Source organism: Marmota monax, unplaced genomic scaffold, assembly GCF_021218885.2.
Source record: "Marmota monax isolate L192 unplaced genomic scaffold, Marmota_monax_Labrador192_F-V1.1 WCK01_AAM20220418_F8-fsc00178, whole genome shotgun sequence".
Lineage (NCBI taxonomy): Eukaryota > Metazoa > Chordata > Mammalia > Rodentia > Sciuridae > Marmota > Marmota monax.
Window position 1 is genome coordinate 1263767 of NW_026694501.1, and position 144179 is coordinate 1407945.

Genomic DNA, 144179 nt, shown 5'->3' on the forward strand with positions numbered 1-144179 from the left:
CAATACTCTACTCTCTCTTTTTATGAATTTGACTCCTTTAGATACCTTAGATAAATGTAATAATGCAGTATTTGTCTTTCTGTGACTGATTTATTTCATTCAGCATTTTTGTAACATTTACCCATGGAAAGAACCCGGGAGTATGAATATCTCTTCCAGACTCTGTTCTCCAATACACTTTGGAATGATAAGTTAACCTTTGAAGAAATCAGAGGAGAAATTTAAAAATTCGTAGAATCAAATGAGAATAAAAATACAACTTATGAGAACCTGTGGGGTACATTGAAAGCAGTTCTAAGAGGAAAGTTTAGAGCTAGGAATGCCTACACTTTGGTGGAAATGTGAATTCGTACAGCCACTATGGAATCAATTTCCTCAGCAAATTAGGAATAGAATCACCATATGACCCACCTATATCATTCATCAGCATACTACAGTGATACATGCATACCCACGTTTATTATATTATAATTCACAATGGCACAATAGCCAAGTTATGGAGCCAGCCTAGGTGTCTGTCAATGAATAAATAAATGCCCACCCCCCCACTGCCACACACAAATGGGAGTTTTATTTGATCATAAAGAAGAATGAAATAATGTCATTTTCTCGAAAATAAGTGGAAAGGGAGAATATCATGTTAAACAAAGTAAGTCAGATTTAGTCATTCTACTCAGGGGAGAGCAGTCTCTTCAACAAATGGTTCGTATGTTTTCTCTCATATGTGGAAGCTAGAGAGAAAATTGGAGAAAGGGAGGAGGATCTCATGAAAATGGAGAGGTCAGTAGAGTAGGAGAAGGGGAGGGGGCAGAGGTAGGAATGGAGGTACTAGGAAATTAAATTGACCAAATGATGTTATGTACAAATATGCCACAATGAAACTATAATTATTATGCACCAATAAAAAAATTAGGGGGGGTAGAATACCCTGTTCTTAATTCTCTTGGATAAATAAATACCCAGAAGCTGGATTGTTGGACCTTATGGCAATCCTATTTTTGAGCAACCTCCACATTGTTTTCCAGGGCTACCATGCCATTTTGCATGCTTACTAACACAGGGTCCAGCACTTGTTATTTTCTGGGATGTGTGTGTGTGTGTGTGTGTGTGTGTTTTGATTTGCATTTCCTTGATCATTAGTGATATGAGCATCTTTTCATGCATCTGTTGGTCAGTTGTTTATCTTCTTTGGAGAAAAACCCATTGAGTTCTTTGCCCATTTTGAAATGACGGTTTGTTGTTGTTATTGAGTTGTAGCATGGAGTTTTCTTCTATTTTTTTCTATTTTGTGCTTTGTCTATTCTCTTCTAATCTTCATTATCCTTCCTTCTACCAGTTTTATACTTTGGATTTTCATCTTTTGCTAGTTCCTTGAGTTGTAAAGTTAGGTTTTTTGATCTTTCTAAATGTAGATGTTTGCTGCTATAAATTTCTCTTGATACTGCTTTTGCTGCATCCCATAAGTTTTAGTATATTTTATTTTATTTCATTTTTGTCTCTGCTACTGATGTCTAGTTTCATCCTTCTGTGGTATAATTTCAATATTTTGTTAAGTTGTTAAAACTTGTCATGCGACTTACCATGTGATCTAGTCTGAAGAACATTCTGTTTGCTTGGGAAGAAGGCGTGTTCTACTGCTGTCGGGTGGAATGTTCTACACATGTCTGTTATGCTTGATTGGTCTATAATGTTGTCCAAATACTCTGTTATCTTATCGATCCGTCTGGATGATCTATTATTTAAAGTGGTGCATTGAAGTCTCCTATTATTGTTGTGTCATTGTTTGTTTCTCTATTCAAGTTTTTCTGGTTTGGTTTTTGTTTTGTTTTTGACATTGCTGGGACTGACTCCAAGGCCTCCTAAATGGTAAGCACACACTTCACCACTGAGGTACATTCTCGGCCCCTCCTTCAGTTTTGTTAGTACTGACTCCTTATATTTGGGTACTCTGATGTTGAGTGCATATATATTTATAATTTTTCTATATTCCTGGTGAGTTGATTCTTTCAATATTATATAATGTCCTTCTTTGTTTCTTGTGACACGTTTTTTTAAAAAATATTTATTTCTTGGTTGTACACAATACCTTTATTTTGTATATTTATTTTTATGTGGTGCTGAAGATCGAACCCAGGGCCTCACATCTGCTAGGCGAGAGCTCTACTGCTGAGCCACACCCCAGCTCCCTCTTGGGACACGTTTTGACACCAAAATCTATTTTGTGTCATAAAAACAGTTTCTTTGTTCTCTTTTGGCTACCATTTGCATGAACGATCTTTTCTATCTTTTCACTTCTAGTCTATGTATGTCCTTAGGTCTAACTTTAGTCTTTAATAAACAGCATAGTTGGATTTTTTTTCTTAAGTCCATTTACTGTGGTTTTTTTTAAATTGGGGAGTTTGAATCATTTACATTTAAAATTGTTATGAAAATAAAGAACTTACTACTGCTACTTTGTTCCCTGTTTTCTGCCTTGTAGCTTTTGTGTTACATTAACACTTTTATAGTGACAGACTGTGATTCTTTTCTCATTTTCTTTTCTGCATCATCTACAGAAACCTACAGATAACCTTCTCTAGGGATATTGTGAAACTTGCACAAAACATCTTATAGTTACAATAATCTGTTTGAAACTGGTAACAACTTAGCTTCAATTACATAAAAAAAAGTCCTACTCTTTTTCTTCCTCCCCCCAGTTCTGTATTGTGCTTGGTTTGTTTTGCCACACTGGGGATCAAACCTGGGGTTCTAGCATGCTAGGCCAGTGCTCTTCTATTAAGCTCTACTCCCAGCCCAACTTCATGCTATTAATGTCACAAATTACATCTTTTTATTTTGTATATGACTAATATAATTTGTAGTTATTTGTTATGATTTTGTCTTTTAACTTCTATATCAGAATTAAAAGTGATTTACACACTATAACACCCTTGCAGTAATCTGTATTTATCAGTATATTTACCTTTGCAAGTAAGCTTCATACTTCCACATGATTTCTTGTTGTTATCTAATTGCTGCAGTCTGGCTGGGCACAAAATCACGAGCCACTCAAGCAGGAACAAAGTTTATTTTTTGAAACTGCCGCCAATGTCCGGTACGCACCCGGGCAGATTTTTTCCACCCACGCGGCCTCCTCCCGGACCCGCAGAGAGAGCTCCTCCCCCGGAACTCCCTCCTACTGTACTTCCCCAACCAATGGGAACTCTCCAGGAGTCGGCCTAGGTGAACAGCAGGAGTCCAATATCCATATGAATGCAAATCTTAACATAATCATATCATCTCAATGGCTAGCTGGCGTCACCTTTCGACCAAAAATGCCATGCATCATATACTTGGCTCTTAGCATGTCCCCCCTTCTGTTTAAGTAACAAGCAATCTGGCTAGGGACCGTGCCTGTTAGGTTTGTCCAATTCAACATATGGTTCTTACCCGTCATCGGAAAACTGACTTTTAGGAGTCAGCCTCCTGTCTTAGGTTGATACCACTGCAATTGGATCATACCCGTCACTGACTACCGGTCCAGCATATAGCCATACTTGTGGATAGGCCTATGTACCAGTGGGGGGGTGAGGTTCTTTGCCTCACCTCTGTTGGCCCCCAAATTTGGCCTTGGTGCCGGTGGGGGGGGGTGAGGTTCTTTACCTCACCTCTGTTGGCCCCCCAAATTAGACCATCACTAGTAGAAGGGAGGAGGACACAGAAATGTCATGACACCAAGTCAATTAACGGCTCCTAGGAAAAATTGCATCACTGGTGACACATCAGCAAAGATACGCTAGCACTACCATAATTCGCTGCATCAACAAATAGATCACAAAGCATACAAGTGATACATAGTCCAGGCAAGTTCTGTAAGCAGTTCAAAGCAGAGGAATCTATCAATATGTCCATATCCTCCCAAAATAAAGCATACAAGTGATACATAGTCCAGGCAAGTTTTGTAAGCAGTTCAAAGCAGAGGAATCTATCAATATGTCCATATCCTTCCAAAATAAATTGACTCATTGATTGAGCATTACTTGTTGAGTTATAAATCATTGATGTATCAGTTTACACGGTTTGTTGTGATAACTCTCGAAGAAGTTGTAGTTTGGTTTTATCTTTGTCTTCACCGGCACTGGGATGAAAATAGGAATTTTGACAATGATGCTAAAAAAAAAATATGTAACATTTCAACAGGTACTAAGAAAACAATATTTAGAACAATTTACATTATCCTGAACAGAATTATTAAATATAATGAAAAGGAAAGGTGAAAGTAAACAAACAGATCTGTTAACCTTCTATTTGTTCATATATTAAAACAATCCTCAACAGCTGTTTACCCAAATTAAATTAAACTATTAAAATCACGTGAATAATAAAAAAAAATTTTTTGGATCCATGTGCATGAGCGCTCCTCATATGTGATATATGGACATACGCACATACAGACATACAACACAAAACAGAAGTGTGCACACGTAACATACAATACATAAGACAATAGTAAAGGCCTTGTAGCTTTACCTAGGTGAAATCTCCATTGCAATGTTCAAAAACTCCACAGTCAAAAAATAAAACTGATCAGAAAAAACATTAACCTAGGTCTGTATGAGCTCAAAAATAAAATAGAACTTTATGATGTGGGAAAAAGCAATAATAAAATAGATATTGAAAAAAGCATCCTGGTTAATCACTGTCGCAGATGTAAGAATAGCCAAGCTGGAGATCTGGATATCAGCTGTTATGGATTTGAGTCAAATCATCTTCCTTTTGGTCTGTAGAAATTGTTTTGGTTAGTCTCTCTGGAATCCAAATCGGCTGCTGTTCTCCCTGTGGAAAAACACAAACAGAGCTCCGACTCCAGACTATCACTGGGTCAGGACCTTTCCATTGTCCTGTTAGAATATCTTTCCAAAGTACCTTAGGCTTATGTACATTTTTTGGATACAAATGTCTTTCCGCAGCACTAAGCCCTGATGAATACAAATTTAAAAAGTTTAGAGTAAAAAGCGTTATTTTAAGTTTATCTTTGGGGGATATATACCCCTTTCCAATTCCCTCCTTTTGTTTTAATAAGTACATTTTAATAGTTTGATGAGCTCTTTCAACTATGCCTTGTCCTTGTGGATTGTATGGAATTACTGTTATGTGAGTAATGCCAAATGATGAGCAAAATTGTTTAAAAGAGGTAGAGGTATAGCCAGGACCATTATCGGTTTTTAACTGTTTTGGAATGCCCACAGTGGCAAAATTTTGTAAGCAATGAGCTATAATATCTTTAGTTTTTTCTCCGGCATGAAGGGAGCCCATCAGAAATCCGGAAGAAGTATCAACTGTAACATGTAAATATTTTAATTTTCCAAATTCTGGCAAGTGTGTGACGTCCATCTGCCAAATATGGTTAGGTATCAGTCCTCTAGGATTGACTCCAAGATTAACTTGTGGTAAAAATGTCACACAATTTTGACATTGTTTTATTATATGTCGGGCTTGTTCTTTAGTTATTTTAAAATGCTTTTGTAAAGTATTAGCATTGACATGGAACCTTTTATGAAAATTTATAGCTTCTTCTATTGTGGAGAAAATATGTATGTCATGTGTAGATTTATCTGCTAACTCATTGCCCAAACTATAAGGGCTCCAGGCAATCCTGTATGTGCCCTGATATGTCCTATAAAGAATGGATCTTTTCTGTCCCAGATTAGACTTTGTATAGTGGAAAACAAAGAGAAAACAGTAGAAGAAGGGGAAATCCTACCAGCATCTTCAAGGGATACTATAGCATTAACTACATACTGACTATCAGAAAATAAATTAAATACAGAATCTTTAAACATCATAAAAGCTTGTAATACTGCATTAAGCTCTACCTTTTGAGCTGATTGTTTGGGTACTAAAAATGTAAAAGTTTGATCAGGGGTAACTATTGCTGCTGTACCATTATTTGACCCATCAGTGAATATATTTGGAGCATTCATGATAGGGGTTTTTTTTGTCATCTTTGGAAAAACTACAGGATGTTTAGACCAAAAAGACAACAAAGGATTAGACGGTAAGTGATTATCAAATGAAACATTAGATTTACACATGATTATTGCCCAAGTATTTAACTCATTAGCTAACTCATCAATTTGATCTATAGTATATGGAGTAATAATTTTATTGGGAGAAATCCCAAACACTCCCTTGGCTGCTTTTATTCCTTTGAGTATTAATTGTCCTACAGCCTCAGGATACCTAGTAAGAATAGTGTTAGGAGAATAAGATAAATGTATCCACAATAATGGACCTTCTTGCCAGAATACTCCTGTAGGAATATTTTTTGTTGGTAGTACAATAAATAATAAAGGCAAACTTATATCAATTCTATTCAAATGCATATTTTCCATATATGTTTCAATGATTTTTAATGCCTTTCTTGCTTCAGGCGTCAACATGCGAGGTGAATTTGGATCTGATGGACCTTTTAGAATATCAAATAAAGGTCCCAACTCTCCTGTTGGTATGCCTAGATAAGGCCTTATCCAATTTATGTCTCCTAATAACTTTTGAAAGTCGTTAAGTGATTTGAGTTGATCTACTCGTATTTGAATTTTGGGTGGACGGACCATGGTTGAGGATAATAAAACCCCTAAATAATTAATTGGAAGATTTAATTGTACTTTATCTATTGCTATCTCTAGATTATAATTTTTTAATAAATTTGTAAGTGTGGCATAACATTCTAGCAATGTGTTTTTATCTTTATGTGCCAATAACACATCATCCATATAGTGAAATATTTGTAGTTCAGGATTTTGATTTCTAAGTGGCTGGATTGCTTTGTTAACATAAATTTGACACATAGTTGGACTATTAGCCATCCCTTGAGGGAGTACTTTCCATTCATATCTCTGATCAGGACCTTCATGATTTAGTGCAGGGATAGTAAATGCAAAATGTGGACTATCCTCGGGATGAATTGGAATTGAAAAAAAAACAATCTTTAATATCTATAGCTAAAACATACCAGGTTTTTGGTAAAGCAGACAATTGGGGAATCCCTGATTGAGCAGGTCCCATAATAACCATCTCATTATTAATGGCTCTTAAATCTTGCAATAATCTCCATTTACCAGATTTCTTTTTAATGACAAAAATGGGAGTATTATGGGGAGATACGGAAGGTTGTATATGTCCCTCCGCTAATTGTTGTTTGACCAGGTCATGGGCTATTTGTATCTTTTCTTTAGTCAGGGGCCACTGAGGAACCCACACTGGTCTTTCTGATTTCCAAGTAATTTTGATTGTCTCAGTGGCCCTTTCTGAAAACCCAATCCATGTCTATTTGTTTCTTGATCTATTTGAATTGGTGCTGTCATACCTTGTTCTTGTTCTCTTAATCTTTCTTCTTTCCTAAAGCCTTGTCTAGCCCTAGTAGTGGGCGCATTAGGATTGATGTTATTTGTTAATGTCAAACCTAATTGATCTAGGACATCTCGTCCCCATAAATTTATAGGAAGATGATCCAATACATAGGGCTGTATAGTTCCTTCACATCCTTCAGGATCCTTCCAATCTAATACCATTGCACTTCTATGGGGATTAGTTGCCACTCCTAGGCCTCGAAGCGTTTGAGTGGCTTGTTGTAATGGCCAATGTTTCGGCCATTCTTGATGAGATATGATGCTAAGGTCTGCACCTGTATCAAGTAGCCCATTAAAGTCATGTCCTTGAATATTTAGTTTTAGCATTGGGCGAGAATCTAGATTTAAAGACAGCATAGCCCAATCTACACCTGTGGAGCCTAATCCCCTGGAACCTCTTTCTACAGTACGACTGGAAAATTTATCATGTAGGCTGGGTATTATTAATAACTGTGCTATTCTATCTCCTGGTGAAATTACTGATATACCTCTTGGAGAACTAGCTATAATTTTTATTTCACCTTCATAATCGGGATCAATTACCCCAGGACTTATCATAAGTCCTTTTAGTGTTGAAGAACTGCGTCCCAATAATAAGCCTACTGTTCCTTGGGGAAGAGGTCCTTTTACTCCTGTGGGAATGATTTGAACTCCCATCTCTGGAGTTAGTACTGCTCTGGCAGAGGCGCAGATGTCCAACCCTGCGCTCCCTCTAGTTTGTCTGATGAGGGATTTAATGGATAATGCGTCCTGGGCACTACCTTGATGGTGTTGCTGGGTTCCTCCACTGCCCCGTATATTTGTGGTTTTGGGCCCCGGAGCATTGGGCCCTCCAGTCCGTTTTTTGGCAATGGAGCCTGATGTCTTTCTCCACGATATCGTGGGTAAACACTTGGTCCTTGTCTGTTTTTTGATAACGGAATACCCTCTATGGTGGTTTGAGAACGGCATTCATTAGCCCAATGTTTCCCTCTACGGCATCGTGGGCAAATACCCGGTATTCTATTCCTTTGATACCTAGCCTTGTTAAACCCTCCTCCTATGGGGCAACTCCTTTTAAAATGTCCTGTTTGATCACAATTATAGCATGTTTTTGGCCTGGCATCTAAAGCCTGTTGTACTGCTGCTAAGACTTGCCCTTGTTCATTAATGTCTCTACATAATTTAATATATGTGTTTAAATCTTCATGTTTCCATGGTCTGATGACCTCTCTGCAGCAACGATTTGCTTGGTCATAAGCCAGTTGTTTTATAAATGGCATTGCCTGTTCTGTATCTCCAAATACTCTAGATGCTGTCTGAATAAGCCTATCTACAAATTCAGCGTAAGGTTCATTAACTCCTTGTATTACCTTAGATAATTGTCCTTGTAAATCTCCATGCCCCTGTAAAGTTTTCCATGCCTTAATTGCATCTACAGCAATTTGTGCATATACGCCAGGATCATATTCAATTTGTTGCCGTTGACCCTCATAAGGTCCTTTTCCTAATAACATATCTAGATTTCTTTGAGGGTAACCGGCTGCTGCATTTCGCCTAGCTGTCTCCATGCAAAATTCCTCATTGGCAACCTTCCATAACAAATATTGTCCTCCATTTAGCACAGATCGACACATGTTAGCCCAATCTGCTGGCGTCATGTCTAAGTTGGTAATGGATTTGACCATGCTCACAGTGAAGGGTGCTTGCGGCCCGTAGGTTGTTACAGCCTCCTTTAATTGCTTCACTGTTTTGAAATCTAAAGCACGGTGAATTCGTTGCCCTCCTGCCTGCTCAAGTACAGGGCATGCTAATCTTTGGGGTCCTGCCTCAGGATTCCGTCCATCAACTACGGGAGTTGAGGGCCGCTCAGCTGTAGATGGAGCTGTTGGTTGAATTACGCCCTCTGGTGATGGAACGGGGTTAGTAGCAGCCTCCTGTTGTAATTCCCCGCCTGATGGTTGTTTTACCTCTAAGCTTTCTTTCTTCAAATCTTCCTCTGTCTGACTAGCTTGAGAGACCTTCTCTTTCGCTTGACCTAACATGTTTTCTACCATAGTCTGGACCTCTAACAATTTACTTAACAGTCTTTCGGTTTGTTTTTTACTAGTTTCTAATCTACTATAAAGGTAACGCAACCCAATAAGATAGCATAAAACAAAACCGAAACAGAATGAAACAAAAACCAAACAAAGAATAGTTGTATCAATTTTCTCTTTCTCAGGGCCGAACAACTTCAAACCTTGAGCCAACCATTTTTCCCAGTTTGCCTGAGAAAATTCTAGGGATAGGCAGCTTGAAACAAAAACAAGATAAATCAAAACGAGAACACATTGTTTTTTGAAATGGTCACCCATTTTGTTGCCTTCCCTCAGGGGCGAGCAATTTTACTCACCTCCAAGCTTCAGGCGTTCCCCGTGCGGGCCGCCAGTTGCCGCAGTCTGGCTGGGCACAAAATCACGAGCCACTCAAGCAGGAACAAAGTTTATTTTTTGAAACTGCCGCCAATGTCCGGTACCGCCCGGGAAGATTTTTTCCACCCACGCGGCCTCCTCCGGGACCCGCAGAGAGCTCCTCCCCCGGAACTCCCTCCTACTGTACTTCTCCAACCAATGGGAACTCTCCAGGAGTCCCGTAGCCGGCCTAGGTGAACAGCAGGAGTCCAATATCCATATGAATGCAAATCTTAACATAATCATATCATCTCAATGGCTAGCTGGCGTCACCTTTCGACCAAAAATGCCATGCATCACATACTTGGCTCTTAGCATCTAATGTCCTCTTGTTTGAACCTAAAGGATGCCCTTTTGCATCTTCTGTAGGCGTAGTGATGAAGAATTCCTTTAGCTCTTGTTTACCTGGGACAGTCTTTTTTTCCCTCCTTCATTTTTGAAGGATAGTTTTGCCAAAGATGGTAGGCTTTCTGTAGGTTTTTCTTTCAGTATTTTGAATATATCATCCTACTCCCTTCTGGCCTGTAAAATTTCTTCTGAGAATCTGCTGATAGTCTTATGGAGAGCTTTCTTGCACAATATAAGCCACTTTTTATTTTACTTTTAAAAATTTTTAGCTGTTTTCAAAATTGTCTTTGATTTTTGGTGATTCAGTTATCATGAGTGTTAATGTGGTTCTTTGTGGTTGGGGTCCATGGAACTTCCTGAATCAGGATGTTCATTTCCTTCTCCAGATCTGGGCAGTTTTCAGCCACTGTTTCTTCAAATAAACTTTATCCCTCTTTCTCTCTCTTCTTTTTGGCATTTCTGTCATGCATTTATTAGCACCCTTGATGGTGCTCAGAAATTCCTTAGTCTTTTTCATTAATTTTTCTTTTTGCTTTTCTGATTAGACAATTTCCAATGATCTGTCTTCGAGTCTACTTATTTTTTCTTCTGCTTGATCAAGTTCACTGTTTGGCTCTTGTAGTGAATTTTTCAATGTAGTTACTTTTTTTAAGCTCCAAAATTTCTGTGTGGGTTTTTTTTTTTTTTTTGTATCTTCTATCTGTTTGCTGATATGGGTTATATATTAGATAATATTGTCTCTTTTATTATGTGTGACAAAAGACTTTTGTTACGGAGACATATTAAAGTATTCACTATTATAACATTTGCAAATCATGTATCTATAAGGGACTTAAATCCAGAATATACAAAGATTATTTACAACTCAATAACAAGAAAATAAAAAACACATTTTTTTAATTGGGCAAAGGATATGAATAAATATTTCTCCAAAGAAGATATGCAAATGACCAATAAGCATAGGAAAAGATGCTCGTCCATATTCATTAGAAAAATACAAATGAAAATCACAATGAGATACCCCTTCACATGTATTAGGATGGCTATAATAAAAAAGGTAATAAATGTTGGCAAAATGTGAAAAAAATATGATTCTTCAGTACTCTGGTGGTGGGAATATTGTGATAGTCAGTTTTTTGTCACTACGACTGAGATGCCTGACAAGTACAACTTAGAGGAGGAAAAGTTTATTGTGGTTCATGGTTTCAGAGGTTCAGTTCATGGTTGGCTGACTCCATTCCACCATGATGTTCTGCTAAGGTAAGTCAGAACATCATGGTGGAAGAGATTGGCAAAAGAAAGCTGTGGCTCAAAGCAGTCAGGAAGCAGACAGTGGGGGTGGACAGGGACAAAATATAAGCCCCCAAAACACATCCTCTACTTCACCCATGTTATCACCCAATATAGTCATCCCTTCAAATCACTAGCCCATAAAATGGATTAATCCACGGATGGGCTTACAGCTCTCATAATCTAATCATGGGACATCTCATATTCAAACCATAACAAATAAAAAACGGTGCAGCCACTTTAGAAAACTGTTTGGCAGTTCCTCTGAGGGTTCAACATTTTACCATATGAACCAGAAATTTTACCCCTGTGTACACACCCAAGAAATATGAAAACATGTGCCCACAAAAGATCCCACACAAATGTTTGTTGAAGCAGTATTCATAATAGACAAATGTGGAAGCCACTTAAATGTCCATCAAGGGATTAATGGATAACTAAAATGTGATATATTCTTATAATGGAATGTTTGCCAATAGAAGGAGCGGTTCCTGGAGGCTGGGAAAAGGGGGGAAGAGGAGCTGACTGACAATGCATTTGGGTTTCTTTCTGGGGCAATGAGAAGGTTCTAAAATTAGGTCACAACTCTAAACATCCTAAAAACTAGTGACTGCACATATTAAATGGGAGAATTTTAGGGAATGCATATCTTTTTGAAAATTCCAAGTTAAAGAATATGCTCTGGGGCAAGCTTTTGGCCACTATTTCTCAGGACAGCTGTTCCCCTTCTCCAATCTACTCAGCCACTTTGCTTTTCTTCTCCAGAGGAGGAGGAACAGTTTACCTCTGGCTCATCCTTACCCAGAACGGGCTGCCTTTTGGTTGTTCTGATTTAGGATGGAGAGGGTTTGCTTGTGGACTCCCCACTCTGGCTGAGCCCTCTTCACCCGAAGTCACCAAAATTGAAGTTCATATTTGCGTTGATTAGAGAAAGCAGCCTCCGCTATGCCCACTCTGTCTTAGATTATAATCTGGACTCTTTTGTGTCCTCCAAGTTGCTTGATCACTTTAAAACACACACACAGGCATACACACACACACATATACACACACACACATTTATTTCCTGGGAACCAATAATGATTATGAATCCCTCATCACTTTAAATTCATGGCCATCAATTTCCAGAGGGACATTGAGCTGCCTGTCAGGGCTACCCACTTCTCTGATTCTCTTGCCCTTCCAGAAGTCTTACAGATTCTCTTTCTCCTACTTTCCTCAAATCATACCTTGTGAGAAAGGTTCTGGTTGGTCCTTTAGAGAGCAACATCCACCAGGTGTGGTGCACACCTGTAATCCTGGCTACTTGGGAGACTGAGGCACGAGGATTGCAACTTGGAGGCTAGCCTCCACAATGTAGTGAGACTTTGTCTCATAGCTCAGTGGTAGAGTGTTTGCCTGATATATGTGAAGCCCTGAGTACAATCCCCAGTACTACACATGCAAACAAAAAGCAACACCCACACTCTCATGACCCTTTCCTCTCATTGTGTGTTATTTTCACACCTAAGATATTTGGCTCTTATTTGTTGATTAGTTCAGTGTTTGTCTTTCCCTACTGGGAACATAAGCTCCGTATGAGCAGGGATTTGCCTGTTTTATTCACGGATGATCGGTAGTATTTAAAGTGTACCTGGTGAAAGAATAAATACATGACAGATACTTAATTTTAGAACACAGTGCTATAAATTTTAGACCAAATGTGTTTCTGGAGAATCTGTCTGCTGCCAGAACAGTAGTGGGCTTCCAACTTATCATCATGAGTGAAAATTTATGTTCCAAGATCTACGTGGGCGTAGCTATTTTTTTTTTTTTCTGAAGAGAAGGGTGATGTGCCTCTTTCTGTAAGTACCATGTTGACAATCAGTGATATGCCCTGGGGAAATTTCTGTTCTCCTTATTATTCTTATTTCAAACTACTGTTTCAGAAAACACTATTGCGGGTACGCATATCTGTTTCATGTCAAGGTCAGTTGCATGCAGTGCAGTGCTGCAATAATGTCACAGCTGGGAATACCCTGGTGGTGGCTGTAGAACCCATACAGTTGGTCAAGGTCTGGCCTCCACCTGGTGACCTTGAGCAGGTCATTTCCGTGAGCCTGTTTGCCAAACACGACAATTCAGATAATGATTTAGCCGAACTTGATAAGATGTATCATGCCGTGAGCTGAACAGCTCCAGTTGTTGAACGCCACCCGGTGTCCATCCATTAGGTGTCCTCTCCTTGACTCAGCTTGGCAATGACTGGAGTCAAAGGCACAAGGACACATTTGATGCAAGCACAAGAGTGACAATGCATTTGTGTTTTTCCACTTCTGTTCTCTTGGAATGTCGCTCTGCCGTGAGGATGTGCTCAGACTTGCCTGCTGGAGGGAAGTGGGCCAGGTCACCCCAGCCAAGGCATCTGGGACTCGCCAGCTCCTAGTGAACGTGTTGGGGACCTCGATGGCTGAGCAAGTCCAGCTGAGATTCATTAAGTCAAGACGAGACCAGCAAATATCCAAAGCAAACTGTGGACTGGTGAGGAATAATAAGTAAATAGAGGTGGGTTTAGGCCACTGAGGATTAGTTTGTGTTGCTGCAATAGCAAACCCACCCTTGAAATCTACCCATGATAAGCAGAAAACAAGTTTTACAACCTGCTTTGTGAATTTTTTTTTCCTGGCTCTTGGATAAAAATTCAATTTCAAGGCATAGGATAGGAAGATTGTTCATATTTGTGTTCAAATAAGAGGAAATCATCTCTGTTCAGTAATTAAAATGTCCAGACCAGGGTAATAATCAAAATGCTAAACTGGATTAACAATAAAAGCTTCTTCTCCTGCCGGGCTGAGAACATCTGGAAGACTCGAGGCCAGTAGTGGGAGAGACAGATGTGGCTGGATTTTCTCTCTCCTTGTTTGGCCTCCTGCCTCTGCAAGGGAGTTAAAAACAAAGACACATCTATGTGACAGGTGTAGTTCTGTCCTCATACCAGTGCTTGGAGGCCCAAGTGGCTTTCCAAACCTGGCTTACTTTCTCTTGGAAGTTTTCTGGGTATCGTTTTAACCCTTCTCCCACCAGGAAATTCCAGCCTAATTCTCATTGCATAGACAGTTCCTTTTATTTTTTAAGACACATTTTCAAACATAATATATGTTAAAAAAAGGTAATTGAATCAATGAACACACTACACTGTATTGATGGCCATTCTCTTAGACCAACAGCTGGAGCATAAATTCAGTAGAGTTTATGACATAAGGACATGGCTGACTAACGTGTTAGTCAGCTTTTTGTCACTGGGACTAAAACACCTGACAAGAACAACTTAGAGGAGAAAAGATTAATTTTATCTCAAGGTTTCAGAGGATTCGTTCCATGGTTAATCAGCTCCAAGGCAGAAACATGGCGGAAGGGCATGATGGAGGAACGTTGCTCAATTAATGGCAGCTAGGAAGCCAAGTGAGACAGCAAAGAGCCAGGGACAGATATACTCCTCAAGGCCCTGTCCCCAGTGACTTACTTCCTCCATCCATGTCCCATGAGTCTATCATTTTCACCACCTCCCAGTAAGTCCATCCAAAGGATTAATTCATCAAGTGGATCAATTCACTAATGAGGTCAGAGCCCTCAAGATCCAATCTTTTCAACTCTGAAACTGCTGCATTGCCCCACATATGCGCTTTCAGGGGGACCCTGCAGACCCAAATCATAACAGCATCTGATTTTAGGCCTAGTACAAGTTGCTTGAAACCCAGACACAGGCCATCAAATTTGGCTTAGTTAAAACTCCCCTCCCGCTACAGGTGTTTGCCATATAAACAGCTTGTTCCTCATCTCACTGACCCCAAACCCAACACTTTCCACATCTTCTGACCACAATAAATCCTAATGGTCAGCATCAGAGTTGTAAATGATCCCCTTTCCCCTTTTCACCAGGGTTTCAACCAGCCAATTCATGGTCCCCTGGGAAACCTTAAGGGACTCCATAAAGGCACACCTCCAGACTTTCCACTGGCCTCCCGACTATGTCATTCCTAGCCTCTCTAGGAGACTGTGAGAAATACATTTCTTCTGCTTCGTGCAGTTTGGTCTTACCCCCTCTTCGTGTCTCACCTGAGTACAACCGAACCTAACTCTTACCTCTATATCCCCCATCTCCTAGAGAGTGGCTGTCTTGGTTCACGGCCATTCAAGATCAAGTCAGAAATCAGAACAATAAAAAAATCACAACTGTTTAAGCTACAGAGAGAGCTTGGTGGTGGAGCACCTGCCTAGCGTGTATGAGGCCCTGGGTTCAACCCCAGCACTGCAAAAAAAAAAAAAAAAAAAACAAACCAGTTCCAGAAGCCTCCCTCTCCTCTCTGTTATTACCAATCTTCATCTTTCATCCTAACCTGAAACCCTACAGATTGCTTTCTTTGATAAATCGGGGCATTCAAGAACAGAATGTCCAGAATGACATCAGCTAGCTCTTAGCTAATCAGTTTACCCCAAAATATGCAAACAAAACCAACTGTTCCCAGACTTATAAATCCTGTTGTTGCTTTTATTCCATGACTCAGACCATCAACTGTCCTGCTTACACCTGAGCAAACAAAGTACATGCAAATCTACGAGCAGCAAGAAAAGGATCAGTGTTTCCACATTATTCTTCCACCAAGAACGACTCCTTCCCAATTGCTCAAGAAATGAGATAATCTAGTAAATGCAATTGTAAAGGTCTCCAAAACATTATTTTTTAAACCATGAACAACGAACAGTTCTTAGTGAATCTGGGGACATACTGTTCCTTTGTTTCCTTAAAATTTCTAAGCACTTAGGGAAGTTGAATTTATTTTGTAGGAAATCTAATTCGTTTCATATGTGAATGTAAATGTCATTTAGTTCTTTTCATATGCAATATGAGATCAATAAAATATTCTATATGCTTTCCATTTTTTACCAGAAATCATGTTAAGTGTGAATTCTTAAATTCCTTTTAAATATCATAGTCAGTTACATAAAAATGGATCTGGTGTAATAATGAAAGGAGTCTACATTTCAGCATTTTTAGGATCTTGCTTCAAAAAGAGAACTGAAAAGTGATTCAAAGCAGGAAGGACATTGGCATTTGTTGCAGACGTTTTTGCATCCCCAATTTTGTCTCATTTTAAGAGAACTGGGATGGTGAACCAAAAGCATTTAATGAGTGAGCATAACAGGACTATTAAATTCTGTGCCTCAATGCCTGAGGGATCTTCTACAAAATCTGTTTCAATTGGGTCTGTATTAAGGGGAAGAAAAATATTACCACTGGTATTTTATTGTTTGTACCAGTTTGTACTCTTCAAACTTTTATCTTTCTCTGGAGACTTAACTGTTTCTTACTCCCAACAAGATTTCTCAGGTTTCTCTTCTGTTGAGTCACCAAACAGAAATACTTGGAGAGACCCCAAAAGAAAAGCAATGGAAGCAAAAAGTATTCTCCAAATCAGTTTATAGTTTGATCAAAATCAACTCCTTGAAATACATATAAATGCAAAATGCTACAACTATTATATACATAAAAATTTTCTTTCTTACCAATTAAAAAAAGCATTAGAATACATTTGTAGGAATGCAAATCTGTTTCCTCATGCCCTATTCAAATAAACCATCTTGCATATTAGCATTGCTTTCTCTGAAATAAATATTATCAGAGCTCTGGGGTACATCTGATATATGAATCACAAATTTTTGTCCGTCTTTGAGGGTTATGAGGGCCTCTTGTCCCACAGGAAGGCTGAGTTTGATAGTGCTTTCAGTAGCCTTGTCTTCCAACAATACCTCGATGAGCTGTAAGGAAGGAAAGTTCAAAAGGAAAAGATAAACATTCCTGCTGTAGGAGCCACTATTTGAATTCTTCTACCACATTCTTGTCCTTAACCAGGGACCTAAACAGGAAATTTGTGCATATACCCTTCTAAGGGAGATTCTAATTTCTCAGGGGGATGTTCAAGGTCTAGTGCCAGTTTCACAGGAAAACTCGCAATATGGAGATGAGGCAAGGGGGGCAGCATGGGAAGCATGTGGACTCCCTTTAGGAAAAGGGACTGGAAGGGGAGCTACAAGTTTTGAGAAATGTCCTTGAGATCCTTTGAGAGCAAAACCCAACACTGTTGTTTTCCAGACACGAGAGAGCGTGGATCAGTTATGAGCCTCAGAAGGCAGCCTGTGAGATTCACCGTGGGTCCCACGTGGCTAAAGTGCCCATCACTCTGGCTGCCCTCCAGATGGACACCGATCCCTGCCTTCTCATCAGTCCTTGGAGCTGACATGAAGAACTCAAGTTCCATAAAGACCCCCCCCCTTCGTGATCTGTCAAATACAACTGTAAGACGGAAAGGGGGAACCCTGTGAAGAATGGTCATCTGATATTGGTTGAACCGACCCTCAGATGGATCGGTCTCTCAAACAAATTAGAGGTTCTGACTTTGCTCACCTGCCAGCTCTCATTTCACCTGCCTGAGCAAGTCTTCCCATCAGAGAAACGGGGATAATACATCATCCTTCCCTTAAGCTCCACAGGAACTTTGAAGACTTGCAAATCCTTGGATAGAATACTTTAAAACCAGCAAAAGTGTATTTTCTTGGTCTAATTGCATCAATAAATCCCCCATAAGCTATAAGCTAATGCATTTTGACAAAGGTGTGCATAAGACAACGTCAGATGCAAGATTTATGAAACTATGTTGTTCTTTCTCCAAATTCAACAATAACCATCACCATATAATGAAAAAGGTGTTTTTCTTCCTAGGCAGGACTCTCTCTCTCTCTCTCTCAATATTTTTGCTCTGCTTTAATCTTTTTAGATATGCACAACAGTAGAGTGTATTTTGACACATTGTACATACATGGAGTATAACTTATTCTAATTGGGATCCCATTCTTGTGGTTGCACATGATCCATGATGTGGAGTTTCACTGGTTGTGTATGCATATATGAACATAGAAAAGTTATGGCCAATTCATTCTACTGTCTTTCCTATTTCTATCTCCCATCCCTTCCCTCCATTCCCCTTTGTTTAATCCAATGCACTTCTATTCTTCTTCCCCACCCCCAATATGCCTTAGCATCCTCCTATCAGAAAGAACATTTGGCCTTCGTTTGTGGGGGTGGGGGGGTGGTGGGAGGGATTGGTTTATTTCACTTAGCATGATATTGAATATGTGACCTAAAGTAAAGCCACGTAGTTTGTACTTTTAAAAGAATGTTTCTTATTTAATATTGTTAAAATGATTTTTTGCATATTCTCAAACACACCTTGGCATCATTTCAGATGCTGCTAGCGTGTGGAAGAGTGGCAGATGGATGTTGTAATTTAGGATGCTGACTCCAATTGTTATTGTAGGTGCAGGGCAGCGCTAAATTGTTCAGAGAATGAGGCTGTCACAGATGTGCAGCGAATGGGGCATTAGCTTATGGCAGATGAATACAGATGGGACACAGGGGGTATGCTTTTTTTGTTGTTGACGATGAGTGCAAATGCTGAATAATGAACACAATGAAAATTAGGTGAGCATAACTTTTTGGTGTTAGCTTGTTTAAGTCATTATTGCTAATTCAGCAGGCAGGAAAGGGAACAGAAGCGGGTTTAATTAATCTCTGATGCACATTACCTTGGATTATCTGTCATTCATTTGCTTGTATTGCTTTTTTATGCAATTCAATTAAGTATTTAATATCTTCACTATTGTTGCCACCGATTAAACATAGGTTAGACCTCACCCTAATGAACTTCAGAAGAGCTAGGGGATTGGGTGCAGAGCGATAGAGAAGGTGCTTAGATGGGGAGGTTTTGCTGCAGAGATAATGATGATGACTACTGATTATTCAGTATTTACTGTGTTCCAAGGAATTTTCTAAGCATTTCACACTTGCGAAATTATTTAAACCTCATGACAGCTCTATGGAATTAGATGTTATCATACTCATGAATTAAGCAAATTGCCCAAGATCCTCAGCTAATCAGTGGAAGAGGTAGAATTTCAAGCCAGGAATTTATGTACAAGAATTGTCTACTTATCAAACTTGAAGATATTTTTAATTTACTTTCAAGTCACTGATTTTGGAATCACAGCATACAGTAGAATACTCTCTGGGGGGAGAGAGGACGCCGGGAGGGTCAGACAGTCTTGGAAGGAGATTTGTGATGGTGTGAATCCCTACTCTCCCAATTATTAGTTAAGAGACCTTGAGAAAAATCACTCAACCCCTCCGTGAGTGTCAGTTATGCCATCTGTGAAATGGGGGTGGTGGCGCCTATCTCACTGAGACTAAACGATGCATTTAAGGAGGCTGCTCTGTGCCCACTTCTAACAGTGGCTGGTGACCTTTCTGACTGTAAAATCAACAGAGGTTCTCTACTTGGTAGGCCCCTGAACCTTCTCCTAGGCCTGTCTGTACACTTCCTTGTAAAGTCCAGGTTTAGCAAACAGTCCGCTAAGTCAGCTTAGTAAGAATCCCCACCCTTGATGTATGATCCGGATCCTCATCCTCCACATCCCCCAGGTGATTTCTGGACCCAATCACTGGTCTTCAGCAAGAACCCTTTCGGCTGGTTTAGCTAGAATCCCCCTTGCCTCTGAGGCTTTACCTCTTAGTAGATTTTCATCCACTCATTCCCACCCTGTTCCTTGGCTAAAAATTCCTACTTGCCCATGATGTATTCCAAGCGGGGACCAATTTCTCTCCCCCACTGCCAGACCTTGTTGCAGTGGCCCCTGAACCTATTGAGATGGCCCTGAAGAAAGTCTTCTTTACCATGCTTTAACAAGTGTCACTGAATTTTTTTTTCTTCAATAAACCTTCAGCTGAGTTAGAAATTTGGGGGAGACAGAGAAAGAAAAATACTGAATCTCAAAACAGGAGTGCCCATGAATCACCATTGGAATTGCAGAACAAGAAACTATGAGCAAGTTCATACCCTTGGCCCACATCCTTGCAAGTAAACCGTAACATGATAAAGACCATTGGCAAGTGCTAGAAAAACTGGCGCAAACACATGTAACTCCACCCTGGCTCCACCTCTACTCCAGCCCCTAGATACAATCCCTCTATAAATATTAGCACCCCAGATCAAGGGGCTGTCACCTGTCTCTAGTATTCCCTTGAACGTGAAGTCCTTCCCTCACCCCAACAGCTTCATACTCTCAAGATCCCCACATTTGCCCTTGAATGTGTACCTGCTTTCCTCAATAGATCTGTGTCTTTGGCATGTGCTGAATTGCATACACCGAGGACCCCACTTGTCCTGGATAGAGGTTCCCCTCTCTAGGAGTTAAGCCAGGTGACGATGCTACAGTCTGTCCTCCCACCCCATCAGTGAGTGGAGAGAACTACTTCCTGGGAGCCGAATGCTGTGGTCTGGCACTAATGCTGGTCCTGTTGGGGCTCTAAGGAAAGTTCCAATGTAGCCCTGGGTGAGCTGGCTGCTGGCCAGCCTTGAAGGGCTCTGCTGCCAGACCAGGGTGTGTTTTCCAGAAAGTCATGGAGCAAGGACAGTCATTCTCCCAAGGACAACACGGCCAAGCAAGCCTGTCAGAGAATGGAACCTCTTTCCACCAACAGCCCTGAAACATCAGCTCATTCCGTGGTGTTGAGGAGGCCCAGCTCCCACCCACACATCACCCCAAGAACTGAGTAAGAATAGTCCACGGTCAGCAATCAGAAGTGATGGGCCCCAATTAAGGTCCTATTCAAAGGCAGAGACCACACCAGGTCTCCAGCCCCTAGAAATAAATATTAATGGGCACCATCAAGGCCTCTATCAAATATAAAAGACCATGAGACTCACCACCTGTGGGAACACTCCAGCCAACTCCCTGGTCCCAAAGAGAAGGGATAATGGAAGGTGGGTGTGAACCCAGGGGGGAGTCACAAGAAGAAAGGACACAGCCAATAGCCTTCATACTTATTCAATGCCTGTTTAACATAGATTTTGATCCATGCTCATACCACGAAACCATACAAACCCCTGAACTAGCACACCAAAACGGGTTTTCCTGCTATCAGGCCCCCTCCTGGCGGGAGTTCTATCTCCTCTCACTTAAATAAATCCTATTCTGTTTACCCTTCCCTTTCATTATTGTCTGTGGATTTTATTCTTCAAATGTGCAAGACAAGAACCCAGAAGGAAATTGGTGAAATGGGGAATTTAGTTTCATCTGCAAACTGTGGTTTCAGAACTGGAGCCAGCCTCTCGTTATCTGACGTTTCACCATGATGATGACCTGTTTCATGTGCTCTCCCACAGAGGAGTTGGGCTGCTCCTCTGCAGATGCCCTTGGCAGAGTTATTTCCTTTGCCCTTCGCAAGAGGTTTCCTCTTACGGCCCCCCTTTTGCCTGGCATTCTGAATTTTAAAGAGCAGCCTCACCTAAATGGTGAAGATAATTAACTGCTCGATCTTTCTTTAAATGGGCAGACCCCAGAGCACCTGGGTGATCTTTATATCCCCCCCTCCTTAGTCTTCAGTTCTATGCATTAACTAACACAAAGCAAGTAAATTTATGTGAGGTTTAACTTGCAGAAGAGTAAAATGCCTAAGAAGAACTGCAGGAGTTATTCCCAGAAGGATGAGCTCCACTGCAATGTTCTAGAGAAGAAAAAAGAAGACACATCCCCTGGATGACAAAGCCCCTGACAAAGATCCTGCTCAGCATGTAGGCGTCCTGCCCTGCTACCCACTTTCCCTCCCTATAAAACCCTTTTCACCCCTGAGTCCCCCAAGACAGAAATTCAAGGTCAATAGCTCCTCTATTTCTCAAGATGCCAGCCTTTGTATAAACTTGATTCCTCCCTATGCACTTTCCTCCCCTGAATATCGGCCCTTCGAGCAGTGAGCACACCAGACTTATTCCACTAATAATGTCTGAATCTATGGCACGGAGGGCACCGAACACAGCTGGATGGATAGATGCATTTACTATCTCAAAGTCAAAATGGAAAGGCCAAGTACAGACAGAAGAGAATTTATAAACCCAAGGGAAGCATGTCTTGGGCTCCTGTCCATATCATTTCAATCTAGCCTGCTGTCTCATCGGAGCAGTGCTCTTGAACAGTTTGTATGAGATCTCTGAATTCTGGGGAACTCAGATGAGGGTTTAGAAAGGGAAGGTTCGTGGAAGGTTCTGATTATTTTGAGGACTATAGGGTGTGAACAGTTTTAGGCCATGATTCACCGCAGTGGCCAGGAACACCATTAACCTGCATCAAAGGGAATACACCCGATTCTAATGGTGTTCTTCTAAGCACATGTCATCAATTCAAGAGAACTGGAAACAAAACAAAGACTATGAACAGTGGCTGAACATCCAATGTGTATAGACATTTGAGAAAATATTACTAATCATTGCTGTCACCCTTTTTTTAAAAAAAATAGCCCACTCTTTCCTCCTCAAGGCAGGAGATTCAGTTGCTTCCTGCATTAGTGTAGCCCTTCTTCTGCATTTAAGGGCTTATCTCTGACCTCTCTGGCCTGTGTCCTACTCTTCTCAGGGCTTCTGATCTCCTCTCCTTTGATCTAGTGTGTACAATAATGAGGGACTTGAAATCAGGCAGACTTGGGGCTCCAACGTCTGTTCCACCATTTTCTTTAATTTATTTGCTGTGTAACTTTGCATAAATCACTTAGCTTCTCTGTGCCCATTTTCTCATCTATCATGTGATAATGATAAGAAAAGATGCTCTACAGGATTGTACAGGTTCAAAATAATGAATATAAAGGGTTTAGAGTAGGTGTTAGATAAAGAGCAATTAATTTTTAAATCTTTTAAGATGTATGACAATTCAATCTTTTCAAAATCATTTCTATCCAGTCCTTCCTTTCACTGAACGTTAGTGGCATTTTCAGTGCATAACTTCAGTTAAGTGGTTTTTGGCGTTCTATGGCTCAGTTGGTCTAGCCATGCCAAGTGAGCCCAAGAATGGAAGGCTCGCCATCCACATGGTCCACACTTCATCATGGGTGGAGAGCAGGCTGTGTGTTCTCTCTGAGTTACTCCATGATGTATAGAACTGCAGTTTTCAGGCTGTGTCTAAATCTCTGTTATTCTGTTTTGTAAAGCAGTAGTTTGCCATGAGCTACTCCATTTTGAGTTCAAGTACAGAGTAGAATGACTCTATACCTTGTTTGTACAAGTAAAAGACCCCCATCTGCCTGGCAAAATCATAGGCATTAGACTTATAAATAAATCAATTGTGCTAATAAGAATGACCACCCACAAACTTAGCAAATTAATCAGAAGCACATAAGTGCATGGATGTATATAGCTCATATCAGAAAAACCTAGACGTGTGGGCTTTTGGAACACACCGGCCCACCAAATGGCACTCTACTCATAGAGACCCATAAAGGATGGGCACCCCCAGACTGCACATGGCAGCACCTCAACCCTTTCACCTGGTCACTCATCGTGAACCTTGCCCAGGAAAATCACCACTGAGATGTACCTCAGGCTTTAGCAGAGTGTGGTTTCTCCTGCCTGTGACGATCACAGAGGTCCTACTCCAAGCTGACACTGTCTGGACCTTGACCTAGAATAAGTTTTTGTGCTTTGACAGCTCTGCTTCATGAAAAATGTCTCCCACTGGTCCTAATCTTTGCATTCATATCTTCTCTCTGCCTTTGCTCTCAGTTCAGCCTTCTTAACGTCTGTGGCTGCCTTAACCCTTCCTTAGCTTTTCTGGAAAATATATATAGTAGTAGCTAGCAATGAGCAGTGAAATGCATGGCAAGGTCACAAGTGTCCTTTAAATCACTTTAGGGTCTTCTTTAAACTACTTCCAAAGTGGACAAGAAAGCTACGGGTGGTAGTTAATTTATTAAAAAAAATACACAGAAGCAAAAGAGCTCATTGGAAAATACGTCAAAATAAAAGAATTAACGGGACTAACCCTTGACGGGGTCCACTGAGGTTGGTGTGAAGTGGAAATCATGGTTGTGGGTGTCTCTGTTTGTGTGGGAAGAAGATTCCTTTAGTAGCGCAGGCGCACTAAGAAACTTCTGACCGGTTACTGACCCCAGTGCCCACATTAACATGGAACTGAATTACAGATGAGGCCCCCAAGAATTGGATGGCCACCATGACAGTTCCAGAGGGGACCAACTAAGGTTAAAAACTCCACCGCCTGCCGAGAGGGAGGAGTGGAACATCTGATTGGCAAACAGTGCAGAAGGCGGTCCCCAGTTCTCCTGGTAAATATCAAACAGTCATAAATTTGGAGATGGCTTGTTTCCTGGGTGGTTCCTGATCAAAGACGACCCCTACTCTCGCCCGAAGGGAAGTGCTCTCTGCTTCAGCCTACTTTGCTTTCACTTTACCTTCATTCCACTTCCACTTATCACCAAGTTCTTTGGCTTTTGGTGTCTGACTTTAAATTTTCTTTCATCCGGACACAAGCACCGAGGTTTGGAGTTTCAGCCCCCTGCTTTCTGCTGACATATATATTTATACATATATTTGTGTAGTGCGAGTGTGATTTGAGTGTTAGAGATATTAGAAATTAAGATTGGGATAAAAGAACCTGTGACTGCCCCGCTTATGACTACCAGGTGACCCACAAGTATTCAGTAACTGCCACTAATAAAAGTGGTATAGACCGTGAATTTGTTGTCATTCAATAAATCTGACCTTATGGAAAGTCCTAAACTTGTTTGACCTATGTTAATGACATACCGTGCTTAGAACGTCATGCCAGGCACCTATCACGGAACTAAAATCATAGCAGCAATCAACATCCTGGGCAAAATGATCTCAAGCAAAGCTGATTCTAGACCTTTAGCCTTGTTTGGACCACGTGATCTTGATGGGGTTCCTAAATACCTTAGAGTTCTTTTTCCCATGAAAGAACCGGGGTGTGTGTCTGGGGTGGGGGTGGGGGTGGGGGTCTCAGTGTCTCTACCTTATTGCCTGTGGCAGTGTCCACCAGGAAGCCCAGGACCCGAAGAACTATGCTGCTCATGCTCTCCGGTATGGGGCTGTGGCTTGTGTGTTTCAGGGTCACCCAGGGTGGCTCTGCACTCGGGCTTGCACACTCCTGAGTTGGTGGAGAATCCAGAGGATGGAAAAGGGCCTCGACTGGCTGGATGAGAGACTGATCATCTGGCAGCATGTCCTTGAGATTCCCCATGTCCTCCTCTTCCTCTTCTTCTTCTATGTATGACTGAAGTATGTGAATTACATATTCCAAAAGCAGCAGATGAAACAGATGCCAGGAGCCTACATTTTAAAAACAACCAGCAATGAATACATTTGAGGGATGACAGACAGACAGAGAGGCATAAATAAATCACTGTGAAACTAACAACTTTTCTGGGGGCTTTTAACTCTTGTGCACGTGATCAGCATTGCTCAGCAGGAGTGGAGGGGGAGGAAGGGTGAGGGAATGGCCGGGTGAGGGAGTTCACTACTCTTACAGCAAGCAATCCATGCCCAGGGAATCCTTGCAGAACAGCCTAAGCCACAAAGAGAACTGAAAATACATCTGGTGGGAGCTGGGAGAAAAGTGAACCCTACAGGGAACCGGGATGCTGTTCCCAGAGCTGAATGTGTCCCTTTGTTCTTGGAGAAAGAAGATGTCCTTAATGTTTGCCTGAGAAACAGTGGGAGATATCCCACTTACTGCAATTGTTAAAAGATAATTTTTACATGAAGGTAAAACTATGACTCATAAACAATTTTATTTAACTTGCTAATAAATGAAGGAATGAGGCAGATGGTGCAATTGGTTCAAAGGAGAATTCAAAGTACTAAACATACAGAGGCAGTGGAGAATGGTGACATTAATTTACAAATAGATGCAAATCAGATAAATCTGACCTACAATGCCTAGCCTATTGATCCTTGTTGTGAGAAATAGAAAGTCTGGTGGTTCATTTTCAAAATACGGTATTTGGCTTTAAATGTAAATTTACTGGGGACATAAGAAAAGCAGCCAGAGAGAAAATGAAGCAGAATGGTTATCACAGTTAACTCATACAATACAAACAGGAGGTAGGGGAAGGCATCGGCCTAACTAACCGAGATAAAAATCTCTCTTTTAGGGGCTGGGGTTGTGGCTCAGCGGTAGAGTGCTCGCCTAGCATGTGCAAAGCCCTGGGTTCGATCCTCAGCACCACATAAAAATAAGTAAACAAAATAAAGGCATTGTGTCCAACTACAACTAAAAAATAAATAAATGTTTAAAAAAAAAATCTCTCTTTTAAGAAATAGTAACTGAAAAAGTCAGAACCGCTATGTGCAAAATGCACTCACCCCAAAAAGGCTTCCTGAACAAAGGGAGATGGAGACGACTAAATGTACACTTCTTTTCTTCTTTTTGAGATGGAGAACAAAGGGAAATGGAGACAACTAAAGGTACACTTCTTTTCTTCTTTTTGATACTGGGTTGAAACCCAGCAACACTTAACCGCTGAGCCACATTCCCAGCCCTTTTTTATTTTGAGACAGGGTCTTGCTAAGTTGCTTAGGGCCTCACTAAATTGCTGAGGCTGACTTTGAATCTGCAATCCTCATACCACAAAAGTACATTTTGTAAATGACCCAATAGTAAATAAGGACAAATAATGAATGGTCAGGTGATGGTAATGGACCCCAAATAAGGTCTTATTCAAACCACACCAGGAGGCTAGCCCCTAGAAATATTAATGGGCACCATCAAGGCCTCTATCAAATGTAAAAGACCTTGAGGCTCACCACCTGTGGGAACACTCCAGCCAACTCCCTTGTCCCAAAGAGAAGGGATACTGGAAGGTGGGTGTGAACCCAGGTGGGAGTCACCGGAAGGAAGGATTAAAACTGAAACTAAAGGACACATGGCCTTCATACTTATTCAATGCCTGTTTAACATAGATTTTGATCCATGCTCATACCACGAAACCATATAAACCCCTAAACTAGCACACCAGAATGGTTTTCCTGCTCTCAGGCCCCTTCCCACATGGAGGGAGTTTATCCTTCCCTTCCATTATTGTCTGTGGGTTTTATTCTTCCAATTTGTGAGACAGAAACCCAGAAGAGAATTTGAGAAGCAGGGAATCTGGTCTCATCTCAAAAACTCTGGTTTCAATAGGAGATAGAAAAACCTAGGCGGCCTTCAGGAATATTGTGCGTGCCATAGTACACAACCGATGAGGGACCCAGGGAGGGACCTAGTTCAGTAAGGGATGAAACACTAATTGCAACTGCTCTGGGTGTGCCTGCTCACCCAGACACCTGATCTTGCAAGACCTTCAGTAAAATTTGGCTTTCCCTGTACCTTATGTCCCTGAATCCGTTCTCTGGATTTGGGCAGGTAAGCGTGTTTCTCACATTGTGAAAGAGGAAGAGGGAAAATTACTGGTGCAAATATTTTGATGCATATGGAAGTTCAGGCAAGGTAGACTGGGAAAAGCAAAGACAACCACAGGCTGGATTTCATTTTGTGACTGCACATGAACTCTGCTCTCTCATGTTGCTCTGGAAGAGCGTCAGCATAAAGCAGAGTCAGTGTGGACCTCACTAGAGGGGAGGAACTGATTATAAATGGATGTCACCTATGTGGCTGCTTACACCAATAACCCTCAAAAGAGCTCCAGGGTGATTTCTCAGGGTGTTTGCAAAACTGACCTGAGAGAGGGCTTGCCTTCTCCTTGCTCCTACTGGCCCAGAGAGCATCTGGCTCTGGGAAACAGACGACCTGCCCTGATTATTGTGGAAACTTAACAAGGGCGGGGACTTTGTCTTTCCACTGCTGTATATTCAAGTGCCCAGGAAGGTACCTGGGACATTGTAGGGAAATCAAAATATCTGTTGAATGGAAGCAGCAAAAAAAAAAAAAAAAAATTCCCTTCCTATAACCCCCCTTTATGAGCATCTTTGTCAAAGACATGACTTTCTTCAATAGAGGAAGATCAATCATGAACTAGCAAATCTGCAAAATGACTTCACTCTTCCTACCATCTGTGTACAATGGCAATTTTACCAATTGCTATTCCCTGTTGCTATTCCCTGAAGTTAAATACGGATGCTCCAAAGAACCCATGTTTTCCCCCCTTTGTCTGTTGTGTCTCCATATTTTCTTAAAAAAAAAGTTCATAATGTAAAAAAAAAAACAGGGTAGCCTTCTACAGGTGGAACTATCATGGAATGAGAAAGTGAAGCCTAGTCCATTTGATGGACTATCTGTTTGCCATTAATAAAAAGATGACTGTGGTTTTGTATGGTTTTCTTTATCTGTGATACTTGTTAAATTTTAAAAAGTTAAAAGAAGATAAATAGATTCTACATAGCAACATTCACAATACTTACACTAAGTAAAATTTTTATTATGTGTGTGTGTATGTGTGTGAGTGTGTGTGTTGGCAGAGATCACACTCAGGGTCTTGCATATGTCAGGCCAGTGCCTAACACTGTGCTGTTCTCCTAGACCCAAAATAACATTTTAAAAAGGTAGAACCCAAAATATTTTTGCATTCTCTCGCTTACCAAAACTCTCTTTGTGGCAGAGGGTCATGGCTTTGCTCACAGCAGTGAGAAGGAAATTCCATCGTAACTGGAAGCTGGCGGCCAGTTTTATAAACTCTTCTTTGCTTCTGCTTGACTATTTTTGTGAGAGGGAAAAAAAAAGTCATGAAGAATGGCCTTTTTTTAAAATGCACAAATCTGTCATGCACAGACATTTTTAAAAGGCCAAAAAAAAAAAAAAAACCGAAGACAAAATGATAAGAGTAAGAACTGAGGCAGTGGCACACGGGGGTGGGGGGCTTTTTCTGGTCTCTCTTCGTCTCCACAGAGATGTTTCCAGGACAAAACCCTCTGAAGTAAGTAGACAGAATCAGGGATCTGGAAAATTGGCCTTTTTTTTTTTTTAACAATCTCCAAAAATTTTTTAAAATAGAGATCAGATAAATAAATTTATGGATTAAACACCTGCACTGGGCTCCAAGAGACCTAAACAGAATGGAATCACTCATGCATGCTAAAGTTCTGAGATAGAAGAAAAGGGGCCAGCACTCCACAAGAAGTACTTTTTATTATTCCATCTTTAGAAACTATGGGGGCCGCAACCCGCTGCATGGCTGGCTGAGGCTGCATCAGATGAGGCCACTTGGAGATATTTTGCTTTGGTTGTGGCAAGTCATCTGGGTTCCCTCCCAGATGACTCCATCCCATAGCCCGTCTGGATGCTCCAGACACTTTAGCTGTTCCCAATATGGTGTGTGAGGAGCTCTCCTGTTATGGTTTGGATAGGAGGTGTCCCATCAAAAAGTTCATGTTAGGCACTGTTCAAAGGCAGTAAGATTGGACTATGAGAGCTGAAAGCTAATAATTTAAATGGATTATGGGATAGTAACTGAAGGCAGGAGGGTTGTGGCTGGAGGATATAGGTCTCTGGGGGGGGGTGCCCTTGGGAATTATATTTTGCCCCTGGTCCCCTCCCCCCCTTTCTCTCTCTCTTTCCCCCTCCCCCTCTCCGCCTCTCCCCCTCCCTTTTCCCTCTCCTTCTCTCTTCTGGGCCTTGAGTTGAGCAGCTTTCCTCCACCACGCCCTTCTGCCCTGATGTTCTGCCCCACGTTTGGCCCAGCGCAATGGACCTGATCAACCATGGACTGAGTCTCTAAAACCATGTGCCCCAAATAAACGTTTCCTCCTCTAAGTTTTTCTTGTCAGATCTTTTGGTTACAGTGGTGAAAACCTGCTTAATAGACCTCACCTGCCCATGACTGAGCAGAAAGTCTGAAATCTGCTGGCAGGACACCCGCCTTTTCCCTTACCCTTACTGGAATAGTCTGTGTGCGGCTTCCCTTTATGCTACAGCATAAGTCCTAATAAAACCTCTCTGGATGTTATATTTTGGCTATTTGTGATTTCTTCTCAGTAAAGCAGGCTGAAATAGTTGCACAAACAGCTTGTAAAACTGCTGTCGGGGCTGGTAACACTGAAGGCGACTAACAGCCAGGAAACAGCAGGGAGGGACGGAGAGCTGCCGGGAGCTGATAACTCCAGCGGCTGGCTCTGGCTGCCAGGAGAGCAGTGGGGAAAGCCACTAATGCTAAGAGCTGAAAGCTGCTATCCTCGAAGGGAGCTGCACTTGGCCTAGTCCTGATTTCTATCTGCATAGAGGAAAAGAACCCTCAGCCCACTGGCAACAGTTCTATGTCACCGAGCTGAAACTAAGCTGTTTATCTGATCTTCTGAGAATAAAAGGCAGAGAGAAAACAGAAGAGTTTTCCCTCACCACAATAAGGAAATGCCCTCTGCTTTGACCTTGACAAAGAAAGTAAGTCACTTTGAAATTTTGATCAATTGCTTTTAATTGCTTATTTCTTCTTTTTTTCATTCTTTTCTCATTTGCAAACGCTGTCCTCCTTGCAGAGCAGGGCTCCCTGAAACCTCTTCTAGTTCTAAGGGTTACCCAGTCCGTGACTTTTCCTTTGTTCAAGTAAACTGTTAAATTCATTTTGTCTACAGGTTTTATTTTACCAAGTGCCACAGAGAAGCACCATGGGGTAGACTTATTGAAAGTCTACACAATCGTCACCGAGAAGACTGGTGGCTGTTTTGACAAGCCCTTTTGCAAATCATGTCTGATTGAAAAAAGGGGACACAGAATCACATAATAATGAAAAATAAGGGTGCTTACTCAGGAAGACAGAGCTAGTTCCTGCACTGTGTAAACATTCTCAGGACTGGAAAGACCCTACTCCTGCATTTCATAAAGTCAAGGTCATCTGATGGCCTGAGTAGCCCTAACTTGGGCATCGATGAGATGTTGCTATATAAAGACTAAGAAATTCTCTCTGCCTAGGTTGACAGCAGTCTCGGGCCATGCTTGAGGTGATCTGCACAGCCGAGAGTCCTGGGCATGTGTTCTATGAATGCCCTAAAGCCTCTTCAAAGTCTTAATCAAAGTCCATGTGGACCACCTACTGGCTGGCAACCAGTCTTTGAAGAAGAGAGGGAAGATGGCAAGAAATGACAAAATACCCTGTCTCATCACTATTTTTCTTCCCTTCTGCCCCCATCCAATGCCCTTGACACACCAAAGGGTTGCCCTGAACTTTGGGTAGATGTGAATTCCCTTCAATAGTAGAGTGTTTCTCACCATCTGAAATGGGGCACAAGAGGAACTCCTCCCACTGGTGATCCACAGGGGTGGGAGTGGAAATTTAGGGGTAGTTTGAGAGACAATGAAACTATAAAAACCACAAGGATCGTTTCTAAAAGCAACCAGGAAAGGAGCTCTGGGCAATTAGACTTCTCTCTGCACAAATGTTTGGGTATCAGCCATAAACCCCACTGAGCATTCTTCCCATCACCACCACCCTGTGGCACTTCTTGCTCCTTCTTTTAGAAACTGTTCTTGGGCCCCAACTGCAGGAGATGAGAACACTGGAAAACACACCAAAAACTTGGCCATTTCCCTCTGCTTGCGTGCTGCCAGATGCTAACAATTGAAACCATTTGTCATTTCTGACAAGCCCAAGGGTCTGCATTTTAACAGTCTGAGTGTTTTATTGACAATCGTCTGTGAGTGTTTACCAGACAAGCTATTTTATAAAAACAAGTCCTTCAAAAGCATACTGCCACAGGAACACCATTTTTCTAACACGCCTCATTGGTGGAGGCTGCAGACACCACAGTGGATTGAGACATATGTAGTGTCAAACAGTTTACGATGTAGGAGAAGACTTTCAGGCTGCTTCGAGGCACCACTGCTATTCACAATTTCAGTGGGCTCAGCCTGGCTCAAGTTGGAGGCTGAGTCAGTCCCTAAAATAAGGAACAGTGATGAGGCATAAGCCTTTCACAGTAGCAAGGCAACTCTGGACATCTCATTGCTGTTACCACAAGCTTTGCCTAAGACCAACAAGGATGAATAAAACCATTCGAGATCTGGAACGATTGTTTTTAAGAGGCAAAGATACCTGCTGAGGGTAGGAAATGGCTTTCTACCTCAGTCCTGAGGAGCTTGCTAGGAGACTGAAAAGCCCAAAGTCCCCTGAGGTCTTGGTGAACTTCTTGACTGAGAAGTCACAGGCACAAGGTCAGATGGGGTAGGACAGGGAGTGACAGCAACGTAGCCAGAGACTTAAAGAAGAATGTTCAACCCTTCGTTCTGGTCCCCAAGGCCCCAGTCTTGCTCTCCACTATGGTCTGTGTTCTTTCTTCCCTACAGGCCCTCCATTTCCCTGTATGCCCCCCTTTTGTTGGTGGCTTCTTTCTCCAGAATGCCTTGCCTCCCTCTCAATTAACTGTTTTTTTTTTTTTTTTTTTGTACTGGATTGAACCCAGGGTGCTTAATCCCTGAGCCACATCCCCGGCCCTTTTAAAGTACTTTATTAGGGTCTTGCTGAGTTGCTAAGAGCCTTGCTAAATTGCTGAGACCGGCTTTGAACTCATGATCCTCCTGCCTCGGCCTCTCGAGCCTCTGGGATTACAGGCGTGTGCCACTGCGCCTGGCTCCTCTCTGTTAATTTTAATCCTATATCCCTTTAAAGCTGCCAATGGGTTAATCTGTCCTTTGTGCATTGTCTTTGCAAACTTTCTTTTCTTTTCTTTCTCTTTGCCCAGCAGTCTAAATTCTAAAGGAAAGCCTCACCTAAATGACTAAGATTTTAACTGCTAGATTCAGCTATTCCAGGAAGAAGGAAAAGAGAAACATGGGTCATAAGACCTCCTATCAGTAATCTTTCTCTAGATTTACAGGATCCAGGACATCTGGTGGCCTCAAGATAACATCAGAATGTGTCAAAGAAATGGACACTACATGATGAATGATTACCCTAGTACACCCCACCCCTGTCTGTGGTTGAAAATACACTTCCTTCAATGTCCCGTGTAGCTCTTTGCTTGCAGTTGTTAGCTCGACGGTCCTCAGGATGATGGCTCTCCACCTTCTCATCAGCTTGCTGCTTCTACCAAAGCTCTTTCTCTATGACTGCCTTGACCCCTTCGCCAATTGGTTGACATCAGGCAACTAGCAGACTCAGCTCTCTGCAGGGTAACACCTTCACATCCCAATTCAGGTCCCTCTTTAAGGCTTTCCCTGTCACCCGAGCTCTGGGGAGCATGGTGTCACAAGAGGCTGGGGTCCCTTGGGCTGCCCTGCTTGCATCTAAGTTTTAGCTCATAGCCCTGGGCTCCCCTACCTTCTGGGGGCCACTGAAGCAAGGTGCCGTGGCTTCTCTCACGACATTCTCAGCTCTTCAAGGCTGACTGGCCATGCCGACGATGACAAAAAGCAAACCTTACTGACCCTACTGAAGTGACTGCCAAGAGGCAGGCTGATCAGAAGGACCAAAGCCACCCACCGCCACAACCAACTCATCCTAGAGAGATTTTTGCTTTTTTTTTTTGTGGTACAGGGGATTGAACCCAGGGATTCTTTATTTATTTTTTAAAATTTTTTTTCTTTTTCTTTTTTTTTAGTTGTACTTGGACACAATATCTTTGTTTGTTTATTTGCTTATTTTTCTGTGGTGCTGAGGCTTGAACCCAGCGCCTCACATGTGCTAGGTGAGCGCTCTACTGCTGAGCCACAACCCTAGCCTGAACCTAGGGTTTCATTGTTAGGCAAGTGCTCTGCCACTGAGCTACACCCCCACCCCTTCTCTGAGCTTTTGAAATCAAGTTAGACAGTCTAGTGGGCATGTCTCCAAAACATTCAGACAAACCTGTTCTTCCCACACGGTACCATTGCACTCTCCACACAGTACCCCTGGGTGCATGTGCTGGCCCACTCACCTACATGTGCACATACACACACACACACACACACACACACACACACACTTTCCCAAACACGCATGCGCACACACATGTACACACATTCACCCACTTATAAGCTGCACTTATGTACACGTGTACCCCACCACATGCATGCTCACCCAAACATAAGCTCACATACACACAGACATACACACACATGTGATGTGCCTCCCACCCCCAACTTGGCTTTGCCAAAGCAGTGTAAGGCCACTTCGCTACACTAACACCCTTGCTACACCACACATTTTGGCTGATAGCTGGAGAACCTGTTTCTCATACCCCCTGGGTATGGACAATACTTCAAAGGCCTTGCACTCATTTGGAACACAAAGGATGAGCTCTGAGGCTGGATTTGTCACCCTCTGTGGTCATCCAGTTGGGAGTCATGTGGTCAGGTAATGGGCACTGGAGGTTACAATTTAGTCAGAACAATCAATGAACACCTTCTTTGTTCTTGTTAAACACACACACACACACACACACACACACAGTTTTGTACCTGGAAGACAAAGGCTTGGAGATTTGAAGACAGACAATTCAGGAATACACTGAGATCTGTTGATGTTCCCAGCAAAGAAATTAAACAGCTTAAACCTAAAAAGAAACATAAAGATTGCTCTCAACCCTGCAGGACTCTGTAGGCACCGGTGTCCTAGGTAACCTGAGGGTCGGAGGAATACAGTTCAAAGGGATTTCCCCAGGGCCTCACACTCATTCAGAACACAAAGGACAAGTTCTAAGGCTGGGTTTGTCACCTCATCTAGTCCCCACATTCTGCCACTTGTTGAAATGGAAAGCAATGTTTTGAAACAATGACTCCACCTTGTAATTACACCGCCCTGTCTTCAGATGAGCTCACTGCACCATACAGACATGACCTCACCTGTCCTTGACATTTTCACAAAGAGGCTAGTTTATTAATGTCATTTTTGGGATGGGGAACATCAAAGCCCAGCACCTGGCCTGGGGTTATGCACTCAATCAGGTGGAGCCTGCAGGAGCCAGTGTGAAGTCCTCCACCTGCACAGACAGCAGGAAGTACAGCTTTTGGCCTTCCCACCTCTCTGAGCACCACTGCCCATCAAGCAGAGTTTAGAAAACACAGTAAGTGGTTGTGGCCCTGGCTCAGCTTGGTTAAGATTCCTCTCACCTTGGAAGCATGTGCCTACCAGGTACCAGTGACTGTGTGTTGCCTTCTGGCCAAGTTCTGCATGCTCTTTGAAGGACATAAGGATGCCAACAGGAGCACCAGATCCCTGGGAAGGCCAGCCTGGCAGGCACCTGGCAACCTCATGCCCTCCTGAGGCTCCCTGGGTAGGAAACAGGGTTTAGCTGACCACCTGGGATTTCTGGGGTAGACAGTGCCTTAGGAGGGAAACCCTTTGGGCTCTTACAGAACTGCTGTCCAGAGCTCTGAAGCCTGCTAGGTTAGGCATTAACCTTTCTGATGTCAGGCTGGAGGGAAGGGGGATCCCTAGGGGGACCTGAGATTTGGGACAGCTAGGACAATAGGGGAAAGGGACACACAAGGGACAGGATACCCATCCTGTGGGAGGATGGCAGAGGCTATTTGTCAACAACATGTAGGCATTCAGTACAACTGGTACAACCTTACCAAGGTCAGCCCTGCTTCAAGGTCAAAGACAGAGGGTGGAATAACTTCTAGGTGGTACTTTTATGTGATCAAGACAACAACTGGTTATGAAATGCTACTATGTACCAGCTGGTTGGCCCAAGAGGAACAAGATGTAGCTGACCCCTGAAAGAGCCCACAGGACTAGGCAGGCAGCTAAATTTCTCTAGAGCTGAGTGTATCAGGAAGGGGTTACGCCATGGAGGGAGAGGCAGCTAGGGCATCCTGGCAGGGAGCTCCTGGAAGGGCACAAACAGGGGAGCCTGGCACCCATATACCCTCCTGGCAACTGTCATCTGAAGGCCTAGAGACTGGCTCCTGACCCCGTAATCTAGAGAGGGGGTCAGAACCATACTGCAGCCTCCCCCCAAACTTCTCCAGGAACCCTCGAGTCTGGAGGGTCCCTTCTATCACTACATTTGTCCCCAAGAAATGTAACATGATAAATTGACCAGTAGTCCGAGCTCTGTATAGAAGGGAGATTTTTTTTTTTCTTAAAAAATAATTGTCAGAAAATAAATGGCAAGAATATCCACATGCTTCACCTCACTCTTATAAACCAGTTCAATATGATAAAATGCACCATTACTAAACTATACCTCATTAAAAATAATATTTAATGCTACTAACAGTGGTGACATCAGAATCTGGTGGGAAACAGAGTTGACTCAATCCAGTTCAGGACAGGGTAGAGAGACATTTGAATCTATATGCATGTACAAGATAGATGCAGAAATTAAGATTTTTTTTTCCTAAAGAGGATAGTCTGGAAAGGAACATTGTCAAGGGGCAATATCAATATGCAATACTTGTCTAGTCACTCAGCAAACATGTATCAGCATTGATGCCCCATTTGTCACTTGGGGAGGTTCTGGAAGCACAGAGCCATGGGGTGATCCCTGGGGTGTTCCTCACCCCTTATAGGAAATGAGCACAGCCAAGAGTAAAGACCCATTGTACCTACATTAAGAAAATCAGAGTGATGGTCAGGCTATCCCCAAATATACACCCAAAGCTCCAATAAAGAAACCAAGGAGAGAGATTACATTTCATTTCTGTGTGGCTCTCCGGCTCCTCTGCATGGCTTGGGTCACTTGCCAGGGCTTTCTTAGAAATATCCAAAGCGCCTTGATTGACAATGGCATGTAGATCTGACTTCAAGATGCTGACTCTCCTGTTATTTTTCAATACCATTCTCATAGTCTAAGGAAAACAGGGCAGCATAATACTTAGTTGTGCCATTTTACTTTTGTATGAACGCTGTCCCCCCACCACCACCACCATCCACATTAGCAGGATTTTATTGTTGAGGAGGAGAAAGAAAAGTGAATTGGGGTATTTTCCATTAACACTTAAGTGACACTTCAAATATTCAAATTTCACACGTTCTAGAACTGCCTTGCTGGAAACCAGCATTTGGAAGGCATGGGGCAGGTGTGCCCAGGGCTCTAAGGGCACTGCGGCTCTTCTGTTTCTTACTCTTTGTTCCCCATACAACAAGCCCAAGCTACTCTAAAGAGGAAAATGGTAGGTGACTGACACCTTCGAGGGAAGGGTGGGGAGAGCCTCAACCTGCTGCTGAGTCACTGCCAGAGAGACCAGCTCATGATGTAACAGTGCTGCAGAACAGGACGGCCCTGAGGGATGCAGTGGGTAACAACCTCCACCAACTCAGAGTCTAGGGAGAGCTTGGAGCTGGAAGGGTGGGGACAACTCAGCGGAAGATCTACTGAGCTCCTCTGAGCTGACACTGACTTGAGTAACGGTCCCCACGCTCTGTCCTGATCTGCTGTCCAGGGGATTTCAGAACAGATTCATAAGTGGCCCATGTGCCAGATGTGGCATTTCGGAGTCATCTCGGGGTGTCCACAGGGCTGGATGCCAGGACTCCCATGGATACCAAAATCGTGGACACTCAAATCTCTTTGCATATAACCTGCGTACATTCTCCCATATGCCTTAAGTCATCTCTAGATGATTTATAATGGCTAGTACATTGTAAATGCTACATAAATAGTTGTTATACTGAATCGTTTAGGGAATAATGACAAGGAAAAAAAGTCTTTTTGTGTTAAGAACAGACATAACCATGGTAAGCCTTCGCATGCTTTCAATTCTGGGTTGAAACCTGCAGACATGAATGCTGACAGTATCATCTTCTCTTCATCCCTTCCTCCAGCACTGAAGCTACATGGTCACCCCCGACCCCCACGAGAAGGCTGAGGAACCTGGCAGCCCAGATGCACCAAGTCCTCAGGGCCATGCACAGGGGTGAAGGGGTCTGTCTGTAGGTTGGTAGGTCCCAGGGTCTGCTGCGATGCTCTTTAGCTTCTGACACCATCTGGCTTGGGGCAGTACCTGCATGGCCTGCCTCCTGCACTTTTTGAATGCTGACCTGTTTTCTCTCCTGTGCAGAGAGAGCTGAGGCAGATGGAGCTTCCCAAGGAGGGAAAGAAGGTGGACTTCTAGCTGAGCAGGACAGGACCCCAGGCCTTCCCAGCCAAGGCCAGCAAGGCCCTCCCATCTGCTCTGCCCAGGGGCAGATGGAAGTGGGTGGAACAGGCAGCAACCACTGCTCTTAGGGGAGACTTGCAGTCTTTTCTTGGCCCTTCAGGAACCCACTTTGTTCCTCCCGTTTCCTTGCTGCAACCTACCTTTGCCATGTTGGAAAGATATGTCTTTCTTCTGAGTCTTTTGACAAACACAGTGACTTCTGTTAAGAACAACACATATGGTCACTACCAATATGGCACCCTCCAGCTCCCCTGTGCCAGAGCCAGGAGGAGGTGCACAGGGTTGAGCATCGAGGCACAGCTATCTAATCTGTTCCTCCCCTCCTCTGTCTCCTGGCCCTTTCCCCAGTGATGAGACTCAAATCTCCGTCCATCCCCATGTAAGCCCAGCATCTGACATGGGGGCCACTGTGGTCTGAATGCTTGTGTCACCCCCTCCCACACAGTGATGGAATCAGAAAGTGAGGCCTAGTCATGAGGGTGGAGGCCTCCTGGTGGGAGTAGAGATTTTGTAAAAGAGACTCCAGAAAGAAATGGATGGCATTAGAGAAGATTATGCTAAGTGCAGTTAGCCAATCCCCAAAAAATAAATGCCGAATGTCTTCTCTGATATAAAGGGGGGTGACTCAAAGGAGGGTAGGAAGGGAGAGCAAGGGAGGAAGATTACCTCTAGATAGGGAATAGGGGTGGGAGGGAAAGGGAGGGAGAAGGGGAAGAGCAAGGGTGGTGGAAGGAGACCCTCATCACAATACAAAATACATGGATGACGATGTGAATTTGGTGTCAACATATACCTTATATATAATCAGAGATATGATAAATTGTGGTATAAAGGTGTATTAAGAATTGTAATGCACTCAGCACCACATACAAACAAAAGATGTTGTGTCCGCCGATAATTAAAAAATAAATATTAAAAAAAAATTCTCTCTCTTGGGCTGTGGATGTGGCTCAAGCGGTAACACACTCGCATGGCATGCGCGGGGCACTAGGTTCAATCCTCAGCACCACATAAAAATAAAATAAAGATGTTGTGTCCACCAAAAACTGAAAAATAAAATTAAAAAAAAAAAGAATTGTAATGCAAAAAAATAAATAAATAAGAGAGCTCATGTATAATGGCAGAATTTGGCATGAACATACTTTATAAACAGGGTTGTGAAAAATTGTGCTGTGAATGGCTAATCATGAATGTAATGCATTCCACTATTGTCATGTATGTAAGAAATATATATATATATATATATATACAAAGTTAAAAAAAGAAAGAAGATAGATAGACACAGTTCAGTTCTCTTGATCATTGAAACCATTGATTACTACAAAATAGCTGAATATATGGGTGTGGTTGCCCAAGATTAAGAAAGACTTCCCTGTCTACATCATTTTCTAGACAGGATGCAGGGATCAAACAGAGGGACCTCTACTAACTCTTGTCTAGACAGACAAGAAGGTGTGAAATGACATAAGGAGAAAACTTAATACAAAAACTCCTTGTAAAGATTTCATGTAAAGAGTCTCCTTTTGAGAAATGCAGCTATATTAATTATGATGTAGAGTCAAATTTAGAGATTATTTGAAGACTAACATGTTCTTTTTAAATAAAATGTTAATAAGTATTATACAATGACATTAAAAAAGAGAGAGAGAGAGAGAGATCCCAGAAAGACTTCTCACCTCTCCTCCCACCTGAGGGCAAAGCAAAAGAGCCGTCTATGCACAGGGAGTAGCCATCCCCAGACACCACATCTGCCCACCCAGTGCTTGGAATTTTGTTATAGCAGCCTGAGAGGAAGAAGACAGAGAGTTTAGAATTTTTGCCAAAGAACCCTGAGACCCCCAACTTTTTTATCTCTTAGAAAATAACTAAAGGAAAAGATGAAAAGAGAAAATGTCAAGAAGAAGACACTTTCCTCTTAGATGTGCTCACTTACTCACTTGACAGCTATTAGGGCACATTTGTAGACTGCCCAATGAATATTTGCTAGATTCTCCTGAATTGATGGAAAAAGGACCGCCTCTCCTTCCAGGGGTTCACTCACAGGAGGAGGGAGTCCCCAGATATGTAAATGAACTCTCAACAGTAGGCTAAGTGTGCCCCTCAAATGTCAGAGGAGAAGAAGGTGAGGGATTCTAAGAAGGGAGGGCACCGTTTGAAAGAGAGTGTCCAGGCCAAGCGCAGTGGCACACGCCTGTAATCCCAGTGGCTGAGGCAGGGGGATCCAGAGTGCAAAGCCCGCCTCAGCAAAAGCAAAGTGCTAAGCAACCCAGTGAGACCCTGTCTCTAAATAAAATACAAAATAGGGCTGGGGATGTGGCTCAGTGGTCGAGTGTCCCTGAGTTCAATCCCAGTTGACACCCCCCCCAAAAAAAAATGAAAGAGAATATCCATCAGGGAGGGCTTCACTGAGAAGATGAAATTAAATCTGGGCTTTGAAGTAAAGTACGAGTTAGCCAGGGGAATGGGGGGGGGGGCCCAGAGAAAATCAGGAACCAGGGCCTTTCGGGGGATAACCAAAAGTCTTGTGTGGTTGGGGAGCACTGGTGGGTCAAGGGGTCCCTGGGGAGGTAGAGACAGGGGTGAACCACAGGCCAAACAATTGAGTAAATTTGCAAGGCAAGTGAGAGAGACAGGAGACAGTCTGGGCAATCGGGGGCCCGGAAGGACATAAATTGATCAAATTGCTGTTTAGGGATGATCTCCACCGATGCAAGGGAGTGCGCCTGGGTTGGGAGAGGATAGGGGTGGATGGATCAAGTAGGAAGCTACTGAAGCTGAGAGTGAGAGAGATTGGTGGGGGGCACGAAGAGAGAGAGAGAGAGAGAGAGACAGACAGACAGACAGACAGACAGACATACCAAGGGTTTGAATTGGGGCAGGTGCTGAAGCAGCCATGAGAAGACTAGAGCAGAAGCCCTGCTTCATGGATGCCTGTCAGAGCGAACCCGGGTGTCAGTCCTCCCTGCTGCCTGCATGGATGGCAACCACACAGGCCCACGCGCCCAACCTTGTATAGTCCCCAACTTCCAAGTGGAAGAAACGGGGACCAAGGTTTCCAGCATGAGTACTGAACACGGATGGGGTGGTGGGGGGTGGCGATTACACCCGGTCCTGCTCTGTAAGCATTTTGAGAAGGAAAGAGCTCACCTGTTACCACTCAGAAAACAACTGCAAAAGAAGCAAGACTCGGGCTGGGGTTGTGGCTCAGTGGTAGAGCACTCGCCTACCATGTGTGAGGCCCTGGGTTCGATCCTCAGCACCACATAAAAATGAAATAAAGATATTGTGTCCACCTATAACTAAAAAATAAATATGAAAAAAGAAGAAGAAGCAAGACTCAGAAATCGGGGGTAAGAGCAGTTGCTAGCTTGGAGAGGGGATGACTGTGAGCTGGTCCAAGAAGGACAGGCTCTGGGTATGGAAGGATCGTGGAAAGAGCTATAGATAATGCTGAGCATCTCAGAAAGATGCAGGGATATTCCTGGGACTGTCAGACCTGGTGCCCCTGTAGCAGGTGTGTGCTGGGGTTTAAAGGGTCATGGAGTTGAAGGGCACAAAAGAGGCCAGGTTTAGGGAGCATTGGGACAGCTGACTGGTCACAACAGGAAGCCCCTGCAGGGTTTGGCAGAAAGGCAGCTCGGTGGAAGGAGTACAGGGTTGATTCTCCCTTATCCAAAATACTTGGGACCAGAAGTGTTTCTGATTATTTTATTTTGGGGGGATTTGAGAATATCTGCATGCACAAAATGAGTTTTTTTGGGGGGGACTGAGGCCCACGTCTAACCATGACATTCATTTATTTTTTCATATATATCTTATACACAGAGCTTCAAAATAATTTTATACAGTATTTTTAATGCACCTGCATCTTGGCTGTGACCTGTCATGTGGAGTCAAGTGTGGAATTTTCCACGTGTGGTGTCACGTTGGTGTTTAGAGGTACAGATTTTGGATTTCAAATATTCTGATTAGAGATGATCAGCGTGTATTCACAGACTACAACCTGGCAGCCAGGTAGATGGGGAAGGCATTCTGGAAAGTTGCAAGGAGATGATGCAAGTCCCAAGGAGACCACTAAGGTGGGAGAGCCTTGGTGGCCCTAGAGATAGGAGGGATTAAGGACATAAGAGGGATTTCTAAGGAGGAAATGACATTCTTTGCATAGAGCAGCAAGAGGCGGAAAGGCTGTTGGAGCTGGAGGTGGCTCATCTGCTTGAGGAGGGCAGCGCCGGCCAGTTCTCCCTCCCCAGCAACATGATACTCACATCTCCAACCCCAGGAACCCAGCAAAAGCCCACACAGTTATTCAGGAGAGCAGATGGAAGGGGTGTGAACGCATCAGCCCTAGCGCCCCTTCACCAGCATGAAGGGAAGGTCAAACCCTGAGCAAGGCCAGGCCTCCAGACCTGGTTCCCTGTGTGACAGCACAGGGACCACAGAACATAGCTGAAGAGTGTGAATGTTTTTCAGAATTTTTTTTTTCCCATGGAAACTGACCTTTGAGTTTGGAGATCTGTAAGAGGGTTGGAAACCCTTCCAAAGCATTAAGAAGCCACAGCTTAAATTTCTTACTAAATATCCGGACAGATTTCAGGTACTGAATAGAAACATCTTCCAAGAAGTCATGAAGGAGAACGTCCTCAATTCCCTACAACACAAGTATAAAGTCACTGTGTCTCATAATATTATAAGTACCAATGCTCACGCATGCCACAGAGAGGGGACAGGCCATGCCAAGTCTGAGGGAGGGTCCCCACCTGCTCTGCAGGGTAGCCACTGCTTTCTGGGCAGGACATCACAGCAGGCTGGTGCAGCCAGAGTTTGAATTTTTTTTTTTTTAATATTGGTATCTGATTGGTTTTTGTGTATGATGCTGGGGATTGAACCCAGGGCCTTCACATTCTAGGAAAGTATACTATCACTAAGCTGCACTTGGAGCCTCTGATTCAATTTTTAAAAAAGCCCCACGTTGGCCAATATTGGGTGAGTCAAATCCAACACACATAAGCATTGAATCCTGCCTCCACTCTTCCCTTGTGTTTAAGAACTTGGGAGCCCTAGACTGTTTCTTAAAACAGCAACAAAATAAAAGGTAAAGTTTGCAACTAGTGGAAGAGGAACCCATTTTCACCACAAAAAAAATGCAATAACCACTCCAGAGTCAGGAGCTCCAACCCCACCCAAGCCAAACCCAGGGCAGTTATGAATATCCTCAAACGCCTCCCTTGGTTGAAATGTGCACAGAAAGAACATTAACTCAATTCAGAGTTCACTATGTACTTTGGCTTTTTCTTTATGTGAGGAAATTTAAAAAGAAAAGCCAAGTTTTAAGCAAAGATCAAAAGCTTTCCTCAGAGGACTCAAAGCCACACCGCAAGGGACGTGGGGAGCTGTCACTTTCCAGAAAGGTACAAAGTGGAGACTCCAATGTGGCCCTACCTTGTAGAGCTGGACGTCATAGCACTTCAAGAGCTGGTGCACATCAGGCAATAACATGAGCATGACAACGTCTTGCTGCAGAGATCTCCAGAAGGATGTGAGCAAGTCCTCCACCTAACGTCGGTAACAGACGTGTCACAGAAACCACTGTGTACCCTGGGAGGCTAATCCCCCCGTAGGGACATAATGAGCCCCAAAGGAAAATGGGATAAATCTCGTTCCAATGACTCTAAAGCTTTGCCTGTCAGCTCTTCCAACTGTACCATGCAAATATATATATATATATAAATATTTTTTTTTTTTCTAGCAACGCCTCCGAGGGAGCCTGCCAGTTGGATGGGACTATTTCCTTGAGGGTGGTGTCTAGAGGGAAAGCGGTTTCTGACCACAAGGGGGCTCTGGGTGATTATGATAGGAGGAGGACTGGGCCACAGTGGCCCAGTCAAGGGTAAGTGTTCATGGACTGACTGATCTCCTCCATCGTTTTCAGTTCAGAAAGAGGTGTGTTTCATCACAGAGGTCTCCTCTTTGACATCAAGTGGGAAGTCACCCAAGGACTGCGTGAGCAAAAGCGGGCAGTGATTCTACATAGGAGCCATTGCTAAAGACTTGGGGCGGGGGGGGGGCGACTCTGTGGAGGAACAAAATGGCTACTTTCTTCCTTTTCCTGTTTTCCTCCAGCTTGACTCTTCACCTTCCACTCCTGAATGAGGTGGCCAACCTGAGTTCCCAGCTGATAAAGAGTTCCCAGGCTCAGATACCCTGAGGCATTTCAGGGACCCATCAGTGACTCCAAGAAAATGAGCCATTTCCCACGCGTGGACTCTCAAGGGGTAAGGGTCAGCTCTTGAGCTCCATCTAGAATGTTCCTGATGGGAAATCCTGTCATCAGGGGCATGTGTTCTAGAGAAGATTCTAGAGAAAATTTCTCCAAAGAGACTCAGAAAAACACAGCACTGGATGGGTTGGCCCTTCGACTCCCTCTCACCTTGGTGACTTGGGAGCTTGGCCTGGTGGGGACCTGGGTTAGCCACCACAGACCCATGGCTCACTCCCTCAGCACCACGTCCAGTCATCAGACCCCTCAGAGACACCTGTCTATTCTGGCCCCTTCTCTGATAGCCCTGTTGCTATCCCAGACTGACCCTCGTCCCTGCTCACCTTGACTGTGACAAATCCTCCCGCTGACATGGGGCTGACCGGGGTCACTGCTCCCCCACCGGCTCCTCAGTGCATTGGAATTCTCTTTCCAGTGCCAACTTCCTTGCCTCTCTCCCCTCCAGCTCCCCTCCTTTAGAGATAAATCCCACCATGGTGAACTTTTTATCGTGCCAGGCCCGTGAACATCCTGCTGACTTTTCACGGGCTCTACCTGGAATCCATTTCCTATCCTGTTTCCTCTCCTGGAAACTCCAGTTTTCCCACTGGAGTTAGCAGCAACATGGCCTGCTCGAGGGGCACTCTCTAGCCTTCCTGAAAAACCAGCCTCTACTTCGGAGCAAAGCCTGTCCAAGGAAGGGGGCATGACCTTTATCCTTGGGAAGACCCACAGAGCACTCCTAGGCACATTCCCACCCTGCTAAGTGGTTTATCTACAAATAACAGGAGAGATCTGCTGCGCCAGGTGTCCCTCACTCAGTCAGGCTAGGTGGGGACCCATAGCAGCCCCCTAGCAGCCACCAATCAGCATGAGACAGGGAAATACCTGGGATGCCAGATGACCCCCAGTAGTTTATGGTGGTTGATAACATATTGGGAAACCATGTAGTTCAGCACGAACACCCCTCTTGGCTTAAACCCATCAGTTCAAATGAATACCCCTTTTGTACTGACCAATCACCCCTACCCAACTTGTTCCCACCAGTGAATGTGCTAATCGTGTTTTAGAGTTGTTATTTGATTTTCCCGAGGTGTGTGATGATTTGCTAAGAGATGCTATGATGTATGTGAAGTCCCTGCCTTCTCCAAAGAATGTATAAAACTGCTGCAAACCCTGGGCTCGGGGCCTCTCAGTGTCACCAGTTGCTGTGTGCGCGCGGAGGACCGAGCTGGCTCACAATAAACACCTCTTTGCTGCTTACATCGATCTTGGGTCTCTGGTGGTCTTTTGGGGGTCCTGAATTCGAGCATAACATTCCCTGTTGCTCTTACTGGGCACCCACAATATTCTAATCACATAGTTTGCTACAGTTTGAATGTGGTTTGTCCCTCACTGAACTCATGCAGAAGTTTAAATTCCATTGTGACATATTAAGAAGGTAGAGACTTGGGCTGGGGTTGTGGCTCAGTGGTAGAGCGCTTGCCTAGCATGCGTGAGGCACTGGGTTCAATTCTCAGCACCACATACCAATAAATAAAATAAAGATCCATTAACAACTAAAAATATTTTTTTTAAAAAGAAGAAGGTGGAGACAATCTAACTAGGGAATTAGAGGTGAAGCCTTTGGGAAGTGGTTAGAATTAGACAAGTCTCATCAGGGTGGAGATCTCAGGACTAAATGCTGGGGGCTCTATAAACATACCCATGTAAACCCTGTTACTTGCAATGGTGATGCTCTGTGCTGCTCTGGGCTCCAGCAAGAAGGTTCTCACCACTTCTGAGGCCTCTAGACTTTGCACCTCCAGAATTATGAGCTGAAATAAATCTTCTTTCTTTATAAAGTAGCCTGCCTCTAGTATTTTGTTACAGTAACTATTGTTGTTTGGATCTGTACTGTTCCCCAAACGCCCATGTGTTACAGGCTTGGCCTCTAGGAAGTGGGAGAGATGGGAGGTTTTGTCACAGTCAAGGTAAGAATGGATGAGGGTCAATCTGGGATAGCAATAGTGCTATCAGAGAAGGGAAAAGTGGTAAAAATGGTAACAGGGAGGCCTAGGGGGAGGTTTTCCAGTAAAGCTCTTGAAGGGGATTTCAGGACCCTGATCTCGTCCTTTTTCCTGTTTTTTTTTTTTTTTGTTCTTTTTTTTTTTCTTTTCAATTTCCCAGCTATGAGGAATTTTGCTTCACCTCATGCTCCCTGCCATGATATGTTGCCTCTCCACAGACTCAAAATGGACAGTTGCCAATCCACTGAAAACTCCAAAACCATGAGCCAAAATGCACATTTCATCTTTTTAAGTTGATTATCTCAGGTATTTTTTTATAGTAACAGAAACTAACTAACACAGTAAGGAAAAGCTGATTAATAAACAGCTATTCTAGAACTTGTCATATTTATTGGTTAATATATCTCCTTTTATTACCAGACTGCAAGTTTCCCAAGCATTATCTTCCTACTCTCAGAAATGGTGCTGGTCACAGGATTTGATTTAAGTAAGTATTTGATGAGTGAGTGAGTGAAGGAATATGTCAGACACTCAGGGTAGATGGTTGGTATAATGTTGCACGAATAGAACACAGACTATTTTGAAGACCCACTATAATGCTTTCAAAGTGCATAGGTACCTTATAGGCTCATGCCGATTGTCTATTATTAGATAAAGTTTAAGTGCTTAGAATCTTAATGCTTTGGAAAAAAATGTTCATTTGAATGTGCACTTGTTTCCCTGATTTTCATCTGATACTGAAGAAGATAAAATTCAGGTTAGTTAAAGATTTATTCATGTTTTCCACTGTCAATTATACTTTTCTTTTATTTTTCTTTTAACAAAAGGGGACTGAACCCTGGGCCTTGTACATGCTAAGCATATGCTCTACCACTGAGCTACACCCATTGTTGCACAGCCACTTCTAGAATAAAATCTATAGTCCCCACCCATGTCAGATGACCTGCTTCTTTTTCAGTTGGCATTTATTAATAAAATGACCCTTTAGCATTATTAAAAATTCCAGGATGTACATAACCAACAATAATTTATTCAAACTCTGCTGGAATTAGGTTCTAAAGAAGAAAAGCTGAATTTGTACTTAAAGCATAAAGTTATCCACATTTAGCACCTTGGAGAATTTCCAAATGATTAAACTGAGTATCCATGCCACCTTAAAAGAACTCACTGTCAAACAGCTGCATTATAAGCACTTTAGTACAGTGGATTACCACTCCATCTCCCTGGAGGGGTCCAATCAGGTAAAGCAGTTAATAATCAGTCGCAAATGCTTGTATATTATAGAGAGAAACCTACCCTCTGGAGCTCTTGGTTCCTTACGTTTTGTAAAATGTCTTGACAATAGTTGCAGTATTTGTCAGCAAGGCAAGCCATCTAGGAAGGACACAGAAGGTTACCCCAGCTTTCAGGCCACTTCAGGAATGACTGGACCCTCAAAGACCCTGCGGAAGCTCTTGCATTTCTGACATGGCCATTTTAGCTGGGCTCTTCACTTGGGTCACAGTGTTCTTTATTTTTGTGGGGTAATGCAGGACCCGTAGGTCAGGTAGTTGTAACTCATGTATCACAACATGAGTAAGGGTTTTTTCCACCACCACAAAGCCACCCACTTTTGACACTCCCCCATTATTTCCCAGCTCCAGTGTCTAGAAATTCTGTGTCTCTGTTCGCTTCTCTGTCATGGGGAGGCCCTCACTCAAGAAGATGACAGGGCTGGGCCTTTCCCAACAATGTGAAGGGCAGACCTGAATGTCCTGCCCACCACCACCAAGCCCAGGAGGGAACGTTGCTCCTCACAGGTCCGAGAAGAGGCCATATTACCCCATGTGTTATCACCATGACCTTGGGCAATACAAGAAGGTATTTACCGCCTAGAGCAGCACCCATCAGGGAAAGCGGGTCTCCCCTACGAGACAGACCTACCATTTTATAGGAGTGTTTCTTTGCCAGCTCTTGCTCCCAAAATGGACATCTTCTGAATTCAGACAAAGGAGATCCAGCGGGGTCTGTCTTTATCGGTGAACGGTTTTCACACTAGAAATAATTTACACAATGGATCATTTCTTTAAAATAAAAATGCATTTTCTGGCATATAATCCATGTCAGAATGACATTGCTACTATAAGTTAATGCTCTGTTATCCACACTCCTGGACATTCTATGGATTCCAGAAACTTCCCCCTCGTTTTTCATTCCAAAGACCTTAACCTTTTTTTTTCTATAACTCCATGAACTTTGCTCACCATGGAGGTGTTAGGATGTAATATACTACCCAAACATAGCAGTGTTAGGGTCAAGTGCAGTACAGTCATGTCCAATAAAAAATATTATCGATGAATCTTTTAATGTCACGAGTCTATTTCTACAACCTTTGTCCATACAGTTGTGGCTCCCTGAAATAAAACTCTATCTTGTCTGGATCATCATGTCTGAATCATAAAAATGGTTAATTAATCAGAAATCTCAGGACTATAGCCAATAAGGCAAATGAGGTTTTCCCCTTAGAAGAACAATTAACAGAATGGTAAGGGGGGAAACAGGTGAAATTGCAGAAAGTGCATTTGCCATTCCTCTCTGTGTTATCCACACTGCCATCTCTGAGCCAGGGCAGCCATGACCCCTCCTGATTTGAAGAAAGGACATCAATTTTATTTGAAATAACTTCCTCAGGATCTTCCTGGGTTTTGGAATAAACTCCCTTACAATACAATAGCTTAAAATAATTCCTACAAGTTGGACATTGAGTTGCAAAGCCTACGGGGTGACTTTTCATTGTCTCCCCAACCCTGTGTCTGCTCTGTGAAGGTACAGTGGAAGGTCTCGGTCTTCACATAACCCACAGTTGAACTGAGTTATTCATTTGTAGAATGACTTCTGAGGGTGTTTCAGTCAGTTTTTTTCATTGCTATGACCAAAATACCTGAGAACAACAACTTAGGGAAGAAAAGTTTATTTGAGGCTCACAATTTCAGAGGTTCAGTCCGTGGTTGGCCAACTCCATAGCTCTGGGGATTGAACCCAGGGTTGCACACATACAGGATGATACCAGGTGGAAGGGCATGGCAATCAGAAAGCAGACAGCTCTGCTCACCAGGGACAAAGTATGTACCCCAAAGGTACATCTCCAGTGACCTGCTTCCTTTGGGCACATCCAAGCTGCCTACAGTTACCACTCAGTTAACCCATCAGTGGATTAATCCAATGATCAGATCACAACTTTCATCATCCAATCATTTCAGCTTTGAAAATTCTTGCATTGTCTCACACATGAGTTTTTAGGGAACGCCTCATACTTAAAGGTGGGTTTCCATCTGTAAGGCACCCGAGGACAGGTAGGCTCCTCTGACCACGTGTGCCCACTCTTAGGGAGAAAAGCCACTGTATCTTGTCTGAATCTTAGCCACCATCATACACAGTGCTGCCCAGGCTAGAGAACAGGCACAACTGGAATCCTACTATGATGTCCCCTTGTTATCAACTGATATTGTACTCACCCTTTTGTCATCCTGAACCCCTCTGAGAATCTGATGAAAGTAACTGACCTCCCTGGAAAAACCCACACTAAACACATAATATTGTGGAGATGCTAGGTTAAAGCTCCATCCACCATTTAATGTTTTGGGAATGGAGTTGGATATCAATGTCTAAATACATACGTAAGGTAGATGTATAGAAGGGTGACCACTCAAAGGATTCTCTCTTTAGATGCTGTCTATGCCCCATCCCAACATACTCTAGAAAGTTGGCTTCATTTGGAGGGGTCTGGTGAATGGCACCTCTCTGTTATGTGGGTGGGGTGACATGGAGAAGGAGGGGTTATTTCACAGAGCTCACCAGCCAGACCACTAGTTCCTCTAATAGAAAAGACCCGAGGAGCTCTCAATTCCAACTCTAGGCTAGTTTCTCATACTGCAAAACCCCAACTGTACCCAGCGGCTCAAGAGCATGGCTGGACTTCCTGGTGACATCAGTGTTCTCTGAATACTGCTGCTGCTATTTCCAAAGCCAGCGCTTCTCAAGATGTGGTCCTGAAGCCATCCACACCAGAATCCCTTAGGGTACCTGAGGACCATATCCCTGGGCCCTAAGTGAATCAGAAGAGACCTGAAGTCTAAAACTTTAACCATCTTTCCAACCAAGCATGCTGTAGTTGAGAACTAGAGGTCTAGGCAGACTGCTTTTTGTCTAAAGCTACAAAAAATCTTTGCATTTCAACATAATGAACACATCCCTGTTTCACCTAATCAGAAGTCATCTGGCAATGTAGTATTGGGATATTCAAGAAATGATTACAAGGAGAATGTAAAAGTGCATTATTTCAAAACATCATAAAAAGTAAATTCATGAGTTCCTGAAGCCGATTCCTTTAGGTCTCTTCCTCTGTAGAAATTACTTACACTATAATTCTTTCCTTATACACTGTGAAAATAACTGTTTTTTCAGGAAAAAAAAATACCATTCTGCTTTAATTTTAATTTTTTGGTGCTGGGGATTGAACCCAGGGTTGCACACATACTAAGCGTGCACTCTACCACTGAGCTATGCCTCTAGCCTTAGGGGAAAAAATATATTAGATATTATGAATTGAAATATTTTCTTTACAACAAATCAGAGGCCAAAGTAACTGTATGATGCAGAGCTACCAAAGTTTGAATATCTGTAAAAGAAGGCATGCAGGTAGCAATTGGGAGGATTTGGGTGTTGGAGAAACAATTCAGCAAAATGGCAAAGAAAAAAGTGAGAAATTCAATTTAGATTTTCCAGGTATATTAAATTGAGATTACAATTTTCAAGAGACCCAAGAAATGCCATTGGAATTTGTATCATTTACTCAGCCTATAGTGAGCATGCATGCTATAATTTGGATATTTAATGTCCCCAAAGGTCCATGTGTTAAAGACTTGATCCCCGGACTGTGGTGCTATTGGGAGGGCACAGAGTTTTAAAAGGTGGAACCTAGTGGGAGGTCTTTAGGTCAATGGGGGCATTACCTTGAAAGGCATTATGGGACACTAGTCCCTTCCTCTTCCTGTTTTTTATATCTCAGCTATGAACTACATAGTTTTGCTCCACCATACATACCCTGACATGATGTACTGCTTGACCGTCAACACAAAAAAGACAGGGCCAAATTACCATGAACTGGAAACCTCCACAACTGTGAACCAAAAATAAGCCTTTTCTTTTTAAAAGTTGACTATCTCAGTTATTTTGTTACAGTCCCAGAAAGCTGACTAACAGAACATACTAGATGTCAGATCTTGAGGATACAATGGGGAACACCTCCCAACTATGACCTACTCCTTCAGGCACCATCTGCCTCTCCTGAATTATTCCATCAATTCTCCAGGATGCCTTTGTCCTTCCTTCATCCTTAAACACACTGCTCCCAGAAATTATCACTACCAAAGCTAATGTATTCTCTCACTCTCCTTTTGAAGATGTCAGAAGGTCTCCTAAAATCTCTTGGGTCAAATCCAAATTTCCCAGGCTAGCATCATCATTCTCCCCAACATTCTAACACCTGTCTCCTTGCTGCCTCCACATTACTACTACGACCTCCCTGCTCAAATGCAAACTACACCTCCAAGATAAGGGCCCTCATAACAAAGAAGCTCTGTGATTCCTTCCAGGATGAGTTTAAAAGACAGTATGATACACAGAATACCTAGTGGTCCTCAAAAATGTTCACATCAGCTGGGTGCAGTGACACACGCCTATAATCCCAGTGGCTTGGGAGACTGAGACAGGAGGATTTTGAGTTCAAAGCCAGCCTCAGCAAAAAGGGAGGCACTAAGCAACTCAGTGAGACCCTGTCTCTAAATAAAATCCAAAATAGGGCTGGGGTGTGGCTCAGTGGTCAAGTGCTCCTGAGTTCAATCCCCGGTACTACCCACTTCAAAAAAAAAAAAAAAAGTCCACATCATGATCTCCAGAGCTTGTGACTATGTTACAGGCACAGTGAGATTTGTAGATATGAAGAAGTTGAGGACCTCGAGACAAGGAGATTACTCTGCATTCTCTGGGTGCCCCCATGCAATCACAAGGTCCTTAAAATCAGGTGACCTTTCCGAGCTACAGAGAGACAGAGAGATGGCAGAAAGGGAAGGACTCAGTCTGCCTTTGCTGGAGGTGATGATGAAGCAAGGGGTCATGAGCCAGGGGTCAGTAGCCAAGGAATGTGGGTGGCCTCTGGGAGGTGGAAAAAGGCAAGGAAGGGATCCTCTCCCAGAATCTGCAGAAGGAACACAGCCCTGTGGACATCTTGACCTTAGCTCGGTGAGAACCACTGTGAGACTCCTGACCTCCACAATTGTAAGACAATCAGTTTGTATTGTTGATGGCCATGGAATTTTATGCTGATTTCTTACAGCAGCAGTAGGAAATAAACCCAGACCACCTCTTCCAGGAAGTCCTCCCTCATCAGTGGGGCCAACTACAGCCTCCCCTGACCACCACCCTGGGTTTCCCAATGCACCCGTGGCCTCCCTGCCCAGCCAACATGGTGCCCATTGTTTGAGGTCTATCACAGCTACCCAGCTAAGAGGCTGTGTTCCTTGTCGCTGTTTTGTTACTGTTTTTTCAGTCCTCAAGAGTGCTGGTCACAAAACAGGAGTTTAAAAAAGTTATCTGTTCAATGACACTTGTCAATGAGACACCATCTGTAATGGACAGAATGTTTGCACCCCCCATCCATATGTGATGGTGACCCCAAAGTGATGGTAGTAGGAGATAGGGCCTTTGAGAGGTGACTGTGTCAGGAGGATGGACCCCCCTCTCCAAATGGGAATAGCGTCCTAAAAGAGGCCAGGGGAGGCCAGCTCCCTCTTACATCTGAGGAAGTCAGCTGTCTGCAACTCATTAAAGAGCATTCATCAGTACCCACCGCAACGGCACCCTGATCTCAGACTTCCAAACACCACAACTGTGAGAGATAAATCTGTGGTTTTTAAACCATCCAGTTTATGGCCATTTGTTATAGCAGCCTGAGCTAAGACAGTGCCACAGAATGTCATGCTGCCTTGGTCAACCAATTAAAATTCAACACAAAATTCATAGATTAGCTATTAATAGTTTTGATATCCTAATTACAAGAGCTATAACTGTAATATAGAGACCTTTATGTAGCAGCACAATTCACAATAGTTAAACTGTGGATGCTCTTCAATAGATGAATGGATAAAAAAAAATGTAGCATATATATACAATGGAATATTACTTAGCAATAAAAGAGAATAAAATCATGGCATTTGCAGGTAAATGGATGGAGTTAGAGAAGATAATGCCAAGTGAAGTCAGCCAATCCCCAAAAAACCAAATGCCGAATGTTTTCTTTGATATAAGGAGGTTGATTCATAGTGGGATAGGGAGGGGGAGAGTGGGAGAAATAGACAAACTCTAGATAGGGCAGAGGTGTGGGAGGGGAAGGGAGGGGGCATGAGGTTAGAAATGATACTGGAATGTGATGGGCATTATTATCCAAAGTACATGTATAAAGACATGAATTGGTGTGAATATACTTTGGATACAACCAGAGATATGAAAAATTGTGCTCTATATGTGGAATAAGAATTGTACTGCATTCCGCTGTCATATATAAATAAAAAATTATTAATAAAAAAGAGACCCTTATGGACAAATTTATTGTTAAGAACCTATACACCCTTTTAAATTGTGGCTAAAGAAAGAGTGACACAGCAAACGTGCAAACAGGATGCTCCTTGAGGACATACCTTACCCAGCGCAGTGCCTGGTGCACAGGAAACACTCAGCAATAAAGGACAAATGGGTGGCTGGTTAAGGCTTACCCAACACAAGAACATCACACATAGAAAAAAAGTTGTCTCTGATTAAGTATTACTAAATATTTCTGAGTCTATTACGATGCATCTATTTCAACCAACTCACAGTTTCTTCCTCTTGGATAATGCTGCTGGAGTCAGTAGACTTTTCAAAGGCAACAGCATCTTCACTGTGGAAGAACAGATAACAGAGAAGTAATTTTAGTAAGATGCCTGTCTCTGAGCACAGAATGAAATTTCCTTTGCAGCCGGGTTATTTGTTTGGGGTTATAACTTCTATTGAAAAACTCTCCTCCACGTTTCTATCTGCAAAAAAATGGTAAATTATTGCATGCTTGAGATTAAAAAAAAATCCTCTTCTGTAACTGGGACAACCCTATATTTATTTTTCAAGGTAATTCCCTTCAGAAGCAAAGATATGATGTCATCATGGGTATAATGCACTCCTGTGGGAAAAGAAAAATCATCATGAAAATGAAATTGTACTGTTTTCTGATTTCAATGCTTTTAAAATGATCAATCCAGAAATGGTGATATCCTCGGAGCCAATGGATGCAGCAGAGCACTCAACAAGGAAACTGGAAATTAATAATAGACATGCAAATTTCATTCCACTGGGCCTCTTGGATTCAAATAATATAGTGAAGACATTTATATAAAACGGAGAACAGATTCAGTCCTATACATGCGGCGTGGTTCACCTTTCACGTGATCATGGACATTTGAGAATCTGGGAGCTCAGGGACTCCCGGTTGCATCAGGGAGTGTGGCATCTCCTTCCCACTTTTCCCGGTCAGCCCAGAGCTGTGGCTGAGCTGTGGAAGCCATGGCATCTGTGTCCACCCCCACCCAACCCACGTCCCCAGACCTCATGGCGATGGCCCAGTTAAACACAAGGAGAGAGGAGGAAGGTGTCAGACCATCGCTTTGCTTCTGGAAGCAACTGTCCAGGTGGGGAGGGACAGGAGCAAGAGGGGAGTGGAGCAGAATGACTTCCATCTCATGCAGGAAGACCCTGCGTCCCCGCACGGCTCTCTAAAGCTCTCCTCTGAAGCTTCGTGTCACTGTGTCAGTCTGTGCTCTAAACCAAGTTGTGGAAAATTGAGCAGAATATTTGATGTACATCTGATTAAGTGTTTCTGCATAATGCTCCTATTTCAAAATAAGGTAAAAAGATTCAGAACCTGGATACAAACCCACTGGGAATGCACCCTCTTCATCTTTTCATAAGAGTTGTTATCAAACGTGAGTTTTACTTTGAATATTCCAATGGATGGAGGCTCATGGGACACGAAATCCATTCAACTTGGAGGGATATATACATTAACCCTGCACGTAATCAGCAAAGTTAAAAGAAGAATTTGCAGTGTGTTGGGAATTTGTCACATTTTAGGAACTGAATTGTGTTTCTCCACCCCCCAAATTCATATATTGAAGTCCTAGCCCTTAATGTGACTATGTTTGGAAAGAGAACTATTTTTAGAAGATAAGTAAAATTAAATGAGGTCATAAGAGTATGTCCCTAATCCAGTAAGAGTAGTGTCTCTTCCTCTTTCTCTTTCTCTCTCTCTCTCTCTCTCTCTCTCTCTCTCCTTCACTTACTCCCCCCTCCCCACTTCCCCACACACGAAAGACCGTATGAGGGGACAATGAGAAGGTAGTCATCTATAAGCCAGCAAAAAAAGCCTCACCCAAAACCAAACCTGCTGACACCCTGATCTTGGACTTCCAGCCTCCAGATGAGTGAGAAAGTCAATTCCTATTGTTTAAGACCCCATTCTATGATACCTCGTTACTACAGCCCAACCTAATACATCATGTCTCAATATCTTGAGTAAGTATGACAATGATAGTTCCTCAGGTAAAATTTATAAGCAGCCCATTATCACAGATTCTGGAACATTATGTCAACACAAACAATAAGCAATAACTAAAGTAGAATTCAGCTGAGCATGGAATAAGACAGAAGAAAATGTTAAAAAAGAAAATTTGCTGACTACAGGGATAACAGAAGAGAAACATAATCGGGAACATATGACTTCCAGCCTTTAGAGATGTTTTTAAAATCATTGCAAGGGTTTCTTCAACCAAATTGGACGGAGTGCAATTTCTCTACAATTCCACATTGTATCCACATGCTACTCCTTATGTTTGCTATGGAAAATGAATGCAAGACCATAATGTGAACAAATTCAGCTCCATCCATCCATCCATTACCCATTCCTTAAGCACCCTACAGCCACCTGGTCCATCCAGCCAACCACCCACCCATTCATCTATTTAGCCACCATCCATCCATCCACCTACCCACCCACCCACTCACTCATCCATCCACCCATCCACTCATCCTTCCATTCAAACATCTATCCACCTATCTACCTATCCATCCATTCAATTATCCATCTATCCACTTCTCATTCATTCATCAAACATTTATTGTTTATTGTATGTCAGGCATTGTGTTAGTCCTTGGATAAAGGTGTGATTGAAACAGACAAAGTATGTCTGACTTACCTTACCTATTAAGGAAGGAAACACACACACACACACACACACTCAAACAATTGCAAAGATGTTAGTAAGGGCTGTTTGCTGGCAGCTGAAGTATTCTGTTAGGGTGTTTGCCAGGGTCGCATCCTGGACTTCTGTTAGCTCAACAGTCCACATGCATGTCTAATGACAACTTGACCATCTCAAGAGAGCCCCCGTTATGATTAGTTAACTTCACTTAGTTGGTACAAGATACTTGCACAGCACTTATTAAACTCTTCAGTTGATGACAGTAATCTTCGTGGGGTACTCAGAAATAGGAATCTGGCTCACTGGGTAGAGACCAAAAGCACCGTGAACCCTACCATTACTAAACCCCATGTCCCTGGGTTTCTACTTAAAATCCAGCAATTCTGCCTTCTCTAGACATCCCCAGTTCTCTGGATCTCCACGTAAAGCCAAGCAGCCCCACACATCATTCCACCGATGGAGCCAAGTTACCCCCCTCTTCAGCTAGAGAACAACAGCACATGTTTGCCCACCACAGAACCTCAGTTCCCGGCACTCCACCTAGAGTAGAGCAGCACTGTGGATCCCGTGATTATAGAAACTGAGTTCTCTGGCTCTCTGTGTATAGTCCAGGCCTGGTTCTATGAAAAGGAACCCCGAGGGAAACCTTCAACCTTACCACTCGCTGCCCTCCCCTACCCCTGACTCTCATACTTTGGAGTAATGAGTAATACTCACTTGACTGAGTAATGCTCTCAATTATTTCAAGTTTTTAAATGAAACTCCCAAGTCTCTGCCATGTGGTCCATGCTGAATGTGGATTTAATTCAACAGTAATTGAACAGAGGGTGGCATTACCCTCCTCGTCTTAAAAGGACGACGAAGGGAACTGCCTGCCATTTGGGGGCCTGTGTGGGTGGCAGGAATCCTCTTTGGGGGAGCTATGTCACTTTTTAAAATAATCTGGGGGATTTTATGCATTGGAATAACAACAGTGGGAAAGAGGAAATATTTCAACCTCACAGAGAGATGGGATCTGGTATAACAAAGCGCCTTTCTCCATTTGGCCAGTCAGAAGCAACTTGCTTCTTCAAAGAAATGGTGGTGAGGGGCTGGGGTTGTGGCTCAGCGGTAGAGGGCTTGCCTAGCACGTGTGAGGCCCTGGGTTCGATCCTCAGCACCACATAAAAATACATAAATAAAATAAAGGTATTGTGTTCAACTACAACTAAAAAAATGAATATTAAAAAAGAAATGGTGAGGCTGTCTTCTCACCTCTTTGAGGTCCCGATTCAGGAGAATGATGTATAACGTGCTTCATCAGGTAGGATTAGTGAGGTCAGGTGCATTTTTATAAAAAAAAAATCAACCTTGTTTCAGAGGCCTCTTGCAAACATGCATGAGTTAGGGGGTGAGCAGGAGGTAATAATACTGCTGGGCTACAAGGCAGGTGAGCGGAGAATCGCTGCTGGCAGCCTGGGCGTTTGTGGAGGTCCAAGTCAAGGATGGTGGTGCCCTGAGGAGCTGCAGATTTGGCGGATGAAACACTGCAGATGTGGGCTGTGCTTGAATCTGGCAGCCAAGGCTGGGCTGCGCTAAAAAGTAAGGCTGTGGTAGACCAGCGCCCCACCTCCCCATACTGGGGTCTACCACCCAGGAGGCAGCATGGGGAGGCTGAGGCCAGAGTCGGCCTGGAGAGGAAGCTTCCAGGGTGCCAGCCAGGATGGCCCCATGTCTCCGGGCTCACTGCCCCCTGGATGGTTTCCCCAGTGTGGTTCTGAGTCAGGTCTTTGGGTCATTTATTAGGCTGTGATCAAAAGCACAGCCACTATAAACTATGGCTCCAATGAAACCACACACAGAATCCAGAGTCGACCTTGTTGAGATGGAGGCCTGCTTTCTGAGGCCTGAGATGCATTAGCGGTCTCCAAGCTTGTGGCACGGGAATGACCCGAGGCAGGTTTGATCCATGAGGTCATTTGGGGACCTTGTGGACTGTCCCCTCCCTCTGCTGCACCCCAACCTAGGATGTCAGGGTGAATAACCAATGGAGGCATTGGAGGGGAGAGAGCAAAGACCAGGAAGATGGAGGAAATCCCCCAGTGTGGTCAATCTGCATTCCTCTCTAGCTCTGCAGCAAACCAGCTGCAGTTCCTTGAGCAAGACTCCTGAGCTCTGACCTCAATTTCCCACCCCATCAAGGGAGGGAATGGGGTTTTGATGACCCCCGAGATGTTTTCCAGCCCTCCACTAACACTACGAGTCCCTCCCAGCTCACCCACCCAAGGTCAGATTCTGAAGGCTTTGCTTCTTGTGTGAATCAGCAAATTGACAACCTGCTCTCTGTGAAGCCTAGACCCAGCATGAGAATCACATTAACTTCACTAGTTTTTGTGATCAATTTGGCTTAAAAAAAAGGGGGAGGGATGGGCAGAAAGAGGACTGAGACACACTGTACAGCACACAACTTTAAAAATAACATTTCCCACGAGGTCTTTCAAGGGTAACATTAGCTTCATAGGCTTTGGGGGTGTTTTTGCTTCTTGGGTCTCGCTAACAATTTGCATTTACATTCTCAGGTTTTGACATCGTTTGTCACTAATCCAGACTTTCATTTACATCATTTTGGCATCGTCATCTGCCCTCACAAATCACTCTAACAGCAGGGAAACAACTTGAAGCAATTACGAAGGTAAGAGGATAAAAATGTAATAAAACCTAATTCATGTACCAGACTTGTTCGGGGTCGGATTTCAGAGCAAAGGTGCTTCATCTTCCAGTCATGGAAGGGCCAATCTGCAATTCTCTCCCAAAGCAGATAAAATAATTATTTTTGATTTTGATTAGACGATATCCTTAACTTCATGAATATTTTTTATGCAGGAAATAAAAACAGTAATATATATATATATATATATACACACACACACACATACACATTCATATAAGGATATATGTCATTGAGATTTCAAAAATCTTGTGTTATTTTGATTATACTAACAATGTGAATCACTAAAATACACTGAGCACTTATGGCTAAGTGCTTGACTTGGTTTACACTAATCCTCACAGAAACCTGTTAGGAAGGTAGATGAGAATTATTATCCCATTTTATAGATAAGGGGAGAGGGAGAGGGAGAGGGAGAGGGAGAGGGAGAGAGAATATGAATTCACAGAGCTGGAGACCCTGATCTGATTTCAGAGTAGAGTATTGCCTTTTCTACTATTTAGGATACACATGTGTCAGGTTAAAAAAGATAATACAGGGACTAGGGATGTAGCTCAGTGGCAGTGTACATGCCTAGCATGCACAAGGCTCTGATTCAGTCCCCAGAACCACAAACTCTCCTCCCTCTTCTCCTCTTCTTTCTCTGCCCACCCCACCAACACACACACACACACAGGATAAAGAAAGACCTAAGTTTTTTGAAACTCAAAATGAACAAGAACAACATTATTTTAAAAACTGGCGTGCGTTCTCAGAGTGGCTTGCTCATTTCCTGCATCAGGGGCTGTTGCTATCCTACTAATTAACTGTATCCTGACCGATTAGCTTTTATGCACAACTTAATTGCAAAATGATGACCCAGGGGACATCTCTAAGGGGTTGAAAGTATAAGTCCACCACGTTCGCCTTCTTGAGTCCCAACTCAGCCACTCGGGGGTAAGATTTCACTGGCAGACAGCAAATAACACGTTGCATTCACTGGGCGTCTCTCCAGGGGAGACAGACAACGAGGGGTGCTTTGAACAAATGATATAGTCCCCCAGACGATGTCAGAGGACTTCGGCATGGTATCTGCATCAAAGCCTTTGCCAAGCAAGGGTGTGGTCTGGTGCATACTTCCCCACATGTATGTTTTAAGCTGCTAGACAACAACCAGGTAAGGCATATTTTTTTTAACCTTAACAAGTTCTAACCAGTCTTGAAAACCATAGGGTGGACAGGGCCAAAAAGCGGGCTGCAACTTGGACACCTCATTAGTACCTGTGAATTAGGCTCCCGGGGTTCCTCAGGAGGCCTAGCAGGGGGTGGGGGTGGGGGGCTGGCCCCACAAAGACCTAGCTCCCACTCTCAGCCCCTTCTGGTACATTGGCTGCACCAACAGAAGGCAAAGAGGTCCTGCTGCAGTAGGCAGACCCCCTGAAGGAACCACTGGGGGCTGGCATCGTCAGACAGTGGGTGCCCACAACTGCCAGGCTGAAGGCTGGCTCCCCCAGAACTTGCTTTCCCCAGGGCGGGGCTGGAAGATGAGCCCTCTGCCTTTCTGCTTTGTCTGCACGCTGCGGAGCCAGCTGTGGACCCGTGGCCCACATTCCACAGGCTCAGGGCCGCCACCGAGGCAGCCCCCTGAGCTCATGAGTTGGCTGTAGAACAAAGGAACAGAAGAACAAAGGCACAGGGTGTTGAAGGCAAAGCGTTAGTCGCTTTTTAAAGGCCTTTAATGCACAGAGTTGGAAAAGCTGGGGGGGGGTGGGGAGAGAAAAAGAGCATTGTGTGGGGGTGGCTGAGGGCAAGGGTTAGTTTCCATATATCCTGAAGAGCAATGTGAGACCCTGCAACCTGATTTCAGAATTGACATTAAACACGATGGTGGGGGTTCACATATCTGGAAAATGATCAAACCGTTAACCAGGGATTTTGCCCAAGAGGTGAAGAATATAAGTGAGTTCAGCATAGCTCCTCTCTAGGTCACACACACACACACACACACACACACACACACACTCCACTGCCTGCCCCTGGCCCCCCGCGGCCCCCCCCAGACTGCAGTAACTATACTTCGGCCTCGATTCTTCCGTGAATTTCTAGGTCAGCAATTATACCCAGGTCTGGATGGCAGCTAAACAAGGCTGGAATCTGAGAAGCCTGTTCCCTGCCAAACTGTGTTGCCCTTGAGAGGCCGGAGGAAGGAAGGGCTCCGGACATCGTGAGGGGCCTTGTTGGTATGGTGTGCACTGCACACTACGGTCATCTTCATTCAAACAGCAACAAGGCCCTCAAGAGTTTCATTTGTTTTAAAAATCAAACTGGTCTCTCCCGGATCCATGACAGATGCTGCCTCAGCAGTTTTCAGGGAGAATCACCATAATCCCACGAGACCCACTGAACACCAGGGGCCTTTGCCGCTGGCCCCTTCTTCAGGTGTCAAGAGCTAAGCCACCTTCAGTGTCCTGCTGCTGGAAGGGGTGCCCTAGGGGGTTCCAGAGACCTGGGCATCTGGGTCTCTGAACTGATGGCTCTTAGGGGGACAATGTAGAGGCAATAGGGAGGAGACAGGGGCTTGTCTTGAGACAGTGTATTTTGATTAGGTTACAGGCTTCTCTGGAAAGCTGGATGGTGGTGAGATAAGTCAAGCCTCCCAAAGCCACCCCTGTGCCACCAGCTCTGGTTCTTGGACAGTTCTCTCCACTGCTAGAGCCCTCATTGGGTTTCCATTTCCTTCCTTCACACAAGGTCCAGAAAGGAAAAAGAAAAAAATGTCAAACCAGATGCCCTTGAACAGCCTGTGCACAGCTCAAGGACCTAGAGAGTTGCTTTGGTGAGCTTGTATGATCCCCTTCATGATGGTTCTTTTTAGAAAGGCAGGGCTTTCGTGTGTGTGTGTGTGTGTGTGTGTGTGTGTGTGTGTTGCTGGGGACTGAACCCAAGCCCTTTTGCATGCGAGGCAAGCACTCGACCACTGGGCTGCACGCCTCGCCCAAGGAATTTTCAACTCGCCTCTCCCAATTGAATTCCAATTTTAGATTAAATAAGAGGAAGAGAGTTTTTGAATGTCTTCTTTGCTGTACTACAGAAAAATACCTGCTTCCCTGAGGCATGAAACTTTGGAGAACAAGGAAAATACTCATCTGAAGCCTTGCTGGGGGTTGGGGGGGGGTTCCCCTTTGGCTTTTAAACAAGAAAGAGAGAGAATCTCTTAAAAGCCATTTGTGAGTAGAGCCAGCTGCACACCCGTGGGGCTGATGACTTCCAGGTGTGCGGAGTTCTGCATCTCCTTCGGTGACCGGCCTCCCAGTGCTGAAGAGCCCTGTTCTGGCTGTGAGAGATGGACAGTGCACACGTCCCCAGAGGAAAAGCAACTGTACCGCCATTTCACCGTCCACATGGATGGGGAGGCCAGGAGAATGCTTCCAGAGAAAGGAAAGACTGGAACTTCAACTGAGAAAAGGGACCAGGTGTGAGCAGAGGAAACACTAAAACCTCTGGGCCACCCCGAAATGGGTGGGGGATATTTCCATCATGACATTTCTTTTTTTTTTAATTATTATTATAGGGTTATGCTTGATTAATTTTAATTGAAATTTTTATTGAGGTAACTGTATATTTATATGCAGTTATAAGAAATAATTGAGAGATCACTTCTACGATGACTCATTTCCCCCAACAGTATTATTTTACAAAAACTATAGTACAGTCATTCCTTGGTAGCCATGAGAAATTGTTTCCAGGAATCTCCAAGGGGTCTCATTTCCCCTTGTGCTTGGGTTTCTATCAGGGACTGATTCCACGAACCCCTGCAGATACAAAGACCTGGGGATGCTCAGGTCCTACAAAAAATGAGGTAGTGTTTGCACAGCACCTATGCACGACCTCCTCTATATTTAAAAATCATCTCTAGATTACTTATAATACCTAATACGATGTAAATTCTATGTAAATAAGTCTGTATATATTCAATACAGATACAATTTTTCCCAAATATTTTCTATTCGTGGTTGGTTGAATCTGAGGATGTGGCACCATGGATATGAAAGGTCAAATCTACAGTATCACAACCAGATATCGACAGTGATACAATTCACTAATCTTACTCAAATTTCCAAAGTTTTACTTAAACTCATTTCTCAGTGCGTGTGTGTGTGTGTGTGTGTGTGTGTGCGCGCGTGCGCCCACATGCACCTGTGTGTGAGTATCTGTGTGGGCTCACATAAGATATGGAACCGTTCCATCACTGCAAGGACAGATTTGGTTTGCCCTTTTATAACCACATCCATGTCTTGCTCCTACCATCCCCCGGGTCCCTAACTTCTGGCAACCCCTCATGTTCCGCCATTTTAAACACTTTATCATTACACAATGTTGTGTAAGTGGAATCCTACGGGATATGACTTCTGGAAATTGGAGGTTTTTTCCTTCAGCAAAATGCCCTGGAGAGTCCCTGAAGTTGCTGTGTATACAAAGTCATCTTCATTGCTGAATAGTCTTCCATGGTACGGATATATCTGTTTAACCAGTTACCTGTTGAAGGACATCTGGGCTAATTCCAGTTTAGGGCTATTGTAATAGCCCAAACATATAAATATGCTATAACATTCATGTATAGGTTTTTGTGTGGACATTAGTTTTTATGTCTCTGGGATAAAAGCTCAAAAGTGAAATTGCTGGTTGGAATGGAACATGTTTAGTTTTATAAGAAACTGCCCAGATGAACCACTTTATATTCCTACCAGCAGTTCATTGGTGATCCAGTTTCTCTGCATCCTCACCAAAGTTGGAAAAAGCTGAGGGGGTAGGTGTTGTCACTGTTTCTTATTTTAGTCAATTTGATAAGTGGGTAGTTACATCTCATTATGGTTTTAATTGGTATTTCCTTAATGACTAAGGATGCTGACCGTCTTTTCCTGTGCTTATTTGCTGTTTATCTGCTTCTGTGAGAGATGCATGTTTATGTCTTCTGCTTATTTTCTAATTGGATCATTTGTTTTTGTACTGTTGAGTTTTAAGCCTTTGTTCTATACTCTAGAAACTAGTTCTTCAAGAAAATGTAGGGAAAAAAGTACACTCATACAATGCTGGTAGGACTGCAAATTGGTTCAACAAATATGGAAAGCAGGATGGAGATTCCTCAGAAAACTTGGAATGGAACCACCATGTGACACAATTATCCCACTCCTTGATAGATACCTAGAAGACTTAAAATCAGCATACTACAGTGACATAGCCACATCAATGTTTATAGCAGCTCAATTCATAATAGCTAAGCTATGAAACCAACCTAGATGCCCTTCAACAGATGAATGGATAAAGAAAATGTGGTATATATACACATTAGAATATTACTCAGCCATAAAGAAGAATGAAATTATGGCAATTGTCGGTAAATGGATGGAACTGGAGAATATCATGCTAAGTGAAATAAGCCAATCCTAAAAACCAAAGGCTGAAAGTTATTTTTGATATGTGGGTGCTAGCACACAATAAGTGGAATGGGGAGGGAAGAATAAAAGTTCACTGGACTAGTCAAAGGGGAATGAAGGGAAGGGAGGGAGGATGGGAATAGGAGAGACAGTAGAATGAATCAGACCTCACTTTCCTATGTGCATATATGAATACACAGTGAAAGTTCACATCACATACAACCACAAGAATGCAATCCTAATTAGAATAAGTTCTATTCCCTGTATGTATAACATGTCAAAATACATTCTACTGTCATGTCTATCTAAAAAGAACAAATTTTAAAAATAGATACCAGTCCTTTGTCAGCTATGTGATTCACAAACGTCTCCTTGTAGCTTGTCTTTCCACCCTCTTCACGTGGGATTTCCCAGATCTAGTGTTTTGGTTTTGATGAAGTTCAACTTAAGTTTTTCTGCTATGGATCAGGTCCTTGACGTCAAATCTAAGGACTTTCAGCCTCACTGTAGGTCCCAATGATTCCATCCTATTTTGCTTTGTTTTTTTTGTTTTGTTTTGTTTTTGTTTTGCAGTGCTGGGGATCAAACACACGGCCTTGTGCTTGCTAGGCAAGCACTGAGCTCTACCCCCAGCCCTTGTTTTGTTCTTTTTACAACAGGGTCTCACCATATTGCCCAAGATGATCCCACTCAAGCAATCCTCCTGCCTCAGTCTCCCAAGGAGCTGGGACTACAGGTGCAGGCTTTATTCTTGTATTTTAAATTCAAGCCTCTGATCAATTCTGAGTTGCTTTTCATACAACTCATGAAATACAGGTTGAGGTTCGTGTTGTCGCCTGTGGGTATCTAATCACTCCAGCACCATCTGCTGAAAAACTACCCTCCTTCCACTGAATGACTCTTGTACCTTTGTCAAAAATCAGCTGAGCATAACTGAGTGGGTCTATTTCCAGATTCTCTACTCTGTTCCACTGATCTGAATATCTATGCTGACACCAATATCACAGACTTGAATACAGCTGCTACACAGTGGGCCTTAATCTCAGGTACCGTGTTTCCTCCCATTATATTCTTTTTTTAAGACTGTCTGAACTATTTGCCTTTCCATATAGCTTAAGAATAAGCTTTTCTATGTCTAAGGAAAAACCCCGCTGTGATTTTTTTTTCTAACAACCTCACTGAGAGATAATTCATATACCATACAATTTACCCGCACAAAGAGAGCAATTCAACGTTCTCTTAGTATATTTTCTGGGTTATACGATTGTGCAGAAAAGAGATAACACGGCAGGCCTGGGACTTCTGTCCTTAGAAAGGCTCTCTGCAAGTCTGGCCCGTTAGCTGGCGTCTGGGAAATTGGCTCTTGGCGTGTTCCCAGTCAACAGTTAGCTGATAAGAGTGGTCCGCTGTGCCTAGAAATTAAATAATATGGTTTGTGCTGAACACCTGCTTTCCTTCTGGGAGTCTGTAATTTGGGCATGTGCTAGGCAGAAGGTGCTTGTGTCATCAGCTCCTCCATGAAAACTTGGAAGGATGCTGAGTCCCTCCTGCACTTCCCTGGGCAGAAGTATCAATGCATGTTGTCATGTTCTTGCTGGGAAGGAGAGGGAAGGAGAGGGAAGGAGGAGCCCAGTCAGCCTTCCCGTGGGTCTCCCCCACACGCCTTTTCCTTTTCCCTTTGGGTTCTGCCTGTGTATCCTACATCGCTGTCGTGAACTTTAGTCATGAGGACAACTGTGGGCCAAGTCCTGTGAGTCCTACTGGATCTCCAGAGGTGGAGATGGCCTTGGGGACCTACGACCTTGGGGATCTACGACACAGTGGTGGCATTGATGAGCTTGCTAGAGGAAGCCTCCACTCATTGAAATAGGGCTATCTCGTTACTTGGGAGAAAGAGATACCCCCAAATGGGTTAGGTGGGCATGCATTTAGGATGGCTGTGTCTTCCTGGTGGATTGGTCTTTTTATCCCACGTAATGTCCCTCTTTGTCCCTCATAACTTTCTTTTCTCTGAAATCAACTTGATTCCATGTGAAGACAGCTACACCTGCCTTTTTTTCTTGGTGGTGGGGGGTGGGATTCAGGTTTGCATGCTGAATATTTTCTCATCCTTTCACTGTTAACAAATTGAAAAATGTGTTCTGGTTAGTTATACATGACAGCAGAATGCATTTGGACACCTCATACATAAGTGGAGTACTATTTCTCGTTCTTCGGGTTGCGCGTGACGTAGAGTTACACGGGTCATGTCATCCCTATATGCACAAAGGTCACAATGTCCAATTCACTCTACTCTCATTCCTACCCCCTCATCCTTTCTCTTGCCACCTGACTCTTTCATCAAACTTGAAGTGAGTTTGTCAGTTCATTGCTAGCAGGAGTTCATCGCTTTGAGCAACAGGTGGAAATCTCTTTTCCACTTAGCTCCCGTTACCTTCCCTGATTTAAACATCTTTGTTTTGAGTATCAAATGTTTTTATGACCTTTATTTCAATCATCAAATGTGATTTATAAAATTCATAAGGAAAGAACAGTCTATTCCTCATTCTTCCTTCCTTCTCCCCCTCCTTTCCCCTTTCTCTCCTTCTTTCCACCCTTCCTTCCTTCCTTCCTTCCTTCCTTCCTTCCTTCCTTCCTTCCTTCCTTCCTTCCTCCCTCCCTCCCTCCCTCCCTCCCTCCTCCACCCCTCCCCAGTACTAAATTGAAGCCAGAGGCACTCTACCACTGAGCTACATTCCCAGCCCTCTTTCATTTTTTAAGACAGAGCCTTGCTAAATGGCTGGACCAGACTGGCCTCAAATTCGCAATCCTCCTGCCTCAGCCTCCTGAGTCTCTGGGATTGCAGATGTGCGCCACCACACCAGGCTCCTTCTGCTCTTCTCCGTGTTTCTTCTTTTCTGATGCCCCAAGTTATCATTTCTGTTATCATTTCATTTCTTTCAGAGGACTTCCTTTAGCTCACCTTTAAGGGTTAGTGAGCTCGGGCAAGGTGTGTTTGTTTTCCTGCACCTGAGAATGGCTTTCTCTCCCCCTCATTCCTGAAGGGTAATTTTGCCATCCAGATGTGGAACTCATGGTTGAAATACATTCTCTTCCAGCTCTTGAAAAACACAGTGCCTTTTCCTTGTGGCTCCCTTGGTGGTTTGAACCAGAAACGTGTTATCATCAGAATCTCTGTTATAGGTCATGTGTCATCTCTCCGGTGGATTTCAGTGTTTCTTTTGTCTTTAGTTTTCAATAGCTTAATTTTCAGCATCTTTGGGGTGTTACTTCTGCCTCTTGAGTTTACCTGGTGCCTGCTGGTGCTGCCTGAGCGGGCAGAAGGGCTTCCCTGGCTGGACTACAGGACTCCTCTCTGTGGTCGGTGGAGGAGGCCTTCTTCCTACTGGTGCGCTACCTCTGGGTGGGAAGGAGGACCTGGAGCTGAGGGACAGAGGCTTCCTGGACCAAGAGGCTTGTGTAGCTGGGTCTCTCTGGACAGATGAGCTTACATTCCTCAGTATCTTTTGGTGGGAAAGGGATGCCTCACACTCATGGAGGAAGGAGAGCGTTCCTTCCCCTGGCAGTTTATCTTTGCAGGATTCTCCATTAAAACTTACCTCCACCCCATGAATGAGTGCACCTGAGCTGACTTTGCTGTCTAGGCTGGGGCTGGGAGACACTGGTCTGGGTATGGGAGCATAGGAGGAGGCAAGGTGCCCTGCCACTGTGCTGGGTGCACCGTCCTGGGTCCCAGGGCACTCACTTTACCTGTCTGGGTTTCCCTTCGGCTGCCTCTTACATTAGCTCCAGGATTTAGAGTTTCTTTTAGCACGGAGGGAAAGAGAGGAATGGTCTATGCCTACACCACTGTTGTACACCACTGAAGTCTCCATCAATTTTAACTCATCATGGTTTAATTTATTAGGAGCAGCCGTACAATTACTAGCATTCCACTCACTAGTCACAAATTGTTTATATAAATATAAATATATGTGTATATATTTTGCTTTCAAGAAGTATCTGACATAGTTCCTATCAAAGATGGTATTATCAAAGATTTCTATCAAAGATTCCGAGATACTATAGATTCGCTTTTTCCTGCTTCTGTCCTCTAATACAACCAACAACCTGGAAATTATCCAAAAGATGATGATAAAAGAATTCCAAAAGCTGGAAAAAAAAGAAGGTGGAATAGAAAGTGGCAGTTATGGTAAGTTGCCTGGGTTTTCCTTCTAACTCCCACATGCTCCTGGGCTGGGCCCTGGAGAAATCCACAACCCAACATGGCCAACGAGCATAGAAACAAATCCCAAGGAGAGCCTTCACCCTCTGCTCCAAGGACTAGGGGAGAGGAGGGGAGCCCAGCAGAGGCCTAGAGGGGGCTGCAACCCCCCCCTCTGCAACCAGGGCATGGGCTGGTGGCTCACTCTGCCCACTGCGGCAGCTTCAAAGTCCCGGTGGGCTGCCCACTCCACACGTACCCATGCCCAGGGCACTGACCCATCTGCATGGACCCCAGTGCAGCCCTGGGCCAATCAAACGCCCACCACACACTTGAGCACTGGAAGTGCAGGCTCAGCAGGACCTGTGTGTGTCTCCATCCCACAAGGGGCACAAGGAGCCCTCTGACTCTGGCTCTCCCCACTCCCACAGACCGTGACCCATGGATGTGGGTTCAGCCCCTACAGGTGGCATAGACGGGGACGGCTCAGAAGTTCTAGCAGCACCAGAAGAAAAAAGCAGCAGAGGAGCACCCGAGGACTCCTCAAGCTGAACTGTCATTGGAACCACAGCCCACAAAACAGGCGGAGGCTCCCTGCTAAGCCTAACCAACGAGGCTGCCTTCTACCTACAGGAGAGGGTTTCACAGGATCAGGAATGTTCTGTATCACAGCCACAGTGCCCAGGAGACAACAGAACCGGCCCACAATTAATGACAAAGGACTGTCAACAGATGACAATACCAAGGCAAATCAGACATTGGGATTACCTGACAGGAATGTCAAGCATCATAAAAATGTTCCAACAAGTAATTATGAACTTCTTGAAACAAACTAAAAAGTAGCTCCCCCCCAAAAAAAAAAAAGTCATACACAAGAACCAAGTTGAAATTATCGAACTGAAAAACACAGTAACTGGAATAAAAACTATCTACAAGTACCCTGAGAAAATCATGCAGGTATGATACAATAAATGCTTCAAAGCCAAGAGTAATATGTTTCTCCATGTGCCCGAGGCTGTTCTGTGCATTTTTTCTTATATTAACTCTCTTAAGAGCTCCACAAACTAAATACTATTATTATTGTTGTTTAATGGATGAGGAAACTGAGACAGAGAGGTTGAATGACTTGCCTAAGATCACACAGCTTACTAGTACGGCTGTCAACCGATATGAACAACTCTTATCCACATGTCACATTGTCTACTATTGCTGCCTCTTTGGGAGAATTAAAGTGTTTCCATAAAAATCTAATGGGCCATCTCTTCATGCCTTCGGCAAAAGTCTCCTAACTGGTCTCCATTACCTCCCTCATCTCCTTGCCTAGGGTCCTCTCCTCCCACCCTCCTACTCATCCACCAAGCTCCACCTTCGGCCTTCCTATCTCATCTTTCAACTTATCCCTACCTCAGGCCCTTTGCACTTGCTCTTTTCCCTTTATAGAATGTTTTTCTCCAGGTCTTCATTGTCTGGTTCCTTTATTCACATTTCTGCTGAAATGACACAATCTCAGTGAGCCCTTCAAGTGACGTGCCTTCAACTTTTTGTCTTCAGATCACAGCTTGTTTCTTTTTTCTTTTAATTTGTTCTTTTTAGTTACACATGACAGTAGAATGTATTTTGGCAAAATATACATACATAGAGTATGACTGATTCCATTTAGGATCCCACTCTCGGGGTTGTACATGATGTGGAGTTACCCTGGTCGTGTATTCAAACACAATACACTAGGAAAGTTAGGACCGATTAATTCTGCTGTCTCCCTTATTCTGCCCCCTCAACCTTCCCTTCGGTTCCCTTCGCCTAATCCAACGGATGTCTACTACTCCCCTCCCAACCTCCCTTGTCTGGGGTCAGCATTTTCTTTCTCCCTGACTGCAATCCAGTGAGAGGAGAGGTCTTGGTTATCTGTTTCACTGTTTTACCAGAAGTAGCTACAACAGGCCTGGCTCATGGTGCGGGGCAACCCAAATATTTGCTGAATGAATAAATTAATGAATGGAGGATGAGTTATAGAGTTTCCGTTACAAGAAAACCACAGAGATGAACTCGCTCACTTGGAGACCTGATTTGTAAGACTTTCTCCCACAGGTCCTCATATAAAAAACACAATAGGCAACAGTTTTATAACTGATTCTTAGCAATGTACCACTTAATATGTTTCTACCTTCTAAAATACACATTTAGCATTTCTTGAAAGATGGCATTGGTCAGAAAGTTACCCTTAAATCTTAATGCGTTTTTTTTTTAAAAATCCCTTAATTGGCCAAGACACTGAAGTTCATCAATTATTAACTATTTGTTTAACAGGGAGTACCAGGATAGCCTGGGGCTTATCTCATGGGAAAGTCAATGTCACTCTTATCCTTATCTTTGCCCGTGGTAGCCCTCTTCCCCCTCATGATGAAGATGCCTATTTTTGTTCCCCCACAAAGACCTGGTGTCTCTGTCGTCTGAAACCAGTGTAGTGTCCTTGGACACTAAGGACTGCCTGGTCAGTGGTTTTCCCGGAGTGTGCAGGGCTCCCCAAGTTGTCTGTAGTTAAGTGACTGCGGGGTGTGCTGGCATGTAAAGCTGTTGGGACCTCAGCTCAGCCTCTCTGGAGTGCGCTGTCAGCAAAGGAGCCGAGACCTCTGCGCTGAGGGAGTAGGGACAGTAGCTGAAATAAATCTCTCATCATGACTGCTCCCTTTCCTGACTTCTCAATTTTTGTCGATGTCACTTTTCCATGTGTGTGACTAAGGGGTGATTAAGAGATATAGGAGGAAGAGCTGGGGTATTTGAGGATGTGTGTGAGGCCTCTGTGGGGCACATTAGGCTGAGTCATCTGTACTCCCTACCATGACACTGACTCAACCAATGGCCAGATCCTGAGGACTCTGCTTCTGTGAGGCCCTTTTGACCCACCTCCTTCTTGGTTCTGGGTGCTCTTCTGAATGACTGCAGGAGCCCCAGGCCCAACTCCAGGCCCATCTCCCTCTCCTCCTTAATCTATTCTTCTTAATCTCCAATTCCCAGTTTCCTGGTTTTCAGAAGATATTTCAGTGCCTACCCTAACTGGGGATATGTTTTCATCCCTGCAGCTACAACAAAGCACCTTAGACAGGGTAATTCAAAAACAAAAGAGATTTGTTTCTCCCAGTTCAGGAGGTTGGGCAATCCAAGATGGCGGCACCAGCGGATTCACTGTCCAGTGAAGGCTCTCTCTCTGCTTCCTAAGAGGGCTCCTTGTTGCTGCATCCTCACATGGAGGAAGGCAGAAAGGCAAAAAAAAAGGATGAATGCTGTGTCCTCCCATGGCAGAGGAGATCAAAGGGCCAGGCACTCAAGGAAACCTCTTTGATTAACATCATCGACTTAATTCATGAGGGTGGAGCCCTCACAGCCTAATCACTCTCTTACTCTGGTTGCACTGGGGATCGGTTTAACCTGAACTTTAAAGGGACCCAAAGATTCACACCACAGCAGGACAGAAATAAGCAAAGCTCCATGGTTCCTGCCCTTGTGGAGGTTTCAATAATGGCTCCACCTGTTTCTCAAAGAGATGCTTCCAGAGGACTTGCGGTAACCCTCGTCTCCTGGCCTGGCAGTCTAGGCCCTAAGAACTTGCCCTCCAGGTTCACCCTCTACTAAACTCCATTGCTGGACAGCAGGAGATTCCGAGTGCTTATCCACCTCCCTTCATCTTTGCTCATCTTCCTCCCTCAGTCTGCGCATCCTCTGACCTCCTGTCTCGCTCTTCCATTCCACCTGTCAAAATTCTGATCTATCCTTCATGGTTCAGCTCAAAGCCCAACTCCCTCACAGGTCCTTCAAGATCCCCTGCCCCAAATCTGTGCTCTCCCTCTCATGGGGACTTTAGTCCATTTCTGAAATGTGTCATGTTATGCTTGGTATGACAGATAAGTGTTCCTCTTAGCTCCCCTATTAAGCAATCAGAGAGAAGGAACCTTGTCTAGTCCTTACAAGACTCATCTCTCCACCAAAGCAGGTGCCTTGCACAGAGGGTGCTTCATAAAAAGGGAGGCAATCCAGTTTTTATAACTTATTGTCCACACTTGAAAAGTTCCGAGTGAAAGGGGCACGATTAACAATTATGCTGGACTACAAGTGAAACTGGAATTGTCTCAGCTACTTGGACAGCCAGGCATCTGTTTATGCTAACTGAAGCCCAATGCACAGTTTAGCAGAAATGCTGGTCGGGAAGATGGACAGTGACCAGGATGGGAAAGTAGGGGCAGGAGGCTGCACTAGGGCTGGCATTGTTCAAGACGGTCCCACTGAGTACGACGTGTCCCTGAGGTATGTCAAAAGGAATGGATGGGATTCAGGAAGCTTCAGACAGAGAAATGAAGGAATGACGTTAGGGAAGGACAGGAAGACAGGAGCAAAGGCAGAGCCTTTCTTGATATATTCAGAGAAAAGTGAGTATGGCTGAAATTCTGGTTTATATATCAGGGAGAAACAGGCAACATGGTTGGAAAATGGAGCAGGAAGGAAGTGGAGTGCTGGCATCAGCCTAGGGGTTGGTCTTTATCCTGGTGAAACACCTGAGTGCTTGTGAGTGGGAAGGAGAGAGCACACACGGGATTTTAGGGAGATTAGTCAGTGGCTGTGTTTAGAGTGAAGGTAGGATGAGGAGACCCGGGCCACCTGGGATTCACAGAAATAGAGCTGTCTCTCAGTATCCACAGGTACAAGGGCCCCGTGGATACCAAAATCCACAGATGCTCAAGCTTCTTATATTAATGGCGTAGCATTTGCTGATAATCTATACACATTCTCACTATATCTTAAATAGTCTCTAGATTAGTCATAATACCTAGTACAAGTGCTATGTAAATAGTTGTTACACCGTACTGTTTAGAGAAGAGGGACAAGAAAAATGTCTGTCTGCGTTTGGTATGGATGCAGCCATCATAGGCCTACCCACACGGCACACCATCTGAAGCTGGATAAATCTGTGGATGAGGAACACTCTAATCAGTAGGGCCAACAGTAATCTCAGCGCAAGACGACAAGGGTTTAAAGGAAAGAGCAGTAACCCAAAAGAGTGAATCAGGAGAACTGGAAAAAAAAAAAAAGCATTAACAGAACTTTGCGACCCAAGGGAGTCAAGGGTGTCTTTGGGGTGGCCCTTGGTACAGATTCTGTTTGATATCATACATTGAAATAAGGAAGTTACGTGGCAGAGGCGATTTGGAGGGAGATTATAAATTCAGTTTTTTGCATATTGCGTGTGAGGCTCCAGTGGGTCATCTAAATGGAAAAGTCCGGTAGAGAGCTAAGAAATAAAATCCTAGGAAGTGGAAGGGGTCAGGACCAACGATAAGGATTTAGAAGTCATGAACCTGGGGGAACCAATAGATCAAAGATTAAAAAAAAAAAAGTTATGAGGTATCTTAGGGCCAAACAATAGGAAGGTTGACAGTGGTTATCAGAGTAGATCTGCACTCAATGGGGAGGGGAGGGGTTAAGAGACAAGAGTTACTGGATATCAGAAGACACAGAGTCCTCTGGGCTAAAGGAAGGTTCCGGAAAGAAGTAGCCGATTGTGTCAGAACCTTTTACAGAAAGGTTCAGAAGAGTAGAGACTCACTCAGGGAAACATGGCTTTGGTAAATGGGACAAGAATCAAAATTTAAAAATCCACAGAAACGGATTTATCTGGCCAATAATGTCGATAGAGTCTAACAAAGGTGTGTTGATCTAGAGCGTTGACGTGTTTCCATCCTTAAGAAGGACTCAAGCCAGTTAGACACAACTAAAAACAGGAATGCTTCTAACAGCGAGCAGGCTTCCAACCCAGGACCCAAGCACCCAAAGGGTAGACACTGACCTGGGATAGCTTTTCTCACCCAGCAGGTATGAATACTGGGCATAGAAGAAAGAAGTTTTCTTGATGTTTATTCCATCATAATGATACCTGAAAAGCAAAAATGGTCTTTAAAATTATGTCAAACTACTGACAGGTTTTGTGGAAGACACAGAGCGGGATAGCAAAGAAAGACCTGCAATTCTTTCCTGGGTTTCATCATGGACTCCACTTATTAAGAAAAGCTAACTGGTCCTTCAGCCTTAATTAAGATCCATTAGGTGGACAAGCAGCTTTACTGGGACATCAGCCAAGTCAAGAAGCACACAGACTTCAGACACAGCAGCCTTGAAATGGGTTTGTGGATCCCAACTCTGCCTTCTCGTGACTGAGCACAATCTAATCTTAGGGCGATGGGATGAGTCATGCCCTCCTGCTGCCCTGGGGGGCCCAGCCTCCTGACCATTAGCTTTGCTAAGGCCCCCTCCCTTTTCAGAATCCCAGTAAGGAAGCCAGGCTCCCCCTCTGCAGCCCAGGTCCTCCTCTGCTGAGCCCAACAAACAGCAGCAGCTTGTCCAGACTCAGAAGAGCAAAACAAAATGTTTTTGAAGATAATTACTGCCCAATGTTAGGTTTGGCAAGCCCTTCCACTGTCTTCAATTCCTTCATGGGTGGCAGGCCCTTCCCTAACTTGGCTTCCAACCCTTCTCACTGATTTTCCATCTTGATTTAAAGCAAACAACCAATGACAATAATCATTGAGTGACATTTGTGATAATGATGCACCAGATAACGCTGGAATTTCCTTTCTTAAAACTATGACCTTGGGCCCTAGCCTCCCAAAGAGAATTCAGATATGCTGATTGGGCAAACACTTAGAAATTTTAGTTCAAAAAGTAATTAAAACCGTTCTACTATTCTGTGTGTGCCATTATTTAAATATTTCAATTCAGGCATTTGCATGTCTAAACATTTAAAGCTGTTAACACAAATATAGATACTTAGTGACCTTTGAATTTTAACAAAATTCCTAAGAAAATAGAGAACAGTATTTGGTTCTGAATAATTTCAGACACTAGGACTGAATTTGAGTTATGGACACTATTTGGCAAGCATTGATGGTTCTGTGTTGCACATATTGTCACTTATTTTGTGATTTTTTCCAAGTTCTTGCTTTTAACATTTAAAATCAAACAAAGATTACAAACCCACCTGGCGCTTCCTCTTGTGCCCAGCCTCCGAGTGCCAAGATCAGGGAAAACCAAGCGCACGAGCTAAAAGAAGAAGCCAGATTTAAAGATTCAGTTTAAAAACTGAGAAACAAACTTCCAATTGTGATTCTTATGATGTTTAAATTATATTTCCTCTATTCTGACTATAAGGAAAATAAATGTTAATGAAATTTGAAAAAAGTCAGACAAGTTTGAAAAATAAAATATACTTCTCAGCCAGGCACGGTGGCACATGCCTGTAATCCCAGCTGCTCGGGAGGCTGAGATAGGAGGACCATGAGCTCAAAGCCAGCTTCAGCAACGATGAGATGCTAAGCAACTCAGTGAGACCCTGTCTCATATATAATACAAAATGGGGCTGGGGATGTGGCTCAGTGGTTGAGTGCCCTATGTGTATATGTACACTATATATGCACATACACACACACACACTCACACACACACATGTATACACACTTCTCAGAAAAAAAATTGCCATTTAAATCTTGATGTCAAGGAGGGGCTGTACCTCGGTATATGGCACAGTTTAGCATGTATGAGGTCCTTGGTTCCATCCCCAGCACCAAAAATAAAATAAGAAAACAAACTCCAGTGTCATTCCTTCCAGTCTTTTCCACCCCAAGCCTTTATATATGTATGTATTTTATGTATCTCTGTGTTAAATAATGGGCTTCCTACAATTAGCGTGTCTATAGCTTTTCATTCTAGTTTGTTCCCTCTATATGATAATCATTTCCCCTTGTCATTAAAAATTCTCTGCAAATGGGACTATTTAACAGACACATCACAGTTAGACTGTCTTGTGAGATGCTGTAATTATACTGTTTTCCTCTTTTTCTAATGTAATAGTTATTTTCACTTTTTATTATTCAATTATCAATCTTTTTCATTCTCAAGGTTGTTTTTGGTTTTATTTTTTGAGAATGCTATTAAACTGTTTAATACCATAACTACTTCGGATTGGACTTCTCATCCCTGTTGTCTTGATGTGCTCCATGTTAGAGGGCACAAATATCACACTTGGAGATCAATAAAAGTCTGCCCCAGTTTCCTTGTCAGAGAGGTTAATGACATTCAGGGTATCCAGGTGCCTGCTGGGTTGTGGTGAAATGACAAGCTACAGAGCAGGGAAGCCATGATGTTTGGAGCTGGCTAGAATTGATCTCTGCTCTTTTTCTATAACCCTCCGTAACCGTTCAGCCCTGCCTTCTGCTGGATTTCCTACTGGCTCCCAAGAGCAGGATTTGACCCAAACACTGAAACATCATCATGTCTGGCTCTTCCTACAGGAAGCCAACCCAAGCCTGGGTATGGAGGAGGCGGAATGAAAGATCAAGGCAGGCAGGATCTGCACCAGGAGTGAAAATGGAGAGGCTCTTTCAGGGAAGAACCAAAATATACAGTAGAAAAACAAATGACAGGAGAGAAAAGCCAAAGTTAGTCAACTGTGAGTGCAGAATCAACAGTCAGAAGCTCCTGTTTTTAAGACATTCTGACAATTTCATCTCCTCTGACTTGTGCAGATCACTCAAAACCTTCCCATATGTCTAATTGTGAAATAAAATCAAGATGCAAAGAGTGGGCAGCTATAAACATCTGTTAGAAAGCAGGCAGAGGGGAGGTCCTGGGAAATAATCTGGTATTTTGAAGGGAAAAGCCTGATTGTCTGGCAACATAATTATCAGCACATTTTATATTATTGAGTATTTGCAAAGTCAGGATGTCCTGTGATTTCTTTTTATGAACAGATATAGCTAAAATGGAAAAAAGAAAAAAAAGGCTTGAGTGAGTACTTAAAAAAAACATAATTTAGTTTAAAATTTATATTCTTAATATAGACATCACAAAATCAATAGGAAAAAAAATACAATTATGGGTTGAACATTCCTAATTTGAAACTCCAAAATCTGAAATGTTTCAAACTCCAAAATACTCTGAGCACACCATGAAAAAAAGTGGGAAAATCCACACCATGAAATTTATTTCATGTACAAAATCATTCAATATATTGTTTTAAATTACCTTTAGGGATATATGAAGCTTAAGTAAATTTCATATTTAGACTTGGACCCCATCCCCAAGACAGATCATTCCATACACACACACTCACACACACACATATGTATTTCAGTATGTGTATGTGTATGTGTGTGTGTGTGTGTGTATGTGAAATCCACAACACTTTTGGCCCCAAATATTTTGAGATAAGGGTTACTCAGGGTTACTCAAGTTGTATCCAAGGTAAAATGATCTGGTGAGAATATATACACACCCAAGATACACCTGACCAGAGCACATGGAAAAGAAAAGTACTAAATGCCTGCAATAATCCAATAAATATCTACTTAGAAATGGCTAAATATAATCTTAACCCAATAGGTTTGTAAGGTTAGGAATATTATAGATATTTGGATAAGAATATTATGAACTATTATGAGGGATTTGAATTAGTTACAATTGTTTGCAGTTCGCTGTGGGAAACAAATCCATAGGCCATGTCTGAGAATCCATCCTAGGGAAATTAACACATGATTTACGTTGCTTAGAACAGGGGAAAATTACTAACAACCTATATTCCCAATAAGGGACATGGTTAAATTAATTATGGTGCCTCCATATAACATGCATCTGAAAAATAGTTTAATGTGACAACATTTGTGATATTTTAAGCAAAAGCAAGCATGATAGTGATGGAAGCTAACATTTCATGTGCTTCCTATAGACACACCGGGATGGTTTTACTCTCTTTACTGTGTTTTCTCATTCATTCCTTTAAAAAGTCTCATGAGGTAGATACTGTTATTAACCTTATTATTATTAATGTTGGCATTTTACAAATGATGAAATTGAGGCACAATGTGGCTAAATAACTTGCCCAGGGTTATAACCTAAGAAATTTGATTCTGGGTTTGGTGCTGTTAAAAATTACATGCTGGCTGGCTATCTTTCTATCTATAGATGTTATTGGTATGCTCCAACTTACCAATAATTGGAAAGGCGTGCTCAAACAAAAATAATTGAAAAAGAAACCGGGTGTGGTGGTGCACACCTAAAATCCCAGCAGCTTGGGAGGCTGAGGCAGGAGGATCATGAGTTTAAGGTCAGCCTCAGCAACTTAGTCAGGCCCTAAGCAACTCAGGGAGACCCTGAATCTAAATAAAATATTAAAAAGGGCTGGGGATGTGGCTCAGTGGTTAAGTACCCCTGGGTTCAGTCCCCAGCACCCCCCCCCAAAAAGAAAGAAAGAAAGAAAGAAAAATTTGAATAAATGTTTAAGACAAATGTGGCCAGGAAGGAGGGGAATAATCAGAGACCCTGCAGGACCCAAAGCCTCAAGAAGAGACAAAAATCAAACTGGGAAGGAGAATGTCTTCACAGAGGTCTGTCTATCTATCTATCCTCTGTCTGTCTATCTGCCCACCACCCATCCTTACACTGATTTCTCAGTCCATCCATTCACATTGTCTCTTTATGCCAGGGCAGCAGACAGTGAGACGCACCTCTGGGAACTGTTTCCTTGAGCTTTTAGCTAAAATTTGGCTATAAAACTCAAATTAAAAAAAAAAGAGAGAGAGAGAGAGAGAGAGAGAAAGAAAAAGAAAAAGTTTTCAACTCTACTCACCCACAACGAGGTGGAGTGAGGAAAAAGTGTCAAGGATTTCTTGCGCAAGACCACCCTCTGCCCCGTGAAGGATGAGTGGAAAGGGCAGCTGGGGACAGGGGAGAGCCACCAAGAGCAGGGCCAAGGGGAAACCGAAATGAAGATGAATGTGGTTATTTTCCTGGCTCCTGCTGCTCCTGCTGCTGCTGTGTGTGTGCGTGTGTGTGTGTGCATGTGCCAGTACACTACGCACATGGAGGACGGTGCAGTCACAGCCAGTATTTACTATTTTCTTTTTAATACTCTCAATTTCCCCATTTCCTGCAAAGGGGATGTATTTCTGTTCTAATCAGAAAACATCAGTAAATGTTATTTTAACAGAGGAAGCCAGCCCTCCGGAAGCTCCCTAACCCATGGAAGACATCACTTGCACTGGGAACAGGCATCACCCATCACTTGCCCCATGCTGCCAAAAACTGCAGCATTCCGACATCTGTGCAGGAACCGGCTGTGGAATCAACGCCATTCCCAGGGGAGGAGGGAGGAAGTGAGAATTGGGTACTTTGTTGTTTCTCTCGTAAACATGCTTTGGGATCATATCCTTTTCCCCTTCCCTTCCCTTCTCCATTTAGTCACAGACTTGGCAGCCCAGGGTCTCTCCCAGAACTGGCTCAACTAGACCCGGCCAATTGCTAATCAGAGCTTAAAAGTTAGCACCTTGGTGTGGCAGGGAATGCATTCTAAGGGAGGTATTAGGATGAAAAGTGCAAAATAATAAATACTCTGCCGTTTGAAGCTTCACCCCTAGCTCCAAGATCTTACAAAAATATGGAGAAAAGAGTTTTTGCTCTAAAAGTGAAACAACCTTGTAACCAGATCTTTAAAAGATACGGGAAAAGAAGTTTTGCAACCTTGGAAAAGGAAGCAGGGATCATATGTAGCCAAAACATGACCACCTGAAGTCACCCACTTCCCTTCCCTCTAATAAGGCTGGCAGGTGGGTAGATAAGAAAGGGCTGTGGTGCCAGGCTGCCCCAAACGCAGCAAGGCCCTTGATGAAGTCACCTGACATTCTGAGTGATGAACCGGCAGAGCGTGGGCTGAGGAATCCCGGGCTGGGTGGAAAGCCTCACTGAGAGTGACAAACAGATCTGCTTATAAACACGTGAATTCCACCAGGTGGAGAAGGCTGGACAACTCCCTGGGATTCCAGAAGATGGTGCCAAGCAGAGCTGCAGGTCCAAACGGGGAGAGGCGAACTGCAAGAAGTGGCAGCTCCTGGGTCCAAATAGTTAACTGCACCATGATAACAATCGGCTCACAACAACAACATTCTTTTATACTTACGTAGAGTATTTCACAGTTTACAAAGCAGTTTGGGGAGGCCTGGTTTCATTTCAATTCATGTGAAAAAAAAAAAATACTTGAGTTATTTTCGTTGACCACAAGCTTAAAGCAAAACACACAAAATGACACGGTAGGACAAAGGCCAAGAGAAGCTCGCTGCTCCAAAAGAAAAGAAAGAGTTAGTGCTGCTGTCTTCCAAGCACACCTGGGCTCTGCTCTTACCCTTGGGGCCATTTTTAAGAGGAGCATCAAGAAGTTGAAATCATGATGAAGTGCGTGGGCAGGGAGGTGAAGGTTTGGGAGCCCAGAATGTTCACAGTAGGGGAGGGAAGACAGGGAGATGTGAATAGTCATTTCAGATACTTCAGCAAGGCCCTTGATGAAGTCATATTAGAAGATTCCACCACATATCCTGTGATTATCACAAGAACTTCCAGCGATCAGAAGTTTCAGGGATGAAGACCTGAGTTGGAAGAACGGATCTACATATTTCAATATTTCAAAAACAAAACCGGAATCCACGGGATTTTTTGCTGATGGGAAGCCACTTGGAGCAACCACCTTGAGCCCTGATGTCACTCAACTGAACACTCTGTGACTCTGTTAGTTCTCTCCTATACACACATGTTCAAGAAAAAAATCTTCACATGCACACCAGGACACAGATACATGAGTGTTCACAATGGCAACATCTGGAAAAAGCCCAAACGCAAATCCATGATCCATGGGAGAGTGGATGTGTAAACTGTGAAATGTTTCCCAACAGTCAAATAAACTTAGAAATGAAATTTTTTTCCAAAGATTTCAGACAATACTCCTTTTAACAAAGCTAAATGACAATAATGAAAAACAGGCTTTTACTAATACATATAAATGCACTACAACTCTTGACTTCTTTGGTGCCGGGGATTGAACCCCAGGCTAAGCACACCCTCTCCCACTAAGCTACACCTTTGGTTCCCTAAAACTTTTTTTGATAAAGGCAAGATGATGATGACTAGGGTTAGGGTTCCCACCAGTGGAGAAGCCAGGGTGATAGGATGGGGGCGGGGGGAACTAGTGATACTGTTCATTTTGGGTAGTGGGTTCACAGATGTTTCCCACATTGTTAAAAATAACTTATCTAGTTCTTTTATCTGTGTCTAGTTCTTTTTTTCAATCTTTACCTTGTTCTTTTTGTCTTTTTATCTAGTTTTCTTATCTAGACAAGTTCTTTTTAACAAATCAGGCCATGCATGCATTAGGGATGAAAGTATTTCACGAACCATTCAATTCTGTCCCCTTGAAGATCACTAAAAAAGGGGAAGAAATAAAGAGAAGAGGGTGGGAGGGAGGAAAGGAGGAAAATGAGTTGGCATCTCTATGACCCAGTAAGCAAGCTCCTTTTCACTCAAATTATTTAAGCTCAAGCTACAGGGCCACCCAAAGTGGTGTGGATGTGTAGGTTGTAAACTGCACCAAGGCACCTGGCAAGGAGAGGTAGAGATTTTCATCAGCATGTATTCTGCCTGCCAAGCTGCAAATCTGACGTGGGCCATGTCTGTCCAGTGGAAGAACCCTTTCCCCTTTACAGAATTGTGCTGTCCCCTCACACAGTTTGTTGTCTCTGTCCAGTGAGGGCTTCCTACAATGAAGCCAGCTATACCCACTAGCCCCAAATACATTCCAAAAATTTTTCCAGCGTAGTCATGTACCACATGATGGCGTCTTAGATGCCGACAGGCTGCATTTATGACAGTGCTCCATAAGTTTGTACTACCTAGTGACACTGCCACTGTCTTAGCTTATATAAGTACATACTACAATGAAATCACCCAACAGCTTCCTCCTTAGCTTGGCATGGTGGCGCACACCTGTAACCTCAGCAATTCCAGAGGCAGAGGCAGACGAATCACAAGTTCAAGACCAGCCAGGATACTCTAGTGAGACCTTGTCTCAAAAATAAAAATGAAGGGGGCTGGGGTTATGGCTCAGCGATAGAGCGCTCGCCTCACACGTGCGAGGCCCTGGGTTCGATCCTCAGCACCACATAAAAATGAATAAATAAAATAAAAGTATGTGTCTTCTATAACTAAAAAATAAATATTAAAAAAACAATAAAAAATAAAAATGAAAAGGGCTGGGGATGTAGCTCATTGGTAGAGCATCCCCTGGGCTCAATCTTCAGTACTGGGGGTTTGGGGGCGGGGCTGGTGAACAACACTGGACTGTCACTTGCTTGTGTTCTCAGTGAAAATAGTCTTGCTAGCTTTTCATAACTTACCTTCCCAAACATTGCTGGGTTGACTTGGTTCTGAGAATTTTGCCCACAGGTCTCCACATAAATCTCATACATGAGACAGCAAGGCACACTGTACCCTTCACAGATGCAGAAATTGTCAACCAACCTGGGGAGACAGCAGGACAAAGAGGAGGAAATTAATACCTATTTTTCTAGAACAGGGCATTCTGATAGAGCCAATGATCAGACAGACACATGGTGGGATCCAGCTAAATGAAGTCTGTGGGTTATTGAACTCCTGAAAGGCTCACATCCAGTCTACCTTTTGCCTGCAAGCCTGGGCTAAGAATATGAATTATGGGCTTTTAGTTGTTGCTGGGTTTTTGCTTTTGTTTGGTTTTGGGTGGGTTGGCATGCTAAAAGAAAGCCCACGTTACTGGGCTCAGCAGACAGCGGTAACAGCACTCAGAGGTCACAGCACACAAAGGTCATCTGCCTTCATGAGGACAGGAAGATCCATATCACTTCAGAGTTATCTGCCTTCTCTCCTCTCCCTCTGTAGCAATGGCTCATGTGGTCCTTGACCCCTGCAACTCAGGGAAGGACACTGTATTTGACTCTTTGAATTGTAATGAGGTATAAACCGTAAGGCAGGAACGGACAGACAGTAGATTTTCGCTCTCTTTCAATTTCCTGTTGGGCGCAGAGCAAAAGCAGCATTTGGGTATGACCTGCAGAACCTGTGACCTCTGCCCTAGGTAGGACCTTCCTGTGCCCAGATGTTCTGGCCCTGGATTGGGCATGGATTTCCTGGTCACTAAGGACTCTGCCTGAGGTTCACAGACCACAACAACCAGGTACCTGATCCACCAGTGGCATGTGACTGTGTGGGGACAATCAGCACAGGTGACCGGGGTCAGAAAGTGTCCACAGTGATGTCAGCCACAACATCACAACCTCCCCTGTTCTGCTTGCCAACCGAAGGTCAAATTTCTCTTCCTTCCTTTAAAGAAATACTCAGCCCTCCTTATCTGTGGCTTCCTGCCCCCATGGATTCCACCAGCCTCCAGTCAAAAATATTTAGAAAAGAAAATTAGATCTTGTACTGAACATATGTAACCCTTTTTTTTTTTTCTTTTCACTATTCCCTAAAAAAATGCAGTATCACGATGTACATAATGTTGATGTTGTTTTAGCTTCTATAAGTCACCAAGAGATGGTTTAAAGTACACAGGAGGAGGTGTGCAGATTCAGTGCAAGTGCTCTGCGTTTTCTAAGGAACCTGAGTATCTGCAGATTTTGGTAACAATCTCCTCTGTAGAGACAGGGATGCCTTTGCACAAAGCAGGGAATTCACAGGAATTTTTAAAGCTGGAAATTTATAGGCAAACACATTCTCCCCTTTCTCACTGATGAAACACAGCTTATTTTCTGGGATGAGGCAATGAATGCCCAGACTTACTTCCTGAAGAAACTAAAGAACAGTCACAACTGAAACCCCATTAGCTTCTCAAAAAAATAAAATAAAAAGAAAAAAGAAAGAAAGAAAAATCCACACTTAAGAGACGGGGGAATCTCTGGCCCCGTATGGGTGTCCTGTGGTAACAAATTACCACAGTCCTGGAAGCAGGAGCCCCATGTCGGGGTTACAGGGTGGGTTCCTTCCAGAGGCTCGGAAGCAGACTCTGTTCCCTGCTTCCTTCCTAGCTCTGGTGACTGCTGGAAACCTTGGTGTTCTTGGCTTGTACATGTGTCCTTCCAACTCTCTCTCTGGATCTCCACGTGGCCTTCTCCCTGCATGCCTGGGGCTCTGTGTAGTTTTCTTATAAGGGTACCAGGGACTGGATTTAGGGACCATCCTAATCCAGTACAACCTCAGCTTAGCTAATTTCATCTGTCAAGACCCTAGTTCAAAACAAGGTCACATTATGAGATTGCAGGTAGACATGACTTTGGGGTAGATGCTATTCAGCTCAGTACAGATCCCCAAGAGGTAGCTTTTCTGAAGACTCCCATATCTTCAGCATGGGAATCTGGCCCTTCAGATACACAATGTTAATTATGGCAACTACTGCTTCATTTATTTGGCTCAAGGTGGGGGAATGAAAAACTCATGCTTCTAGGTGGCATTTATATTTCTTTTTTCTTTTTCTTTCTTTCTTTCTTTCTTTTTTAATTTAAGAGACAGGTTCTCACTGTGTTGCTCAGGCTCGCCCTGAATTCCTAGTCAAATGATCTTCCTGCTTCAGCCTCCCAAGTAGCTGGGCTTACAGGTACATGCCACCACGCCCAACCGTATTTCTTTTGTAAAGACATCACTTGTTGACATATAAAAAACCCTACATCTGAAAAATCATAGAAAAATATTGGCTAAGTTAGGGGAGCTGCAGCAAAACATGACATACATCAAATTCAAACTCACGTCTCTTTATTCATAGTTACTACAGATTTAGTCAGGGAACAGTGTCCTTAAAAAGAATGGTACAAAATACTAACTCCTTAAAATGAACTTCTATTTAAATTTTTGCTAATTGTTCTTCCTTGTCATAGACACTCATTTGTTTGAGATCCCTATGAACTTCCATCCTTCTATTTCAAAATGACTGACTGTCTGTTAGCTGGATGGACAATAAGGCCAAGTGATATCACAGCCTGAGCATCCCCCAAATGAAAATCCCAAATCCCAAATTCTCCAAACCCAAAACTTTTTGAGCACTGACATGACACCATAAGAGGAAAATTCCACACTGTGAAATATTGTTCCCTGCACAAAACTATCAAAAATAGTATAAGGTGGGCATGGTGGAGCATGTTTGTAATCCCAGCAGCTCAGGAGGCTGAGGCTGGAAGATCGTGAGTTCAAAGCCAGCCTCAGCAACTTAGTGAGGCCCTAAGTAACTCAGTGAGACCCTGTGTCTAAATAAAATACAAAAAAGGGCTGGGGATATGGCTCAGTGGTTAAGCACCCCTAGATTCACTTCCCAGTACAAAAAAAATATACACAACACACACACACACACACATAATAATAATAATAAAAATTAGGGGAAATGTTAGGGAATGATATTGACCAAATTATACTGTTATAGCATGTGCATATATGAATATGTAACAACAAAGCCCACCATTATGTATTATTTACAATTATAATGTACCAATAAAAATGGAAAGATAAACATTTTCTTTTAAAAAGTATATAGTATAGGGGCTGAGGATATAGCTCAGTTGGTACAGTGCCTGCCTAGCATGCACAAGGCCCTGGGTTTAATCCCCAGCATCACAAAAAAATAAAATAAATAAAATTATATATATATATATATATATATATATATATATATATATATATATATATATCCCTCTCTCTCTTTTATATATATATAAAAGAGAGAGAGGGAATATAAAATTACTTTCAGGTTATATGTATAAGGTGTATATGAAACATAAAATAATTTTGTATTTAGACTTGGGCCCTATCCCCAATATATTTCATTATGTATATGCAAATATTGCAAAATACAAAAAAAAATCAGAAATCCAAAACTTCTGGTCCCAAGGATTTCAGATATGAGAGACTTAACCTGTGTTAATAATAATAATAATAAAGGTCTGTGTACCCAAATAAAGAAAGGGCCACCTCCGGATCTCAGCCTGTGCTGCTGCTTTGATCCTGGATGCTCTCAGAGAATCATCCCACTTCTGACCATGGCTGTTTCCCCAGTGTTCTCAGCCAAATACCAAAGCCTGGCCGTGGCCAGCAGTCAACATCCATCACCTACACAAAGGCAGGGTTCAAAAGTTTGTCCTGATCAGCATGCCTTTTTTTTGTACAAGCTAGGAAAGTGCTCTACCACTGAACTACATCCCCAGCAACCCCCTTTTTATTTCTATTTTAAGACAGGGTCCCCCTGAGTTGCCCAGGCCAGCTTTGAACTTGCCATCCTCCTGCCTTAGCCTCCTGAGTCACTGGGATTAGAAGTATGTACCACTGGCTCAGGATCCTGCTTTGACTTCCCTCCAAACAGTGTTTGCTTCAGCTGTCATCTCCACACTTAGAAGAAACCATAATCATGACTATTACAGGACTTTAAACCTCTAGAACCTAAGTTTAAGTTCTGACTTTGTGATACCTATTAGTTTTGTGATTCAAAGACAAGTAGCTGCCGTGTCTCACCCTGGCTGACACATAGAAGCTTTCGACATATCATTTGATGTCTCCCACCAAAATGCAGAATGGGAGCCAGAAGGAGAACAATGGAGGTGGCCCAGTATTTGGAGACCTGCTGCAGGTGAGTCTGACCTCCACTGCTGTGTCTCTGAGGAGAGGCTGAGCAGGGAGTGTCAGGCAGAGCATCAATGGTTAAGGGTTTTAAACTTGCCACCAAAAAATCTTTGGTGATAATCATCAAACCTGTCCAAGTTTTAACTGGATCTGATCACTAAACTGCTAGCTTTGCCGAGTATCCTGATTTCTCAGGTCTCTGAGTAAGGCAAGGTGGGTTGCTAAGATCTTGAGAACATTCATGATGCTCTTATATCTAATGATAGACAATGATGGCTGACTTCAGAGCACAAGCACCTAGTGGGCTCGCGGTTTTGCCATCTTACCTTTTGGAATTACCTTTTGGTTCTGTCTCATCGAGAGACACCATCAGTTCTGTAGCTTTTTAAATAAATGTGCATTTTGTTAATTTCAACAGTCTACAAAAATATGAAAAAGCCATATTTAGGAAAGCAGGAGATGTTACTTAGTCTTTAGGGCTAAATAACCAGGGCTCAGCATGCACAGGAATTAGACAATCTTTAGGGTTTCATCTAAGGTTGGAAACCACAGGTCCCTCCCAGGCAGATCTACTAGGTCTGTGCCTATATTACTATTTCCTATTTCTCTGTGCTCCTCAGAGGTCTGACTGCTTCTCTCCCCATTTCTGCAGTCCTTCCTGTTCATGAAAAAGAAGGCTTCTATTATTTCTGTTCCTTGGGACTGACCAGCTTCCCCAACCTCTCCCCCAGGAGAATTTATCATATACCCAATGGCAATGATATTAATGTGTCTAAGACAGGTGAGGTCCTAACAAAACAATGGCGTGATGCTGAAAATGCAGCACTTTTTTCCAGATGACACCAGCCAGGCCCCTACCTGCTCTCTCAGTCAGAAGCCTGAGTACACTTGGGACGTGTGTACTCTTCTGTGCGCTGATGGCTGGCCTGCCCTCGCCTTCTGCTGTTCCTCTGGGTACCTCCTGAAGATACCAAGGCTCTGGGTTACAAGTTTAGGGCTGTGTTGTGAGTGCCAGTGTCCATGATCTGTAAAACATCCCACCTCACAGAACAAATGTCCAAAGCTACCTCCATGGCAAAATGAAGTCGCTCCTCACTTCCACTGCCCTTCCCTCCAATCTTGAAGATGACCCTGTGAGTCAGAGGCCTGTAGGGTTAGGAATCAATGGCATCAAACTTGAATTAATGGGCTTTAGGTTACTACTCTAAAGATTTAGAACACCGGCCTTGTCATTTCACAAACTACAGAGGGTGTCCAAGTATTTTTGAATCTCTAATCATTCTTTCCAATGTCCAGAGCATAATTCAAAGTCCCCAGACTCTAATTTTCTTAGTGGTGACCTGAAAATAGTTGGGCAAGGCATTCTTTGAGAGTTCTTTAAGGCCTGATGCACAAAGGATCCAGGTCTATGACTGTAACAGCAATCCAGGGATGGTATGTAACTCGGAAAAGTTTGTGAGTTCAGTGTTTCTTCATTTGATTTTTTGCCCCCTCTCATACAAGATAAGACACAACACAATTTTTCTTTTGGAAAAGTGGTAACCCTTTAGGTCTTTGAGGGTTATAATCACACCCTTCATTTTTCTATTTCACTTGCAGGACTTTTTTTCAGAAAGACTTCCCTGAGAAATACTCTTTTTGAAACTTAACAAAAAAGAAAAATATACACTGATGTATAATAATTGTTCACCTTATAAAACCAAGGTCCCAGGACTGGTTTCAATTATTTTCCTATTTATATGAAGAGCTGCAAACCCATGAATTCCTCGGTCCCAAGGGCTAAGGGTATTTTTCTTTCCAGTTTTTTTTCCCCTGACTCTATTTAAATAGCCAGAAGTGAATTTCACAAACAAAGTGGAATGCATTGTTAAGGCTAAAACTTAACTTCGCTTTAAGTTAGAAAACATCCTATTCTGGATCCCACGTGCAGAGAACACATTTCCTGCAGGGACCCACGCCCACGTGCTTTCAGATGTCTAGGTCTGGGTCCAACCAACAAGCCCCCCGGTGGGGGCCGGTCTCCGATTGCTTCCCGGGGAAGTGTGACCCACCCCTGGTGGAAAACCCCTCGTGTGTGTGTGTGTGTGTGTGTGTGTGTGTGTGTGTCCGACTGTCCGGGCGTCCTCTAGACCTGGTCTGGAGCGCAGATGGTCCCTCCAGGTACTTGGCCTTGATCCAGTGTCCGAGGGCAGCCGCTGCCGGCGCTTCTCCCCCTTCCCCGCGCCCCCTCTTCCACTCTATCCGCCCTGCGCCCCCAGGTCGCTCCGGCCGCTCACCACTGGATGATGCCGCTGTGCGGGCCCCGGCTGCCGGCGGGGGAGGGCGGCACACCCTCGGCCATGGCTCGGTGCGGCCGCAGCGCCCGGGCCGGGAGCGGGGAGCGAGGAGCGGGGTGCGGCGCGGCGCGGGCGAGGCTGCACCCGTCTCGCCGCCGCCGCTCCTGGGTGTTTACTTTAGAGCTGGGCGCGCGGGGCAGAGACCCCCCGAGCCCACCCGCCAGGCCCGCGCGCAGGCGCTCGCCCTGCAGCCCGCGGCGCGGGTCAGGGTCGCCTCCCCCTGGATCGTGGGGCTGAAAGGCACAGTGCCAACAGCCGGTGCCCTGCCCACCTCGGTGCCAACCAGATCGGGAAGCAGCAAACCAAAACCGATGTGGATCTTTCCCATGGGGCCGAGGTGTGCGGTTAGCCAGGGTCCTCAATCGCGGTGGCACCCGGGAGTACTTTAAAAAATACGGTCACCTAAGCACCCCCTCCCCCCTCCCCCAGGAGGGTGGGTGCACTTGGACTTGGGCAGGGGATGGCAGGGAGGAAGGCCTGGGCACACCGGCTCAGGCCCCCCAGCGGGTCCAGCGGTTCATTCTACTGCTGAGAAGCCCTGGCCCTGAAGCCCAGACCCAAGGAGGGGAGCCCCAGGCGAGTCCAGTGTGCAGCACCAGAGGAGAGCTGCTGCCCCCAGTGACCCCCACACCCGCAGCCCGCCCAGTTCTTGTTCACAGAGCTGCTTGCTCTCGCAGAGCCTCACTTCCTTTTCGTGGTTGCTGGATCTTCAGATTCAAGTGTGTTTTGTTTGGTTGGGGTTTGGTTTGGTTTGGGTTTTGTTTTGGGTAGTTTTTGGTGTATTAGGAATGGAACCCAGGGTCTCCCTCAGGCATGCTGCGGTAACACTCGACCATTGAGCTACACCCCCAGCTCTTTTTATTTCGTTTATTTGTTTTAATTTGAAACAGGGCTGGCCAAGTTGCCCCAGCTGGCCTGGACCCTGCAATCCTCCAGCCTCCGGAGGTGACTTTCAGCAGAGCCCGCCAACACCCCCCCACCCCCCACCCTTCAAATGATACTCACTTCTAAGGCATGTGGCAAAGTAAGAATTCAGTCATGCAGCCGTTACAGTGGCTGCTGACTGATTAAAAGTCTCCCGGTAAGGATTTCTCAATCTAGATGAAAAACACATTTGACAACTCAACAACAGAAAAACAAACAGCCCAATTCAAAAACGAGCAAAGGACTTGAATAGACATAGATACACGAATGCCTCTGGAGTACACGACAAGACGCTCATTATCATTAAACATGAAGGAGGTGTAAATCAAAACCATATCTTGCCCGGCTGTGGTGGCACACCCCTGTAATCCCAGCATCTCGGGAGGCTGATGTAGGATCACAGGTTCAAAGCCAGCCTCAGCTTTTAGCGAAGCCCTAAGCAACTTGCTGAGGCCCTGTCTCAAAATAAAAAAAAAAAAAATACACAAAAGGGCTGAGCAACTCTCCATCGTGTCAGTTTAGGAACCCGATTCCTCAGTAAGACTCCTAAAGCCCAAGAAATGAAATCAAGAATCAATAAATGGGATGGCATCAAACTAAAAAGCTTCTTCGCAGAAAAGGAAACAAGAATGTGAAGAGAGAGCCCAGAGAACAGGAGAAAATCTTTACCACATTCAGCTCAGAGAGAGCATTAATATCCAGGACATATAAAGAACCCGAAAAACTTAACACCAAAAACACAAATGACCCAATCAATACATGGGCAAAGGAACTGAACAGACACTTCACAGAAGAAGAAATACAAATGGTCAACAAATACATGAAAAAATGTCAACATGTCTCACAATTAGAGAAACACAAATTAAAACCACACTGAGAGTTCATCTCCAATCAGAATGGCAATTATCAAGAATATAAGTAACAATAAATGTTGGTGCGGATGTGGGGAAAAAGTATATTCATAGATTGCTGGTAGGACTACAAATTGATGCAACCATTATGGAAAGCAGTATGGAGATTCCTCAGAAAACTTGGAATGGAACCACCATTTGACCCAGTTATCCCACTTCTCAGCATATACCCAAAGGCCCTAAAATCAATATACGGTAGTGATGCAGCCACATCAATGTTTATAGCAGCTCAATTCACAATAGCTAAGCTATGAAACCAACCTAGGTGCCCTTCAACAGATGAATGGATAAAGAAAATGTGGTACATATACACAATGGAATATTACTCAGCATTAAAGAAGAATGAAATTATGGCATTTGCAGGTAAATGGATAGAACTAGAGACTATACTAAATGAAATAAACCAATTCCAAAAGTCCAAAGGCCATATTTCTCTCTGATATGCAGATGCTCACACACAATAAGGGGTAGCGGGAGGGAAGAAGTTCATTGGAGTTCACAAAGGGGAAGGGGGGGGGGGGGGTGGATAGGAATAGGAAAGACAGCAGAACGAATGGGACATAACTTTCCTAGCCTTGTATTTGTATACACGACCAGAGTAACTCCACATTATGTACCATCACAAAAATGGAAAGTTATACTCCAAGTATGTATAATATGTCAAAATACACTCTACTGTCATATATATCTAAAAAGAACAACTTTTAAAAAAATCATATCTATTGGAATGTTTTTGTTGTTGTTTAGAAAAGTAGAAAATTAGAAGTTCTGGTGTGGATGTGAAGAAATTGTAATGCTTGTTCATCGCACATGGGAATATATAATGGTGCGTTGCTATGGCAATTAGTATGGCCATTCCTCAAAAATTAAGTACGGATTTACCAAATGATCCAGCAAATTCCACTTCTGAACCTATACTCAAAATAATTGAAAACAAGGACTGAATGCTAAATATGTGCAACAATGTTCATGGCAGCCTTAATCAAAGTAGCAAACAAGAGGAAGCAACCAAGTGTCTTGGAACAGATGAATGAATAAATAAAAGGTGGTATACACATGCCATGGAATAGTATTCAGCCTTGAAAAATAATGAAATTCTGAGACATGCTACAATGTAGATGAATTTTGAAAATATTGTGCAAGACCCAAAAGAATGGCTCCATTTATACAAAGTACTTGCAATAGTAAAATGCATAGAGACAGAAAATAGATGGTGGTTGGGGACTAGTGGGACAGGGAAATGGGGAAATGTGTTTGTGAATGCAGAGGTTCAGTCGTGGAATGATGAAGAGTCCCAGAGATGGGTAGTAAGGACAGTTGCACAGTAAGGTGAAGGCTTAATGGCCCTGAATCGTACCGCTGGAAATGACTACAGTGAGTTTTATGTCATGTGTATTCCACCCTTTTTTTCATTTTTTGAAAACTTTTATTGATACATAATAATGCCTAATAGTGAGATTCACTGTGACATTCACACATGCACATAACATGAACTCATATTTCACTGCTTTTTTTTTTAAAGTCTGACCCCAAAAGCACATTTATGTAAGAAACATTTCTAGAAGTAGGACAGAGACTCAGTCCGCAGACAAAAAAATGTGCCAACTGCCTCCCAAAGCCGGCCCTAGAAGTCATTGGGTCCACCAGAGGTCTCCAGGGACAGCACTCTCCCTTCAGTGGGGACCCTGCCTCCAGGCGTAAGGTTCCCAGGGCAGTTCCAGGGCAGGGATCCCACGACACTTGTCAAGGAAAAATCTTGAGTCCTGAAATTGGGCCAGGGCCCTGGAGCTGACCCAGGATGGCATCGGATTCTTCTCTGGGGAGCTGTGGCAAGGGCTGACCTGGTCCTGAAGCTTGGAGAGTTTTCAGGCAGGCATGGGTGGGCTGGATTGGGGGGTGACTCATAATCAGCAGGTGACTGGGGCCACTGCCACCTTATTTATCTTCTCAGCTGGGTTTCGTGATTCAGGGCTGGCTGCTTTTAAAAGCCATCCAGGAGGGGACAGTTGACCCCGTATCACTCTCTCATAGGCCTCGAGGCCCAGAGGATGGGAGGCCAGCTGTGTGGGTAGGAAGCAGGTTGAACGGCACTGAAGAACAGGAAGAAGGAAAAATGACCAGAGGAAACTCTCTGAAGGCTGCTGTCTCCAGGTCAGCCTCTTCCTCTAGCAGAGGTGACAGATCCCTTCCTTGGATGTGCTTTGTCCTGAATGCTCAAATCCTGGGCCTCCTGCAGTGGGGTGGGCAGGTCCTGCTCAGTGGTCCCCAGAAGCCCAGGGGATGGCTCCTCCCCACCCCTCATGCTGCTCCTTCCCAGATCCTTTCCATCTAGGAAACATCCCAAGATGCCCATGCATGTCCCCAGAGACTGGAAATACCCAAGGCGAGAGCATATGTCATGTCGCTCCAGGTCCTTTTACACTTCTACTGGTCCTGTAATAGTTGCACACGTACTGAGCACCCAACAGTTCCAGGCACTGGAACTGACTGTGTAAACACAACAGCGGCACCTCGACCCTCGGGCTGACCAGTGGTCCCTTGCTGTTGACTGTGTTGAATGTTAGACACTGTGAAATGCAAATATCACTCATCTTGGCCCAGAACCATTGAGTCCTTTGGTTAGAGGACTCAAGAATGAGTCCAGGCCATGAGGTTGATTTTACACCCCCCCCCCCCAGAGGGCCTGTTAATTTTATCTACTACAGGTGCCAGCTGATGTCCTTAATTTGACCCGTCATCTTAAGGATTTAGACCCTGAGCAGTCACCTGCTCATACAATGACACTCTTAGAAGATTTATTCACAACTTATGACTTCCTAATGGGCTAAAAGTGCAAAGGACATTTACCTCTGCATGTGACTCTTCTAGCAGCAGGATTCTGCCTTTCCTTTGAGTCGAGCATATAGCCACATAGACTGCTAAGTAAAATTAGGTATAAAATCCATTTGCACTTTCACTGAATTGCAACTGACATAACAAAAATTTCATTTTGCAGCATTCATTAACCAGACAGTCTGAGTCGTGCATATGACTGTCTTGTACCAGAAAAGCCCAGTTTCCATCTAAGTCCAGGCTCAGTATCATTAATATTGAATACTATTGCAAGGAAAATAAATCTAAATTTATATAAAATAGAATTTCAATTCCTTTTGTTGCATTTTATACACCCGAAGCTTTTTCTCCCTCTCCAGGAGAATACATCTCTTTTAGCTCCACAGTGACTTCTTTTGCCTACTTCAGTCTAATTGGTTTCTAGATTATCCAATTAGTCTCAATTCACCTTCTCAGAGGGTACCAGCTGTGCCTTATCTTTTCACAAGACCATCCCTGATGATATAGGGTGCTTGATTTTATTCATTCTTGCAATTATTCACTTTCTGTGGATGTACCCAGGTGTCTTCAGGCAATGGATGCATTTTTAAATGAAGCTAATGAGAGTGTGTAATGCATCGGGTCAGGAATGCACAGAGGAGCTGGCATGCGTACCGACAGACCATTACAGAGATCAGACAACGGTGTGTTCCATCTTAGCCTGGAAGAAACTGTCCACGATATTGGGCTGTAAACCAGCAGGCTGTATAGCCTTTCAAAAACGACCACAGAGCAAAACAACCTCACTGGAAAGATTCCACATTGCTGCCCATTGTCTTACAATTCTCCTTGGTCTGCATTGACCTTCTGAGTATCTGGGTCCTGCCTCAGTTGAAATGCATAGAAACACTGCATTTGTGAGAAGGTATATAATGGGAAAATCTAACTTCACATAAAGCACGTCTTGTCTTTCTTTCTTTCTTTTTTTTCCTGTTTGTGTGGTTTTTGTTGTTTTGAGATAGGGGTCTCTCCATGTTGTCCAGGCTGGTCTCCAATATCTGATCTCAAGCCTCAAGCGATCCTCCTGCCTCAGCCTCCTGGGTAGCTGGGATAGCTCAGCTTTCTGCCAGTTTGGGATCTGAAACCCATAATTTGGAGCACTGTGGAAATATCCCATTTCTGTAGAGGTGGTTTTCTCCAACCCAGTATTCCTCTCCCCATTTCTGTCCAGGTCACGTGGAAAGCTGGCCCCATGTGGTGTGACAAACATCATTATCTGCTGAGGACCTCTGAGAATGTGTGGAATGAAAAGGAACAGCCTTCGTTCGTCACAGAATATGCTTATTAATCATAATGTGTAGAGTAACACATCTGAACTCTTTTGTTACATTCAAAATGGGATTTTTCTGGAAGTCTGGTAGAAAACCAAGCAAAAAAAAAAAATGAATAGTGGTTTCCTTTCCTGCAGAGGATTCATAGAAATTTAAGAAGTTTTCTTATTAGGGCTGTCATGTAAGTGAGGCAGGCCATTAGGCCCTTTTCCAAATCTCAATAATGTGCAAAATCATCAATCCTACCCTAATTTGCTAAATAATTTTCCAAAAGAATGGAAAAAGACACACTAAAGCAATTGCTTTGGATTTGTTAAATATTATTTTAAAGGTTTTTACAGGCAGGGAGGAATTGTTTTTAAAGCAGTTTTTAAATGAAGCATTAGCTGCTTTTGGAGGGAGACAATCTTCATCTTTCCACCCAGTTTAAAATATTCTTTGATTAAAAAAAAATATTCAAACAGCTGCTTGCTCCCACCATTCTGCATGGAATTATTTCCCGATACTTATCCCCACCATGAAATGAATTTCACTAAAACATCCCCCAACAAAATACATGTTTGACACATCTTTCAGAAGGACAGCAGGCTGCCTTTCATTCGGTCACGTGACTCCCCTGCTAATGACCAATTGGAATTGCCCAGCAGAGAGAAGCTGGAAAATGCTTTATGAAGAGCATCTGTCTGTGAGTCTTGCTGGAGAACAAAAGTTGACAAATGCAAATAGAATCTGAAGATTGTTCTACCCATTTGGGTTAAAAAAAAACACAACACGCTAATATTAAGACCCCACAAAGCCAGTCCAAGATGCAAATTCAGGTTGGATATCCTTTATCTGAAGGTTCAAGGGCAGAAGCCTTTTGGATTTCATCTTTTGTTCAGATTTTGGAATACCTGCATAGACATAATGAGAATTCTTGGGGATAGGAGTCAAGTCCAAACATGAACTTCATTTAGGTTCCAGATAAAACTTATGCACGTAGCCTGCAGTTAATTTTATGCACTATTTTAAATAATTTTGTGCATGAAACAAGGTTTCATGGTGTAGAGCTTTTCACTTGTGACATCAGGTCACTGCTTAAAAAGTTTATGGTTGTGGGGTGATTTCGAATTTCAGATTTTCAGATTAGGGATGCTCAGGCAAATGAGCCCAAAGAAACCGAGCTGAGCAGCCACAGGTGGGGAAGGCTAGAGGGACAGAGACCTGAGAACTTTCTGGCTACCGTGTGGCTCAACTTTCCCTCCTGAAGTGTTGTGTAGGATCACTCTGTGTTGTCCACGCAACTACCTTCTCACCTGAACTGTTTTGAGGCTTCCTTTCCTTGTGGTGAATGTATGCATCTCTAATTCCCACCCTTCTCCTCTCAGTGAGGAGGCCGGAGCAGGAGGCGGTGGTTCACCTGTAGGTGGTGCTTTCAAAGGGCATCATGGCTAAGCAGGGTGAGGCTAGAGTTCTTATTTAGAAAGCCCCTCTGTGCCCCCCCCCTGTGTGCTGGGCTTGAGAGACCTCAGGAAGGATATACTGCAGTGGTCCTTGTCCTCGTGGCATCCATGGCAACCACTGTTTTTGACAAAGACACAAGAATGAAAACGAGCCTCAAAGGGTCCTGCAAAATAGAACGTGTTAGAGCCTGTAAACAAGTCAAAAATAACACCTGGCATTTTGCCAGGGGAATGTTAGAGTTGTAAACAAGTCTGGATGGTGCCTGGCAAAATGCCTGAGGGAGTGGTTTGAGAAGTAACAAAAACAAGCCATTAAGTGTGGAGATTCCTTATTGGTTGACTGATGTATCTAGTTTATGCTAATTAGATAAGCTGTGTGGAATGTATAAATACTGCTCCTGTCCTGCAATAAATGGCTCCTACTCCTGCTGTATCAACGTACACAAGTTATTCGTCACCCCCCGGTTATTTTGCCCAGCCAGCCGGGCTGCGACAAGAACGCATTAGATTATAGAGATGAGAGTGTCCCTGGAGTGGAGGACCACAGCATGGGCCTTTGGACAGGATTCCCAGGGGACACACAGCTGGACCTCAAGGGCCCACGGAGCCCACAGGAACAAGCGGGAACAAATTGGGGTGGGGGGGGTGCAGGAATGAGGTCCAGCCATATCCGGACACACACAGTGACCACAGCTGCCTCTAGACCAAGCAGCACCCATGAGGCCAAGGGTGTGGCCTTTGAGTCCAGAAGGGCCTGGGAGGAGTCCATGGGCCTGGGGATCATGGGGGACAGGGCCACTTCATGCCCGATGCTTCATCCAACTCTTGCTAGCTCTCTCTCCAACTCTGAAGGGTACCTTGGTTTGAACCGTGAGCTACTCAGTCTCCCTCCATAGCCACAGATGAAAACAATCCCAGATAGAAAATATTTAGATAAAACAATAAAAAATACAATAATAAAAATAATAACAATATAGTTCAATAATTATTTGTGTATCACCGACATTTTAGTAGATATTACAGGTTATCTAGAGATGATTTAAAGTACACGGGAGGACGTATGTAGGTTTTATGCAAATATGACACCGTTTTACGTAAGAGACTTGAACATCCTTGGCTACTGATAAGGCAGAGATCCTGGAATCAGTACCCCATAGACACTAAGGGATAAGGGATGACCATATGGTCCTCCCACACAGTGGACCTCTTCCCCATGTGCTCTGGGGCCATCTTGGAGAAAGGTAAAGGAGGGAAGTGAAACTGGGAGATAACTCATTTTTGCCTAAGGAGACTAGACATGATCTCAGAGGACTGGTTGAACCATGACATTGGGATAATGACTCATACATATACTAAAGTACCTACAGCCAGGTGTAATCTGTGAGGATTAGAAAAAAAAGCCAATAAGGTTTTTAGCACAATGCCTAGTGCAAAGTAAGTGCTCAATAAATTTTGTACTGCTGCATAGTTTAGTTTTCCCTAACAAGAAATGCTTAAATTGGTTTCCATTATTTCATGATTTTTAGTGTGCTAATAGTATTATGGTTGTGCTTTTCAAGATAATTCTTACACCTTTTAGAAATGCATCCTTTAATATTTGGAGATGAAATGAAAAATAATGCAGTTGGCAGGAGAGGGGAGAGGATGTGGAGGGTCAATGAAACCGGTGGGCAGACGCTGAAGTGTCCTGAAGTTGACAGTTTGTTACTCTTTGCTCTTTGTATCTATGTATTGGAATTGTCCGTGATTAGAAGTTTTGATGTATTTTTTGACACTAGGAGATCATTATATCATCTCCTAGGAGATGATATATGAATGACAATGATACATACAGGCACACTGTGCTTTCGACCAGCCCACAAACCCTCTTCAACATGTAAAATACCAAAACACAGCATGTGATTAGCAGTGTAATTATTGCTAGAATTTCATCAATATGGCCTTATCAGGACTAGGGCTTGTGTTCTGTAGGACATTTGCAACAAGATATTCCATCCCCCAATGCTTCCTTTTCAGAAACTCTCAAGTTCTGTATTTCTGGCTTGATGACTCACAGACAGAGAACCGAATTAAGGATCTGAGGCTCTGGCAGCAAACGAGCCTTTTAGCTCTATTTTACTTAGTGTTTCCTAGTTTGTCTACAGAATCTCATTTGTTTCCATGAAACTATGATTATCGCTTATAAAAGATACTGAGCTTCTCTAGATCCTAGTTTGGGAAACACTTGGTATCATGGAATGAATCAGATTTTGTAAGCTATCCTAGGAGTTTGGACTGACATCAAACAGCAGGTGTTATGGTTTAGATGTGAGGTGTCCCCCAAAAGCTCATGTGTGAGACAATACAAGAAGGTTCAGGGCTGTGGTTGTAACTCAGTGGTAGAGCGCTAGCCTTGTGTGCATGAAGCACTGGGTTCAATCCTCAGCACCATATAAGAATAAATAAATATAAGATATTGTGTCCATCTACAGCTAAAAAAAAATTTAAAAAAGAAGGTTCAGAGGAGAAATATTTGGGTTAGGAGAGCCTTAACCCAGTCAGTGAATTAACCACCTGATGGGACTGAGTGGTGATTGAAGGCAGGTGGGGTGTGGCTGGAGGAGGCAGGGCATGGGGGGGGCTTGGCTTTGGGTATATATTTTTTTAATCTGGCAAGTGGGGCCCCTCTCTCTCTGCTGCCTGATCATCATGGGAGCTGCTTCCCTCTGCCACACTCTTCCGCCATGATGTCAGGCCTCATCTAAGTCCTGGGGAATGTAGCCTGCCTCTTATGGACTGGGACCTCTGAGACTGTGAGCTCCCAAATAAACTTTTCTTCCTTTACCGTTGTTCTGGTTGGGTCCTTCAGTCACAGCAGTGAAAAAAGCTGACTAAAACCAGCAGGATTTCCAGAGGTTGATGGAAAGCAAACTTAGTGCCGTTCTGGTTTGAATGTGTTCTCTCCCAAACTGACGTTGAAACTCAGAAGTCCCTACTGAGGTGCTATTTATAGGTGGGGACTTTGGGGAAGTGACTAAGTGACCCCCATGCATGCTTATGCCTTACAAAAGAACTGGCAGAAACTAGCTCAGGCCTTTGCTCTGCCAGCTTCCATTCCTTCTGCCACGTGAGGACACAGATTCAGGGCACCATCACAGAAGCAGAGACCAGAGCCCTCACCAGACACCGAACCTGATGACCTCTTGATCTTGGACTTCCCGGTCTCCAGCATGGTGAGAAATAAATTTATACCATTTATAAATCACTAGTCATGAGCATTTTGTTACAGCAGCAGAAACAGTCAAGACAGTACCCTCCTCTTGTGCTTCTTCGTCTCTTTTCTGTTCTCTACTCTCCACTCCCTCCTGGCACACAGCTGGAGGAGAGCAAAGAGCAACCTCACGGGGACACTTGGCTGATCTCCCCACACCATCTCCAGCTACGCCTGTAGAAACAGGAATGTGGAAACATTTCTGGCCCTTGGAACTCCAGGTAAGGAGCTGGACCCACAGCCTTCCCTCTCTAGGGATGATCGGCTTTATCCAAGGCAGTGAGACACATAAAGTCACAAATCCACATTTAGCCACGTTTTACACACTCAGCTTTCTGATATGATACGTTTCTCTTAGCTAGCACCAGTACTCATGCTTCCGTGTATTGAAAAGCATTATGAAACCTGAACACACTTAGTAATGTAGGATTCCCTTGCTCCGGAAGTTTTATTTAAAAAAAAAAAATCAAACCTATGATCATCATTTTGCAACGAGTGTGATGATAACTGCTCAAGAAATCTGCCGAGTCACAGAATGTTAGTTTCCAGATCGCTCTTTTGTTCATCCACCCACCACACAACCCATCACTTCTGCTTTTTGGCCTTTCTTCTGACCAGCCACAGGCCCCCCCACGTCTTCCTCCTCAGCCTTCAGACTGAGTCTCCTCTGTGACTGGTCCCCAGGGCCTCTGGGTCTCTGGGGTCCTCCTCCCTCTCCTTTTCGTTCCTTCTCTTCTCTTTTTTCCTTTCCATCTCTCATCACGGGGGGGGGGGGGGGTAGAAAGTTATAAATCTTGGGATGATTAGACTGATAATAATGGGAACGTTAACCACAGTTTTCTTTAATGCCATTGTTATTACCATTACATCACATTTACTCAAAACTCATCAGGCAGGCACGGGGGCTGGGGTGCTGCTCAGTGGTGGAGAGCATAGCTTGTGTAAGGCCCTGGGTTCCATCCCCAGCACCAAACAGACAAATGAGCAAAAATTCATTGACCTATGGAGTCGATATTTTTATTGTTTTTTGTTTGTTTGAGTAGTGGGGCTTGAACCCAGTGGCACTCTACCCCTGAGCTATATCCCCAGCCCTTTTTATATTTTTGTTTTGAGACAGGGTCTTGCTCAGTTGCTGAGGGTCTTGCTAAGTGGCCCAGGCTGGCCTAGACACTGTGATCCTCCTGCCTCAGTCTCCTGAGTAGCCGGGATTACAGGTGTGTGCCACTGGATATTTTTATTGTTTTATAGGTACACAGAACTCTTAAAAACTTAAGGAGTTGGCTCGAGATTATATAATTGCAATTTGTAATGCAACTAAATCTGTGACCCTCCTCGATTCTCGCCATCATTCACATTTCCATCACACTCCGGGCTCTCCGTTGACCAAAAATGAGAACAGCAACATGACCACACATCTGAGGAATTTCTTTTCCTCTCCACAAGGATGAGTGTGTCATTTGAAATATTCATAAAATTAGCCAGATTTGAACAACTGCTTCTCTAGCCTCACCCACTGACCTCCCCTCTGGCCTTCTGAGGAGCTGCACATTTGCATGTCCCAGTGCCTTTGCACAGCTGTCCTATCTGCCACAGTCTGTAGACTTCTTATTTGTTCCTGGCTAGATTCTGCCCAGCCTAATCTCTTTGTCATGAAAACCTTTTCAAAGACTCCCTCTTCTTCAGCCTGTGTTAGTAGAAGTCTCCTCACTGCCCTTTCCTTCCCACACCTGGGGCTCATAGCATGCAGGCTGGGGTCAAAAGTGCATGTGTTTGACTGCCCTTTCTCCCTAAAGCAAGTTTCTTAAGGGTGACCCTGACTGGCACAGTACTGGTCAGATACTCGATAAATGTTTGTTAAATAACTGAAAAAAAAAAAAAGAGAGAGAGATTGTCCAGAAACTTGAGTTTCATGTTTCTCATGTCTTGCCTAATAGTTTGCCTTGGCACAATGGTTTCTAGTTCCTGAGGTGGGGGAGGGGCTTCTGTCTGGATCCATCCCTTGAACTTCCTGACTTAGTTGGCTCTGCCACATCAGATTCAGCCCGTCATAAAGAGGCCTGCTGCATTCGATTTCCTCTGCAAGGAAGAAAAACAAGACAAAACAAAAGTCTCAATTTATCACAAAACCCAGCACAGGAAAGCTTAAACAATGACTCCCCAACTCAGCTCTCGTGTTGCTAAAAACTATTTGTCTTGCACGAGGAAGAGAGTTCCTCACATCCAACAAAGGCCATGCTTCTTCCTGGAGAGAGCAGCATCGCCAGTAATGAGGGGAATGTTCTGGATACAGGTCCAGAGCCTGTATCAAGGGACTTTGTGAGCCCAACAGCTCTTTGCAGGGGGAGGGGTTGTCAGGGTCCCATTGGGAAGGGGATGCACTTGGTTTTGAGTACGGGATGGACACACTATGAATTGCAGCATCTTTGGACGATATGCATGTTTGAAAACACACCATGAAAGCATCATTGTTTTGGAGGAAGCTGGGAGCCCGCTGAGTCTCACTGAGCGTTGCTACAGGCCCTGTTCTTGTGCCCTCCCCATCATTGGGGATGGCAGTGCTGCTTCTGCTTGATTCCATAGTGACTCATCCCAGGATGTCCATGGTGCTCGGTTCATTATTTGTTAAGCGCTTCTGGTTTCATGATATGCTTACAAATATATTCCCTCCTTTCTTGCCTTTTTTTTGGTGACTATATTTCTATCATTCCATTTTTAAAGCCCTCTAGTAGTATGGAAGTAATATCCTATGTTTCCATGTTCTTCATGATTCTTCTAAAAGTTACAGCATAAATCTTTAACCTCTCAAAGTCTAAATTGATCAGCACATTTAGTCTACTCCTAAACAATCAAAGAGAGTTAGAAACACTTAATTCTACTCACCTTTCTTGTTTTTTTTTTAAGATATACTATTCACTCATTCATTCATTCCTTCATTTTAGAACCCAGGACCAAACCCAGGGACACTACAACTGAGCTCCAGCCCAGCCTTTTGCATTTTTCTTGAGACAGAGTGTTACTAAATTCCAGAAGCTGGCCTGGAACTCAGGATCCTCCTACCTCAGGCTTCCAAGTAGCTGGGATCACAGGTGTGGGCCACTATGCCTGTTTAAGGGTCATTTCTTTTAACCCTATCTTTTTAAGCTACCCCCAGTGTTAATGTAATTTTTTTTAAACAAGTGATCTTTGTCTCGTTCTCCCTGCATGGTTTACATTTCTCCCTTAGCTTCTCCCTGCACCTCCACATCTTGCATTATTCCCATCTAGGCAGCACCTTCTTCTACCCAAAGATCATGCTTTAGAATCATTCCAAAGCGGATGCTTTTGGAAAACTCAGTTCTTCTTTCTAACCTTGTCTTTACCTTGCCCACTCTTTTGAAAGACATTTCCTCTGGTTTCAGAATTCTTGCTTGGCACTGGCTGCCTTCAGCATGTTGAAGACGTCATTCCACTGTCTTCTGTCTTCCATTGTTGGCGCCAGATAGTCAGGAGGTCATTCCACCGTGTCTTTAAAGGTAACATGTCTTTGGGGGCTGGGTTGTGGCTCAGTGGTAGAGCGCAAGCATGTGTGAGGAACTGGGTTCGATTCTCAGCACCTTATATAAGTAAATAAAATAAACATTCATTGATAACTAAAAAATATTTTTTAAGAAGTAACATGTCTTTTGTTTCTCCTGCCTTTTGAAGTTTTGTTTGACTGCAGTGTTCTCTAGCTTCACTCTAAGGGGGTTTTAGTGTCGAGTTCTTATACTTTATCCTGTTTGAGATTGGTTGGATTTCTTCAATCAGTACATCAAAAGGTTTCATCACTTGTGAAAAATTCTCAGCCATTATATCCAAATGTTTCTTCTACCTCATTCTCTGTCTTCTTCTGAAAATATCACTCAATAGATTTTTTTAAACTTTTAAAAGATTTTTAATATCTTTTTTAAAAATAAGTTTTTAAATAGCTCTTCATGTACTTTCTCTTGTTTAATTCTTTGAGTATTTTGATTTTCTATTTTTCATTTATACAAGTTCAAATCAGCTGTACCGTATTTTGTAGTTACTTATTCCCTGGAGACATGAGTTTATGCCTTTTTATAAGCTTTTATTTCTTTTTTTTTTAAAAAAAGAGCAAATATTACTGTTTTATATTCCATGTTAACTAATTATCTGAAGTTCTTGCAGTTCAGTTTCTGTAATCTACCGTTTTACTGGTTCTTGTTCAATTTGTCTGGTTACCTCACCTGCTTCTTTGCTTTAGCTGTGTGTTGACCACTGTCCTTGAAAAATTATCTTTGGAGTTTTATCTATTCTAGGATGAAGGTGACTTCTTCTGGAGAGAATTTGTGCTTATTTCCTCAAGAGTCTTGGGATGCTACTAGTCTGGGAGAACTTTAAACTAACTTCAAGGTTTGCGGTGGTTTGGACCACACAGGAGATATGGTATTGGTTTGAAGATCCACACAAAGACTAGCTTGTGGTTATGATTCTGTTGGGAAATTTTTATTTCCCGTGTCTGTGTGGTATTGATTCCATTTTCCTTTTACTTAAGGAACAGCCTTTTTTCATCCCATCTTTATGGAGGGAAAGTCTCCCGTAAGACCAAGTCCATTCTGATCATGCACCAGATATTGATTTTCCTACCATTGTCTATGAAGCCAAGAACACCCAAGCTCAATTTTGGCCAGATCAACAGATGTCTTCAAGGCTCAGGAAGAGCAGAACTCCACTTACCCATCTAGGCTTCCCTTTAGATTTTTTGGTTTGGTAGTTCCTTACTATCTTGTCAGCTCTTTGAAACCCTTGATATGTTTTAAAAATATTTCACATATTCTTTGTCATTGAGCTTCAGCAAGAGAGCCATTTTGAGTGAACTAGCCCACTCAATTACCAGAAATAGAAGATCCTCTATCTTTTTCAGAAGACAAATTCTTACATATCATATTTTATTAATCCATCCATTGGTTGGTGAACATGTGGGCTGTTTGCTGTATTACATACCTTTGGAATATTATGAATCGTTCTAGTATGAACATTCATGTATAAGTCTTTGTGTGGTCATGTGTTTTCATATCTTTTGATTATATAGTTAGGAGTATACTCCACATTTTGCTTGTCCATTCACCATTGCTTCCATGTTTTTAGCTATTGTGATCAAGGCTGCTATGCACATGGATGTAGTCATATTTCCTTGAGACCCTTCTTTCAATTTGGGGGTATGTAACAAAAAGTAGAATGGCAGATCAGATAGTAATTGTAGCTTTGTTGTTGATTGCTGCAGATGGAACCCTGGACTTTGTGCATGCTAGGTAAATGCTCTACCACTGAGCTACATACCAAGATCCTATTTTAATTTTTTTGAAGAATCACCAGTTTTCCATAGTTGCTGTATTTTATAATTTTCCTATCAACAGTACATAGGTGTTCCAATTTCTCCACATTCTCACTGGCATCTGTTATCTTCTGGAATGATGTATACTCGTCATCTTAATGGAAATGAGGGATGACTGGTTATTTTTTATTATGTGCTTGACATTGTCCTTGAGAAATTATTTGCAGAAATATATGAAGTCTAGAATAAAGTTTTCTTCCCCTATGAAAGATTTTTCCATTTATTTCTGTGGGGTACTTGGATGCTCCAGCAATAGAGTATCATCTTAATCTGTCTTCAGGTATGGAGGTTTTCTGAGTCTCCAAAAGGATCTGAAATCTGGTTGCAGTCCATGGTAGTGCAGACTTCTTTATTATTATTATTATTTTATTTACTTTTACTTCTCAGGATCAGAACTTCATATTCTCTGCTTGAAGTAGGGAGTTAATTTAGCAAGGTACTCAAGTAGATGCCACTTCGTGAAGCCTTCAGAAGTGCAGCTGTGCCTCAGAATCATTTATCCCACCTCAACAAATGCACTCACATTGGCATATGGCTGTGATTTGAACGTTTGCCAACGTGACGGTATTACAAGGTAGGGCCTTAAAGAAGTGATTAGTCCATGGGGTTCTTCCCATGTGAATAAGATTAGTGCTTGTATAAAAGAGGCTTTTACTTCACACTGGGTCATCTGCCTTTCTTGCCCTTCACCCCATGAGGAGAGAGCACTCCTCCCTCCACTCTGAAATTTCTGAAACGTCTTGGATACAGAGAGCAGCCCTCACTACACAGCCAGACCTGCTGGTGCCGTGATCTCAGACTTTCCAGACTCTATAACTGTAAGAAAATACTTTTATGTTTTCCTATAAATTGCCCAAACTTGGGTATTTATTATAGTATCACAAAATTAACTAAGACACTCACTGCTTTCCATCTTGGCCTAGTAACATTTCACTGTCATACTAATTCCTGGATGTTCTGAATGATCTGGTTTGGCTCTAGAATGTTCCCCAAGGCTCATGTGTTAACAGCTCAGTCCCCAGTGCAGTAGTGTTCAGAGGTGGGGTTTGGGGAAGAGATTGAATCATGAGGGCTCTAACAACATCTGTGAATTAATCCACTGATAGATTCTTAGTTTGGTGGACTATTGGGAGGTGGTGGAAACTGTGGGAGGTAGAACCTACCTAGAGGGAGTAGGTCCTTTGGGGAATGCTGTTGGGATGATAACTTGTCCCTGGATCCTTCCTTCCTCTCTGTCTCTCTCTGTCTCTCTTTCTCTCTCTCTGCTTCCCAGTCACCCCAAGGTGGGTGGCCCTGCTCCACCATGCCCTCTCTACCATGATATTCTGCTTCATTACAGGCCCTTAGCCATGGAGCCAGCCAGCCATGCTCTGAAACTGTGAGCCAAAATAAATCTTTCCTCCTTTAAGATGATTTTCTCAGGGTTTTTTGGTTTGTTTGTTTGTCATCATAGCAAAAAGCTGACTGACACATTACGTTTTCTTCAAAAAAAATTTTTCCACACATCGTTTTAAGTTTTCTCTAGCAGGCAGGTTGGTCTGAATTACCTAGTTGTTGTCATCTGTATTGCAATTGTTCGCTTCTCTTTCCTCACCAGTTCTCAGGTTTATTAAGGTCAAGGCCTATGTTGTATTATTTTTGTATCCTCATAACCTAAGACTTGTTGTGAGTGCCCAACATTTTTTTTTTTTAATGAGCTCACTAAACATTCGTCGAGTGGACTAATTCCTCCTAATCTCTGGGAAGATACCAGAAGAACATTTGTGTAAGGTCAAAATCAGTTTTGTACAGTGCAGCAAAAGGTGGTTTTAGGGACACAGTCAAGGTCAGATAGGAAAACAACTGCAAGAAATATCCATGTAGGGCAAGTGAGAAAAATTAATAAATCCATGGTCCATCAGACAGGAAGAAGGCATAGGGTGTAAGGTCAGGAGATAGGGACGATCTTGGTTATCCTTCCACGTTCAATGAACAGGTTTTTGTTTATTACGATTTTTTCTCTTTTAAAAATGCTTTGTGATTATTGTTATAATGTTGCTTATGAGATCAAGAAAACAGTTAAGAAAAATACTCCCTGAATCCGGTACTCATTGGATGACCCACGTTTGATTTACGGGTGCCCGTGTGGTGGAACAGAACATGACCTCCAGAAACCAATGAGAATAGGGGTCAGAATTTGTCACTAGATGTGGCCACTAAGTGATTGTGAACATAATTCTTCACACTGAATTTTGTCTCCTCACCAGTAAACAGAATGAGAGCAGCTTCTCTTTGGGGCTATTTGTGAAGGTGACACAAGATGAGATGGTGGCAGTGAGTGCCTGCTGTGGGTGGGTGGTTATTCGGATCTGGAGTGATGTGCTCAGCAATGAGTTGGGCAGGCTGCCACCACCCAGGCTCCACAGCAGCTCACCTCCCAGACACAGGCATTTACAGTACTCATTGCTTATTTCCTCTCGGGAATTAAAGAGAATAAGGGAGGCAGTTTCTGTGCTTCTGTTCCCAGGGCCTACTCACTTGGGGGCTCTAGTCTTGCAGCTGAGTCCCACTTTCCTATCGCCTTCTCCAACCAGTCTGCAGTCTGCCTTTACATGAGTACCCACTAATTATTAATTAATTAATTATTATCTTAATTATTGATTTAATCTTAAGTCAACTATTTAATTAAGTAATTATTAGTTCATTAATGATTCCAAACACCCTGATGTCATTTTCTGCCTTGGCCTAAGAGTTCCTATTATTGGCTCCCAGTGCCTCGAGTAAACCAGTACATGGTTTTCTGACTTAAAATCATCTAATGTTTTTCTTAATAAAACAGCTACCTCCCATCCTATTGTGAAGATAGGGCCTGCTCTCTATCTTGGGAAGATGGGAGAAATTTAATCCACCTCAGTGATGTGGAATAGGCATTATATTAATATAAATAGGGAGGCCTTGCTGTGAAGAGGGTCAGATTCTGACTGGTGAGATTAAGATACGGTCCCAGATGAATTGCAGAGGGGTTATATTGGATCTTATGTCTGCTAATGTCACTGAATGAGGCTGATACAGAATATTCAATGTCATACTCCCCTGCTGAGCAGCTCCAGTGATATACCAGAGTAACCGCTCTCTGAAAACTTTCTTAGGCTAGAGACACCTCCATTTCCTTCGCCTGTCTGTCCCCATTTACTCTAAAAAGCCTCCTGGGCCTTGGACATGTGGCGGAAAAAAAAAATCTCCCAGCTCCTTTGACCTAAGATAACACTAAAAAAGGATGAGAATTATTTGCATGAACTGGAAGGTGACTGCGGATGGGGCACTAAAACTGAAATCCCGAAGAGATGCTACAAACAAAAGGGAAAAAAATCGATGAGAGTATTGACTCCCAGCTTATTGATCAATATCCCAGACACCAAAGGAATGAACAATGGGACATTTGGAAGTGAGCACTCAGATGGAATAGGTGTCAAACAGGACAAAATCAGGAAGATAAATTGATCGTGTTTAAAAAATGTGTGTTAAAGTATAATGTTCAAAAGGCTGAAAACATGACTTTCATACACATATTAAAGACTTGATTAACACCTTATTAGGAGACTCCACAGGACACTGAAACTGTTTCAAAGAAGAGGTGTGGCATAGTGGTAAAGACTTTGCCGAGCATGTGTGGAGACCCTGGGTTCCATCCCTGGCACTGAAAAAAAAAAAAAAAAACGCCATGCTGAAATGACTTGGTTTTTGAGTCAAAAACAAAAACAAAAACAAAACAAAACAAAAAAAACCCACCACAAATGGGGAGACCTAACCCACAGAAATTTATTATTTTGCAATTCTAGAGGCTGGAAGTTCAAGATCCAGGGGTTGGCAGGGTGGTTCCTTGGAGATCTCTCCTTGGCTTCTGCATGGTGCTCTCTCCCTCTGTGTCTGTCTTAATCTCCTCGTATAAGGACACCAATGATATTGGATTAGAGCCATTCTAATGACTTTGTTTTAACTTATTACCTGAATAAAGGTTCTACCTCTGAATGCATTCTGAGGAACTGGGTGTTAGAAGCTTAACATAAGAATTTTGGGGGATAGGACATAACTTAGTCCATAACAGTAAGTGATTAACAAAACTGAATAATGTCCTAATAGGGCAAGAAAAAGGTAATATCTTTGGTGTATCCTCTTTTTACTAGGCAGAAATCATTTGCAAATGTACTGGACTAAAATCTAAAATTGAGAATCTGGGCCATAACACATCATCATTAGTAACTAAAACAACAGTACATTCCCCAGAGAGTCAGAGCAAGCCAGTTCAATAACGTCCCAAAAGGACTTTGAAAGGAAATGCAAGTCACCCTTTTATCTTAGTTCCAACTTTTGCATCATCTTTTAACATGCATAACATACAAAACATAAGCGAAAAGAGACGAATGGCAATGCAAGATGTCAGGAAACTCAGTACCATAGAGTGTGCAGGGGAGAAATTAGCAGTTTTGACTTTCACTCGGTGGATTGCTCCAAGATTAGATTATTTGCAAAATCCATTTAAGAACATTGCAACCATTTTATTGCCTCTTTCAACCTATATTCAAAATTCATACTAAATTAGTATTCATTTATTCATTTAGTCACAGGCCCAAACTGAACTCTGCACTACATAAAAGTGAATTTGAGAAACTAATATTAATTTTTCCACAGATACATGTTTACTTGAACAAGAATTCTTTTCACAGAACAATTAAAGTACATCTCTTGAAAATGATACTCTAGAAAACATCTGGCTTTTGGTCTTTTGGGATTGGCTAACTTCACTTAGCATGACATTCTCCAACTCCATCCATTTACCTGCAAATGCCACAAATTTATTCTCTTTTATTCCTGAGTAATATTCCATTATGTGTATATACCACCGTTTCTTTATCCATTAATCTATTGAAGGGCATCTAAGTTGGTTCCACAGTTTAGCAATTGTGAATTATGCTGCTATAAACTTTGATGTGGCTGCATCACTGTAGTATGCTAATCCATAATGGAGGGGTGGGGCATGGGATGAGTGGAGGAACTTTGGGTGGGGCAAAGGGGAGGGTGGGGAGGGGAGGGGCATGGGGGTAGGAAAAAGATGGTGGAATGAGACAGACATCATTACCCTAGGTACATGTATGATTGCACAAATGGTGTGACCCTACTTCATGTACAACCAGAGAAGTGAAAAATTGTGCTGCATTTGTGTACTAAGAGTAGAAGTGCATTCTGTTGTCATGTATAACTGATTAGAACAAATAAATAAATTTTTTTAAAAAAGAAAACAAAATGATCCTCATTTTTATTACCATAGATCCAACTGAACCTTGACTTCAAAACAGTTTTCTTAGCTATTAACCTTGTGCTGGTTTAAAGTGACTTTTGGGTAGCAAACACTTGCTGTGGCTCATCTCCTCTAGGCTCCCCCAAATTACCCAAATGAATGAGATATGATTGCTTTTCTTATGAATACAAAGGGGAAAATTCTACCATTCATTTTTAGAAAATTTCAATCACATATTTTATTTTTCCTCTCAATAGTAATAGCTTTATTATTGTTAATAAATACACATTTGCTATTAAACAAATATACATTTGTTATTAAACAAACAGGAAATCTTATTCCTTCCCTCCATTGCAAACAATAGAGCAATGAATAAAATTCTTTAAGTTCTTGACACAAGTGAATGATTTTCTCACAAAAGTAATTGTTAAGTAATTATTACATTCAAGAGCATGCATACTTAAAATTTTAATAGCTACTGTCAAATTGCTCTATGGAAAAGTTATTTCTACTTTTCCTGCCACACCAGTTCAAATGTCTGCCCATTTCCCCATCCATATCCCAGTCAATACTGGGATGCTTTGGGTTTGTTTTTTATTTAGTTTTCTTTTTTTTTTTTTTTTTTTTTGAAGTACTGGGGAATGAACCCAGAACTTTGATGCATGCTAGGCAAGCCCTCTACCATTGAGCTACACCCCTAGGCCTTTGGTTTATTTTTAAAATCACATTAGATGTTGTCAATCAAATCAGTGAATTTTTCTCATTTCTATTTTAGTTTTTATTTCTTTGAATATTAATAATGTTTATCTTTTTCACGTTTCACAGCTGTTAAATTTTCTTTTGTGAATTGATTGATTAGTTTTTTAAAAATCGCTTTTTCTATGAGGGTGTTTGGGTTTTTCCTTATTGAGTCTTAGGAGCCCTTCCTTAGTAAGGATTATAATTTGGATATTAACCATTTCACTTAGATATGGTACAAATATTTACCCTTGCTTTTCCTTTGATTGATAATTTTATTTGTTTATTATTTGGGTGAATTTTTGCCATGTGCAAGTTCTGTACTGTATACTGATCTTTTATTGAGATCCTAGTGTCAGGCTAATATAATTATATATTTATAAAATAATTTTTTAAAATATAGGGACCTATGTTTCATCCTTATTTTTATTTTGGAAATTGGGCAATTATTACATAGCAACAAATTTAGGTACATAAAGAAAAATCAATTACTTTGCAATGAAAAATCACATGCTAAGGAAAAAAAAAAAGACTCTACCAGCAAAACAGAAGATTCAATAATTTCCAAGAACATACTTTTTTAAAAAGTAGAAAAAAATCTGTACCTGATGCAGTGGGTAGTGGAAGAAAAAATTAGAATTAGAAGAAAAAATTAAAATTAGAAGAAAAAATTCTGGATTTCTCAGGTAGTATAACTGGTCTTTAAGAAGCTGAAGTCTCTAGAAAAAGAAATGCTGAGGAAAGTAGGCTAACTTTGTTTAAAAATGCATGAAGCTCTTTGATACTACAGAGTGTTTGGGCAAATGCCAGGAATTGAGATCTAGCCTCAATAACAAAGCTCAAGTATTTTATGTCACAAAACAAAATAAAAACTTTAAAAGGAAAATTTCAGCAACTTCACGGCTATTTTCCAAGAGATCACTTACAAACACAGATCTGCAGCTGTGACCAGAAATTATCTGGGTTCGCTCAGCATGGGATGAGAAGACGGAGGACATCTCTGGGTTCCAACAAATCCAAGTTCATAGCCAAGAATAACTGAGAGGAACCGAGGCCACAAAACATTAACAATTCGGCTTTAAAAAGAGTGTGAAATCGTGTTTGTAGCTTAACAAAAGTTCAGTAGAACTGAAAAGGTAAAAAAATACGTTGTCACTCATAGTTACCAAGATCCAGCTGATAAGTCTGCAGACACCTCAAATGACAACGGCACTAATTCAGCCTCCGGCTCCATTCCAAGCCCCCCCTGATGTCTTGGCTAATGCCAGCCTTACCTGCTCCAATATCCATGCTCGAAAGCCGTGAGTCATCTTGGATTCCCCCTTCTTTCCTTACTTTTTTATCTAAATGATGGACAGATGATGTTTCCTTCCAAAGAACGTTCCCAACCCCTGGGTGAATGTTAGTCATTCCTTTGACATGATTCTCAAAGAAATGTGTTTGTTTGTGATTGAACTTGTCATGGTTGCTTTATATTTATTCCTCTATGTACATGCCTGGCACAGAGTAGACACAATGACTTCCTGAGTTGAAGTTAAATCCAGGCAGGCCAGTCTCCCATATGACACAATCTGTATAACAGAAATTAGTTTGGCTCTTATTTTATCTGCTGCTCCATAATCCTTGAAGATCCCATTGCTACAATTTTTACGATGATTCTACTCTGGCTCGGGATTCCCAGGGCTTTTTGCAGCTGTTGGTAACTGCCTAAAAAATTCTCGACTGCATCCCCAGGCTTGAACTAGTTTCTGTAAATGAATAGGTCACTGGGATCACTTTTTATTACCAAACCGGAGAACCACCTCTGCTGCAAGGCATTTGGTCACCCTTGGGAACAACGATTTCTGAAAGCTGCTCTCTTGCATCTGTAAGTGGCAAAATGAGAATGTATATTGCTTTCTCAAAAAAAGAGAATTCTTTTGAGTCTATGTGAGGAAGTAGCTTTCACATTATTTCAAAAAGTGCCTTTCAAACACTTCTGTGCTCCACATACTGAAATCATGTCACTTGAGATAAATTTTAAAATAACTTACTAAAACTGGGAGCTACAGTTCTCTGCTCCCTCCCAAGAAAAAATGTGTCTGATTTGCTGATCAGAACCAAGGACTCAGGCTCACCGACATGTGGACGGTAGGCTGATCTTAGTCACAGAAATGGGAGAGCTGAATAGAAAGGTGGTCGTGAGAGACACAGGGCCCAGTTCAAGTAGTTTTTTAAGCTACAGAAACTTAGTTGCCATTCGATTCCAGAACACTACCCATAAAAGTCTCTTGATGCCACTTAATGTTTGGGGATCTGCACAAATTCCCCTGTGAACAGGGGCTTTTCTGTGCTCATTTCCTTGGGGAGGGACATGATTAGTCAGTGGGCAACAAAGAGTTACCTAGATTTGGGCACAAACAAAACACTGGGAGAACTAGCTAACTGCTAGACGGAGAGTAGGTTTCCATTTGCCCAAGTCTTCATTTCTAATAAGAAAGAAAGAAGTAAGTAAGAAAGTGAGAAAAAAGTCCACTAGCCAGCCGGCCTACACATGCTTAAAGTATCCTCAGTGTCTTAGGTATTGTCTTAGGAAGGCAATTGTGAAGGGGAAGGAAGGTAGGACTGGGGTCTTGGGAAAACTTCATTCATGGCACCCACTCTGCTTCAGCCTGCTCCTCCCAGGGGGGGTTCACAGATGTGGGAGGCAGAACCCAGATCGCTCTCCTGAGGGGAGCAGCAGGGTACAGAAGCAGACCATCCACATCTCCATGGGCACCCCAGGCCCTCTGATATATCCATTAAGATGTCATTGCCCATCCAGAGTCAGGATTCACTGAGAGAGGGTCCTTGGCTACTCTGTTTAGCCATCTGGTTTCTATTATAAGTAAGAAGGGGGAGGGATGGGAATAAGAGAAGGTGTTTGTGTTTAGGGGCTGTCATTTAAACCCCTTTCCTCTGTGTTTCTCAAATTCTTTTTATGATACAGATGCTGTCTGCATAGTTTTCTGCTCAAATTCTGACTAGAACCCCTATATGTTGGAACAGATGCCTGTGCAGAAGTTCAGCTTGTGGCAAGGTTTTCTGTTGCTATAACAAAACACCTGAGTCTGAGTGATTAATGAAGAACAGAGGTTTGTTTGTCTCTTGGTTCAAGAGTATGACATTGGCATCTGGTGAGGGCCCCCATGCTGCATGATAACATGGCAGAGGGCATCAAATGATGAGTGAGGGCAAGTGTGTTAGGTCTGGTCTCTCTTCCTGTTTTTAATAAAACCACTAATGCCATCATGGGGACCCACCTGCATGACCGCATCTAATTCTAATTAACTTCCAAAAACCTACCTTCAAACATTAACATATGAATTTGGGGGTTAAGTATGCACCATATGAACTTTTTTTTTTGTATTTTTTTTTATTGGTTGTTCAAAACATTACATAGCTCTTGACATATCATATTTCAGACATTTGATTCAAGTGGGTTATGAACTCCCATTTTTCCCCCCCGTATACAGATTGCAGAATCACATCGGTTACACATCCCACCATATGAACTTTCGAAGAACATTCAAACTATTGAGGCAACCAAAGGGAAAACTGGGCAGTCATTGGTAATGCGTTGCAATAGGCTACACAGGGTCCAAGGGTGAGTTCTTAAATAACACTCCAATCGTTCAATATGTATTTACTAATTGCCTACCATGTGTCATGCCTCGTTCGTGGGTGAACATGGATCCAAGACCCAGTGGGCTGAAAGTGGGGGCCCAGGTAAGTTAGGAAGCAGTTTAATAATCACAGATTTGAAACCCCAGTTTATCTCACATTTGCTTACACCCTTATTCATTCGTTTTCCAACGTCAGGCCCACAAGGGACCTCAGGCCCTGTGTGACAGATAGCCCTCCTGGGGTGCGGGGAACAGGCAAGAAAGAGCAATGAGACTTAGATGGACAGAACATGATTGGGGAACCCACAGGCTACCAGGAGGGTCCCTGCAAGGAGAACTTTGAGAACACGGAGTTTAGGGTTTAGCCTTTTGACAGAAAGCAGATTAAATCGCTCCCACTTCCGTCTCCCCTAAGAGAATCTTGTCTTTGCCTCCTTAGCTTCCAGTTCTGCTCCCCACTGCCGCAGTCTGGCTGGGCACAATTCAGGAGCCACTTGTCAAAAGAAACGAACTTTATTTTTAGAACACACACACCACACCACACCACACAGCTCCTCAGGAAAAACCTCAGAGCCCAACTGCCACCACCGGCTTCCCACAAGCCTCTCCACCTCCCCCACTCCTCCTGCTCTTGAGGCCGATTGGCTGGGTCTCATGGGCGGAGCCAAAAGAGTCCCCCAATGAGCAGCTCCCTGGTCTGAAAGGGCAGGGAAACAGCCCAATGAGCATCACCACAGAGGAGCCAATCAGTTGGCAGCTAGAAGTTGCTGGGGCCCCTGTGAGCCAATCATCAGCTGGCAGCTGGAAGTTTGCTGGGGCCCCTTCCGCTGTGGCTCTCAACACCCCACTCCTTGAAGGAAAGAACTGCGGCTTCCACCCAGTGCCAGACCTTCTATGACACAGAATGGTCGGACAGGAAGGGACCATGGCACAGGACAGGCCGTGGAAATGGAGGAGGAGATTCAGGAAGGCTCTGGGCTCCCCTTTAGGGGTGACCATCTGAGTGACAGGAGAAGCACCAGGAAAGGAAAAAGAAAAAGAAACAAGCTCAACTCTGCCAGGTGGAAAGAATAGAGAGAGGGCAGGAAAACACGGCCAGACTGGCTCAGGAGGACATCGGTACAAGTATGAACTCACAGTGAGAACCCCAGAGCGGTTTCAGTGTGTGACAAGAATTCACTGGGGGCTAAAAAAAAAAAAAGTCACTTGATGAGCAGTTCTCAAGGTGTATTGGGGGTGGCGAGTGTCCCTGAGACCCTTCAGGGCACTGACAAGGTTAAAAGTATTTTCACAAGAACATGATGCTGTTATCTGCCTTTTCTCACTTTTATTCTCTCACAGGATACAGAGAAGTGTACTAGAAGCCACACAATGTGTGATATCGCCTCTGGCTCAATACAGAAGCAGCCATGAAAATCCAGCTGTCTTCTATTAAGCCAGACATTGAACAGATTTGCAAAAAAATAAAACGATTCTATTCCCATTAAAGTTTCTTTAAAGCATCTTTTTTTTTCCTCATAAAAATGTGTCCCTTGTCTTAACTGATGGATTTATTATTGTTTAAAAAAATGAATAAATAAAGATAATTTTAAAATTCTCACCTCTAACAGTAAATACCAGTAGATAGAATGCACATACGAAAAGCTCTTGAGCTTCTCAGTAATGATAGGGAGTGAGACCAAAAAGTCTGAGAACTGCTGGTGTAGTCCTTTTCATGCTTTTTGAAAGATCTGCATAAAAACTGGGGTATATGGATTCTTAATTCTTTGGGATCAGCCATAGAAACTCAAGAGGAAGAAACATACACAAATGTTATCTATTATTATTACAGACTTTCCTAGTTAGTTTTCTGTTGCTGTAACAAGTACCTAAGACAATCAACTTATACAGAGAAAAGTTTGTCTTGGATCACATTTTGAGGTTTCAGTCCATGATCAGTTGACCATGTTGGTTTGGGCCTGTGGTAGCACACCATGCTGGAAGCATGTGATGAAGCAAAATCACTCGCATCATGTCCAGGAGGTAAAAGTGAGAGAGGAAAAGACTAGAGTCCTACAATCCCCTTCCTGGGTATGCCCCCACCCACCCAATGACCTGAAGTCCTCCCACTAGGTCCCACTTCTTAGAGTTTCCCCCACCTCCCAGTAGCACCAAGCTGGGGATCAAGCATGTTTAACACACGTGTCTTTGGGAGACATTCAGATCCAAACTACAGCACCTGGGTATCTACAGGGTACTGGTCCCAGGATGTGGAGGTTACCAAAATCCACAAATGCTCAAGTCTATTTTATAAAATGATGTGGTATTTGCAAATAAACTACACACACCCTTGCACATACTTTAAATCACGTCTAGACTACTTCTCTTACCTACCACAAAGTAAATGCTAGATAAGTAGCTGTTATATTGTACTGTTTAGTATATACAGACAAGAAAAAAAAAAAGCCTATACATGTTCAGTACAGATGCATTTTTTTCCAAATATCTGATCTTTGGTTGGTTGTATCTTTGTCTACAGAACCTGTGGACACAGGGCTGACTGTATTATTATTGATATTATTAGAACAGTGATCAAAAAAAACTCTAATAGACCTATTCAGGATAATCTGGAAAACCAAATGTTGTCCAAAGGTTTCAATGACCAGCCTCATTTTTGTATGTGATTGGAACAGGTTAGCATAGTTGTCACTTACCTTTTAACAAAAGGTTTCTCAAACTAAGAGTCTGGGTATGTATTTTAAGGGGTGGCCAGATTCACAGTTTTGAGAAACACAACTAAGTACTAAATGGGCAGTGCCTTAAATTGTATATAACAAACCACAGCAGTTCCTTTAAGATGAATCCTGACATGAATTCCTCTGTATTCTGAATGTAAGTGTTCCATAGCCATGAGTTTTGTGAGGGGCAGCCAGCCAGCCCAGCCCCCTACCTAGGCCCTCTGCTCTGGAGCTTGTAATATGGCCCCTGAAGGAAGTATAGGATAAATGACCCTCATGTGGCCAGTGCAACCAATGACTTAACTAAATGGAAACACGTGGAGGAAGAGTGTACTCAGAATGGGAGACTGGAGTGTGAGATCTCCAAGGTTCTTTCCAGCCGTATGATTTCAAAAGGCCTGAAATGCATCACAGCACAGAGCCTATGATGGTGGTATGGGCTGAATGTTTGCACCCCGCTCCCCCCAGTTCTTACGTTAAACCCCTCACTCCTGGTTGGATGGGATCATTAGGTCATGGAGGGTGAGGGCCCATGATGGGGTTAGTATCTTTAGAAGACAGAGACACCAAATCTCACTCTCTCATCCATGCAGGACATGACGAGAGGGCACCTATCTGCAAGGTAGCAAGAGAACCTTTATCAGGAATCAAATTGGCTGGCACTTTGATCTCGATCTTCCAGTTTCCAGAACTGTAAAAAAAACAAGCATCTGTTGTATAGGCCACCTCTTATAGCAACCCAAGGAGACTAAGACAGGCAGCAACCTAAACAGCCCCAGTTGGTATGCATAGTATTAAATCAATCATGTGTTCATTTGGACTAGACTTTATAACTTTTTGTTTGTGCTTGAGTTCTAGCTGGTTGCTTGATGAAGAATTTAACCAGAAAGCTTATAGCAGACTTGGCATAATTCTCCCCAGCAAGTTCGGGGAGGACTGGGAGTCGGGGAGCACGGGGTCAGGTTTCTACTCTGCGATAAGTATTCACCTGACCAAGAAAGTTCTTTCTCCCTTTGAGTTCCAGATACCGTTGGCTAATCAAGAGAGTTGCATGCCAAGTACTCAATCCTACACTAAAAACACCAGCCCCTTCACTACCCAGCATCTCATAGAAAGGTCTTGATTTCCTATAAGCAGCACCTGTTGATCACCCTGTTGATCTTGTCCCAGGGAGGGCAATGTCAAGATTCCCTGACACAACAGAGTGGGCAGACATCTCTCCATTATTGGTGGCTTTATTCCTGAGCTCAGGAGGATCCAATGAGCGCTAAGTCTCGCCACTATCTCCACAAGAAGCCTCCTTCTGGACACATCAGGATCCCTGAGGTACTGAGATAGTAAGGGAGGCCAGACTTGTTTTAGATGTTTTTGAATATGCTGGAATACACTGAGACTCCTTCCTACAAGTCCTTTCACCTCTCAGGGGCCTGGGCACAAGACATGGGCTGAAGAAATGTTGGTGGAACTGACCCAACTGGCTAAATGAATAAAAATTTCTGGCTTAAGAGGATGTTTGGGAATTCTCTTGGAATTTTATTTAACAATATGACTCTGATCTCCCATGAATGATGATCAGTTCCTTCCTCTGGCAGGAAGTAGTGGTTGGTTTCCTCAGCCAGAGAGATTCTTTCCCCCTGCAACTGTGGGTGTATTAACATGGAAGGAACAAGCAATACTGAGAGGCAGGAAGGACAGCCAAGGTCAGCCTGGCTGACAAACAAGTCCACATGCAGTGTCAATCCAAGGAGAGTCTGGGAGCCATGGAAGTCATTCTCAAATAATCCAGTTCTCTTCTCCTTCTGGTCCATGGTAGGATTATACTTTTCTGCACCCACAGAAATTAGGCATGGATGATTGGCTTGCTTAGTCAATGAAGTAGAAACTTCTGGAGTTTGTGTGCAATTCACTATGTTGCCTGCTCCCTTGTGCTATAGTGATCATGGAATTGCAGGTAGAGAAGAAAACTCCATCAACCTGGGTCCGTAAATGATTGTAGAAATTCCCCACCAACCCATATTGGACATGCAGCACTAGCAAGAATTAAACACTTATTGTGTCATGTTGGAGGTTTGGGTGCTACTATTATAGTACCTAGCCTCTGATGGCTAATTCAGAGGACCTGGGGCAAGTTTGACGAGGAAATGAAGAGCTAAGGAAAAGAAATAGGAAATATGAAACAAGGAGTCGGCGGGAAGTTGATCTGAGGCTGGGATTTCCATGCTCTGTGCAGCTGGCTGGGTTGAGTGTCCCGGATGGGAGTGGCAATCACAGGCCATGGAGTGACTCCATGCTAAAGATGATTCTGTGGCATGTGCTGACTGCAGGTCACAACCGTCAGGGGAAGAGGTAGCAGGAAAAGGGTCGGGAGGATGTGTGCCATGCACTGAGCAATTTGACCCCAGAGAGTTCTAACTCTCCTCCCGGATGAACCAGTTGGTTATCAACAAGGGAGACGGCTCCGACTTCCTGTGGAGGGAGTGCAGTTTAGCTGCTCCCATGTGTCCTGAGGCTAGGCTCTGACCCTCAGCCACTCCTACAACAGATCATTTCCAGCAGGACACGGTCATTATTCACGCATTCATTCTGTAATATTTGAGAAACGAGGCACTGAGCCTATTTCAGTTTCACAGACATGATGGTCTTCACATAACCAAATAATTAATTGCTACCTACAATATGGATTGAAGAGAGAAGTACAGATTATTTGAGAGAATGACACATAAACTAGTCAAGGAGTTCTAAGGGAGAATGAGGCAGCTGGTCACTGAATCAGAATTGAGTATTTGCTTCTGTGTAGCAAATGTGCCCCACAATTACAGATAATTTCTTTCAAGGGCCAGTGAGTGCAGGAAAATATTAAGTTGCCCAAGTTTCTGAATGCAACATAAAAAGTTCTGAATGTTAAAGGTCTTGGAATAGAACATTCATGAGGTGAAGCCTTATGATTCACAGTCTTGGGTTCACCCTGTGGTCAAACCAAAAAGAAAAAAAAAATAGAAGAAATCCAGGTATCTGGAATGAATTAACTTTCTCTCTCTCTCTCTCTCTCTCTCTCTCTCTCTCTCTTTTCCTTCCTTCCTTTTTTTTTAAAATTATGATTACAACTAGAAACTTAAGAGACCTGAGAATACAATCAACTCTTTATATCTGCAGGTTTCACAAACATGGATTCAACCAGGAGGGGATCAGAAATATTTGGAAAAAAAAAAAAAGTCTGTACTGAACATGTACCGACTTCTTTTTCTCTTCAGTATTCTCTAAATAATATAATATAACAACTATTTGCATGGCATTTACATTGTACTAGGCACTATAAGTTGTCCAGATATGATTTAAAGCATATGGGAAGATTATGGACATTATATGCAAGTATTACACCAATTCATGTAAGTGACTTGAGCATCAAATCACTTGGATTTTCGTATCCACGGGGATCCTGGAAACAACGCCCTGTAGATAATGAGAAGTGACTGTATTAGGAAATTAGACTCTCACAGTGATAATGGGCTGAGTGCCTATCTAGAGTTAACTCTTTCCAGTCCAAAGGATTTCCCACTATTGCTCCCATCCTTTCCACTGTCCAAATCCTCTCATCCTTTAAGGCCCCATTTAAAATCTACCTCCTGGAATCATACTGAGCAAACTCAAAACATAGTTACCTAAGAGGGATGGGAGGACATAGGGGGATGAGTAGACTATTCACATTTTTGCTTCGTTTAACTTTATAAGCATGTTATTTTGGTTACAGAAAGTCAACAATAAGCCCATGAGGGGAGACATGGACCCTTCTCAGATTCTCTCTTGCACAGGGACCTCACACTCCTCGAGTCTTTCTGCCTCTTACCATAACCAATGCTTCACAGCTAAGTCTTTTCCCTTCTTTGGATTCTCAGACCCAGCTAGAATCTGCAGAATAACCATCTGTACAATAACTATAGTATTTGCATCGTTCAGGCACTGGGGACTTCGCCTGTAATGTTGGCCCGTCAGCTTACAAGTGTGTGTGTGTGTGTGTGTGGGTGGGTTTCAGGGCTTGAAAGTCATGCCTTTGAGTCCCTGATTTCATGCCGTTTAGTAAGTAGATGTAATAACTGTTTTCCATTCTTTGCTGGTTCCCACACACCCACGCCAGGAAGAGGCTCCAGGATATGTGAAATGAGAACTCACCCAGGAGTTGGGGAATCCATAACTCTTCCTCCTGTGAGGACACAGGACTCAGAGCCGGCTTGTCCTGAGAGCCTGCCCCATCTGCATGCTCCTGGGAAACCGGCTTCCCTCCTTCATCACTGGGCATTTTTCCCACGTGGATCCACTAGATGGCCTGCGACGAACGACGAACACCGTGACTTCCAGGAGGCCTGTTGGGAAAAGGCGATACTTCCTCGCAGATCTTTCAATTGTTTACTTCTCTTTTGCCATGTGTCCCTGTAAATCCCCTAAAGCACAACTGATATTAAAAATGAATGATTTGGGACTGGGATGGTGGCTCAGTGGTAGAGTGCTTGCCTGATACGTATGAGGCACTGGGTTCGATTCTCAGCACCATGTATAAGTAAATGGATAAAATAAAGGTCTACCAACAACTAAAAAATTATTTTTTTTTAAAAAAAATGAATGACTTTTATACTTGAGACATCAGGGTTGAAACTGTGGTCTTCAGGCAGGGATTTCTGGATGATGGCAGAACAATAACTAATTTCTGAGTGTTAGTATTTTGTTAATTACAACATGAACAGCACATAGAAAGGAATGAACAGTGACATAAATCTAAGAGCTCATCAGACTAGGTAGCTATGAAACTAGTTCAAATAAAAAGAGATGTCAAGGCCTGGTATTGGCTGTGGTTAGGTAGAGCAGGCTCCTGCACATTGCTGGAGCACGGCTAGCAATGCTGCTTTTTGAAAGCAATATAGTTATAAAAGCCATAAGCTAACTCACAGACTCGTTAACCTGGAGACTCTGAGGAAGTCTACAAGTTAGAGGAAAGCTATGTGTATGAAAATGTTCTGTCTCTCTGTCTGCAGTAGTGAAAACTTGGAAACAACAATCGGGGACTGACTCAGTGAATCGGGGCATGTTGGCAACAGGTCCACCTTGGCCCCTGGAGCCCTACCTCCACTAGTTTGTTCTGCATGCCAGTGTGGCCAGCTCACAAGGCCATGGCGAACTTGCGGTTTTTCTGTTCCTGCTTATCCGTCTGAGACATATGTATCCCACGGGAATGCCTTGACCTTTTCTGGTCTGATGGACTTATTGTTAAGGGAGGTTTCGGTACCTGACAATAATAGATGTTGAAACTAAATTTCTCCCCCCTCCCTCCTGCTTTTGGGTAGTTTTCCACTTCTGCTGCTTGGGGTATAAAAAAAGGTGTGTTAGCAATAAAGATTATTATTGACTCCTGGATGAAGAACCTTGGTGTCCTGTGTGTCTTTTAACCTCGCCGTCCCTCGCCGGACTCGGCTCCCTTGGCCGGACGCGGCAATTGGAGGCTCCCACCGAGATCCGGAAAGCAGGGGTAAGCGGACGGGGCTCACCTTCTAAGAAAGAAGGGGGAGGATTGGTTTAAAGATAATTTAAAGAGACAGGGTACGTACCATGGGTAACTCAACAGCGAAGGTTCGTCTGGCCAACGAACTGAAAGAGCTGTTAAATACACAAGGAACAGGAATAAAAACTAAGACAGCAACCGAATTCGTTGAAATTATTGCCCAGGCTTGTCCTTGGTTTCTGACAGGAGGATTTCTTAATAATAGTGACTGGGACCTGGTGAGGCATGACCTTCAGAAATTATTGAGGGACCGGGGCTCGGACAGTGTCCCAGTTGCCACCTTTTCCTTATGGAGGTTGGTAAAGGATGCTTTATTAACAGATAAAGTAAAGATCAAGGATCAGCTTGCTGAATGTGAACAGGCCCTTAATCAGGTGCAGGAAGAGCAAATGGCAGAATCCTTAAAGGATGAGGGTCCTCTTGAGGACTCGGGCTCGGAGGGTAGGAAACATCTCCAGATTTCTAAGCCCAAAAATGATCCTGAGGACCTCAGTTCTCTCTCTGAGGAAGAGGAGGGATTAGAAAGGGAGATAGAGGAACTAGAACATCGCCTTAAAAGGGCAAATGTGAGGGTGCCTAGGGCCCCCTCAGTTGCCGCACCTCCTCCCTATAATCCTGATTGGAATGAGGACGCCCCTACTAGACGGGCGGGGGTCCACTGGGGTTCTAGAGCGGCTCAGGTTTTTCCAATGATTGAAAACGCCGATGCTGATGGACAGCCGGCCAGAGCCCATGTCCCCCTAGCCTTCAAGGACATAAAACAGCTTAAGGAGGCGGTCATTAATTATGGACCTCATGCCCCTTTCACATTGACCCTCTTCGAGTCCTTCTCAGCCAGTCAACTGATACCTAATGATTGGCAGCAACTTTGCAGGGCTGTGTTATCTGGAGGGGATTTCTTATTGTGGAAAAGTGAATATCATGAAAGGTGCCGCGAGCTGGCTCAGATTAACCTGAATGCGGGCCATCAACGGCGAAATGCTGAAATGTTGACAGGAACTGGGCAGTATGCCACCATAGGCCAACAAATTAATTACGACCCAGGTGTTTATGCTCAAATAGCCTCAGCTGCAGTTCATGCCTGGAAAGCCCTGCCCATTTCTAAGACTGAAGCAAAAATTTCCAAGATCTCTCAAGGACCCTCTGAACCTTATTCAGACTTTATAGCCCGCCTAATGCAGGCTGCTGGAAAAATATTCCCTAATCTAGAACAGGCTATGCCACTTATTAGACAACTGGCATATGAAAACGCCAACACTTACTGCCAAAATGCTATTAAGTCCTCCCGGGCCAAAAGTATAGATGACATGATTCGAGCATGCAAAGATATAGATGGGCCTCATATTACTGGTCAGGTTTTGGCTGCTGCCCTTAAGACTGGAATGCAAAAAGCTGATAACAGGGGAACCCGCTCTAAGGGGTGTTTTAAGTGTGGGAAAGAGGGACATATAAAGAGAAACTGCCCGGAAAGGAGCGAGGGTGCTGGCAGAGGGATGCCTAGAATTTGTCCTAGATGTCATAAAGGAAATCATTGGAGCAGTGAGTGCAGGTCAAAATTTGACATCCAGGGTAACCCAATACCGTCGGGAAACGGGAGCAGGGGCCCGCCCCGGGCCCCGGAAGCCAAAGTGTACGGGGCAGTGCAGGGACAGAACAGTGCCCCAGGGAGTGGGCGTCTCCGCCGCCTCCCACTGACCAACCCCTTTCTATCTGGGAACTCCCCAGGGGAACACCAGGAAGCGCAGGACTGGACCTCAGTTCCACCTCCCGAGCGGTATTAACTCCCCAAATGGGACCTCAGACGCTGCCTACTGGGGTTTTTGGACCCCTGCCAGAGAGGACGGTGGGACTAGTGTTGGGACGAGGTAGCGCAACTCAGTGGGGCTTGAAGATTCTTACGGGGGTTGTTGATGCTGATTATCAGGGAGAAATAAAAATAGTAGTAGAAGCTACCCAAGGAATTGTTATTCTTCCCCCCGGGGAGCGTATAGCTCAATTGCTGCTGCTACCCTTAGCTTCCATTCCTGGGCACGCCCTCCGTGGGTCCCGGGGCGACGGCAGCTTTGGCTCCACTGGAACTCCCCAGGCCTTTTGGGTAGCTCATTTGGATTCGCGTCCCAACCTGACCATTGAGATACAGGACAAGGCTTTCAAGGGAATACTAGATACGGGGGCGGATGTCTCTGTCATTTCTGAAAAACAATGGCCACCTGCCTGGCCCCTCCAGAGTCCCTCGGCCATATTACAGGGGATAGGACAGACCCGACCAAAAAGAAGTGCCTCCTTTTTAAAATGGAGAGATGGCGAAGGACATAGTGGCCATTTCCAGCCCTATGTGGTGACTGGACTCCCCACGAACCTTTGGGGGAGGGACTTGCTTCATCAAATGGGGGCTATTCTCACTACCCAGACTTTGAAAGGAAATAATGACTTTGTTAATGATGCAATGCTAGACATGGGATGGATCCCTGGAAGGGGACTAGGAAAGAGACATGAGGGCAGAATATCACCCGTGGATCCAGCAGAACAGGTTACCCGGCGGGGAAGAGACCGGAGAGGACTGGGAAATTTATCCTAGGGGCCACTGAAGTGCGGCCGCCTCCACTGTCCATTACTTGGTTATCAGATGACCCTGTGTGGGTAGAACAGTGGCCCCTAACTAAGGACAAATTACAGGCCGCTTCCCTATTAGTTCAAGACCAGCTTAAGTTAGGACACGTGGTGCCCTCTACCTCCCCTTGGAATACCCCTATTTTTGTTATACAAAAGGGGTCTGGGAAGTGGAGACTTCTTCAGGACCTACAAGACCAGATAGACTCTCTAGCAGAAGTAGTTCTTCAGAACAGGTGGGGTTTAGACTTGCTTACTGCCAATCAAGGGGGAATTTGTTTAGCCCTTGGGGAGAGGTGCTGTTTTTATGCTAACAAATCTGGCATAGTTCGCACAAAAATTAAACAACTCCAAGAAGACCTAGAAAAAAGGAGGAGGGAATTATTTGAGAACCCTCTCTGGACTGGACTTAATGGATTTTTGCCTTATCTTCTTCCCTTATTGGGACCATTGTTAGGCCTCCTTCTAGTAGTGGCAATAGGACCCTGCATTGTAAATAAGATAGTACAATTCATTAAGGATCAAATTAATATCTTAGCCTCTAAGCCAATACAGGTTCACTATCAACGCTTGAAGATGGATGATCGCCTCTCTGAGATATACTTCAGACCTATCCGAAGATGAGTGTCCTCCTTAAAAGAAGAACTCCTGCCATATCTTTTCTCTATGCATACCTCTCCCTCTTGCCTTCCTGTACTAGGATCTTTGCTGTCTAATCTCTCGGTCCAATCACATCTGCCATTCGGCGGTGATGGTCATGGGTCCCGTAGGTGGAGACGGTTAAGCGTTTACCGCAATAGTGTCTTGATAGGTCATAACACCTTGAGCTGATCTTGTAGTACCCAGTGACGGGCAACTTTCACGCTTGCTGTGCGACCTAAGCCAGGGAATCGGGGCCTTCCCAGAGACGGGTAAGCATCGCAAGGGCTGTGAACGACCTAAGACAGGGGCTACTTGATTCCCACTGGCATGCAAAAAACAAAGGAGGGGGACTTGTTGGCAACAGGTCCACCTTGGCCCCTGGAGCCCTACCTCCACTAGTTTGTTCTGCATGCCAGTGTGGCCAGCTCACAAGGCCATGGCGAACTTGCGGTTTTTCTGTTCCTGCTTATCCGTCTGAGACATATGTATCCCACGGGAATGCCTTGACCTTTTCTGGTCTGATGGACTTATTGTTAAGGGAGGTTTCGGTACCTGACAATAATAGATGTTGAAACTAAATTTCTCCCCCCTCCCTCCTGCTTTTGGGTAGTTTTCCACTTCTGCTGCTTGGGGTATAAAAAAAGGTGTGTTAGCAATAAAGATTATTATTGACTCCTGGATGAAGAACCTTGGTGTCCTGTGTGTCTTTTAACCTCGCCGTCCCTCGCCGGACTCGGCTCCCTTGGCCGGACGCGGCAGGGGCACATCAGAGAGATGCGTGGGCATTGAGATGACAGGAAGCGTGAATTGGGCCTGTGTCTGGGCATAGGAAGTCATGTTCAATGAATGTTTTCTCTAGTGAGAGGTTAATTTTCTCGTTTAGGGAGTGAGATGAGGAGCAGATTATTTTTGTCTGATGAGCCCTTGTGCAGACAATAAAGTGACACCAGAGAGAGGTTAAACAAAAGTCAACCCCGGAGAGGAAGTGGACATCCCCAGACCAGGGACTTACGGGGATTGTGTCTTTAGGGACTGTCTTGATTTCCTTGTGCTGATGTAACAAAATACCATAGAATGAGGGGGTTTGAAGAGAAGAAATTTCTCACAGTTCTGGAGGCTGAGAAGCCCAAGATGAAGGTAATGGCCAATTTGGTTCCCGGTGAGGGCTTGTCCCTGGACAGCTTCTCACATGGGGGATGGGGTGAGGGGGGGTCTCAGATCTCTCTTCCTTATCTTCTAGGAGAACTAATTCCACCCTCATGACCTCATCTAAACCTAATTACCTCCAAAGGCCGCACCTTCTAAAAACATCTGCTATGATTTGAATGTGGCGCCTAAAGTTCATGAGTTAATCCTTAACGCAGCAGTGTTAAAAGGTGATTGGGTCACCCGAGGGCTCAGTCCTCACAAATGACCTAATGCCATTGTCACCAGAGTGAATGTGTGACTGTAAGAGTAGTTCCTGATAAAAGGATGAGCTCAGCGGCCCCACCTTCTCTCTTCCCTGTGTGCTCTCTGGGCCTTCCACCTTCCTCCCTGGGATAAGGCAGCCAGAGGCCTCGCCAGATCCAGGTTGCTCAACCTGGGATTTCCCCGCCTTCAGAACTGTAAGAAATAAATCTCTGTTTGGGGAAATTATTCAGACTCTGGTATTTAACTTAGCAGCACAAAATATACACCTTTAGTGGTCGGGAAAAAGAGCAGGGTACAAACAAGGGACAATTCCACCAACAGATGTTAGACAGTGCACAAAAATATCCAAGGTCAGGGGAAAAGCCCAAGAGCTTCCCCAGTGGGACTGTCTTGGTGCAGAGGCATGGCTCTGATGGGGAGAGGCTGGGAGCTCAGGGACTAGCCCACACATGCACAAATAAACAACCATCTGTTCAGACCGCATCACTAACAGTCAATCATGCGCCTTGAATCCAGACCTAGCATTTGAAGCTAAAATCAAACTCACTCATTATCACATGTTGCACCATCTTGTATATAACTTACAGCCTACCATCAACTTGAACCAGTTTCAGGGATGGTCGAGTGACCTAAGGGAAGAAACCATGTGACAAGGCAGGCATTCGATTGGATGCCCAGGTCCCACAAGAGGCATTATCCCAGCATCCCTTCTATTGCAGTAAAATGGAAGAAGATAGCACAGCACCATTTACTACAGCATACCAATGTATATTTAAGCACTAATAAGAATTGTGAATTAAAAAGGGTGAAATAGACTATTAGGTTTGTGTCTTTTCTCCTATAAGATTATAGAGTCAAAAATAAACATTTAAGAAGTACTGCAGAAGATTAAAAATATTTCGTGAACACATACTATTTTCTAGACCCTGTGGTAGTATATCACTCCACTTTCTAATAGGCTAATTAAATACCACAGTTGGTTGAATTAGTAGATTCGAAAAACATGGGCAGGCTATATATGACACCAAACCTTTAGACCCACAGTTTGAGCCACCAAAGACAAAATAAGACACATTTATGAACATGTTCTGCATCTTCCTGGTATAGTGATTTACAAAATGCCCTTCAAGTTCAGAATCATGATTTCAAATGTTCTGAAATCCCAAAGAAAGTTTATTTAAAATACTAGCAAAAAATGCAAATAAAAAGAGAAGACATAGGGGCTGGAGATGTGGCTCAAGCGGTAGCACGCTCGCCTGGCATGCGTGTGGCCCGGGTTCGATCCTCAGCACCACATACAAACAAAGATGTTGTGTCTGCCGAGAACTAAAAAATAAATATTAAAAATTCTCTCTCTCTAAAAAAAAAAAAGAGAGAGAGAGAGAGAAGACATTTATCATAATCCTATCTACTCAACACATGGTTTGTGTTTGTTTTCGAGGTTCCCCAACCAGTTCTGGTCCATAAACCCAGATGGAGGATTTTCAGAAAGAGTCTACTTCTATGTCAACTCCGATTTGTTCATGAAAGTGGGCATTTCCCCAAATTGCTTTTATGTCTCAGCCAGGCCTCCTTGGGAAGAGAATTAACTGCTTCCGGGATGTGGAACATTGCTTTCACTGTCTAAAAAAGAGATGGGAGTATTGTCTCCTTTTTTCTAAGAAGCCCCTTGGTCAGGTGCTTAAGCAAATTAGAGAGGCATCACAGATTCAAATAAATGGCAGGTTGCAAAGAACCTCTGAATCTTTGCTATCAGTCTGCCCCAGAGCCTAACCTCCTGGAGAGAGTCTCTCTGGGCGAGTTGAAGTCATTGTTTCTCACAGCAGTACTGAGTTGTGGGGCTAGAAAGGATCTTAAAGACCATCTGACTAGCACCCCTGACCTGTGGTTGCTATCCTCTGCTTCCAGGACTTGGAAACGCGTGGCCAAAAGGCGCCAGTGGGGTCCAGACACAGCCAACTCTGATCAGGGAGCACGGCCAAAAGAAGCAGGCTAGCCAAGTTGGGCACTGCACCGGGGACTGGGGACCCAGATGCACCTCGGGTTCCAAGCTGAGTGCTGGATAGAGTTGAGTGGGCAGACAGAGCACAGAGAGAAAGCATTGCCTGCTCATGTGACCCCCAGGAGATCTGCCAGCCGTCCCCCAGTTCCAGCTGCATGTGCAAGTCCCACACAGCCCCTATCTATCAGCTGCTCTGCACCTCCTAGGGACATTCTGCTTCCATTTATTCACACTGCTGATCTTTATCCCCAGCTGGCCCCCCGCCCCCATCCCTATATAGCAGCCCTTGCCCCGGAAGGAGGTCCTGACTCCTGGATTAGATCATCCAATTTAGGGCAGAGTGAAGACTTGCAGTTCCCATGGTGGATACGAAAGGAACTGTCCTTGCCTCCCATTCCAACTCCTTCCCGAGTGCTTCCCTGTTCTGTAGCCATTGGAAAGTTAAAAAAAATACATTTCCCAGTTTTCCTTGCAACTGGGCCTCTGATTATGATTAGGACTCAACCAATGAGCTAAGGAAGCAGGAGATTTCAACTTGGACCTGAGCCAGGAGGGCCTGGGAGAGGGTACAGCAGTCATTACTCAGGCTAGGACTGCCTCAGAGGCAGTGAGCTCTGTGGTCACCGCTGCCTGACAGATGGCTTTCTGCTGGGAATTGTCCCTGGACTTTCCCCCTAATGTGGACTTCTCCAGCTCCTACAGTGACTTTGTAAAACACGGAACACTCACTCATAAACCCCTTGGACCGGCCAGGGTGGTTTCTATTGTGTGAAAGAAAACCCTTTTTCAATGTACCCTCAGATTGACATAGAGCTAATATGCACATGACTATTTAGTAGTAGCCACTTATGGATGTTCTGTGATATTCATCTGCAGATGGCTCCCTGTATTTTCATGGGTTCCACATCTTCAGAGTCAATTCAGCCAGACTGAAAATATTCAGGAAAAAAAGATTATATTTGTCCTGAGCATGTACAAAAACTTATACTTGTTATTTCCTAAACAATAGAATATAACAACTATTTATATAGCCTTTATGTTGCATTAGGTATTATAAATAATCTAGAGATGAGTTAAAATATATGGTAAAATGAGTGCAGGTTAGATGCACATTACACTGTTTTATATAAAGGACTTGAGCATCTCTGAATTTGGGGATCCACAGGAGGTCCTGGAACCAATCCACTGTGGATGCTAAAGGACAACTGTATATGGATGCATGTGTACATATGCATATATATGTAAATGTGCATGTGTGTTCTCGTGGAACATCAGAGAAATCCAAGATGCAGCATTACCCTTATTTTAGAGATAAACCGAGACTCAGAGATCGTAACAATTTTCCCATGGTCTTGTAGGTAGTAAGTGGCAGACAGCTGTTCAACTCTGGGTTGGGGCCCAAATCATCTGGATTATAATGTCGACTCTCCACTTCATCCAGAAAAAGGGGGCTCAGTGAGAGCCATCTAGTCATGTTCATGCGTATTTGTTCCCGGTGGTCTGCAAGCCCTGTGTATCTATGGCTATTGTTTTAAATGCCACTTCGACATCCTTCAAAGAGTGAGCAGCTGGGGCTAGGAAAGCTACACCCTAGGCTCCCCAACTGTGTGCGTGCACACCTATTACCTGGAGTTTCAGAAGGAGTCACCCCAAAGTGCAGATGTCCAACCCACCCCAGCCTAACAGGAATTAAAGCAAAGCGAGTTCCACTTTCACACCAAGAGAAGAAAAAGATAAGACCACATTTCCTCAAACTGCCGAAGAAGAAATCAGGCTTTGGTCTGGGCCCCTGGGGCCAGAAGCATGCTCCAGGCCCAGTTAGAGTGTGCCCTGGATGCCCGCCTCCATTGTTGCCTTTTCTGGAAGAGCTGTTTGTCCCACCAGTCAGTGTGGTCAGCGTTTCCATTCAGGACCGCATTATCAGGGCTTTATTTTTAAGTCAGGCATAAAAATGGGCCTTGAACTGAAACTTGGAAGCTGGGCAATTAGCATATTTGAAAGGGAGCCAACGGCTCTTTTCTGTTATTCTCTGGGGCAGAAGGGGCTCTTCCATGTTCTTCCAAAGGACAAAAAGGGTCTGTGTTTGGGGCATTTAAAAATAAGCACTAAGCGTGGGCTTGGGATGTGTGCATACAAGAGCTCGCAAGAAAACTGTCTTGGGGCTGCTGGGATGATGTCCATGGTGAACCCCAGGGATGCTCTCTCTCTCTGCTGCTGCTCAGAAAAAAACTGGAACACTTTACTATGAGAACTAGCAACCAAGGAACTTTTGTTTAAAGGAGTTCTGGTGTGAGGGGCCAAGTCCACGGCTGCCTTCCAGGACACCCTTAGAGGAAAATGCTGACCAGTCAACTGGCAAGTCGTTTCTGGATGCTTCTCACACACACACACACACACACACACACACACACACGGTATAGTGAGTCAGAGATTTGGGGCTGGGACTGGTAGTGACAAGGGAAGCATATTTGACTGAAGTAGAAGAAACGCCTACCCCAGGAGATAACAAGCCCAGGCTGACGTATGCCCCTTGCTGACGAAAGAACCAGTCACAGATGTGCTCTAGAAGTAGAGGTGAGGCAAGGCAAGCCCACCAAGGACTGGGCAAGATGGGGGTTGGGGTGGGCAGGGGGCGGAACAGTGGCTGTGGGACCACTCACTAGTTCTGTGTGATCTTGGCAAATTTCTAAGCCTAAAAGTACAAGAAACTATATGAAAACTTGAAATAACAACAACAACAACAGTAGCAGGACTGCAATGTTGTAGACATCACAGAAAGTAATGCATGAGAAGTGTTTTGCACATAGTAAATAGCAATTACCACTTTTAAATGATGGGTACGTTGGACTATCCAGCCTCTGATCCTGTAAGTCAGTCTAACAATCTAATAACTTTCCTCTTAAAATTATACGTATTCCATTAGCTCGTTCCTCTGGAGATCCTGAACCACCACAGTGAGATTCATCCATGTTGGTGAGTATGACTATGGTTCATTGATTTATTCTCTGCTGTATAGTATTCCACGGGGTAAACACACCATGTCTTGTACTGCCATGGGACATTTGTTTTTGTTACTATAAACATTGCTGTGGTAGTGTATTAGTCCATTTTCCATTATAGTGATTAAATACCACAGTTGCATTTTTCATACACACATACATCCACACAAGAATTTCTGTGTTTAATACCTAAGAGAGGGATTTCTGGGTCCTTGTATTATATAATTATTTTTCAAAGTAGTCGTCACAGTTTATACCCCCTCCAGAGTTTTGACCAATTTACACTCCTACCAGAAGTGTTTAAGTCTTTTGTGTTTTCTGCCAGTCTACTGGGGACAAAATGATAGGCTCTTACTAGAGCCTAAGTTTCCATTTATCTAATTATTGGTGATGTTGATAAACTTTTCATTTTATTATTGGCTAGTCAATTCCTTTTCTGTGAAGACACTGTTTCATCTTTTGTCCACTTTTTTTTTTCTATTGGGTTTATCTATTTTTATTGATTTGTAAGAACTCTTTTTGTATTGTGGACATTAATCTTTGGTGGTTATGTATGTTGCAAGTATTTACTTTTGGTTTGTGGCTTGCCTTTTCACACTTCATCATGTCTTTTGATGAAGAAACTTGATATTTCATAGGGAAAACCTTTCCTCCTCCCAACCCATAGTTTAATGTAATCAAATTGATCATTTTCTTTTATTGGTCAACACTTTGGGGTTCTGTTTAAGAAAATCTTCCTGTGATATCACCATAAAGATATGTTTGTCTTTAACTTTCCTGTAGATGTAAAGTTTGACCTTTCGTGTGTGCTTGATCTACCTGAAATTGACATTTGTATATGGGGTATGACAAGGATCTAGTCCCACACTTTTTAATCATCTGTTCCAGTGTCGTTTATTGGCCCGTTGACCTGTAGAGTTGTTCTTTTCTGTATGTACATGGGTTTGTTTCTAGGAGTCTCTGTTCTATCGGTTTGTCTGTCTACTCTTGAACTAATCCATAATGTCTTCACCATCATAACTTTAGAATAAATCTTGCTGTGTAGAGAAATTTCTCTCTCTTTCTCTTCACAGTGTCTTTTCATCTATTCTCAGTTCCTAACTTGCAATATGATTTTTGAGGGAACAAACTTTTTATAGATTTGTTCATTTAAACACCTATCATGCACTCGCACTGCCATTTATTTATTTATTTATTCTGTTTAGGCATTCAACTTATGAATATGCCATAACTGGTTATCCATTTCCCCAATAGCGAATGTTGGGAGGTTTCTCATTTTATTCCTTGTATCTAGTAGTGGCATTGGGTTACATGATATGTATGTCTTCAGATTTACTCAAATTTACTCCGTGGTTCAAAATTGTTCCACAATGTAGCCGCAACAATTTACGCTGCTCCCAGCTGTGTACGGATTCAAGTTGACCTGTCTCCTTAGAAATGATTTAAGACCTTTTTTCGTGGTTTTTTCAAACTGAAAGGGGTGCAACACTGTCTCATTGGTGTTTCAATTTCTACTTTTCTCATTCCATGAAAGACTTTATTTTTGTATGTTTATGAGCTATTCAATTTCCCGTTTACGCCATTTGGTCATCTTCCCATTGGATTGTCTGTATTCCCATTGATTTCCTCATGGGTCTCTTTATAGTATAACTACTAACCCTTTGTTGTTTGTACTGGTTGGCATCATCTGTTATCTGCCCCAGTACTATAGATCAGGGGTTGGCAAACGATGGCCCCTTGCCCATGGCTTAGTTTTGTGCGCCCCTGAGCTAATCTTAACATAGTCTAATGCGTTTTACACTTGTTTAAAGTTCACATTTTAAAACAAAGAAGAAAGAAGAGGAGATAGGGAAGAATAAAACCAGCAGTTGGGGTAGCAACAAAGATGTGGCTACACAGCCTGAAATTTTACTATTTCCAGAAAAAGTTTGCTGACCTTGGCTGTTGACTGTTTTCTAACTTAGCTTCTGTTACATTTTTGTTGTTTTTGAATAGAAGCATTTGATTTCAATGCAGTATAATACATCTTTTTAAAATTATACTGTTGTAAAATACTGTATGTCCCTTTTTCTGGCTTGCTGATTTCATTGGTCTATCCGTGTATCATAATACCAAGAAATTTAGTAGGGTTCCAGAATAAGACTTGATATTTGATAGGGAAAACCTGTCCTCCTCCCAACACATAGTATGTTTTGTTTTTTTTTTTTAACAGTCCCTATCAAACAACCTCCTCCCTCAGCCACGACGATCAGCGTTGACTCAATGCATGAACTGATTTTATATCTACACATTTCAACTGTGAGTATACACAATTTGAAGGGTATTTTGTTGTTTTGGTTTGGTTTAGTGTATTCTGGCTGATTATTTTCACTGCTATTCCTGAAAGGAAGAGAGTATTTTCCAACCCATGGTACAAGCGTGTATTAGTGATAATTAGGAGACTTGGTAGAAGAACCAGATTCATTTAGAGGACATCTGTTTGGCTTTCTTTACCCTCTGTTTGCTTCCTGTGCAGGAGCTGAGCTCTTAATTAATTATTGCTTATATGGAGTAGTAATACCCCCCTGAGCGGAGAAGCAGCTCGTTCTGAAAAGAGCTAAGCAACTAGTCAATTGCTGTAAATAGACAACAAAATGTACTCAGGTTTTATTTCTTGAATATCATCAGGTAAACAAAACCCATCTTCTTGCATGGAACTCGTGTTATCATTTCAGATTCAAACAACTCCAGTGTCGGAAATGATTCACGATTGAGCCAAAGGACTGCAATTAGATTTTAGCTTTCTATCTTTCATGTTTTCAAGTTTTTCAACAGTTTTATCGAGGCCCAATCTACAGACCTTTAAAATCGCACATTGAAAGTGTTTCAGTGATCATTAACCAATTTGTGGAGTTGTACAACTGTCACCACAAATCAGTTTTTAAATGTTCCCATTAACCCCTGCAGTGTTCCCTCACGCCTGTTTGTAGTTAATTCTCCCCACCCACAGGAAATTGCTAATCTGCTTTCTGTGTATAAAAAGACTTTTCTGGATGTTTGAGATAAAAAGAACCATATAATATGTAGTCTTCTGCAAACAGTTTCTTTTACTGTGTTTTAGCATAATGTGTTTGAGGTTCATTTATGTTCATTTATTTTTTCCTTTTTTTTTTTTGGTTAGGGAGTATTCTTTTGCTTGCATGAGACACATTTAGTTCATCCTTTCACCAATTCGTGCAGACTTGGATTGTTTCTATTCACTGTTGATGAATAATACTGCGCTGAGCTTTTGCATGTACATCTTATTGTGAATATGTGGTTTCGTTTCTCTGGAGTAGATTCCTAGGAGAGAGGAATTGCCAGGTCGAGTGGAAAGTATAGCTTCTAAGAAAATACCAGAGTGTTTTCCAACATGGCTGCAAGATTTTTAAAAGGTGCACACACCGACAATAGATGGGGGTTACAGTTGCTTCATGCCCGTGTCACACTAGAATGGTCTGGGTGTTTGTTTTTGTATTGTTGTTGTTGGTGGTTTTAGAGGATGGTCAGCCCCATAGATGTGTACTGGTATCTCACTGTGGCTTTAATTTGCATGGGTGAGTGACAAATGGTCTTGAATGCCCTTTCATGAGCTGATTAGGCATCTTTATTTACAAATGTTTGATAGTCTGTAGGTTTATTAGCCATTTGTATTCACAGACATTTTGTGAAATGTCTATTCAAATCAATTGGCCATTTTTATAATGGGTCATTTGTTTCCTTATTGAACATGTTTGGAGAGTTCTTCACATAGCTTAGATTAGGTCCTTTATCAGATATATGAAGTGCAAATATTTTCTCTCAGTCTATAGCTTGTTTTTCCTCTCCCCTGGGGGTACCAGGGATTGAACCCAGGGGTGCTCACCCACTCAGCCACATCCCCAGCCCGTTTGTATATTTTATTTAGAGACAGGTCTCAATTCTCACTAAATTGTTTAGGGCCTCGCTAAATTGCTGAGGCTGGCTTTAAACTTGTGATCCTCCTGCTCCTGAGCCTCTAGGATTACAGGCATGAGCCACCACATCCAGCTCACTTTCTTAACAGTATCTTTTGAAGCACAAATATTTTAAAGGTTGATGAAGTTCAATTTATCAGTTTTTCTTTTCTTTTTTATTTTTAGGATCTTGCTGTTGTCATCACTTGTAAAAATGTGTAACCCATCTAAGGTCCTGTCTTATGTTTTCTTCCTTAAGTTTAATAATTTCAACACTTATATTTATGTCTATGATCCATTGTGGGTTAATATTTTTTTTTGTTTATGGTATGAGATAAGAGTATAAGTATCTTGTTTTGGTTTTGGCATGTGGCTACCCAACAATGTTTGCTGAAAGGATTACAGCTTCATTGTTGAATTGAATGGTCCGGAACCTTTGTAGAAACTCAATTGACTGTAAATATGAGGGTTTATTTCTAAACTCTTGTTTCTGTTCCATTGATCTCTGTACTTATCACTGTGCTCCAAGTTGTCTTAATTAGTAAGTTTAAATCAAATAATGAAAGTTCCTAATTTGTTCCCCTACAAAAATGTTTTGACCATTGAAGGTCCTTTGCATTTTCATATATATATTTTTCACTAGGTTTGCTTACAATTCTTACAAAATGCTTGCTGAAAGTTTGGTAGGGATGGTGTTAGATTAATAGATTGAGTTGGAGAGAATTGCCATCTGGGCAATACTAGCCTCCAAGAGAGTACATACGGAATATCTTTATTTAGATCTTTACTTTTCTCAACAATGTTTTGTAGTTTTCCATGTGACAAGTCTTGTACTTCATTTATTAATTTATATATAGGTATTTTATTTTCTGTGGTACTGTTGGAAACATAAATGCTTTCTTAATTTCATTCCAAATTTGTCATTGCTAATACACCAAAACATAATTTTTCCATATTGATCTTGTGTCTGACAACCCTGCTTAGCTCATTTATTTGCTCATATTAGTTTTAAGTGGATTCTTAGGCATTTTTTACATGCAAAAACGTGTTTTTTGAGAATAAAGTCAGTTTAATTTATGCCTTTACAATCTGGATTAATTTTCATATTGTTGCTATTGTTTTGTTTTTGCCCACTTTTCTAGCTAAAACTTGGTTTTAAAAACTGGTTAAAGTGGGGCTGGAGTTGTGGCTCAGTGGTAGAGCACTTGCCTAGCATGTTTGAGGCCCTGGGTTTGATTCTCAGCACTGCATGTAAATAGATGAATAAAATAAAGATCCATCAACATCTAAAATAAATATTTTTTTAAAAAATGGATAAAGTGATGAGAGTGGGCACTCCTGCTTTGTTCTTGATTTTAGGGAGAAGGTATTCACTTTTTAATACCAGTAAATAAGATTCTGCCTATGAGGTTTTCACAGATGCTGTTTATCCAGTTGTGGACTATTTGGTGTGTGCATAATTAGTGTGTATGTGTATATATGTATATATATATATTGCATATGTATCAGCAGCAAAATATAAATATATTTAAAATATATAATTTAAGTATCATGTAAATAAAGAAGCAATATTTGATGCATTTTTTCAAAGAAAAGCTTATTATACAACCCATCTATTCCTAATATATTAAGAGGCTTTTTTTTTAAATAAAAAATGAGGGTCTGGAGTTGTAGCTCAGTGGTAGAGCACTTGCCTAGCACATATGAGACACTGGGTTTGAGCCTCAGCTCCACATAAAAATAAACTGAGTAAAATAAAGTTTGTGTCCATCTACGACCAAAAATATTTTTTAAATGAATGTTAAATCTTGTCAATATTTTTCTTCATTTTTTTTAGATGATCAGAAGGGTTTAGTCATTTATTCCATTAACATACCATATGATTTTCAGATATTAAACCAACTTTGCATTCCGGGATCAAATTCATTTGGTCATGCCAACCCCTATTTTACATTAATTATTAAGCTACAATGTTTGTAAATACATTATATCTCACTTTTCTTTAAAAGTTAGAAAAGAACACAATGTGTTATGTACAATGATGGCAGGGTGCCCTTGCATACAAGTTTTGGAAGCACCCATGCACAGGAATTGTGATGACATGGCCATGGGTTTGGGAGGTCACATGGGAAGGGCTTGGGGGGTGCCATATGAGAAGGGCTGGGATGATCAGAACATCCTTTGTGGTGTTGGTACCTGCCTATGTCTTACTGGATGTGTAAGAATCAGTCTTATAAAAAAAGATAGAGGGTCTTCTATTTCTGGCAATAGGACAGGGTAGGTTACTCAAAATGGTATTCTTGCTAAAAATCAATGAAAAACAATATATGAAATATTTTTTTAAAACATATTAAATGTTTCAAAGAGCTGACAAGATAGTAAGGAACTACCAAACCAAAAAAAATCTAAGTGGAAACCTAGATGGATAAGTAGAGTTCAGATAAGTAGAGATCTGACCAAAATTGAGTGAATTGAGCTTGGGTTTTCTAGATTTCATAGGACATTAGCAGGAAAATCAGTGATCAGAATGGACTTGGTCTTAGGGGAGACTCTCCCTCCACAAAAGATGGGATAAGAGAAGGCTGTTCCTTAAGTAAACTAAAAAGACTTTAAGGAAATCAATACCTCATAGGGAATGGGAAATAAAATTTTTCCTATAGAATCATAACCACAAACCAGTCTTTGTATGGATCTTCAGACCAATACCATAGTTCTTGGGTGATCCAAAACACCGCAAGCCTTGAAGTTAGTTTAAAGTTCTCCTAGAACAGTGGCATCTTAAGATTCTTGAAGAAAGAAGCACAGATTCTCTCCAGAAGAGATCACCTTCATTCTAGAATAGATAAAACCCCAAACATAATTTTTAAAAAACAGCAGTCAGTCAACACACAGCTAAAACAAAGAAGCAACTGAGGTAACCAGACACCTTGAGCAAAAAACAGTGAAATGGTAAATTAGAAAAACTAAACTTCTTTTTCTCAGCAAGAGAAACAATAAGAGAGGTAAATAGGGAGCCTACATCCTGGGAACAAATCTTTACTCCTCACACTTCAGATAGAGCCCTAATATCCAGAGCATACAAAGAACTCAAAAAATTAGACAATAAGAGAACAAACAACCCAATCAACAAATGGGCCAAGGACCTGAACAGACACTTCTCAGAGGAGGACATACAGTCAATCAACAAGTACATGAAAAAATGCTCACCATCTCTAGCAGTCAGAGAAATGCAAATCAAAACCACCCTAAGATACCATCTCACTCCAGTTAGATTGGCAGCCATTATGAAGTCAAACAACAACAAGTGCTGGAGAGGATGTGGGGAAAAGGGTACACTTGTACATTGCTGGTGGGACTGTAAACTGGTGCGGCCAATTTGGAAAGCAGTATGGAGATTCCTGGGAAAGCTGGGAATGGAACCACCATTTGACCCAGCTATTGCCCTTCTCGGACTATTCCCTGAAGACCTTAAAAGAGCGTACTACAGGGATACTGCCACATCGATGTTCATAGCAGCACAATTCACAATAGTTAGACTGTGGAACCAACCCAGATGCCCTTCAATAGATGAATGGATAAAAAAATATGGCATTTATACACCATGAAGTATTGCACAGCACTAAAAAATGACAAAATCCATGGAATTTGCAGGGAAATGGATGGCACTAGAGCAGATTATGCTTAGTGAAGCTAGCCAATCCCTAGAAAACAAATACCAAATGTCTTCTTTGATATAATGAGAGCAACTAAGAACAGAGCAGGGAGGAAGAGCAGGAAGAAAAGATTAACATTAAACAGAGACATGAGGTGGGAGGGAAAGGGAGAGAAAAGGGAAATTGCATGGTAATGGAGGGAGACCCTCATTGTTATACAAAATTACATATAAGAGGTTGTGAGGGGAATGGGAAAATAAACAAGGAGAGATATGAATTACAGTGGATGGGGTAGAGAGAGAAGATGGGAGGGGAGGGAAGGGGGGATAGTAGAGGATAGGAAAGGTAGCAGAATACAACAGTTACTAATAGGGCATTATGTAAAAATGTGGATGTGTAACCGATGTGATTCTGCAATCTGTATTTGGGGTAAAATTGGGAGTTCATAACCAACTTGAATCTAATGTATGAAATATGATATATCAAGAGCTTTGTAATGTTTTGAACAACCAATTAAAAAAAAAAACAAAGAAAAACTAAACTTCAAGAACTTCAGGTAACTTGTGTATATGCATGTATGTGTATAGTTAATGTGTATGTGTATATATGTATATATATTGCATATGTATCAGCAGCAAAATATAAATATATTTAAATATATAATTTAAGTATCATATATAAATAAAGAAGCAATATTTGGTGTATTTTTTCAAAGAAAAGCTTATTCAAAGCTAGAAAGCTGTCAGGCGTGGTGGTCCATGCCTGTAATCCCAATGGCTCGGGAGGCTGAAGCAGGAGGATCCCAAGTTCAAAGCCAGACTCAGCAAAAGTGAGGTGCTAAGCAACTCAGTGAGACTCTATACTAAATAAACTACAAAATAGGGCTGGAGTTGTGGCTCAGTGGTCAAGTGCCCCTGAGTTCAATCCCCGGTACCCCTTCCCCCAAAAGCTATAAAGCTCATGTCTGTAGGAAATAAGGAGCTATACATGTGATGCCACCAATTTTAACAGTAATCAAAAATACCTTTGTAAATAAAAATTAGAAAATTGAATATAAAAACTCAACGAATAAAACAAAAGAAGAGAAAAATACATGAAGAGATATTTAAAGACTTGGAAAGAAGAGTGACCATCTAATAGCTAGTTAGTGATATTTTCAGTAGAAGAATGAGAGAATGAGAAGAAATATTTGGAGATGATGGCTGAGAATTTTTCACAAGTAAAGAAACACTCTGATCTACAGATTCAAGAAATCCAACCAATCTCAAAATAGGATAAAGTACAAGAAATCTATACCAAAACCCATTTATAGTGAAGCTGGAGAACACTGCAATCAAACAAAAACTAAAAAGGCAGGAGAAACAAAAGACATGTTACCTTTAAAGACACGGTGGAATGACTGCCTGACTATTTGGCGCCAACAATGTAAGACAGAAGACAGTGGAATGACCTCTTCAACATGCTGAAGGCAGCAGTGCCAACCCAGAATTCTGAAACCAGAGGAAATGTCTTTCAAAAGAGAGGGCAAGGTAAAGACAAGTTTAGAAAGAAGAACTGAGTTTTCCAAGGAAAGAGTATGAATTATGAATTCTAATGCATGAAGAAGAGTGCGATCAGATGGGATTATTTTAATGAAAGAGAAAAAAAAAGTAAAAGAAAATAGAGACCACGTAAGTAGAATGAAAGAAAGACTGCTTGTACAAAACAATAATATTGACTTTGGGATAGAATTTTCAAAGTAAAAATATATGACCCACATGTAAATAAGTAGAAAGGCGTATACAGTTAAGTGTTTAAGGTTCTTTGTCCAAGAGTAGAGTAAATATACTTTGAGAAGTTAAAAATTCATGTTGTACTTTTTATTTTATTCATTTTATTTATTCATTCATTTATTTATGGTTCTGGGAACGGAACCCAGGGCTGCTCACCACTGTTAATTTTTTGAGACAGGATTTCACTAAGTCACTGAGGCTGGCTTCCAATTTGTGATCCTTCTGACTCAGCCTCCTAAATTACTGGAATTATAGGCATATATTAGCCTATATATTTCCAATATATTAGCAACTATATTTTCTGTGTGTTAACATTTATGACTGTTTTACAGTATCCTCAATTGAGAGATAGAAAACAAGATTTTCCATGACCACTTCACCACTACTGTAACTGTAGGCTTTTTGTTTGTTTTTAGTTTTGTTTTGTTTTTGGTCTGGGGACAGGGTCTCACTGTGTTGCCCAGGCAGGTCTCTAACTCCTGGGCTCAAATGATCCTCCCATCCCAGCCTCCAAAATAGCTAGGACAACAGGTTTACCCACTGCATCTGGCATAACTGTACTTTTAAAAGATGAATAATAATAACTCTTCCTAAGTTCTTAGGTGCCTGGCTTTGACCTATGTGTTTCATCCACATTAACTTTGCATTAGACATTTGGGAAAGTCACCTTCTAGGAGCTACTACATAGTCACTGGGCTCTGAAGCCCAGCTCGGGGAACACCAGTGCCTGAGTCCTTAATCACTCTCCTCTATGGCTTTGTGGCCTGGGAGTGACCTTTCACAACTAATCAATAGAAATGGGGTGAGTCATAACCTATTTCATTACTAAACAAATCAATAAGGAGACAGTGTCTATGCCAAGGACTCAAAAGTTTGAAGAAATGAGGGTTAGAGAGGTGAAATGCCCCTTCCCGAAAGACCCTGAAGGCCTGTTTCACACCACCTCTTCCCTGAAGCCTTCCTGGTAGGGACACAAGCCCTCACTATCTCTTGATACTTTACTGTGGTTCATATGCTTAAGTCTAGGAACCCTGCTGCAGATGGCTGAGTGGCTTCCCATAGGGCAGG

At 42.9% G+C, this 144179-nt stretch overlaps 1 protein-coding gene across 1 annotated transcript; it reads right to left on the reverse strand.

Moving 5' to 3' along the window:
- Positions 1 to 16912: 16912 nt before the first annotated feature.
- Rfx8 (regulatory factor X8) lies at positions 16913 to 83671 on the reverse strand. The gene is made up of 14 exons (XM_046419968.2): positions 83530 to 83671; positions 76299 to 76360; positions 75111 to 75197; positions 54536 to 54599; positions 48551 to 48661; positions 47924 to 48001; positions 43802 to 43915; positions 42860 to 43010; positions 38503 to 38561; positions 36895 to 37051; positions 34715 to 34809; positions 28930 to 29044; positions 25367 to 25683; positions 16913 to 17257 (listed from the first exon to the last, which is right to left on the reverse strand). The coding sequence occupies exons 1-14, from the start codon at positions 83599 to 83601 to the stop codon at positions 17063 to 17065; spliced, it is 1677 nt and encodes a 558-aa protein (XP_046275924.2). The 5' UTR covers positions 83602 to 83671; the 3' UTR covers positions 16913 to 17062.
- Positions 83672 to 144179: the final 60508 nt, after the last annotated feature.

What these genes read in the sequence shown, in the direction of transcription:
- Rfx8 (XM_046419968.2), bottom strand. Translation starts at nt 83,601, where the DNA reads ATGTATGAGATTTATGTGGAGACCTGTGGGCAAAATTCTCAGAACCAA. An exon ending in AGAAACACTCCTATAAAATG is followed by an intron (nt 48,002 to 48,550) that starts GTAGGTCTGTCT and finishes TGTCCTTCCTAG; the next exon opens with ATGGCTTGCCTTGCTGACAA. An exon ending in TCCAAGCCTTTGTCTTCCAG is followed by an intron (nt 29,045 to 34,714) that starts GTACAAAACTGT and finishes TCACAAAAATAG; the next exon opens with TCAAGCAGAAGCAAAGAAGA.